The sequence below is a fragment of the Poromitra crassiceps genome, assembly GCF_964638095.1.
Source record: "Poromitra crassiceps genome assembly, contig: HAP1_SCAFFOLD_69, whole genome shotgun sequence".
NCBI lineage: Eukaryota > Metazoa > Chordata > Actinopteri > Beryciformes > Melamphaidae > Poromitra > Poromitra crassiceps.
Window position 1 is genome coordinate 216,470 of NW_028152254.1, and position 144,179 is coordinate 360,648.

General features: G+C 45.1%; 1 protein-coding gene across 1 annotated transcript; it reads right to left on the minus strand.

The window, feature by feature from the left end:
• Positions 1 to 19,570: 19,570 nt before the first annotated feature.
• On the minus strand, positions 19,571 to 119,653 carry LOC310800779 (uncharacterized protein; the record flags this gene model as incomplete). Its single annotated transcript, XM_083664703.1, has 7 exons — positions 19,571 to 20,086; positions 41,412 to 41,556; positions 89,935 to 90,108; positions 90,203 to 92,213; positions 92,290 to 92,426; positions 117,313 to 118,067; positions 118,202 to 119,653. The coding sequence occupies 7 exons, from the start codon at positions 119,651 to 119,653 to the stop codon at positions 19,571 to 19,573; spliced, it is 5,190 nt and encodes a 1,729-aa protein (XP_083520829.1).
• Between the last annotated feature and the right edge of the window lie 24,526 nt (positions 119,654 to 144,179).

Sequence of the window (144,179 nt, forward strand, 5' to 3'; positions counted from 1 at the left end):
GTGATGTCATCAGTTTTGTGACATCACTGATGATGTCATCTATAAATCGCTCAGCCTTCCTCTCCATAACATCAGCTCTGCCTTCTGCCCCAGCCCTGTCATGAACTGCAGTGTTCTAAGCAGACTGGATTGCATGCAGCAGATGATAGAAAGCTCATCCATAAGAGACTTGAGACTTGACTTGGACTTGTGACTAAAGACTTGAGACGTGACTTGGACTATAGCTAAAAGACTTGAGACTTGCCCGGCCACGACCCATTGCTGCGCAGCAGCTATAATTCTTCTTCTTCTCCCAGGAAGTCAGACTTCCCATGCATGAATATAAACCAAACTTTGCACAAAGGTCCAGTCCCATGCCAAACTAAGTTGACATGAATTTGGCGCCTATAGTCCTGATGGTGGCGCTACAGCGACCGTCTAAAGTTTCAAACTTTGAAAATTCATAACAAATCAGGCATATGGGCTACGGCTTTGGCACTTTCACCGAAATGTGTGCCTAAATGAGGAGAAACTTTTGTACGCTGCAACCTATGGCCAATTATGAAGTCTAAAGACCGCAAAACTGCAAAAACTGTAAAACTAATTCAACCCTACTCCTCCCACATTTTTTCTTCAAGCGACACCAAACTCCAGCATCTGCATCGTTAGACTGTCCTCCACAAAACTATCAAACAGATATTTGATAGATCAAAAATTGAGTCCACAGTGCATCAAAATGTAAATGGTACTTTAAACAGCTAATGCAAATTCTTGCTAAATAAAGCTTGAATCTCCACTGATGATGTCATCAGTGATGTCATCAGTTTTGTGACATCACTGATGATGTCATCTATAAATCGCTCAGCCTTCCTCTCCATAACATCAGCTCTGCCTTCTGCCCCAGCCCTGTCATGAACTGCAGTGTTCTAAGCAGACTGGATTGCATGCAGCAGATGATAGAAAGCTCACCCATAAGAGACTTGAGACTTGACTTGGATTTGTGACTGAAGACTTGAGACGTGACTTGGACTATAGCTAAAAGACTTGAGACTTGCCCGGCCACGACCCATTGCTGCGCAGCAGCTATAATTATGTGTTGTTGTTGTGGTTGTTGTTGTCCTTGAGAGGGTTCCATAGCAAATTAATGAATTGTTAAACTTCAGCATCAGCCTTGATTGACAAACAGACAAGGAACCTATAAAGGAGGAAAAGACATCACTCACATCACCGCCTTCAAATTTTGCCATCTGTGGAAGCAATTAAGCATTTTTCAATCAAAGGTGAAACAACACATTGACTTTAATATAACGGTCCTCAAAGTCTATAGCCCCAATGCAACATTTAAGTGGTGTTGTGAGTGTTGCAAAACTAGCAATCACACAAAACGGTAACATGCACAGAGTTTCCAGCAGCAGCTCTCTTGTCTGTTTTCAGGTCATGATGTGTTCAGGAGGATATCAATGTTTTGTGGAGTGAGGATGCCCTCTGGTGGATTGTACTGGCTACTACAGCGTGTGCAGGTCGGCAGCTTCACTGCGTGGACAGCAGCCAATAAACTGACCACAGATGGATATGATGACATCAGCAGCTGGTCTGTGATTGGCTGCAGAGTTGATCGTATCAGTTATGAAGCAGAACATATCAAAGCACATTATCTGACTTTATTAATACACAGCTGACGTCAAGTCAAAGCCTCCAAGTAGAAAACTATCATCAACAATGACCTTTATTAGACCAGTTCAATATGGACATTGAAACTAGACTCTGTTCATCACCCTATTTATGCTACTGTGTGTGTGTGTGTGTGTGTGTGTGTGTGTGTGTGTGTGTGTGTGTGTGTGTGTGTGTGTGTGTGCGTGTGTGCGTGCGTGTGTGCATGCGTGTGTGTGTTGCATGTAGTTGTTTGTATGTTTTGATTAATTTAAAACATGTCAAGTAGAAACCAAGACTAAAAATATGAATAGTCCTAATAGAAAAGTAGGAGTTATTTACAAATGCCAAACAATAATAAACAAATAATCACATCGCTGCATTCTGGGGATTATAATCTTATATAACTTCTGCTGGCTCTTTGACAAAGGAATGTGAAGTGGTTTATAGCCTTTGACCCCCTACTTCCATTGGATGACCTTTGGTTTAAGGAGGAAGATGGGACAGTGTTGTACATTTACAAAGCATTATTAAACATACCCACAATTTATATAGATCAATGTGGCTTGCGATTCTGAGAATATTGATACCAAACACCCCATGAGTCGCATGTACTGTACACGCTCCCAACTGTCCGCTCTTGAAGTCGCATGTGTGTGCGTGCGATTGTGTTTCCACTTCAGAGTCCTACAGAGGTCAGCTCTGTGTGACCTCTGAACTAAATTTCTGCCAACCGGACAGGATGGACATTTTGGTTGAACTGTGTGTGTGTTTCGTCAGGGTTAGGGTTAGGGGTAGGGGGATTGTGTGCCCTGGCTCAAACCAGGACACGTTTGCGTTCGCTTCTTTTTGCTGCCCAGGTGTTCCCATAACACCAGGTCCCCACCCTCTGTCTAATCCCTTTGCACAAGACAGTGTCTGTTAACTGATCAGATATGATTTTGTCTCTACCTCCAAATGTGCGCCCATCTAGAGTCATAATAGGTAACTGTGGTGCATGCCAACAGTCACCTATCATACAAAAAAATGCCCTCTAAAGGCTTGTGAGTCTCTTCCTCCAACACTCAAAAATGTGTGTGTTGTGTGGCAGCGTTAGAGCATTGTTACTTGTGGGTAGGACAGTTATTTCCCTTACTTATGGAGAGGCCCTATTATTTCCTTTACTTGTGGATAGGGCTGTTCTTTCCTTAATAAGTGTATCTAAGCCAATGATCCAGCATGCGTTTTGCTGTGTCCCAGGTCCAATATATCTCGTCCCTATCGGTGGAGAAATATGCAGGTGGGAGCTGGGGGATGGGACGGAGTCTATCTTTGATCGTGTCATTGAGATATTCTAGCATTTATTTTGCTTCATCTGATAGTTGTTCTGAGTAATTAACTAGTGGTACCCAGATCCTAGCTTGGGGGAAGCGTTCTTGTGTGGCAGTGACGGCCTGTATGACCTGTCTATACAGGGTTGATTTGTCACTCCATTTATGATAGTTGATGCCAAATGCCAATATGACTTTGTCTACCTCTATTTCGACTATTGCTTTCGCCATGAGAGTTGGTATGTGACCAAAGTTAGCTCCAGGGTAGCTGTCTATCTGCAGGTCAGGGCATATGTACGTGCGGATGTTCTCTAAATTCGAGTCACCCAGGATGAGCCATCTCTTTGAGACTGTAAGGCTCCAATCCCTCTGCTTCATGTTGGTGGAGTTATGTCTGTTTGGCTTCTGAGTTCTGACCAGTTGGTCATTTGTAAACCACTCTTGAGTAAGTCTGACTAGACAGGTCTGTTTGATCTTCTCGGCCTTCTGTGTGAGAGTGGCCTGACCCTGTGTCATGGGTCCTAATTCCATATTGGTCTTAGATTGATCAATTTCCTCAATTTCCTCCTGTGATGGGGGCGTGTCTTGGTCAGTATTAAGTTTGCATATAGCATCACTGACTGATGGCGTTTCTCCTACCATCTCTATTTGTGGGGGCACAGTGACGTGGCTCTTCTCCTCCGTCTCCTGTGTCTCCTCCACTCCTTACACTGTGGTTATTTCCTCATTCTGAATCTTAGCATCTATCAGAGTCTCCACTCTATGCAGTGTACGTTCCTGTAGGTTAGCACCCAGGTTGCGCCTGGCCCATTTTGCAGCTATTTTAAATGGCTTGTGCCATTCTTGCGTCGTCATGTGTGGCAGTGAGTTGATATCAGTCTGTAGCACTTCTAGGTAGTGACTACGTAGGCATCTCATAGTGGCTAGCTCCCAGGTCTTGGCATTACCCTCAATGAGGTCTGCTACTTTCTTAGTGGGGGCAGTGGGCTTAATGGACTCTGTCAGAGTCGCCGTGATTCTGCTAATCCCCGTAGGAGTTGTGTCCTTCATGACATTGTTATAGTGATGTGCTGTCCTGATGACTCTATGCAGTGCTCTCACCTTGACACTAAAATCTGTGTCATCTGTCATGAACAACTCCTCTATTTGTTTATTATTATAAACTTCTCTCCCAAGCTTTTTCTCTATTTCAGAGTCATTTTGTGACTGGTAGTCTAGGTCTGGGTCACTGTACTTGGGATTGCGCGGTCGCTGCCAACCCCAGGGGTCCCTGAAGGGTGCCCCCCTCTCAGCACGTCCGTGCTTTCGAGTGTCATGGTCCACATCTGTGCCTTCTTGTGGCTATGGCCATTCTTTGTAATTACTAAAGTCCAGCTCTGGGTCCCCAGAGTCTGGACTATGGTCAGAAACCTCCGTATAAAGTGGGGTACACTGTGTGCACACTTCTCTGTGTAATTATGCCTCAAATTGGGCATCTATCCCCCCATCCATCATTGGTGCTCTATTAGGTCGCTGAGACTCTTCTTTTTCACGGACCAGTGCCCCATATAGGCTATGTTTTCCACGCCAAGCATCCTGACTTGGTGGTTGGTCTGTGTCTGGTCTGTACCGAGACGATATGCGTTTCGGTGGGTCAAGAAATGGCTTGTAGCCTGTCATTTTATCTTGACATGGTGGATCAATTATGTCACTTGCTGGACGTATGTTAGGGCTAAGAGCATGTTCCCTTGACAGGCCGCCTCTGACACGAGGTGCGCGGTGAGATGTGTTTCTGCCCCTATCATGGGACCCTGTCCAGACTTGTTCTGCCATGTTAGCTTCGCTGAGCTAATGGCTTAAACTCGCTTTAATATTGTTCTAATCGTTCTTAATGGAGCACGCAGGCTTTGTCTCTGCTCCGTCGCTTACTCTGAATGAGTTTAAGCAACTTTAAATCGCTTTTTCAGTCTGTCTAGCCGTGCTTAAAAAAGTCAGCTAACTTGGGTTCAGGAAGCCGCACCTGTTCGCTCTTGAACGGTGCTTTTCGCTAGTTTTAAATGAAAATAACGTCAACAAACATATACACGACGTTGCGGTACCTATTGGACCTTCCTCAGGTGTCTTTTAGTTGACAATGTCTCTAAATAGAGCTTGGAGCGATATACAGCGATGCTTTCACCTCGGATTTTGAGAGAGAAGTGAAGTGGATGGCAGCGAGCAGCCTCCTTTGAAAGCTCTGGGCGTGGCTTCGCCCCAGAGCAGGCATTATTTTGAGTGAATTTCTTTTATTTAGCTAATTTATTTTCTTTGCTAAATTAGAGAGGTAATTCACTTTAACTCATAATGCTCATAGATACCCTCAAACCATGATTGGTTTTATGTATTTGTACTACTGTACATCAAATATTCCTCCTCATTCAGTAGGGTGTATGTTTGTGCATTCTTACAGGAATTTCTAATAGCCTATTTGGTTTTGTTGCACCATAGCACCCTCATGTGTCTTTTCATTGACTTTCTCTTCGACCAATGACTCCCTTTGTAACGTACAAAACTTAGTCTATGAAACAAATAAATGATTGTAAAATAAAATATTCTAATAGCCTATTTAGGCCTCCTAGCCTGTCAGGCTTTTTCCAGGGCCTGTTAGGCTTTTTCCCCTTTTGGTGTGTTGGCAAAAAATTGTTGCTTTCTGAATCAAGTGTCTATCATTCACCACGCTTTATCTCACATCCCATGAAGGCCCATTTTATTATGTATCACCCTCTAGGTCAAGAATCAGAGCTAGAGTTATACATGGGGCTCATGTAGTCTAATTGAAAGGTCCTGACTGGGACTTGAATGGGGCCCTGGTATTAGGGTCAGGCCAGGTAAGTATGTACTTTTATAGTGGGCCTGTTAGGCTTAGGGCCAGGGGTAGACCAGTTAAGTAGGGTTAGGGTTAGGGTTAGGGTTAGAGGGTTAGGGTTAGGGTTAGAGGGTTAGGGTTTAGGGTTAGGTTTAGGGGGAGGGTGTGCCCCGGCTCAAAGCCAGGACACGATGCATGGGCCATCTCGTTACTGGCTGGGTGATCAGGTGATCCTATCTCCTGTTCAGTCCCTTAGGGATAGTTGTATCTAATACCTTAATCCAGAGTCTCTCTTGTCTTCTTCTCTGATAAGTGGTCCATTTGGAGTTGAGTTGAATGACTGTGGCTTGTACTGCCGGCCATCCATGTTCCACAAAGTGTGCCACGAATGGCGTCTGTGTCTCTTTGCCACGTATCACATTATATTTGTGTTGTAAGAAACGTACATTTATTGTGTTTCCTGTTTCCCCTACATATTGTTTCTTACATGTAGTACATGTGACCAGATAGACGCAATTTTTAGTCTGTGGGCTTCCTCCTGACATGGTTTTGTATACCATGTTGGTGTTGTAGCACCGAATCCAGGCTGTAGTTTTGTAGTATGACCTTTGACCTTTCGGTGTTGCAGTCTTTTTTTATTGTATTTTCGCTTTAATCAAATGGTCTTGTAAGTTTTTGTTCTTTCTGTATGCTGCAATGACTCTATGGTCTTGTAGAAGGTCAGTACCTTGGAAGGTTTTGTCAAAATTGTCTTTTACAATCTTGACCAGTCTAACCGTGGATGATGAGTATGTTGTGATGAATGGCAGGACTGTAGTAATCTGTATGGGTTTAGTTTGTAAATATTTTTTTAGTGCTTCTCTCATGAAGGAGCGGCTGTACCCTCTTCTTCCCAATGCCATGAAGAGGATTTTCTTGGCCTCCCAGAAATCTGATTTGTGGCTACATATCCTATGAAATCTCAGGAGTTGAGACTTCAAAAGGCCTGCATATGTGTGCTTTGGGTGATAGCTACTTTTGTGTAGTAAGGCATGAGTATCTGTTTCTTTGAAAAATACTTTGACTTCTAGGTTATTGGTCTTGTCAAAGTGTGTTCCTTTGTACGTGGTGGTATCCAGGAAATCCACTGATGTATAGCTGGTGGTTGACTTCAGTGTGATGGAGGAGTTGTGTGTGTTGAGAGTAGTCATGAATTGAGTGAATTCTGACTCTGAGTGTGGCCATACACCCCATATGTCATCAAGGTATCTCAGATAATATAGTGGTTTGATCTTACAAGAAGCCAAGGCAGAGGTTTCCCACTCTGCCATAAATATATTTGCATATGCAGGGGCGAATTTCTTACCCATAGCTGTGCCTTTCACTTGTAAGTAGAACTTATCATTGAATTCAAAGTCATTCCTTCTTAAATTGATATCCAGCAATTGTCGGAGTTCTTTCTCTGGTCTCCTTTTGTCAGGATATTTTCTAAATATTTATTTAACGGCTTGAATACCTTCACTTGTGTCAATATTAGTATATAGGCTATCCACATCTAGTGTGGATAACATGGCCCCTGTGGGGATATGTAGTTGCTTAATTGTATTGACAAAATGATAAGTGTCCTTGATGTAGCTGGGGTGTTTGTTTGATAGGGGATTTAGAAAATGGTCAATATATTCAGCTGTGTAATATGTTTCACTGTCACAGTCTGAAACAATAGGCCTTCCTGGAGGGATTTCATGTGGCTTGCTCCACTTTGTGGGATCTTTATGGATTTTAGGTAACATGTAGAATATCCTGGCTCTTGGATCAGAGCTGCCCATCAGGTAGGTTTGTTGTTTTATGTTTATAAACTTTTTCTCTAGCAGTTTGTCTGTGATGCTTTGTACCAGATGTATAGTTTCTGGGTAGATGGGTTTGTCCAGTTTGGTATAATATTTGATGTCCTCCAGTTGCCTGTGGCCTTCCCACAGATATTGTTTTTTGTCCAAAATGACGATAGCACTGCCCTTGTCTGCCGGTTTGATAATAATATCTTTATTGTTCTTTAGTTCCCGGATGGCACGTTCCTCTCCTGTACTCAAATTAGTTCTTAGTCTTTCAGGTTTGAAGTGTTCTAGGAAGAACTCATTGTCTGCCTGAATAAGGTCCCTAACCTCTATTGGTAATTGGTCTGCCTCTGGAGACCAACTGGATTTTGGTGTAAACAGAGGCATGTCTGTTTCTTCCTTGTCCTGAAAATATGCTGCCAATTTGATCTTTCTGTGGTATTGTTGTAGGTCCCATTTGCTTTGTTCCACTAGGTTTTTGTTGCATCCTAGTGTGGGAATGAAGGTTAGGCCTTTATTGAGTAACTTTAATTGGGAAGAGGTTGGTCTGAAGTGTTTGGACATTTTTAGACCCCTCCTCTATGGGTAGGCTTGTGGGGTCATTTAGTTTATCTGTTGAGACCAGTGGTCCAACATACATTTTGCTGTGTTTGTGTTCCAGTGTATGTTGTCCCCTTCAGTGGCAAAGTATTGATGTGGGAGTTGAGGAATGGTACGGAAGTTGTCCTTGATGATGTCATTTAGATCATTCAGTACTGTTTGTTCTTCATCTGGTAAGTCCTTTGAATAGTTAATCAAAGGCACCCAGATTGTAGCTTCAGGAAAACATTCTTGTGTCACTGACACTGCTTGTGTTACCTGTCTTGATAGGGTTCTCTGACCTTTTTGTGACCTATGGTTGGTCCCGAAGGCCAAGACTATCTTTTCTGGCTCAGTCTGTACTATAGCTTTCTGGGTCAGATTTGCTACATGTGCAAATGTTGCCCCTGGGTAACTGTCTATTTGTAGATCAGAACAGTCATATGTAGGGATCCTGGCCAAATTGGAATCTCCCATGATGAGCCACTTTTTAGACACTGTGAGAGTCCATTCTTTCCCCTTTCTGAATGTTTTCATGTGTTTAGTAGGTCTCTGTGGACCCCTCTTCTGGCTCTGTGTGAATGATCGTTGAATGAGTTTCTTCTGTCTTGTCTTTTTGACATTGATATTCGTTCCCCTATTTTTCCTCAGGTTTGGGATCAGCATGCTGAGTTGAGTTCTCTCATTTGCCTCTGGGATCTCAGTGTCTGATTCTAGGGATATCAAGTCTAGCTCATTCACTTGCTGGGACAGTCTAGTGTTGACTTTCTCTTTGGGATGTGATTGTGAGCATGCTAACTCATCATCATCACTCCCTGTGTCACGGATGATCTCCTGTTCTTCTGTGAGTATTCCCAGATTTTGTGTACCATGTTGATCAGTTTCTGGGCCTTGCTGTGTCACCAAGGCCTGCTCTATGAGCAACCCCACTGGGGTAGATGAGTACTTAGGGTGAGGGACGTCCTCCCCTTCTTGCTCTGGGTCCGATTGGTGTCCCGTATTTATCTGTACTGAGTGGGTTCTGTTTTGTCTTTTAGGCCTTTGTGGCAGTGCCACTGTTTTGATTCTCTTTGGAGGTGGCGTGGTGTGATCTGAGTCATCACTCAGCTCTTCCTCCTCATCATTGTCCTCTCCCTCCATCATGATCTCTAGCTCATCGCCCATTTTGGCTGTGATAAGACCTTCTGCGTCTTCTATCACTTAATCCGTTATACGTCCTCCTAGATTGCGTTTGGACCATTTTACCGCTATCTCAAAAGGTTCCTGCCAATCATCCTCTGTCATGTATGGCAGTGAGTCTAGCTCAGCGTGCAGTGCCTCTGTGTAGTGGTCACGTAGCAGCAGTAGGGTTGTGTGTTCCCACTTCTTTGCGTTGCCCTCAATATAGTCTATTACTTTTTTGGTAGGAACAGCTGGTTTGATTGACATCATTAAGTTGTCTGTGATTTTCTTGATCCCAGGTGGGGGTTTGTTGCTCTGGAAGTTGTTGAGGTGGTGTGTGCATTTGATCACCCTGTGCATTGCTCATACCCTGGCTCCAAAATCTGGATCATCAGGTTGAGCTGCTTCCTCCACCCTCTGTCTGTAGCCACGTGGAGGTGGCTTTTGTTGGTACTCTGGTTGGCGAGATTGTTGCACTTTGAACTCCACACGTCTGTGTTTTTGAGAGTCCTGTTGTGCACGCCATCCCTCCTTATTATGTTGTTTATATGGCTGTTGTCTGTCTCTATTGTCATAGAACAGAGAGTTACGTTGTGTACGTCCTCCATCATTTCTATGTTGTGGATATGGTCGCTGTCTGTCTCTATTGTTAGTAAACAGTCGACGTGGTTGTTGTCCACCTTCATAGTGTTGCCTATCCTCATATTGTGGTGCTCTGTATGTGAAGTCCCTGGCACGCGGTTCCCTGGTCGCGGCTTGTTTTGGGACATGTTTCTCACATAGCGTTGTGCACCCCCTGTGTCACGTCCATTGTGCCAGGCATCCGTTTTGGGAGCCTGGCTGGCACCTTGTGCCTGGTTGTTTGGTCCGTATCGAGGCACAGTGTGCCTCGATGCTTCAAAAAATTGTGGCCTGTGGCCTGGTTCAAAATATTGGCGTTGTGGGTACGTTTTGTCCCTTGCCATGCCTGCCATGGTAGCAGCAGCATAGGTAGGGCGATTGTCCCTTTGTTGGATGTAATCGCCTGCCTGGTGGTTTGTGACCTGGGGTCCATGGCGTGCCATGTTACGGCCCCTCTTATAAGACACCCGTGTCCACCCTTCCTCCTCTGAGTCTGAATACATTAGTACAGTTTGCTAATTTATTTATTCTACGGAGGGTAGGTTACTTTAAGTAACTGTTTAGTTCTTATTTATTTTCTTTGAATAAAACTTGTTCTGATCTCTGCTTTGTAGTGCACACAAGTTCTATTTCTGTTCTGCCCCCTAACGTGGATGAGTTAGGAGGCTTAATTAAATGCTTTATAGTCTATCAAGTTGTGTTTAAAATAGTCAGTTAACTTGGATCTAATTCGCTAATTTAAGCTTTTTATAAATGATGTGTCAACCTTGTTTATCAACGCCGTTTCGATCAATAATAGATCTTCATCAGGTTGTACATGGTTGACAAATTATTACAAGTGTAGGCTTGAAGCAATGCAATGAAAATTAAGCTTGGAGCAATGTGATTCAGCGATGCTTCCCCCTCCAAGTTCTGAGAGAGAGTGAGTGAGAGCGCGGACGGGCAGTCTCTTATATAGCCTTGTGGGCGTGTCCGAGTTCCAGTGGCAGTCAAACTTGATGTTTTGAGTGCTTTTATCGTGTATTACTGGTGTTTACCTTTGAGTAATAATTCTTCTGGTTACCCTCTATCCTTTCTTTTGGTGTAGTGGATGTTATGCTGTGCATTAATTATTTTATGAAGCAACGCATGTCGTTTTTTTAGGCGTTTTTTTGCATGGGAGAGTGTGGCTTTCTTTGTGGCAGACTCGCCTTCCGCCATGTCACTCTTCCATGTCTTTTTCATGCGTACTCCCTAGACTAGTGTTCCCTTCTGTTGTGATATATTCCAAGTATATCCAAACAGGTAGATTTGTAATGAATAAATAAATTATTTTAGCCTATCAGGCTTTACATGTCTTACGCATGTTTGCATCCTATGTGCTTGTAAACGGTGTACCTGTAAGACTGTTGTCTTACAGTATATTGCACTAATGAATAAATAAATTATTTTAGCCTATCAGGCTTTACATGTCTTAAGCATGTTTGCATCCTATGTGCTTGTAAACGGTGTACCTGTAAGACTGTTGTCTTACAGTATATTGCACTAATGAATAAATAAATTATTTTAGCCTATCAGGCTTTACATGTCTTAAGCATGTTTGCATCCTATGTGCTTGTAAACGGTGTACCTGTAAGACTGTTGTCTTACAGTATATTGCACTAATGAATAAATAAATTATTTTAGCCTATCAGGCTTTACATGTCTTAAGCATGTTTGCATCCTATGTGCTTGTAAACGATGTACCTGTAAGACTGTTGTCTTACAGTATATTGCACTACAGTCCCTGTTCCAACGGCCTTGCCTGTGTTGTAAAATCACTTATGGGATTTTTAATTAGTATGAAGCTGTTCTTTCTATTTTGCAATGTCCTTTTAGGTGGTTTCCATGTTGCTTCAATGTATTTTATGCTTTGCAAGGCAAGGTGTCAAATTGCGTCACTCCCTGTCATCCCCTATTTTCACTGGGAAATGTCTCCCTTTCATTCATCATAGATGATATTATATATTAGTGTCCATTTACTCTTCCATCAACATGTTTTACCTCTATGTTTAAGTGACTCCTATTCTGTTTGTCATCCCCTGTGTACTTGTAAATTTATTCAATATAATCTTGCCTGTACTATAAGTTAAGTCTTGTGGTTAGAGTTAGTGTGGGGTAGGAATATACTTTTTAAAGTGGTTTTTGAAGTTAGGGTCCAGAGGTATTTGTCTGTAGGGAATGGAGTAGTTAGGTTTAGAATAGGGGGTGGGTGGGTGTGTATTTAGATTATCTTGTTAATGTTAAGTCTATCAACCTAAAATTATTCACCACGTTTTATTTCACATCCCATAAAAATCTATCCCATTCTGTGTCATCCTCTAAGTCACCAATCAGAGCCAGGTTCACACAGGGATCCATGCAGTCCAACCCAATAGTCCCAACTGGGACTTGAGTGGGACCCTATGTTATTGGGGTCAGACTATGTAAGTATGTACTTTCAAGGTTTGCTCACAACACTTTGATTAAGATAAGGTATGTCCCTTCCTTTAGCTGGAGGGTCCATAAGTGCACCTCCCTGAGACCCCTCGTATGTCTCTCAGTAACCAGGCCGGGTACACCAGAACACCAATTGTGTCTCTTCAAGACTTTGTATATAAGTCAGGTGTATTCCATCACTGTGCTGGGAGACCCCTAAGTGCGTCCCAGGATGAGGTCCCTCGTATACCCTCCAGGGTCTAGTCAGGGCATACCAATCCTACAGTTTGGGCTTATCCTACAGTTTGGGCTTATAAGTTGAGGCATGTGTTTTAGGTTTTAAAGCCCGGGGTAGACCAGGTGAGTATGTGTTTTTAAAGGAAGTTTATTAGGCTTAGGTCAGATATACTCTAAATTTAGGCTTATGATCGGCCTATTGTGTTTAGGGTCAGAGGTCGAGGTTCTTCATGGGATGGAAGTGGTTAGGTTGTGGATAGGGGATGGGGTGGGGTTATTCTTATGTCGGTTACATGCTGCCACTCCGACGTGCTGCCACTCCGACGTTCTGCCACTCCGAAATATCGGCACTCAGAAAGGGGGTCTATATTCCCCGTTTTTCACTAACCTCTCCCAGCCCCCACGCCAAACCTAACCTCCCCCCATGCCTAAACCTAACCTCCCCCAGACCCTAACCCAAAACCTAACCTCTCCCACCCCCACGCCTAAACCTAAGGTCGGCATTGCGGCTTCTAAGGTGAACGACCGCCAGTCCGAATAATGGAAGTTAACGTTCGGAGTGGCAGCATGTCGGAAAGGCAGAGGAACCCCTCTTATGTCATATAGGTTAGGCTTAGGTATGCCCCTAGGTCTTAGGATTAGGCATGTCCCTGGGCATATGGGTTAGGACTAAGTATGTCCCTGGGTTTTAAGATTAGGCATGTCCCTGGGTTTAGGATTAGGCAATTGCCCATGGGCTTAAGTGTGCCCATGGGGTTAGGGTGAGGTGTGCCCAGGGACTTAGGTATGCCCCTGGGTTTAGGTTTAGGCATGCCCATGGGCTTGGATGTGCCCATGGGCTTAAAGTGAGGTGTACCCAGGGGCTGGGGATTAGGGATTCCTCTGTTGGATTCAAAAGCTTAACGCACTGTCCAAATTCTGACAGGCGTGCACTTTTTTCAAAAAGTTAACGATCTTTCTCAAGACGTTCTTACTGACTGAAACTGAACAGCAGGCAGTCACTGCATCAAATAGGACGGTATAGGCATGTCTACAACAAAGGCAGAGGCATGTATCACCCAGGGCCTAGTGTGTCTCGACAACTGTCTAGAGAGCGTGTTAGGAGTCCTAACATACGTCCTGCACATGTTGTCCAGAGAGGCAACATGTCATATCCACTGCAGAGGCCTCCAGGCACAGACCAGGCCCCAACCGTGGAGGCCTGGCGTGACCCATTCACCTTATATAAGGCATTGGAGTATGGCAGGGATGAGTTCCAACCAGGCTTGGACACAGAACAAGACCTGGGACACTCAGGTAGGGTACCCACGGCACCCAGACTGGAAGCTGCTTGTGATGGCATAGAATGCTTTGCACAGATATGCACACAGTGTAGACCACCTTACACACAGGATGTAATTGTAGAGGGTGCAGACTCTGGGGACCCAGAGATGCAGGATAATAATTATAATCCTTGGCAGCAACCACATGAAGATGTACATGTGGAACCAGCAGTAGATGACACTCTAAAGTACAGCAGTGCAGAGGGGGGCAGTTATGAGGGCCCCTGGCAGTGGCAAAGGCCACATCCCTGTCATGACCCAGACATAGACCAGCAGACACACCATGCACCTGATATGCAGGAACAACTTGGTGAAAGGGTTTATACTGGGGAACAAATAGAGGAGTTGTTCCAGACAAATGACCCAGAGTTTAAGGTCAGAGTGAGAACCATATACAAGGTCATCAGGACAGCTCATCATTTCACTAATGTCACACAGGACACTCCTCCCTTGGGGATTAGCACAGTCACCAATACCCTCATAGGGTCAATCAGACCTTTTGCTCCTAATAAAGAGCTGTCTGACATCCTAGAGGGCAATGCCAGGGCCTGGGAGCTAGCTACGATTAGGTGTTTACATAGTCATTACTTGCACTTGTTACAAGCAGAAATTAACACACTGCCAGGTATGACGACAGATGAATGGCGGGCACCTTTTCAAACAGCAACAAAGTGGGCTAAAAAAGCCTTGGGGAAACTACAGAATCACACCCTGACCAAGGTGGAGTCTATGATTGAGGCTAGGATCAAATGTGAAACCACAGTGTCAAATGTGGGAGAGGCACAGCCCCCACAAGCAGCATACAGTATGTCTGCGGCAGATATTATGCCTATAGTCAGTGATGTCACCAGAATGGACATCCTGACTGACAGTGACACGCCCCCAGGAGGGCAGCTAACTGAGTTAACTGATCAACCCGAATTAAACAGTCCTGTAGCACTCAGCCAGAGACTGGAAGTAGGGCCCTTATCACAGGGAAAGGCCTCACTCAGACAGAGGGCAGAGGTCAGACACACTTGTCTGGTCAGACTCACTCAGGAATGGTTTACACAGGACCAACTGACTAAAACTCAGAAGCCAATTCGACATAACTCAAAACACACCAAACACAGGGACTGGAGTCTAGCAATCTCCAAAAAGTGGTTAGTCATAGGTGACTCTAATGTGGAGAATATCCACAAATACAGGTGCCCAGAGCTCCAGATAGACAGTTTCCCTGGAGCACACTTTGGTCACATCCCAGCCCTCATGACAAAGACACTTGTCTATACAGAGGTCAGAAAGGTCATCCTGGCCTTGGGCATCAACTACCACACATGGACTGACAGGCCGACTCTGTATAGACAAGTGATACAGGCTGTCACTGCTCTAGAAGAGCGCTTTCCCCGAGCCAGAATATGGGTGCCAGTTGTCAACTATTCACAGCATCTGCCAGAAGCAGAAGCAGATATGCTAGAGTATTTAAATGACATCATAAAAGAGAGACTCCGAGCTATACCTCAGCTGCCACTCGGACAGTTCTCAACCCAAGCAGGCCAGATTTATTGGACCAAGGGCACAGCACAGAGGATGTTGGAACATTGGCTGAGACACATTAATTAAAGGACATATATCCCTATTAAAAAGCCAAATTAAACAATGTTCCTATCCTACCCTAACTAAGGACTCATAGGCCTCTAGAGGGCATTTTTTACAACATAGATGGCTGATGGCATACACCACAGTCATCTATTATAACTCTTGGAATTAGGGCCCCTGGAGTTCCACATTCTGATCAGTAACAGAACATTGTCCCAGGGAAATAACACAGGGAGTGGGGACCCAGTTATGGGACGCCTAGGACAACTGTGATGGCCCGTGCATTTGGTGGCCTGGACTTGTGCCAGGTCACACAACCTGCCCAAAACCTAACCCTAAGTTAAATATTGATCACCATAAAGCAGTGTAACACATTTGTTCTAACAAAGGAATACTAACCCAAAGTGACCTCATCATACATGAAGTTCACCGTGTTGTTTAAATTTATAGCATCCACCTTTGTTTCTAATTTACATGGCAACATAAATTGGAAGAATCTGAAATTCAACTCAAAATATGAATATTGATATTACCATAATTAGACAATTCTGTGTTATTTATTCCCCATTAAAATGCTGTTCAAAGCGGACTTCTCCAGAATTCGCCGATTCTGTAGGCTATATTAGGCCATGGTCTTGAGAAAATTATTTCCCTCACACGCGCTCGGTCAGGCTATGGTCTTGAGAAATTAATTATTTCCCTCACACGCGCTCGGTCAGGCTATGGTCTTGAGAAATTAATTATTTCCCTCACACGCGCTCGCGGCCTTGGGCAGATGTTTTCGACGTACACCTCGCCCACAGGTCTTCCAAAACATCAAAACACGTGTCTGAAAAGCTCTGTATCTCTTCCTAAATTTGGTTGATATAATTACAGCATTTGTGGAATCCAGTTAGTGTAACAATATTTTAGAAATAGCCAGATAGAGAGATAGCAGATATTTTATTAAAAAGGTTATCCACTCACCCTTTATTGATATTTTCCCGGGATTTGTTCAACCACTGTTCTCTGAATGCTGATCAGAATGCTTACACTTATCTCTGGATCACGTCGGGGTCACCATTTGATAGGAAAGGATTTTTCGGTGCCGGTCCAACCTAGACAAAACTGCCCGCACCGATCAGAAGGTGTTGACATATGTTAATACCTTTCCAGCGTGTCCAATTAATTCCAGATATATGAAAAACCAATATGACAAGCAATTCTGATATTTAGAACATTATTTTATATAGAGAATATTGCATAAATCATGATACAGAGCTAGTCAAGTGATACAAATTACCCCTCAGAGATCTCCGGGTGGATTTCCAGTGGTCTTTCCTAACAGCTGATATGTAGCAGATCAAGAAAGAGACATTTGAAAACCGACCAATTCATTCTCTTGTGCGTGGGCTTATAAAGTGCATTTCCTTGGGGGTGTTGTCTTCTGGTATGGGCTGGTCTCTCCCCAAAGGCTCCTCCTCCATCTGGTGACACCCTTCACTGCTGGGCTGACATTGGTAGTTAGGCGAGCTCCCCCTCTGTCACTCCTACTTGGCAGGCGTGTTTTCTCCTCCTCCGTGGTCCGCATCACGTGACGTGGCTCTTCCACAGGAGAACACTAACCCTCACTGAAATAGTCATCTATTAACTTCCCTATCTACCAAAACAACTGTCAATACATTTGCTAATATTACCAGCTTGACACCTTTGAATTCCATATACAGTGTTATATATAGCAAAAGCTTACAACATGGTAATAATGATCCAACTGTCACAGGGCGCGCCTAGGTGAAAACCCAGCTGGATCAAGAATTCCACGGATGCAATCCAAATGGTTCCTTAATTTTTACAAGCAAACAGTCATAAGCAGTTTTATTCTTAAGTAGCCTTTTTTTATAATGAAAATGAAAATAAAAATAGCTAAGAAATCATTTCAACTGACCTGAAAAAGAAGTTTTTAATTATACATGTATTTGGTTAGTTCATTAATCAAAATTGTAATGTGTACATTCCCAGAGACCAAAGCCTGGCCATCTGAGATTCGAACCCGGGACCCCTCGCACAATGTGCTGTGTCCTTGAGCAGGTCCTATCCTCTGGGGGAAAGGTCAGCGCATGGTCAAAACATCACTCATTAGCTTCCAAAATACATAGTGCTGTTTTCCTCCTCACAGAAATTGCGCAACCTGGGGGCCCCGTGGAATGTCCCCCCACCTCTGCTGATGCCATCGTATCCATCTGTCCCAAAGATAACCTATAAACTTGTAATGTTTTCCAGACCTGTACTAAACAGGGCTCAACATGAAAGCTTGTCGTAAATAGAGCATTGTTCACTTTATCAACTGGACCATTTGAACAGCCTTAACCTCTCCATGGCCTGCCCTTTTGTCCCCTTGCAGAGATGAACTTTCCACTCCCCCCCCCTGCAACCTACAATGAAGAAACATTTGTTTCTCAATTTATAGTGAAGTTTCCTCTCACTTGCAGCTCACCTAAGGACCTAGATGTGTATTTCAGGAAGAGAACATTTAAAACATAATAAAAGATATATTTGAATTAGCAAACGATAACATCATCTCTGTAGTTGCATATATTCACACCAGCTGGGCCTCCATGCTGAGGTATCCGCCTCCTGCTGAATCCAATCTGGGCTTAACGAGGAAATGTTTGGTTATTAATTAGGAAAAATGAAAATCTTATCAGGAAACCAGGGATCTAAGGAGAGAAATCCTATCACCATCGTGATGGCTTTTGTGAGGGTTAGGTCCTTGTCAAGTTGCATCCTCTCTGACAACGATGAATTTTGAAGACCCACTACCAGTCTGTCTCTCAAAAGTTCATCATGCAGGTCGCCATGCTCACAGTTCTCAGCTAGAGCATAGCGCTGTGATGAATGAGTCAACTGGCTCTGTTGGTTGCTGGACTCTTTTGTTGAACTTCGCCCGTTCGTATATTACGTTTTTCTTTGGCACAAAATATGTGTCGAAGCCCCTTTTAACTGGCTCATACTGCAGGCGATCTTCGTCTGTTAACAACAGCCCTCGTAGCACATCGTCTGCTTCATCCCCCATGCAGTACACCAGCATATTGATTTGGTTAGCTTCGGTAGACGTGTTCAGGTTACTTGCCAGTCTGAAACGCTCAAATCTCCTGATCCACTTCTCCCACTCCTGTGGCTTCGAGAAGTCAAAAGGCTCCAGAGGTTTAATCGTAAACGTTGCAGTCGGAGGCGCCGCAGCCATGGCTACCTGGCCGTCCTCGCTCATCTCGTTTACGCTAGCTGGAGGCTAATTAGCTAGCCGTGCCCGTCTTCTCTCCGGTCCGTAGCTCAAAGCAGCTCCGTTTCTGACACCATGTTGTGTTGGGTTCTCTTACATACAATGATGACCACTTTGAGTTAGACTTGAAGGTTCTTTACTTTATAACCGGCAGGCTTGTACAACATAGTCAGTGACAGCTACATACATGACAGCTCGCATCTTGACCCGGAACTCCCTCGCGCCTGTGACGTCATCCACAGGTCACATGCCAAACAATGACATTACACCACATAAACAAGATAAATATTAAATATGGATAAACATTTGACTAAATAAGGTAATAATGTGTATAATCATTCACAGGCTACTTTACCAACAAATCAAGTTTTGACTGGCACATGGCCATGCCTTATTTCCAGGTACAGTAATTCACCTCCATGCAATAAGATATACAAAAAGTTGTCCAAACTCAAATGACAAAGGAAAAGATTAGATATAGATCTAAACTTAAATTAACCTACCGACAATACTCTCAAAGGGCTTGAATGTAGCAGATGTCGGCGAACACCGAAGGCATGAAAACATGAGGCTCAGCCATGCATGCTTCTATAATCTTCTAGAGTGTGAGATCAGTGAGTGAGACAAGGCCTCTTAAAGAGACAGTACACGTTAGCCTCTTAAAGAGACCGTACACGTTAAATCCAGCTACAAACATCTTGTTCTCAATTGCTGACAGGACACACACACACACACACACACACACACACACACACACACACACACACACACACACACACACAGAGTCACTGAGTGTTTCTCTCTCACTCCTCTACCTGACACAGAGACATTGAGCCACCTGTGTTAAACCCAAACCCAGGGTACAGAGGTTCAGTGAAGGTGGAGGTGAAGGTGTAGATGTGCATCAGTGTGTCAGAGGAAACTCTGTAGACGGACAGAGAGCCAGCAGGCCAGTCCAGATACACTGCTACTCTGTTAGAGGGGGAGGGGGAAGATATGCGTGTTGATTTGTTATTGTGCCAGGCGACGTAACCATCATCAAAGCAGTTCAGTTTCCAGGACTTTTCATTTCCTCCAATCCAGCAGTCATCACCCCGTCCTTTTCTTCTGATTCCTCTGTAAGTCACTCCTATATTAACATCTCCTTTCCTCTCCACCTCCCAGTAACAGCGACCAGTCAGACCATCTCTACACAGCAGCTGGTCATAGTAGTCAAATCTCTCTGGGTGATCAGGATATGGCTGCTTCTTTTTCACCCTTGTCACCTTTCTGTTGTCTTCAGACAGGAGGAGCTCTCTGCTTGCTGTGTTTGGGTCCAGTGTGAGTTCACAGGCATCTGATGAGACAACAAGACACAACACACACAGCAGCAGCTTAGAATCGAATATTATAGCATGGACCCTATCTTCCGACAGGCGCTATCCCCTAATAGCGCTTGCGCACCTGTTTGCAGGTGCCTTAAGGCAGGGAAGATAGCAGTCTGCCTTGCGCCGTCCGCCAGGTGTTATGCTGAGTTTTGCACCCTAGCGCCGGCAGCATCCCCACCTCACCGGAGCATATTGTAATGATTTATACAGAAATGTAACTGTTTAAAAGTGATATAATTGTCTGGTAGACGTGACCTCCCTGATTTCTAAGTTAAAAAAGCCCCAAAATATGTTGAGGATGCAATTCTCGGCAGGCATGTGGAAACGTTCACGGCACCTGTCGCAGACGCAAATTAGAGCCGTGCCAAAATCGGGATTTGGGCGGTCTTACTACCAGAATTATTCACAGGTGTGGCCAGGCAATGCTGGGTATTACGTCAATCAAAACCAATCAGATTCCCGTCTCGCAATGGCTGTTTGCGCGAGGCATGCAATATGCTGTAATTCTCTCCATGCGTAATAGGGTGTACTCACTCGTGCGAGGACAGAGAGAGCTTATTGACAGAACGTCTATGGTGCCAATGACCCTCCGGGCTATGAAGGTAGTGTATGAAGGCATGTAGCCTATGTCCATTGTCCAACACGTTTTCTCAATTCATTCCCTCTTTGCGATGTGATAAAAGTTTCTCAGTGAGTTATAGTTGATTGCCTCACTGAATTATCTGCTAATACCCAATTTTAGCAGCATAATTTGATGTCTAGACTGTGTGTAATGACACCTCCAAAAGGAATTATACTTTGCACTGCGCTGCGCTGCACGGAGATTACAGGTGCGCTCCCAGCGCAGAGAGGTATTTTGAACGTAAGAGGTCCTTTTCAAAGCTCTTAGCGCAAAGTAATTGCGCGCTGCTGACGATAGGGTAATGCCATCGATCCCACATTTTAGTGCTGAAACGCCTGCTTTGGCATGTGGCAGCCTATGCCCAGTACAATTATCACAGGCATGCGCTTGTGTCTGCCCCCACTTTGCATTGCGCACTGCATTAAACGAGCGCAAACACTAAATGAGCGCTTTTGGGAAGATAGGGCCCCATATTGTCCACACATGGGCATTCATCGTGTTGGGCTCAGTGCGACTGACAGCACTGAGTGTGTGTGTGTGTGTGTGTGTGTTGCTGTGTGTGTGTGTGTGTGTGTGTGTGTGTGTGTGTGTGTGTGTGTGTGTGTGTGGCATGAGGTGGCATAAGCCATCCCCGGACATGCCTGCACATGCTTGGACATGCCTGGACATGCCTGCACATGCTCGGACATGCCTGCACATGCTCGGACATGCCTGCACATGCTCGGACATGCTCTGACATGCCCTGACATGCCTGTACATGCCTGGACATGCTCTGACATACCTGCATATGCTCTGACATGCCTGCACATGCCCGGACGGGGACCGCCTTCCATTCTGAAACACCACCATTCCGACACAGCCCCACTCAGAAACCCCTTCAGTCCGAAATTGAAATAGATGTAACCCCCCCACTCCGAAATTGATTTTCAAGTCCATATTTCTCTGAGATTCCTGCATTCCTGCAGCTTGAAATAAACCTTTCAACTCATAGTTTTTTTATTAGGCTATCCACCTTATTTTTGGCGACCATGATGCACCATGGGTGCTGCTTCCTTCTCCTGTCCTCTTCCCCCGTTACGTCTAGCTCGACACAACACAGCCCGTCTAATGTACCCGTCTGTAAATGTTGCAGCTGAGCTGATAAATGCTGACTTGTTCAACGAGCAACAGGTTAGCGGTTGTGATAGATAACATCATTAGGCTACATTCTCAAAACGAGTGTTATTTTGTGATGAGCAAACTTTTAACATTGGAGTTCGACAAGGAAATATGATGCGAGGAGGCACAGGGCACGGGCTGCAGTCATGGGCTGCTGTGCAGAGTCCTATCCAGGCAGCGTCAAGCCAGCGTAAACACAGCTGCTCACGTTCTACACCGGATATTGCTCCCAGAATTATTTTACAGCGGGAGCCTCAAAAAAATAAGATGGATGTTAGGAAGTTTGTGTGAAGATTGCTGGATCTAAAGTAAGAGCTCACGGGCAGTGATCGGTTAGAACCACAGAGATGTCTTTCAGGCTTTTATTGGAGATATCAGGCAGGAATATCAGGCAGAAGCAACATACAGAGTAGCTAGCAGATAGATAGCTTGCAAAGACAGAGAACCTCGTGTATGATGTGCAGAGAGCGAACAGGACCTTGTGTATCATGTGCAGAGAGAGAACAGGACCTAATTAAACATGATAGAACAACACTTTTATACCTGCCACATTCTAGGTATGACATCATTGGTGATGTCACAACGTCCCGGGAGGTATGACATCATCGATGACCTCACAAAGTCACGTCTGCCATCACACAGTCCGGAGACAGCCTAGACCGTCTGACATCACTGATGACCTCACAGGGGAAACTCTGACATCACGGATGACCTCACAAGGTGAACTCTGACATCGTCGCCGATGATGTCACGGCGGTGACATCATTATTGCGTCGTGGGCGTCAATTGCCCCAAGAACAGGCCTGATGGTGGGCCATTACGGAGCATTTTCTACAGATTCCTGTGGGGAATCTGTATTCTTCCAGAAATGGCACTCCAGTCCCACCAGTTGTAGGCGGGGTTCGGTTGATTAGTCTGGCAGTGAGGAGAGCTGAATACGCTTGGCCATCGGCCGGGTGTAAGTACGTCACCTTTACGTCAGCAGACCTCACTTTGTTGTCCAGTCCAGGGGAAAGTTTGGTGACTGTCCCCATTGGCCAAAGTGTGCGCAGGAGCTGGGGGTCTATGATCATCCTAACACCTCAATGAGGGATGTCCTGAGCACCTCCTCCGTAACCAGCTGTGCCCCAGTGGAGCGGATAATATCACTATTTGAGAGGAATCGTGCAAATTTTGATACAAGCATGAAATTTGGCTCGGTTGTTCTCCAGAGGTTTCTGATCAAATCTGCCCGATTGGCCATCTGAAAATCTGCTCGTTTTTCAAGATGGCCGCCAAAATCGGCCACATTTTCATGGATTTGATTGATTGATTGACTTTATTTGGACAACAAAGAAACAGGGAACACAAATACAGATACAGACAATCACAGAGGATAAAAACACAATAAAGCCGTAGCATAAAGCATAGGCTTGTTTACATTGCAGTCCTCTGAACAAACAACATAAAAGGGACAACACACGAATGGGTATCACCTCCTATACTCAAATTAAGATTTTTAACATTATTACTAGATTGAATAGAAATAAAGGCACACTTGAATATTATACAATACATAAACATTTGTTGTTAAATGTAAGGAGTTAACAGACACAAAGAACAAGAAAAACGAGGGGGGGGGTGGATTTGCGGGGGTTGCAGCGGGTAGTGGAGGGAGTAGCTCGTCCACAGAACACTAGAGGCTATGCTGGCTAATTGCAGCTCCAATAGGATGTTTCCGAGGAAAGGAGGGGGGGGGGGTGGGCGTGGTGGGAAAGGATGCAAGAGCTATAGGCAGGAACAAGGTGGCGGTATGGGGCGGGGCCTGGATGGGGTTCGGGTGTGTGCATGTGTGCGTGTATGTTTGAGAGTGTGTAAAATGTGTGGTCAGGAGTGTCCAGAAATTGTCCTTGTGTGTGCAGTGAGCCTGATAGTCTTTTCATGGGAGCCGTCTCTTCCCGGATGGTGAGCGATAACACAGCAGGTCGCTATGGTGACGGCCTCAACCAGAGAGTCTTATCAACAGGTGTCTAGGGCGAGGGTGAGTGGGGGTTGGAGCTCGCACATTTCCACAGGCTCTTCATGGGGACTTTTATCTTTCACTGTTGGCCTTGGCCAAGGCCAACATGCAGTGGGGGGATCCGAACAGTGGTGGATGTTTTGGTTAGCGGAGTGAAAATTACATTCCAATTATTTCCATTCCATGCTGGTCTCATCAACTTTAAACACTTCAGCGCCGGATGTTAGAACTTCTCCAAGATCTCGTCCAATTTTCGGTTCACGTCTGCAATCATACCATCCACCTTTAGATTGCGATCTGTGATCGAAATAGTCTGAGTGTTCACAACACGGCTCAACTCGTTAATCATACCCATAATCATAGGTAGCTTGGGGCTCTCAGAATTTTTTCCCATCATCATGGTAATTTTCCGATAGACAACGGCAATGCTCAATCCCATTAGCAAGTGTCCTGCTATCATAAATCCAAATAGATAAATATCTTCGACGTCCTCGACGGTCAAAACAGCAAGGCACAGTACCCGCCATTTGAGCCAGGCGTCCATTACATACCCCGCTCCCCGGATCCTGCATTCCTCGTGGAGATAATCTTATCAATTGCGTTGAGAGACCAGCTTATTAGTTCCATTAGGACCCCGCATAGATAATTATTTCTTAAGAAGTTTATCAAGTCAGTCGGGTGAAGTCCAGCGACAGGAAGTAACCCACAGCTTGCAGGACATCAGCACCCCTGATGTTGAGGCAGGTCCTAGCACCGAGGAAAGCAGAGAGGCCAGCCAGCCAAAAAGGGAGAAGATTAGCGGTCAGAAGCCTAGAGTTAAGTGGCCAGGTGCAGCGGAAAGTAGGAAGTGGGAAGCTATCAATAGTGATTTGGTTAGGATGTTAGAGAAGCTTAAATGAACTGCTGAGAGTAAGTTGGAGAAAATGGGAGATTGTATTTATGATTATGGTAAGGAAAGGTTTGGCGTCTTTGAGAAAAGGAAGAAACTAGAGGGTGAGGTAGTTAAATCTAGGCGCCAACAAGAGATAGATATACTTATCCAGGAGAGAAGACAGCTTAAGAGGCAGTGGAGGAAAGCTACAGAGGTTGAGAAGGAAGGCATTGATCGCTTGCAGTCAGATGTGAGGGAGCGGTTGGCAGTTTTAAGAAGAGCAGAGAGCATTAGGAAAAATAGGAAAAAGAAAGAGAGAGCTAGAATAGCATTCTATAAGGATCCATTTAGATTTGTGAAGTCATTGTTTAGTAAGGAAAAGAATGGTAGTCTTATGGTACCTAAGCAGAAGCTTGAGGAATATTTGGAGGAGGTTCACAAAGATAGGGAAAGGTTTAGAGAGATGACTGTCCCAACTGATATTCCACCTATTGGTGAAATAGAGAGCCAGTGTGATGATAGCCCACCAAGGTGGAAAGAAGTTCAAGAAGTAGTGAGACGTGCAAGGGCCTCTTCAGCCCCGGGTCCTAATGGAGTCCCCTACCGGCTGTATAAGAGTGCTCCAGATGTGTTGCAGTTTCTATGGAAGCTGATGAAGGTAGTCTGGAAGAAGCAGGTTATTCGTAAGGCGTGGGGTAGAGCAGGGGGAATCTTCATTCCTAAAGAAAGGGACTCATTAGCGATAAGTCAGTTTAGACCTATCAGTCTACGTAATGTTGAAGGGAAGGTTTTCTTTAGTGTTGTGGCACAGAGGCTGTCTAGTTATCTAGAAAAGAATAGGCTAATAGATACTTCGGTGCAAAAGGCTGGAATTTCCGGCTTCTCCGGGTGCTTAGAGCACACCAGCATGATCTGGCACCAAATCCAGTCAGCTAGGCGTGAGAAGAGAGACCTGCATGTAGTATTCTTGGACCTGGCTAATGCTTTCGGGTCAGTGCCGCATAGTCTGTTATGGGAGGCCTTTGATTTCTTTAGAGTGCCAGGTAGTATAAAGAGCTTAGTTAAAGCCTACTTCTTAGATATTCAACTCTGCTTTACCACAGCAGAGTACACTACAGCTTGGCAGCAGCTGGAGATAGGCATTATGGCAGGGTGTACAATTTCCCCATTAGCTTTTACCATGGCAATGGAGATCATTATTAGGGCTTCAAAATGGGTAGTGGGTGGAGAAAGGCTGCAGGGAGGGCTGCGGCTCCCTCCAATTAGGGCATACATGGATGACATGACGACTATGACGTCAACCGCTCCATGTACTAGCAGATTGTTGGATAAGTTAAATAGTAATCTGCAGTGGGCTAGAATGAAAGTGAAGCCAAGTAAGTCCAGGAGTATTTCAATCATTAAAGGAAGGGTAGTAGGTAAGAAGTTTGTTATAAATGATGAGGTGGTGCCTACAGTGTTAGAGAAACCAGTCAATAGTTTGGGAAGATGGTATGCTGCACGTCTCAGTGATAAGGGACAGTTTGAGGAGGTGAGGCAGGAGATGATTCAAGGTATTTCAAGTATAGACAAGTCAGGGCTCCCAGGAAAGTTAAAGTTCTGGTGTTTGCAGTTTGGATTGTTGCCTCGGTTGATGTGGCCACTGACAGTGTATGAGGTTCCCCTTTCAAAGGTAGAAAAGCTAGAAAGGATGATTAACTCATTCATTAGAAAATGGCTCGGAGTCCCACGCTGCCTAAGCAGTGTAGCCTTATATTGGAAAGGCATATTGGAATTGCCATTATCTAGCCTGACAGAGGAGTTCAAGTGTGCTAAGGTTAGACTGGAAATTACTCAGTGGTAGGACGCTTTGCGGTGGTGGTTTTAGCGTAACCTATGTGGGGTTTGACGTAACCTATGTGATCGAAATAACGAAGGTTATGCCAAACCCCACATAGGTTACGCTAAAACCACCACCGCAAAGCGTCCTACCTGTAGTTGGCCAGTCAGCAAGAAAGTATCGCGGGACTTTACGAGACTTGGTGACCGAGATCACGTTTGAGGCAATTTGATCCCTGGGAGACTCCAGGAAATGGCCTGGGGTGAAATATCACTCTGGTGGATGTTGAGGGATCACATTACAACGATATGTGGCGAAAACGGGAATAAAAATAGCTATTTAGATGCAGGTAAGACAGGCTCACACTTGGCCCCAAATCAGCTCCATTTTACAACTGACTTGGACGCTATTGATCTCAAAACAACGCTAGGACGGCCAGAAACGCTGCGGACATCACTGGGTGAGTGGCCAAATCATAATTATTGCCAGGAGATGGGTCCAGGTTAAAAAAAAAACGAAATTCTCCTTTAACGAAACGTCGGTGAAGGAAGGTGCCCACTTGAAAACCCCAATGACATGCTTCATACTGCTGTTGGCTAGGGTAGGTAACTGGTGATTTGTGTCTTGTTTATTAGTTTGTTAGCCTGTTAGCTTGTTTTATTCTGGATTGGGCTTCTAAATGTGTTTTTCCTCTGATTTTGGCACAAGGGATAGTAACATCTTGTCCTGTGTATTAATTAATACATAATTCCTCAGGTTTTGAAGAGACAGTGTAAAGGAGAAGCTTTTTTAGGGCAGGGTGCAGGCAGTGAGGAGAGTAGGGAGAGCAGTAGAGGAGGAGATTTGCGACCGCCCTGTTCGAGAGGCAAGTCAGAATAGAAATGTGTGTAGTTGGCCGATTTGAATTATCTTTGTGGCTATCCCTATCTTTTCAGGCCTTCTGGAGTTGATTTTTCTCATTTTATAGCCCTTTGATTTTGTCATTTTTTAATATGGCCGCAAAATCGGCCTCCCAAAGTTGATTTATTCCGAAGAAATGTGTGTAGTTGGCCGATTTGAATGTTATTGTTTTCAATTTGTATGTCTTAGGACATGCTACCATTTTCTTACTAGTTTAGCACTGGTCTAATGATTTTAGTGATGAATTATTACATTTGTAATGAAACAATAACGAAATATAATGCCAATACAACTTTCTTGGAAAAGTAACAAAAATAACACCAATACAATTCAGAATGAGAATCAGAAAGACTTTAATGATCCCGGGGGGAAATTGGGATAAGCTACAGTAGCTCGCTCACAGAACACACATAGCATAAAATAAACAGTAGTAAATGCGATATTAAGAAAAATAAGTAGAATAAGAACACAACATAGCATAGAATAACAGTAGTAAATGCGATAGAAGCAAAAAATAAGTAGAATATGTCTAAGTAAGCAAAATACGTAGAGTAAGTATACATTCCGTGCCAATTATCATTATTGCACCCTGTACTCAGGGCCGATTTTACGAATGGGCTTACCCGGGCTGAAGCCCGGGGCCCGGGACATCAAGGGGCCCAAAAAAAATAAAAAAAAAAATAATATATATACTGTATATATATATATATATATATTTTTTTTTTGGGGGGGACCCTTGATGTTTTTTTTTTGGGCCCCCTGTCCAGGGCAAAAAATGTTTTTTTTACTGACGCCATTCAATTTTTTTTGCAGAGTAATAACATCCACTGTGAGAGGGTGTCCACCCGCTATGCCGACCACTCGCAATCCCGACCTTAGGTGTAGGCGTGGGGGGTGGGAGAGGTTAGGTTTTGGGTTAGGGTCTGGGGGAGGTTAGGTTTAGGTGTGGGGGCTGGGAGAGGGGAGGTCGGAACAGCGAGAGGTCGGAACACAACAACATGGAACCCTGTGAGAGGGCTCCCGAATTTGTAGATGAAATAGTGCAATTCAAATAATTCATCAAAAACAAAGACAATAAAAGTGTGCGGCACTTGCTTCAAATAATAAGGAAGAGGAACCTGTCATCAGTTTTTCCAAATGTGGATATTGCCTTCAGGATTTACTTAACTCTCCCTGTAACAAATGCCTCTGGAGAGCGCTCCTTTTCAAAACTTGGGCTTGTCAAGAACAGGATACGGTCTACAACGGGACAAGAAAGGCTCACCCACTTGACATTGATGTCATTGGAAAGTGACATTGTTAGAACATTGGACTTCACCACTCTAGTCAAACGCTTTGCCACGGCAAAAGTCAGGAAGAAGACATTTCAGGTACGAACAGACTTGAATACTGCTTGATTGATTTGTGCAATACTTGTGAGAATGTGTGTGTGCACTGTAATAATAACAGCAATAATAAATACTAAATAATAAAATAAAAGTGCTTGTTGTGACATCTCAGTGGCAATGTTTTCTTTCCAATCAGGCTGTTTATGAAAGAACATGATGGCTAAACCTACAGTTTGTGTTTGTAAGTTAGAATGCTGACAGGAGAGCAGGTGGTGACATGAAAGTTAGTGAGAAAAGGAGAAGATACTGAATAATGACATCACAACAGTATAATCCTAATGTTGATTTAAAATGAGATATTCCTTTAAATACGGCTAAAAAAGGTTAAAAAAAAACACTCAAATTTTTTCGGCGGCCCCCCCTTCCGCTTAAGGGGGGGGGCCCTGCAGAGATGAATAGCCCAGGGGCCCATGAAGTGTAAAATCGGCCCTGCCTGTACTTATATTAAGTCGGCTTGCCCTATACGTTACACGTGGCTCAGCCAGGCACAGTTAACCTATCGGCTGGCTCAGTCTCAGGGAGACTGAGGTGCTTTTTTAAGAGAGGCATTAAATAGACCAATGGCCACAGGCAGGAATGATTTCCTGTGCCTCTCCGTATTGCATCTAGGTGGAATCAGTCTCTCACTGAACGTACTGCTGTGTTTGCCTAGCACGCCGTGGAGTGGGTGCGAGTCATTGCTCATGATGGAGCGTAGCCTGGACAACATTCTCTTCTCTGACACCGCAGTCAGAGAGCCCAGATCCTGGGCAAATCCATCCTTTGTGCGTGTTTTTCTTTTTTTTAGTTACAGTACATGAAGATGCCCACAGCCCTATGTTCCCACCAGTGTTGGGTAGTAAGGCGTTACTTAGTAACTGTAATCAGATTACAGTAACATGTTACTTAGTTACTGTAATCAGATTACAGTTACACATTACACTTTTGCAAATCCATGAAGTGAGCATCATTCAACACGTTCAAAATTGTGAACTATGAAGGCGAACTAGTTAATTTTCATCTGTGTGAGCTGAACTTTGAGCTAAGCTCTTGTGAAGTGTGAACTTGCACAACACTGCAGATAACATTTAGCTACGCTTTCTGTTACTCTAACCAGGGGTGCCAGACTCATATTAGTTAGTGGGCCGGATTTGTTCAAATAAGGGGGCCAGATTATTTTTAGGCTATTTGAACCGCATTAATGAACTGCTGTGAACACCACAGCAATTCAGCTCATTTTATGTGTTCCCCCTCTAGAGCAGTCTGGCTGAGAACTGAAACATTTCTTGTTAATATAGGTCATATTTTACTTTACTTTTTTTCACTTTTAGCCTACATTTTTTTTGTAGGCCATATTTTGACTATTTCACATGTTATTACAATTTATACACATTGCAATTTCATTAATTTCAACATTTTCTTACAATAAACGTGTTTGCATTTAGACTCTGTGTGTGTGTGTGTGCATCTTGTAGCCTACTGTATACTGTATCTTTTCACAAGGCCCTATTGTGTCTCATTCTCCCGCCACACATGTCAAGGAACAATGAGTCTGTCGCTCAGGGCCGCTCAGGGCCTCTCAGCTCAGGCTATCATTGAAAATGTTTTTAATTACATGAATAAACAAACGTCTTCAGTCAGAGTATTTTATTAGTATTATAGTATTTTAGATGAGGTTAGTGGGGAAAAAAACATCAGTAGCCACTCACGTTCACGAACTGCTTGCATCCTCTCCTTTTTATGAATGGTCTCCTCATTAACTCATTGAGTGCCAATGACGACAATCGTCATCAATTCAAATAGTAACGTAGAGTGCCAATGACGACGATTGTCGTCAATTGCGTTTTTTGACGGTGGGACATGGATCAAAGCCTGATGCATCTCCTGTACAAATATGGGGGATGTTGAATGTGTAAAAGCTATTTTACGGACCCATTAGGTGGCGACAGTGCTCTCCAGATTAGAGAAAGGTGAGGAAAAAAACAGAGAAGCAGCCGTGGGGACACAGAAACCGCATCGGTATGCATCGATATGCATGAAGCATATCGTTAGCTGTGCCTGTGAACAGCAGCCAATCTGCTGCCACAATTGAGCCCCTTCGTCTCCGCTGCGATAGCTCCTCCACATGATTAGTTGTGGAGTTGTTATTATTCTCAGTTGGAAGCGCTGGGAGCCGGTGACAAATAGACGCGGAACGCTGTGAGTGCAGAGCAAACGCAGCAGAGAGCCACCAGAGCCACCAGAGACAGACCCACGGAGGAGGGGTTTGCAGTTGAGGGGGGGTGAGGCATGCAGGGCAGCATACAACACTGATGCAGACACCAGGCTCGATGGACAGATTGGTTGGCAAACACAAGCTAGAATATCTGATGCCCACCAGCAGTAAATCAAGACCAGCAAGAAGGTGTAGGGTCTGCGCAGCAGGGGCCAGCACTGCTGGTTGCAGCTTAAAAATATTATTTTGCCAAACAAAATTCCTTTGTTTTCGCTGTTTTATTGAAGGAAATTATTTTTGAGGTGTCACTACATCAGAAAATATTAGCTTCAGAGTCAGTGATGTGCTTGAAATGCTTCATTTCACAAAAGGCTGATTATCTCAGCTTCTAGTTTGAAACGTCTGTTTTTGCTGAAAACAACCTATCTTCTCCGGCTGATAACTAAAGAACGGAAAATTATATCAATAAACTTTTTTTTGCTGATGATACAATAGACTCTCATCGTTCTTCGGGCATGTTCGGTGTTTACATAGTAATATCACACAATATTCTGTGGGCCTCGAGAAATCACTGAAAACGCTCTGAAACTCTGGCACTGGGAGCGTCCGTTCTCAATGACTCAATGACTTAAGAGATATGCCATGCGCTTTTACGCATAAGACACAGCAACCTATTTCATTAATTATTTAAATCTCCAGACACACTGACAGGATCGATCAGGATAATAAATCATGTTTTTCTACACATAAAAAAGTCAGCTGTTAGACATACAGCCCAAAGTAAAACCAACAATGAAAAAAAAATACTGTCTTCCTGTTTTACAGACAGGAGGACGTCAGGCACAGGCACACACACACACACACACACACACACACACACACACACACACACACGTGCACGCAGCTCAATTCTATTCGGGGCAGAATTATTTTCTTCCATGAAAACGTTTCTCCTAAATTCACATCTAAGCATCTCGTTCATTCAGAAAAGCATGGCACATTACTCTCAAATGATTGCAATTGTCATCGTAGTGTTGCACTGGCGAGGTTTTCCAACAGCACCAGAACAGCTGTCATTAAGCGCGACCATTACGTACTGTCAGCAGTGATATCTCTGAAATGCCCAGACGGTCTGACAGACCATTTGTGTTTTTATAATGCCAATAACTCTGTTTAAATTAAACTATAAGCCTCTAGTCCATGACATTTCCTAAAAACTTATTTTTAGGCTATAAATATGTAGGCTATAAACATCCACAAGCGGTGAGATTGTGCGCACCAGTATGCTTTTAAATCCGATTTGTGTGATGTCGCAATTTGGCAAAAAAAGGATCATAAAAGGGTGAACCTGTATTTTCTATAAAATAAAATAATAACTTTTATTGTCCTCGCTTTTCTCTGCTTCCTCAGCCTGCTGCAATTTCATGACATTGTACTGTGTGTGTGATTACATGATGGAAAAAAAAGAGGAAAAAGTCAGCACACTAAAGCTCCCTTTATGTGCATTTATTTAGCACCTATAGGATGTGATAAATAAATGCACCTAAGGGAGCTGAACAATGTGAGGTCGGAAAAAGCATCCCCGAACGTCCCGTCAATGAAACTGGCCTGCAACACTTAATCTCAAGGATGCTCACAGATGACACCTGGTGGTCAACGGTGCAACTACACCTCCCTTGGTTTTAATGCCGCCGCGCATCAATACACAGCTTGCGGTAAGGCACGTTTATTGATGTGTCTACCACTCTAGCCTCTCATATGTGCTACATAAGGCATTTCCTACAACTATTCCCAATAATAATGACATACATATTGTTAATTAATTAATTATCTGTCCAGAATAGCTGGTTCAGATACCGTGGTTAGCTGTCCTGTGATCAGTAGGTTTAAGGCTGTTTTAATGTTAGATGTTAGACAAGTGTTGACAGGTGTCTCAGGAAAAGTGTTGGAGGAGACTAAGGCTCAAAGGCCGTATCGGGAGAGATCCAGACATCTGCACAAGCTGTCACACACACACACACACACACACACACACACACACACACACACACACACACACACTCACAAGCTATGGTAGCTAATTTGACATAGTAAATTAACGGACACAAGACCTCTCTATTGCTGTTTTATTGCCAGTTACATCTGCACTAAAGGCTTAAATATACTTCTGTGTCCGCCTTGACTTGGAGCCTTGCCGGCAGCAGCTACTCCTGTATACTCGAACATCAGCTTGACGAGGTGTCACAGGGGAGTTCACAGCAACAAAAAAAAAGTAAATTGTTTCACTAGGATTTCAGTGACTACAAGTTAGCCCAAGGAGAGAATGTAGTGCATATAATTGGTAATAGCTTTCATTCTCTCCTGTTAACTCCCCATCTATATAGCATCAATGGGAGCTGGAGCTCTGTCTGTCTGTCTGTCTGTCTGTTTGTTTGTTTATCTGTTTCTCTGTCCCACTGTGATTGTCCCACGGTGATGTCATAAATCCCACTGTGACATCATCTGTGATGTCATAAACCCATAGACTGTACATATAAATCTGGACAATGCGAGCTGATTGGGATTTAATAGGGGAAAGTGAGGCTTGAATCTTCCGCTTCCTGCTCATCGTTGATTGGTTGAATAAATTCATTCTACACCGAAGTACGGGGAGAGAGGGCTGTTAAAACACTAGTAGAAGAAGAAGAAGAAGGAAGGGGTGGCTGCCCCTAGCGGCTGGCGGGGGAGTTTCCGAATTTGTCTCACAGACTGCCATCTTGTTGTTCTCTTCTGGTTGCGAGCAAGCTAGCAACCCGAAGCGAACAATGCTCGCTAGCTGGCTGGTTGCAGTGGTGAAATGGTCCAGGAAAACAAATATAATAACTTTTTGTCCGAAGGTATGGGCGAGTAAGAGTCCAGCCAGCCGACCACCGTCTTCTCCGGGGCCTGGCCAAGAGACCATGGTGTGGTTTGAGCCTCCAGCCTGCTAGCTGCTGCTAACCCTCCACAAGGTAAACTGCTATTATATCTCTGGGCAAACTCTAAACTTTATAACTGAGGTGGATTTGATCGCACACTTGGTGCTCTGCTATGTTGGACTGTTTGAGTGATGCTCATGTTTGTAAGATAACGCTAGCTCGATTAGCAACGTGTGCTAACGTAAACATGTGAACAAGGTGGTTGCTATAATTTAACTGAAATTTGATGGCGTTATGTTATAGTGATTAATACAACACAGTGTCGTTTGTTTATTCAAGGGATGGCCGCAGGAGTACCATGGTGGAGCAGGAACAGCACAACACAACAGAGGCACATTGACACACCCTTGGGAACACGACTCAGGGAGTCGGCATCAGGCAGTGGTCAAGGAGCTATCCGGGGTGCGGAAGCAGCCGGAGTGCCGGCAACCAGGACGCGCCGGGCCGTTGCTGTCCAGGGTGCTGAACAGAGATCCCTTGCTCATAACAGCGGCGGGAGAAACTAGCCTATAGGGAAAGGCCATGACATCATTATCTTGATTACTGTGATAGTTTGCACCTGGTTGGCAGCCTTTATAACCTCTTCTGCTTGCTGACTCCAGTGCTGATCGTTGCCAAGCTGCTGCTGTGCTCTGGCTACTCCTGTTCGAGACTCTATGGAAGGACCTCAGTGAACTTTGTGCTGGACTTTGCTCATGATTCCTCCGTCTCCAGAGAATTAGTTTATTTGTCGGTTCTCCGACTACTGTATAGGCTAGAATTAGCTTTAGGCTTAATTGCTGTTCATTGTTTATTTGTTCCTGTGTTCAAAGTCTTCAAGTAAATAGACATTTATTTGACTCCTGACTCTGTCGTCTCTGCTCCTGGGTCCAAACAGTTACACACAGCATAACACACATTGTCCCCTGGTCAAATAATTTGTGAAAATGTTTCTACGTTTTGATTCCCATGTGCATATATTACTGTGAGAATATTGCTGATCATCAGTTGTTCAACCTAAGATATTGCAATAACATAAGCCAAATGCTGACAATATAATGCTGACAGATTTGAGACTTTTGATAGATTTACTTTGAACCATTTGGTATGTATCTGTCAGTGTGCTTTTGTCAATAAACATTGCCAACAAAGAACCTTGTTGTGTAGGCTATGTACTAAAGTAAATCATGTACCCGAATGGACCGCAAATATCATAGAACAAGCCCATTATAGTTGTCTGGTCAGATCAGGCAGGTTGTTAATAAGATGTGATACAAAGATATTTGATGTCGAGTGAACCAGCTTGGACCAAATTACCAGGAAGAAGAAGATGGAGAACCAACCGACTGCTTCAAATCAACAAACAATTTATATTTATTGAAATATGGTTCGACATACACAAAGGCTACACCATGCAACATATATTTCGATATCATTCAAACTTAAAGAATGGTTCATTTTCCACCATGGTAGCTGGGCTGCTGTGAAATGGTTACCTATATTTGTGTCAAGTGTTGCTTGGTAGATTATCTATATATGCCTAATTTACCAGAAGACATATTCGTGCAAGACCTTAGACTATGTTGAGTTATATCGATCTGATAAAGTATGTTTTCAAATAAGGATGACAAATTGCTGAGCTTGGCGGATGCCTCAAGACAAGTGTGTAGAGAAGGGAGAAGCCAGCACTCCAAATGTCTTTTCATATGATTTAATATCCTCAAACCTGGGCAGCAGACAACAGACGTCAAGACCTTCCTCAGCATTGAGGAAACGCTGAGGAAGGTCTTTGACTGAAATGTCCGTTGTCTGCTGCCCAGGTTTGAGGATATTAAATCATATGAAAAGACATTTGGAGTACTGGTTTCTCTCTTCTCTGAACTATTTGCTTGCCCTGCACCCAGTGAGTTTTGAATCGATTTTGAGTGTGCTCGCAACCTGTGTTTTTTAATCAAGACAAATGTGTATCATCTTTAAATGTCCAATACCATACAGAAAAGCAAATTGAACAAACGACCAACAGCATTCAAGTCTGCAAAAACTTGTGATGTTATGTCATAACCATACATACCAAACATAACCTTATGACGCGTCGCTTACTGTATAACATGGGCAGACCATTTAACGTTACTTCACATATATACATTAGATGACGTTAAATGGTCCGCCATGTTATGAGCATCATTACATTACATGTATGCCATCTATACAGTTACGTGTGTCTACTAACATTATTAAAATATCATAAAGTAACGCTATTTTCTGATAATTTGCTAAAGTATGACTTGCTATCTGCTAGCATTGTTTGCTAGGTTTTCTTATTTGTGTACCTTCCGCAGACAAGGGGCTCTATCGTTGCATCGGCGTTGAAAACTGCGTTTAGTGCCAGGCGCAGCCCAGATTGTGGGTGTGGACCAGCGCACTTGATATCTTGGTGTCGGCGCAACAGGTGGCCTTAATCATTATAACCACGCCTTTGAAGCGTAAAATTATGCACTATCTGCTCATTGGAGAAGTGCAGTAAACTAGTCCCCAGCTTGCCTTTTAAGCTCCAATTCCACGGAGCGATCCAGTCCGGCTTCAGAAAAGCCGAGGGCTCTGATCTCTCCACCCCCTCTTTTATCCCCTCTGTCTGTCTCCTATAGGCTATTATATTATTCTCAAACCAATCTAACTGCAGTTTAAATACTGCAAGCATGTAAATACGCGACACTATAGCAAGATCAAAGTGAAAAGAATGTTCTAAACGCATCAGCTAGAAAAATATAGCCTATCCCTATGAGATAAATTAGATTGGTGAAAGTTTGTCCAGAATGATATGTTTTCTCTCCCCTGCTGCACAGGTAGGATGATGCACATAAGTATAGCCTACATTATGTAAAGTCATTGCAGAAATGTGTTTTTATTGTAAAACTAAATGTGAAGTAGGGCCAATTTATTGGAGCAGACATCACAGTATAGCACATGACAGTAGAACTGCCTTACGCTGTCACTTATCTAAATCACGCTAAATTGACGAGGGATATATATAGGCCCAGGATGACATATATGTTTCACATAGGGTTGTGTTTGGATTTCGTGATTTTATTTTGTCCAATATTGAAATGTTCTACAATAGCATGTTATGGGGACATTACACATTATTTAGATCTATTTCGATGTACCTTTCTATCTATTTAGGCTAATTTCGATGCGATTGATTATCAAAATGGATTAGCCCAATGCATGCTGGGAGATTTCACATGTCTGACTGTTGCAGGGAAGGCAGGCAGTGAATGTTTGCCCAGAATGATCTCGTTCCTTCACTGCACAGGTAGGATGATGCAATAGCCTCTGAATGTGGGCTCAAAACCGTCATGTTAGAAAAAACTGTCATGTTGTTAAAATATGTACGGTAGAACAACTTATTTTTTCTGAGAGAGAGAGAGAACCGGCAAACTATTTTCAAGCAGTCCGTATTGTGCCTGTCAGACTCATGAGTAAGAGAGAGGGAGGGACACAGAGAGAAGGGACAGAGGAAAGGGCAGAGGAGCGCTCTGCGCAACCAGCGCACTGAATAGGCCTGGTTTTCAAAAGTGCAAAGCGCAAAATTTACGCCAGGTGGGAAGATATCATTAGGCCAGTATTTAAGGCCAAAACGCCCATTCTCGCCCATTCTGGGACTGCGCCACCCCCAGTTCGCCTAAAGCGCATTTGGAGGCCTAAAGCCATGTTGATATCTTCCCGAGGCAGGCGCAAGGCACATTTTTGTTGCGTGTAAGGCCAGTTTTTGCGGCGAAGGCCTGTGGGAGAATAGAGCCCTAGATGCCTTGCGGCACATTGCTGCCTCTAACAGGCGGAAGTATTACTGTTCCCCATTATCTGAAGTATATCGCCTATTTTCCTCGAAATTGGGCTATAATTAAAGAAACTGAGGACTTGAGAGCATGAAAAATACTTGAAATTGTTTTTTCAGTAAAGTGTTTATTTAAGACAAAGACTGAGAGATAAGTTGGCTCGTTACCCATAGAGTTGAATGGATGTTCCCGGGACTGCTACACAAGCTGCGCCGCCCACTGGCCATTTGAGAGAATGCAATTTCCGCATCGGCCTCAAAAAGAGAGGGGCTGTGATGGAGACTGCATAAACCCCACTGTGACATCATCAGTGATGTCATAAATCCCACTGATGTCATAAATCCCACTGTGACATCATCAGTGATGTCATAAATCTGACATCATCAGTGATGCTGGTCTCATTGGCCACGCAGCAGCCGAGCTGCGGGCAAGGCCGCGCAGTGGCCGATCTGCGAATGCGAGCTCCAGGGCCAGCTTGGCGAGCTGCAGGATGGGCTCGCCCGCCATAGGAATCGAGTGCGCGAGATCCCTAGTTATATTATACTCGCGCTGTTCACGTCATTTGCGTCGAGTCACATTTTTTAGGAGCTGCATGCAGGGAGGATCGGCTACGGCACACCCGTCGGCGTATTTGGCGAGGGGTTTAACGTGGAAGTATGTAAAGCTTTTAAGAGTTGTAGAACTTTCCCCTCAGGTCATTGCTTTTTATGTGTAAAATCCCTCCGTGTTGACTTGTTGGCTGTTTTACTGCCAATAAGTTAAGCTGCAGAACAGAGGAATCATCATCACCTGTAGGCAGTCGCTACAGAGGCTTTTTTCCCTTCAACCCAAAACATCTCGGGTCCACATGAAACTGTTTCTGTAAGGTACTGTCCTATGGATAGAAGTGATGAGTTGAGGTGGAGCCCGGGATGGCGTCTGAGGGAAAATAATGAAGATGTGCATGTGTGTCTCTCTCTGTGTGTGTGTGTGTGTGTGTGTGTGTGTGTGTGTGTGTGTGTGTGTGTGTGTGTGTGTGTGTGTGTGTGTGTGTGTGTGTGTGTGTGTGTGTGGAGGGGAGGTGGGGAGGTTGGTTATCTGGGACAGTGGATGTTGAGAGAGTGGAGCATGGATGTTTGATGGGCTTGGGAAAGGTTAGAAAATGAGTAAAATAAATCTAAACAGAATGGCCCCTATCCGTGCATCAGCGTAGTTTCTAGGCCGAGCGCCTGGCGCAGTGGGCGTGGACCAGCGCACTTGATATCTTGGTGTTGGCGCTACACGCAGCCTAAAGCATTACAACCACGCCTTTTAAGCGTAAAATTATGCACCGTCATGCTCATTGGATAAGTGCAATAAACAAATCACACGCTTGCCTTTTAAGCTCCAATTCCAGTGGTCCAGTAAAACCAGACAAACCCAAGCGCTCTGCCCCCCCCCCCTCCCTTCATCCCGTCTGTCTGTCTCCATATATAGGCTATTATTCCATTATGCTTCTCAAACCAATCTAACTGCAGTTTAAATACTGCAAGCATGTAAATATGCTACACTATAGCAAGATCAAAGTGAAAAGAATGTTCTAAAGGCATCAGCTAGAAAAATATAGCCTATATGATGAGATTAATTAGATTGGTGAAAGTTTGTCCAGAAAGATATCGTTTTCTCTCCCCTGCTAGGATGGTAGGATATGCACATAAATATAGCCTACATTATGTAAAGTCATTGCATAAATGTGTTTTTATTGTAAAACTAAAATGTGAAGTAGAGCAAATTTATTGGAGCAGACATCACAGTAGGTACATGACAGTAGAAGCGCGTTACGCTGTCACTTATCTAAATCACGTTAAATCGACAAGGAATATATATAGGCCCAGGATGACATATAGGTTTCACATAGGGTGGTGTTTTCATTTCAATGTTTTATTTGGTCCAATATTGCTATGTTCTACAATTGCAGGTTGTGTTACCATTACACATTATTTAGATCGACCTTTATATCTATTTCGGCTCATTTGGTTGCTATTTAGTAGCGAAATGGAGTACCCCATTGCATGCTGGGACATTCACAGGCACTGAACTTACAACTGCTTTTTCCTATGGGATGTGTGTTGTGTCTGTCTGAGCGAGGGAGTCAGAGAGAGAGAGTTGTATTGTGCCTGTCAGACTGAGGAGAGAGGGAGAGAGTGACACAGAGAAGGGTGACAGAGGAGAGCCAGAGGAGAGCCAGAGGGGAGCGCTCCGCGCAACTGGCGCACTGAATAGGCCTGGTTAGCTAAGCGCTAAATTTACGCCAGGTGGGAAGATATCATTAGGCCGGTATTTAAGGCCGACACGCCCATTCTCGCCCATTCTGGGACTGCGCCACGCCCATTTGGCCTAAAGCGCATTTGGCAGCGTAAAGCCATATTGATATCTTCCCGAGGCAGGGGCAAGGCACGTTTTTTTGCGTTTAAGGCCTGTTTTAGCGCCGAAGGCCTGTGGGAGAATAGGGCCCATCGTATCTATGGAATTTTATTTGGAAGAACAAAAAAAAGAAAAATGTAACAACTGGAAGGTGTGGTTTGTATGCTGAAACAATAATTATGAAGTTGAGAAAAAAAAGAAACTATGGGGGCCAGATCTGGCCCGCGGGCGAATCTCTGACTGGCTCGAAACCAAACATGGCTGCTCCCGGGTTGCCACTACAGCAGACTTCCTGCAACAACGCAACTCTCACGAGACTTGAGCGAGACCCACAAGACTTGATCAAGCAGAAGGGATATATCTGTAATGATCTAATGGAACAATCTGAGGCTGTCTGTGTTAAAAACAAACTCATTTAGTCAATGTATGTGCATAGGCTGCCGAGGCAGGAGGAGGAGGGGCATGTGTGCAAAGCAGCTGCACTGAAACAATCTTGGTCAATACACCACCAATTAAATTGTGTCTTGCTCACATTAGTTACAGACACAAAAAGTTATGAAAATATGGTCCAGGTTGAAAAATACCAAGATTTTCCTTGAAGGCTCTGTTGCCCTGGTAACAAGTCTGGCTAAAGTGATAACTGGCTTTGTGAAACAGAAATCCTGGACTTAAGCCAATTTGTCAAAAAATGACTGAGTTAGAAGCAAAGTGAAACACGACCTGATATGGTTATTTGGTCATTTATTGAGTTTGATCATTCATTTTCTCAGCAGTTTGATGATGTCATCATCCTGAGTCAGTAGGATGTGGATGTCTGACATCACAGACTGTGGTGTAGATGGACTTTTTATCTCAGTAGTTGAATGTGGTGCTTTGTTTTCATGAATCAAACTAAATACACACTTACATTTCCTCAGGCCTGGTTTCAGCCACTGCTCTCCATCATGGTCCACCCTGGAGGAATAACCAAAGTCAGACCAGCAGATTATCTTTGATGATGGAAACATGGACATTTAATATCCTTCAATATGAAGGAGTTCCACTCATGTCCTCTATTAAACATTAAACATGATTCCTCATCTTCTCAGTGTGACAGAGAAAATGTGTGTAACTCTCAGCCTTCTATCAGACGTTGGCTCTCCATACCTGAGAGAGTTCAGTCTCCAGTGTGGATCCTCCAGTCCAGCAGAGAGCAGCTCTCCTGATGCTCCTGGATGATTGTAGCTCAGGTCCAGCTCTCTCAGATGGGAGGGGTTGGAGCTCAAAGCTGAGGCCAGAGAAGCACAGCCTTCCTCTGTGAGCAGACATCCTGACAACCTGCACACGCGCGCACACACGCACACAAACACACACAGCAAATAATTTTCTTCATTAGTAGTTTGTAGTGTTGGGTGATAAAACTTGATAATTATCGGTTAAATTTTTCCTTTTTTTCCAAATAAAGGAGAAGTCGGGGGGAGGGGCACAATAAAATGGGAAGCTCGGACCCTCCACGTGGGTCCGGGGGCATGCTCCCCCGGAAGTTTTTTTTTCTCCTTTCCTCTTTTTTTTTTTACATCTTAAATTAAAATGCATCAATTTAATTGATGCACTTTGAGAGCAAAATTAAGAGGTTAGATATTTGTAGAACTACACACATAATACATGCCTTTTGTAATCCCCGTTTTTATGACCCTTCAAGATCTTCTTACCTTCATGTATTCATACTTGGCGTTTACCTTTTAAGATGAAAGACAGTCAATTAATCAAACTCTTAACATAAAGAACATTTATTTATTCTCCTCCATCTCTCCCTTCAACCCCATCTCTCTAATAGAGTACTGCAGGAATGAGTCCGGAAATCATCGATGCTAACACTCCTGGTTCTTCACTGTTTTCGCCTATGGGATTTTTGAATGGGTTTTTGGCGCGATGCTTCTAATAAAGTCTCTGGGCAACGCAAGCGTAATCAAACGCGAACCAGTGTTCAGTAGGATAATCTTCACACATGAGGACCACTTTCATGAGTTTTTAAGCTTTTACGTGCAGTTAAAAGGGCGGCTAGCTAGCAAACGGCTAAATGAGTCTACACTGTTGAGTCGACGGGGATATTATACGTCAATAACGTCATCGCTTCAAAGGACGAACACGGAAATTATCTTTCCCTCACCCGGTTCAGCCCGGGGTAATCAATGCACAGCAGCGCACACATCAACAACAGTCCAGGTTGAGTGGTGACGTGACGGGGAAGCCTATGCGACACTGTGTGTAGTTCTGGATTAGCTTAGCACGAGCTTTTTACTTCTAGGGCTCGCATTTACGCTTCAAAACTCATGAAAGTGGTCCTCATGTGTGAAGATTATCCGGCTGAACAATGGTTCGCGTTTGATTAAGCTTGCGTTGCCCAGAGACCTTATTTGAAGCATCGCAGCAAAAACCCATTCAAAAATTCCATAGGCAGAAACAGTGAAGAACCAGGAAGTCTGGGACTTCCGTGTTCCGACTACAAAAATACGTCATCCCTGGGGCTGTCTATATGGATAAACTGTTCCCACCTCTTTCATTACTTTAATGTGTTCATCTGTCCTCTGTCCTGGATTGATATTAAGTTGCTGCTCTTAGTTGCTCTTTGCTCAGTCTTGGATTTCACCATTTTGACTTGAGATACCAAGAAAATATTGTAGCGATCCAGTTAATCCAGGTAATTAGGTGTAATGTGGTGTTTCCGTGTGCAGCAAGGAACTGATGTGTGGGAGTGTTACCGGGGGGGAAGACTATGCTTGGGGAAGACTTCCTGTGAGACAAAGCATGCGTGGAGGGGAAGAAGAAGAAGCAGCTAGCTAGCTATGGGCGTAGCAACCGCCAAAGAGTTGTAAGATAATAACGGTGAATAAAGAACCCTGTACCAACTACAAGTCTCCAGTTCCTGAGCGAATTAGCGATACGCTACACTGGTGTCAGCAAGTGAAGCGGTAACACCTCTGAGTCGGCCGCGAGGGGAGATAGTGAGGAGGAACGGCGGAGAAAGTTGGACTCGAGCGAAAAAATAAGTGGGAGAGAGAAGAGGCTGTAGCCTCGGGGTTCGCAAGGACAAATGCTGCGGAGGAGGACTACATGTGGATGGAGGAGGGCCGTGGGCGGAGGGAGAATGAAGCCGAACAGGGACCCGTGCGTGGAGCAGCGGGAGCCGGGGAAGATCCTGTGCAGCTGGCGCCAGTGAGGAGCGGCGGGCGGGGCCCTATCAAGACGCAGAAGTACGACGGTAAACAGAGGCGTTGGGAGGCATTGCAGGCCCAATTCGAACTGATAGCGGAGAGTGAGGGCTGGACAAAGCAAGAGAAAGGAACAAAGCTAGCTACGTGCCTGGTGGATGATGCGCGGGCATGCTTGCTACTGCTAAGCCCAGGGGAAAGAGGTGTCTATGGAGCACTGGTGGGGGCCCTACAGAGGAGATTCGGCCAGTGTGAGCTGCCGACTATACAACGCGCCAAACTGTGTAACAGGCACCGACAGCCTGGCGAGTCACTGCGTGTTTTGGCTAATGACATTGAGACTCTATCAAGGAGGGCATATACGGACATGTTGCCAGAAACGCAGAGTGAACTTGCCAGGGATCAGTTTGTTCGAGCTTTGACCCCGTGTTGGCTGCGCAAGCAGACCCAGCTGGCACGCCCAAGGACGCTGCAGGAGGCGCTGGAGCTGGCATCAGAGAGAGAGATTGTGGGGGCGGAGGCCACGGAGGATGGCACGATGGAGGCCGCCCCGTGGTGAGAATGGCAGTCTCGAGACCGCCACGGGAAGAGCCGGCATGGAAGAGTGCGTTGGCGGAGCAAAGCAGCATGGTGCGGGAGCTATCTGAGTCGGTGCGCCAGTTAAAAGAACAACTGCTCCGAAGCGCGACCCTGCAGCCCGCCCCACGAGACAATACCTGGCCCAGGGGGCCCGGGGCCATGCGCTGCTGGACCTGTGGACGCCCCGGACATCGGGCCAGAGGGAAACGGCACGGTCCCCGTCTAGAAGGGGCGAGACGGGTCCCCGATGTCATATTCCTCGTAGCCACGTCATCGCGGGAGGGAGCCCATCGACATCGACGGGGAGGTGGGGCTCCGCCTTCCCCCGAAGTAGACGACATCGCCGGAGCTGTCACCATGCAGAACGGGCCGCGCACGATGAACGGCTGCCATGTTCCAATCTACCTGCAGGGGAGGTACTGTGTCGCCCTGGTGGACACGGGGTGTACGGCAATGCTGGTGAACTACAACATGATGCCAGAGGGAGCGCTTCTGGAGCAGCCAGCGGACCAGCTGCTGAGGACAGTATCCGGTGAGTTGATGCCGATGAGGGGAAGGGGGTCCGTGATGATAACTGTGGGGGGACAGACAGTGAACTTTCCGGTATGGGTAGTAGAGTGGCGGGGGCCTGTATCTTGGGGGAGGACTACTTGACGCTAAACCAATGCACAGTAGACCTGGGAAAGAGGACACTCACGTTCGCAGGGGGGCCAGTAGTCCAGATGGGCCACCCTCCCACCGCTCCAGGGGAGCAACCAAACGTCAACAGCACCACTGTGTACCGCGTCACGGTTGAGCACAGGCCCCACGCGGAGCAGCAAAAGAGACTGTGTTGGACATGTGGGAAACCGGGGCACTTAGCGAGAGGGTGTCGCAGCGGTCCCGGGGAACAGACCAGGTACGCGGACAACGACATGGACAGCAGGGAGCCTGCTGGGCGCTAGTAGCTGCAGTGCCTTTGGCCTGGAAGAAAAAGGTGGAGGGTGCAGGAAGAAAACTTTGTGTGTAAGCCAAGAATTGTCTTTGGCTTAAAAGTCAAAAGATAAATTCTTATATGTATAATATTTTCTTGACGGCATATGATTTGAATGATAAGCCAGAGATATTTGAATCATACTGGGAGGGTATTTTTGATATTGCGCACTGCCATGGAGACAGGTATACAATCTAACCTATAGTTATATTATAGAGACAAAGTCACAGTTCTTTCAATTTAAAAAAAATATACAAAATACTGCCAACAAGAAAAATGCTTTTTATTTCGGGTTTGGAAAAGGATCAAAAGTGTCTCTTTTGTAATTCTGAAATTGAAGATATGTTGCATTTATTTTGGTTATGCCCTCATGTGGTGACTTTTTGGTCGACTATTAAGAAGATGGCTAGCTTCCAATTAAATTGTGCTAACCATCTGCCCTCAAACAATTATACTTGGTGAATTAAGAAATTGCTCTGTTATGTCAAACAAAACTGGTGATATTATTGGGTAAGATATTTATTTTTGAATTGAAGGGAAAAGAACAAGTAAGTAAAACTTTATTTATATAGCACCCTTCTCAACACGAATGTACAGAGTGCTTAACAAAGTTAAAGCAACAGTTACAAAATATAAACACAATATATATAAAACAGGGGACATAAAAACAGAGGAATAAAACAGACTTATGGTACATAAATCAACAGATCAAAATTACATAAAATCAGGACAAATCAAAAGCCTGTCTAAAAAGGAGAGTTTTTAATTGTCCTTTAAAAATCTCCACTGAGGCGGAGGCTCTCAGGCCCTGGGGAAGAGCATTCCAGAGCCTAGGGGCCACAGCCGCAAAAGCACGGTCCCCCCTTAGTAGTCAGCCTGGTTTGAGGCACTCCCAAGAGGCCTAGTTCAGAGGACCTCAGGGCCCGGTTTGGCGTGTAAGGGTGAAAAAGATCAACTATGTATGCGGGGGCTTGGCCATGGACAGCTCTAAAAGTGAAAACCAGAATTTTAAAATGGATTCTAAGATGGACCGGGAGCCAATGTAGGGCAGAAAGGATCAGAGTAATATGGGATATTTTTTGGGACCGGGTGAGTAGTCTGGCTGCAGCATTTTGGACCTGTTGTAGCCGGTTTATTGATGTATTATTGAGGCAGCAATTGACTCTCCCTTGTTTTCTTTCTTTTCTAAAGCATTACTTTTTGTTAGAAGGCATTATTGCAAATAGACAGAGAACAATGAAAGATTATGATAAGAAATGGAACAGATTAAGGCCAACCTTAGTGTGATAATAATGATCATCACAATTTTTTTTTGTTCATTTAATGTTTGTATGTGTATATGTATATATTTTGTCTGTCCTGTTATTTTTAATGGTGTCCTGTTTTAATTGGTGGATTGTATTGTTTGTATTATTGAAATAATAATAATAAAATAATGATTTTAGGCTAGCATAGTATATTGTGATAAAAACTATCACCTGATATGCAAATTAGAATTGTGATAACATTTTCATCCATATCACCCAAGACTATTGTTTGATTGTTTACGATTGATGAGCCAAGTATCGCGTTCATTTTTTCATTTTAGTTCTTGACTCAAGAAGAGTTCATTTGTAAAAAACATATAAATGTCATTCTTAAAATGAAACCTGTTTGATACTCCCTGGAGTGCACATAAAATATGATTTAGATGATTTATGTGAAGATGATTCAGTGAAAATGTTTTAATTACCTCTTGATTCATAATAGAAATATACAAAAAATAAAATAATTATATAAATACATAAATATCGGATTACTATAATGAGGTGAGGGGTGCCACACGGCCCACCTGCATACGAGAGCATGTGAACCAGCGAGGCACAGTAGAAATTAACGCTGCCAGTTCAGCTAGAAAGGAGCGCGTGAAGCCCACAATATTTATAGTGTATTAAAAAAAGGATAAAAAACAAATGAAGATATCTGTTTTTGCAGGTGAACTTTTCTATTTCAACAAGAGACAGTGAGGTGAGAAAATAATGACATGTTCTCTCAGAGAAGAATGTTGGGTTTTGTGGTGTATGAAGAATATGGTATTGTTCGTAATGACACAAGATGGTATCAGGGACTCCATTTCCCATGAGACTCAGCTTCAGGTAGAGTCACGCCTCTACGAGTTTCCTCTTCCTCCTCAGACAGAACTAGCTAGGACTGCACATGTACTGTATGAAGAGCATGTCAATAAACCAGAGTCTAATATAAAGCATACGTCTGTCTCCGGCTTTCCTGCTTATTTCATGATGTCCACGCAAGGACATAACAACTGGCGATGAGGTGTGGATTCGTGTACCACAATATATATATTTTTTAAGCGGAGAGATGATTCAGACCGGGGAAAAGAGGCTACACTAACAACAACTAGCTAACGGAAGCTAGCAGCGGAGTCGTCAAAACATGGCATTTTTCAGCAGTGAGTCAGGCTTGTGTTTCAATGAGGCTAACGAAAGTTTCAACACATACGTGGAACGTTTTGCACAGTTTATAGAAGCCAACAGAATTGAAGATGAAAAACAACGGGCTGTTTTCCTATCCGTGGTGGGTGCAAAGACTTTCTCGTTACTGGCTGACTTGGTAGCACCGAAGAAGCCGTCTGAAACCCCATTAGGGGAGATCTTAAAAGCATTGAGTGACTTTTATGTGCCCAAGAAGAATGTCCTAAGTGAACGTTATAGTTTCCGTGCACGCAAGCAACAAAGTGGAGAGTCTCTAGCAGAATATGTAGCTGCGCTAAGAGGGCTGTCAGCCACGTGCGAGTTTGGCGCAACGCTAGAAGTACGGTAGAACTATGGGATCAGCTAATGTATGGTATTAGTAGCCAGGAGCTACGCACTAATCTGTTAAGTGCTGCGTATGGAGAACAGTTGAAGTAGGCGAAAATGAGGGACATTGTGAATAATTTCGAGTGCACAACCACAAGTTTGAGAATGTTCCAGCAGACGTCACTGAGAACATACAGCGTGAGTGGATATAAACCTGCAGGTGCGCGTGGGACCGGCGACAAGGCACCAGGCAAGAAGAAGGGTCCGTTCGGGAGAGAGACTCCGTGCTACAGATGCCTGGGCGAGGGACATCCGGCGGCATCATGCAAGTACAAAGACTTCCAGTGCAGAGCATGCAACAAGTAAGGACACCTCGAGCGACCGTGCAGGAATGCGACAGGGAGGGAGACCGCCAGCTGGGACGGCGGCTACAGCAGACCGCGGGCGTTCAAGAAAGGCAATGCGACAGAGAGAGAGACCCGCTATGTGGCGGGAGAACCAGCCAATGGGGGACTAAGTGCAACAGAGTCAAGCCACCAGTCAGAGCTGGATGAAGAGACTGAACGGTACCCAGAGGTGCCGGGACAGCCTCCAGGACAGACTGAACTGTACCCGGACTACATAGAAGATCTACCCATCAACACACACCGTCGGCCTGCACCTACAATCACTCCAGGGACTGAGAAAGACTTTGGACTGTTTGTAGTAAGACGTGACAGTGAGTATGTGAAGACATACATGCAGGGGCGGACTGGGATCATAATTCAGGCTGGGCATTAGATACCAAGCAGGCCAGGCCGATACGGGCCGACGCGCATGCCGTAATTTTTTTGCCGTTTGAAGCCCAATTTGTGCCGTTTGAAGCCCGATTTGGGTCGTTTGAAGCCAGATTTGGGCCGTTTGAAGCCCAATTTGGGCCGTTTGAAGCCCAATTTGGGTCGTTTTAAGCCAGATTTGGGCCGTTTGAAGCCCAATTTGGGCCGTTTGAAGCCCAATTTGGGCCGAGTCCAATTTTACAATGAGATGCACCCACTTTAACCCTGAAGTGTAATTATTACTTCAGACTAACTAATAAAGTAATAAAACCACTAGTAAACCAGTAGGCAGCGCCTGGCCTGCTGTTCAGTGAGTGACCTGACTGCGGGCACCAAAAAAATATATATATATTTTTTTTCTTTTTTTTGCAGGCTAGGCCAGGCCAGGCCAGGCCAGGCCAGGCCACCGGGCATTTGCCAGACGTGCCCAATTATGCAGTCCGCGCCTGCATAATGGTAAAATGCAATGGTGTCAAAATTAAGATGGAAGTAGATACAGGGACAGCCATGAGTATAATCTCAGGGAAACTGTACAAACAGAGATTTGGTAAATGTAAATTGTAGCCTTGTGAGATTAACTCTCTTCAGAGCCAATTCCACTGTTGGGACAATTCCAAGTGAGAGTACAGTGTGGGAATCAAACAGAAAAGCTGACATTGTTAGTGACAGAGGAAAAAGGTCCAGCACTGATGGGTAGGAAATGGATTAGGTACTTACGTCTAGACTGGTCTAGAGTGAATTATGTACCAATAAGACATCCACTGAATGAGATGTATGAGAAAAATACCCCAAGGTGTTTGATGACAACAGAGGGGTTATCTCAGGGGTGAAAGCAAAAATTCAAGTGGTTAAAGGTGCAATCCCCAAATTTTGCAAAGCTAGATCTGTACCGTATGCTTTGAGTGCAGCGGTTGAGCAGCAGCTCACAAAGCTAGAAGAGGACGGAGTGTTGACACCAGTTGAGTACAGCGAGTGGGCGGCGCCCATCGTCTGCATCTCAAAAACCAATGGAGAAGTGAGGATGTGTGCGGATTATATAGGTCTCCGTAAACCCATGGTTAGAGATAGACAAATACCCCCTACCGAAGACACAAGACTTGTTTGCTAAATTAGCAGGTGGCAAGTACTTTACCAAGTTAGACCTAACACAAGCCTACCAACAGGTTGAGTTAGATGAGGAATCTAAGCATACCTATATCATATCTAACCTTTCCATAAATACGCAAAAATGTATCTACCGATGTACCACGTTGCCATATGGAGTGCACCGGCATTTTTTTTTTTTTTTTTTTACCTATATTTATACAGGGAGGGCTCTTGAGAGCGGGCTCTCATTTACAAGGGCGCCCTGGTACAACAAAACACATAGAGGAAAAACAAAGTTGCAGACAGACAAGACAAGATTAAAGGATGGCTTTCCCGTGGGGAATATGAATATATATTAAATCTCACGCCCCTAAGGTTGTCGAATCCGTTGAAATTTTTGAAATTGCTTCTTCACAGCCAAAGATATCAACAGAAATCCACTCTGTGTGGGGGGGGGGGGCTGGTGGGGGGGAGGTGCGGGTGCGGGGACTCGAAATCCTACATTTCCCACAATGCACTGGGCTCGCGTGGCCTTCGTTTCCATGCCCACCCCTCAGGCATTTGGCTGATATCAAACTCCAGTAGGTGGCGGTAATGCACATATATGTTTGCCAACCGCCATAAAACTCAAAGAAGAAGAAGAAGAAGGCTTCGACAATAATACATTATGAGAAGAAGAAAAAATCGAAAATAAAATTGCCTCCAAATTGCACCAAATTTAAACCGAAGTATATATGTCGGGAGATGTCTTCATAAAAAAAATGTCATGCATTTTAAGGCATTTTCGTAGGAGTTACGCGCATCTGATGTTGTAACTATTTGATGTAAAAATGTGTAAAAACGGGTACATTGCTCAGCGTTGATTGTGTTACTTCAACGCACCTACTACTAGATGTAAAATTTGACGAGCTTTCCAATGCCGCCAGTCCCGTGTCTGTTAGTGCTTCCATTCCCGAGATATGGTCTCTTTGCAAGGAGCTATGGAAAGCTAACCTAGCTACAGCAGGCTAGGTGGTGGAAAAATATGGCTGCCTTTTGTTTTTGTTCAAGACCTCTGAAGGGGCGTGGAGGACCTCTAGAGGCGGGACCATGGCAGCACAGGCCCACAAGTAGTGTAGTTCATAGATGCTCGACTTCCGCAAGGCTGGACTTGTCGCTCTGACGCGTTTTGCGTCAGAGCGACAGGAAATAATGTGAGAGATGCTTGATATCTCTGGCTGTAAACAACCAATTTCAAACATTTCAACGGATTCGAAAACCTTAGGGGCGTGAGATTTAATATATATTCATATTCCCCACGGAAAAGCTGTCCTTTAAGTACTGTACTGTACTTAAGTACAACTAAAACATGCGCACTCCTCGCGCTTGGTGCTCTCGATGTGCGCTTTGAAGGACTCTAGGGGGATGAAGAGTTCCAGTTTTAAAATATCCTGGAGTCTGTTCCATTTATTAGGGGCAAAGAAGGAAAATGCCGTCTTTCCGAGTTCAGTCCTAGCACGTGTAATGAGCAGTCTTATATGAGACTGTGAGCAGGTATGATGACTTGCGTTGTTATGAGTAAGGATTGATGACAGATAAAGGGGAAGCTTTCCAATTAGTGCTTTGTAAATAAATAAAAGGTAGTGTTGCTCTCTTCGAGCCGTCAGGGAGGGCCAGCCCACTTTTTCATACAGTGGTGTGTACATAAGCCATCACCTGTTATAAAGTGGAGGGCGCTGTGATACACTGCATCCAATGGCTTCAAGGTGGTGGATGAGGCATGCATATACAATACATCTCCATAATCAAAAACAGACATTATTAATGAATGAACAAGTGATTTTCTCGTATGACACGAAAAGCAAGAGTTATTCCTATATAGATAACCAATTTTTCTCCGTAGCTTTTTTGTGAGATGATCAATGTACATGGAAAGAGAGTTTAGTGTCCAGCCAAATGCCTATGTATTTATAGGAATCAACATACTGTATTTGTTCACCCTGAAGCGATTGGATGCAAAGACTGTTTTCAATGACAGGGGATTTAGTGAACAGCATCCACTTAGTTTTTTTTTTAGTTTAGAACTAATTTGAGGTCAAACAGAGACCTTTGTAATGCATCAAATATAGTCTGCAATCTAGCAGCGGCCTGAGCAGGAGTGGTCCTGAAGCAGTACAAGATTGTATCATCTGCATAGTAATGGACGTTACTGTGCTCGAAGGGTAAGGAGATATTATTTATGTACAGGGTAAATAGGATTGGGCCGGAGATCGATCCCTGGGGAACGCCCCTGTTGATAGCTGCAAAATTGGATCTGAAGTTGTCTGCAATAACAGCCTGTTTTCTCCCAGACAGGTATTTGGTGAACCATCTGACAGAGAGGTCATCCAGACCGAAGGAAGACAATTTATTTAACAGGACGCCGTGATCTACGGTATCGAAGGCTTTTGATAGGTCTACAAAGACAGCTGCACAATGCTGTCGAGAGTCTATTTTATTCAGTATGTTATTGAGGATGAGAGATGTGGCAGTGACGGTACTATGGTCGGGTCTGAAACCTTATTGATGGGGATGGAGAATGTTGTGTGCATCTAGGAAGGCCCGCAATTGTTTGTTCGCCAGGGATTCCATGACCTTGGCTAAACAACATAACTTGGAGATAGATCGATAATTATTTAAATTGCTTGGGTCGCCTCCTTTAAACAGGGGGGTGACTTGAGCTGATTTCCAAATGGCAGGAATTTCACCGGAAGTAAAAGTAAAATTAAGAAGATGGGCAAGCGGGGCAGCAGGGAGGTGCAGTAAGGCGCAGGAGGAATGGGGCGATGTCGTCCTCGCCCTTAGATTTCTTGATGTTTAGTAGCAGGAGCGAATTACGGACTTCAAAATAATTTACAGGTCTAAATGAGAAATTATCGATACGAGTGGGGGAAATTGGAGTATTTTTGAATGTCGGAGTGTGATTACAACCAGTGGGGTCGGATAGTCTATCAAATAAATGACTTGCAGAAACAAAATGTTTGTTAAATACCTCACACATCTGTGCTTTATCTGTGATTGTATTGTTCTCACAGACAATCTGTGGAGGGAGAGCGGAGGTAGGCATGCTTTTTAATGACTTTACCGTTTTCCAAGAGCTAGCTGAAATTCCCTGGGCATTTGTGAAAGACGCCAAATAATGGTCAGATTTTGCTTTTCTAATTACAGTAATACATTTATTTTGCGTCCTTCGGAAGTGCAACCAGTCAGCAGGATTACCCGTAGATCTCGCTGTAGCCCAAGCAGAGTCTCTGAGACGCAAGGCTGTTGATACTACTACGTCTGAAAACCAGGGACTAGAGCGATGTTTTATTCTGAAGTTTTTATAGGGGGCATGCTTATCAGTGACAGAATTAAGAATCTGAGTGAAATAATTTGAAGCTAACTCAGGATCGGGAATTAAAGATAATCTGTTTAGATCAGAGTTAAACAGATCATGTAGAAAGCCCTGTTCAACAAAATCTTTAAAGTTTTGCTTTCTAATAACAAGCCCTTTCGATTTAAGAGGCTTGGTCAATCTGACACAGGCTATCGGGCAGTGATCACTAATGCCTTGGGCGAAAACTCCACTCTGGGGATATTTGAGCGGTCTGTTGGTTAGGATAATGTCAATCAGAGAAGATTTTGCGGGATGTTTTATGTTTGGTCTAGTGGGGTAACGAATAAGCTGAGACAAATTCAACTCCAAACATAGTTGTTTTAGATTAGAGGAGGTCTCTGAGAGCCAATCTAAATTAAAATCACCCAGAACTAACAATTCGGATGCAGCATAATTTGATAAAATCTTCCTAAGATCTTCGAGAGCTGACTTTGGAGCTGAAGGCGGGCGATACACACCTGTGACAATAATGTGAGCATCACCTCCTACACAAATATCCAGAGCAACACACTCAAAACATTTAGGAACAGAGATGGCTGAGATGACAAAAGTGGCTAAATGATCTTTGACAAATATCACCACCCCTCCGCCTTTCGCCTTCCTATCAATTCTATATATATTGAATCCATTGATGGCAACATCAGAATCGGACACTTTACCTGATAACCATGTTTCAGAAATAACCATAATGTCAGGGGCTGTATTATGTACAAGTACTGTACATTGATGAAATCCATTTTTGATAAGATACTCCTAGAGTTTAAATGAATGAATTTCAGACCACTGGCAGTCAGAAATTCCTGCAGCAAATTAAATCGTGTGAAACAGAAGGGTTCACATCTTGTGAGGGAACGTTATGAATATGAAGTAAAGGGATATTTAGCAGGTTAGAGTCTATAGCACCTCTAGGTCTCGAGGCGCGACGAAGGAGAGGCTCTTGCGAAGGGGTTAGGACTGAGATGTCATGTAGTTGGTGAGTGTCCATGTTGGCCATGTCTGTCAATGAAAGTCCTGACGATGGCCCGCAGGGGGAGCTAGCTGGAGCGACAGTGGTAGCAGCTACTCACGAGGAAGAGTGCCGTTTCCGGTAGGTGACCTGAGTTGTGTCCGCATCCAGCGTGTGGCGAGCAGATAGTCATTTACGCGTAGCAGATTGGTGGACACGGTAAAAAATGTTGGCAGATAAACACTGATTGCCCAGCCTGCTTGGGTGGCTGCCATCGTTACCGAAAAAGGACCGGCGATTCCAGAACAGATTGAAATGATCGATAAACGTTATGTCGCGGGAGTGGCATTCTGATTCCAGCCAGGTTTGGAAGCCAAGGATCCTGCTGAAACGCTCAACCCGTCTACCGAGGGGGGGGATGGGGCCGGAGATGAAAACACGTTTTCCACTAGCTGAGAGCGAGTCAAGAAGACTTTTGAAGCTGCGCTTAAGAAGCTCGGACTGCCGGTCTGAAGTATCGTTTGTGCCTATATGGACGATTACATTAGTGACATTTGGATACTTAGGTAGGAGGATATGGATCTGTTTTATAATGTCTGCTACTCTAGCACCAGGAAAGCAATGGGTCACGGCTGATTTTGTCCTGATGTGTATGATGATGGAGTCACTGATAATCAAGGAGGAGGGAGACGGGGTACTGCGGTCCTGAGAGGAACCCGCCACCCGAGACTCGGACCGTACGCTCGGCTGTGTGGGGGCTTTGCGTAGCCTGTTGGCGCGTTGGTCAGTCGGGTTAGCTTCCCGTGGAGAGACAGCCAACTTTGATCGGTGGCTGGAGGAATTAATAGAGCGGGCAAACAGATTCGCCGGGGGAGTGGACTGTCTAGAGATCAGTGCACTTTTATGGGACAGCGACGGCGAGGACGATGCAGGATTGAGGTTCACTATGAGTGGGGGAAAGTCCTGCATGTCGAGGATACTGAACTGATTTGAGAGCTGAAGTCCAATGGGGGGCGAGAGGGGGGGTGATGTATCCCCTCTCTTTGGGACCACACTCCAGGACTCCTGTCTGGGAGTGGAACAGTGCAACCTCGGGTTTCGAGTGAAAATGGGCTTTCCCGGTCTCTTTGGCTTAGCTCCTTGCTTAAACCAGAAGACATCGTTGGGGGTTCGGGCATCCGAGATGGTAGAGTCCAGCTGAGCAACAGCTGGGGCAGGATGACCGGTGATGGCAGCACCCAGAGAGACCACCATGGAGTCCAGTAACAGCTCTTCAGTCCGGAGCTGGTGGAGATCATGGATACGATCCTTCAGCTCAGCGATGGTTTGAGACAGCTGAAGGCAGTGATCACACCCGGGTGAAGAGGTGAGTGACATGTTGGAGCCAAACGATAGCTGAAACACAGAGAACAGCTACGGCAGCGACAGTGTAATTATGTGAATGTTGTTGATCCAGTTTCTGGCTTAGCAATTAGCTGGATGGTGTAGCTAAGCCGATGCAACGTAAACTTACACGCGATGACTCCACAACGGGAGCCCACAGCTGTGTCTTGGCTCAAGCAGGGATAGGGTCAGGTTTAGATCACCCAGGGAGTGAAACTTACTGATACGGGCCCAAAGACTGGGCCCGCTGAGTTGAATAAGGATTCGGCAAGGTTGGCAGTTGTCAGGCGGTCACACAAAAACACCCGATTTAATCCATAAAATCGTTGTCCAATGGTTGGATTTTTTACCAGATTAAAATACGCAGGTAAAACACAGATGATCTAAAAGGTGTGTCATAAAATAATGGCTAAAACTCGATTTTGTGAGGGAAGCATGGAGCGTTTTCACCGGTATATGAATACCGGCAATATTCCAACGTATTATGGACCAGGCATTACAAGGTCTGCCAAGTGTTTGTTATCTTGATGACATTTTGATCACAGGAGAAAATGAGAGCCGGCATTGGGAAAATGTGGAACGGGTCTTACAACGGCTGCGAGACAGAGGTATTAAGGTAAACAAAGAAAAAGGTGCTTTTGGTCGCTCAAATGTAAAATATTTGGGACACAAAATTGATGGGGAGGGGTTACACCCACTACTAGAGAAGGTAGAAGCAATAGCAAGTGCCCCCCAGCCAGAGAACGTGACACACTTAGAACGTTCCTATCTTTACTGACATACTACGGTAAATTTATAGAGGACTTATCATTAAACCTATAACAGTGCTATTGCAGAAAGATAGCCCATGGGATTGGTCTCTCAGTTGCCAAGCAGCTTTTGAGAATGCAAGAAGGCCGTTGTCATCCTCAACTGTCCTTACTCATTTTGATCCTCAGTTGCCTATCATATTAGCGTGTGATGCTAGTGCATATGCCTGGGTTAGGAGCAGTGATCTCACATGAAATGCCAGAGGGTAGCGAAAGGCCGATAGCATTGTGCACCCTAAGCAAGACTGAAATAAACTACTCCCAAATTGAAAAGGAGGCGCTAGGCATCATATTTGGTGTACAGAAATTTTGAGATTACCTGTGTGGAAGGAAATTCATATTGGTTGATCATAAGCCACTAGTAAAGATTCTAGGACCAAAGAGGGGGGTGCCAGCATTAGCCGCTGCTCGCCTGCAGATATGGGCATTTCTGCTTTCAGCCTATCAGTACGACATTGTTTACAAGCCGTCTTTAGAGCATGCAAACGCAGACTGTTTATCCAGGTTGCCCTTACAGGGGGAAGCACCACAGAGCAACCCCGAGTATAGAGTGTCATGGTTGGAAGCCATGCCGGTATCAGCCAAAGATGTGAGGAAAGAGACAGATGAGGACAGGATGCTTACCAAAGTTAGGCATTTCACACAAAATGGTTGTCCCTAATCATGTTTCAGATGAAGTGTTAAAACCATACTGGAACAGACGTGACAAACTCACAATAGAAGCAGATTGTGTGTGTTGGGGGTTATGTTGGAATTGATCCAAGTTTCCTTAAGGTCAAAGATCATCCTCATAAAAGTAGAAAGGGAAAATGTTTTGCAGACAGATCCCCTGTCCCCATTTGACATTTCTGCTGAGGTCGACACACAAAAGTGTCGACAGTTCAGTTATCTAAAGTAAGATAGACGTTTATTTCCATGCCTAGTGTGGTTAAGAGGTGTTGCGTCGTCTTGTCTCAGTGGAGACAGAGTTTTGCAAACTTGCAGAGTTGCACACTGATGCATAGACATCCTGCCAGGTGTTCAACTGAAGAGAGAGGCACAGGCTTCCTGTCGAGACTTCCTGTCCTCGCTCCTCTTCAGGGAAGGTGGAGTCGATAGACGGGGGGCCTTTACAAGAAGCGATGCATGGTTTAACCACAGGGTTTTTCCACTAGTTTAGTTATACGCCTGTGACGTATGAGATGCTGAATGTGTGTGCGCAGGATGTTCTGAGTGTGTGTGTGCATGTGTGTGCGCAGGATGTTCTGTGTGCATGTGTATGTATGTGCACGTACACAGTTTGAGCCACCTGTAAGCACACCCCCCAGGACGGTTGACGGGTGAAGATAAAGCATCCAATGAGAATAGCGAAATTGGCAATCTGCATAGCCACACATGGAGACTCCCCTATTAAGATCCAGCCTCTTTTTTGATTGTATATAACCCAATGCTTGATGAAATAAACTTTGCTTCTTCATTGGAGGAGACCTGAACTTCAGTCCAAGACTTGTTGTTGTTTGTTCTCTTTCACTTTTACTCTCCACCAGAATTAACGAACACGGGAAATTGAGTCATCTTTGATTGCAATCCTTTTTCCATCTATTTGATTGGTCAACTTTGCTAATTCCTAATAGTTACGTGTAGTAATACCTACAACACTGAGGCCTAAAATGTTAAAATAACTACATGGAGAGCATTTGGGCATTGTAAAGTAAAAAGCAGTGGCCAGGAGTCATTTTTGGTGGCCCAGCCTAGATAAGGATATTGAACAAATATTGAGTAGCTGCAATGAGTGCAAGGGAACACTCCCACAATCCAAGATGGCGGCAGCTGTGTTTTGTCCTGTGTCTCTGATGAGTATTTGTCTTTGAAATTTGGTTTTAATCAGGGATTTTAGCCTCTTGGGAATAAGTTTTATTGTTTTTAGAGTTTGTGCATTGACTACCGAGTAGTTTTTGGAACCTATACCCCTTTCCTCTGCACTTTTGGACAGCATCTGGTGAGAATTGCTGTACTCACTCTTCGAACTCACTGCAGCTTAGCTACCAGCTTAGCTACCAGCTTAGCTACCAGGCCACATCTAGATATCAGCACTGAGCATGCAGCCCATCTACCAAGCCTAGCCAAGGCCTCGGCTTTGAGCAACAACTTTTGCACTTTTGGACTTGCGGACTTTTGGAATTGTTTGTGCTGACCTACTGGATTCACTGCAGTAGCAGCCTAGCTACCAGCCCAGGCCTCAGCACTGAGGATCAGCCCATCTACCAGGCCAAGCCCAGGCCTCAGCACTGAGCACCAGCCCATCTACCAGGCCAGGCCCAGGCCTCAGCACTGAGCACCAGCCCATCTACCAGGCCAAGCCCAGGCCTCAGCACTGAGCACCAGCCCATCTACCAGGCCAAGCCCAGGCCTCAGCACTGAGCACCAGCCCATCTACCAGGCCAGGCCCAGGCCTCAGCACTGTGCACCAGCCCATCTACCAGGCCAGGCCCAGGCCTCAGCACTGAGCACCAGCCCATCTACCAGGCCAGGCCCAGGCCTCAGCACTGTGCACCAGCCCATCTACCAGGCCAGGCCCAGGCCTCTGCACTGAGCACCAGCCCATCTACCAGGCCAGGCCCAGGCCTCAGCACTGAGCACCAGCCCATCTACCAGGCCAGGCCTGGGAAGAATACTGCCCTGATTGCTCATCGATCACTTGCCAATACTTCATCATCGCAGCAGGCCCGTATAACCGGGCCTCTGCCGGTAAGTGATCGATCCTTCCCTGTCATCCATCTAGCATTAGCCTCTGCTGCTAATGCCAATAACAACAGAGCTACTGATTCCTGCTGCAAACACGACACGTGTACTGGCCACTGCTGTTTGTATCTCTCCACAGCTACCTCAATACCTCCACCGGACGCCTACTCGATCACTTGCCGAAGCCATATCAACGCAGCAGGCCCGGTCTTTCGGGCCTCTGCCGGTTTACAATTCCAACTCGGATCTCCCAGCCAAAAACACGCACACACACACACACACACACACACACACACACACACACATACACACACACACACACACCTAAAATATCACATACAAACACACAATGCCTTCACTTACCCCTCCTCCCTGTTGCTCGGACTGCCAACGTAAAGATGTCAAGATCTCCCTCCTGCAACAACGCATATCTGTCCTCCACCAGCTCAGAGATGAGGAAGACATCATGGATTCCTTGGTCAAAAGCATAGCCCCCCCCTCTTCTCCGCCTCTCGCCGAACTGGACTCAGACTCGGTGATCCAAATGGGTCCTGCCGGTACCAACAACATCTCAGCTGCTCTAGCTCTCACGGTGCTCGACCCACCCCCTCCCACCACTCGGCCTGTCCAATCCGAGTGGCGAGGCGAAAATCCCAGGGCTCTGGCAATCTCCACACCTGGTCAGAATATGCCGTGGACCCTAGCTAGCCACAGCAAACATGGAGGAAAACTTTTCCCTCGCCCCTCCCCCCCTGGGAATCTTCAGTTGTCCACCCAGAACAGGTTTTCGTCCCTAAAGGACGAGGACTCGCTGCCCCAGCCACCATCTCCCAATCTCCCCACTGCCCCTTCATCCCAATCACGCACTTCTCTCATACGCCCTGGTCACTTCATTTTCACCGCCTGCCCCACCGTCAGATCCCCGCCGCCACTCCTCTCCCCGGTCCCTTTGCGCTCCATAAACAAGCCTTCGCGCACCCTCGAGTTCGACTTCCCATCCGAATCCCCCCTCTCGCATCTCATACCCCAGCGCGGCCGTGGCTCTTCCACCGCGCCCCCTCCCCCCAGCCCCCCTCCGGTACATAAACTCGCTACCCTCCCCACTAGTCCTCATTCGTCTCCGACCTCCTTGCCTCCCCTCTTCCCCCCGACCGTCTTGGTAATAGGAGACTCCATAATAAAAAACATTCAGTTCGTAAACGCCACCAAGTATTGTTATCCCGGCGCAACAACTAACGACATCATTGATGAACTACCGTCCGTCCTGGCCTCACTCCCCCCTTCAATAAAAAATATAGTCCTCCACATTGGCACAAATGATGTTAACAGACAACAATCCGAAATAACAAAACAAAACTTCCTCGTCCTGTTTGACATCCTAGTCAAGTCTGGCAAATCCGTTTTTCTTTCTGGCCCTCTTCCCACTTTTCGTCGAGGCGACATGAGATTCAGCAGGCTGCTGGCTCTCCACACATGGCTCATGTCTGCCTGCGCGTCCCATCACTTCTCCTACGTCCATAATTTCACTTTGTTCTGGGAGCGCCCCTCCTTTTTTGCTCCAGACGGCCTTCACCTGAGCTCACTCGGAACAACAATGCTGGCGGCTAACCTCCACCGTGCCTCCGCCGTCCATTCCTCCACACTGCCCCGCACGTGACTGTCAGCCCCGCCCCCCTGCTCACCGGTCAATTCCGGTCAGTCTCTCCACTCTCCATTCCCTCCACAAAACTGGACTAGTGCCCCCTCATGGCCGCATGGACTCATTACCCCTTCTGATTCTCTCTCCCCTACTCAACTCCGCTCCCCCCCCCTCCCCCCCCCCCTTCACCTTTAGCCAACATCTACCTGAACACAAAAAAACTCCCCTGTCCTGCTCCCCCTCCCCCATTACTGCTCTACCTATTCCTACCCTGCTCCGCCCTCGCCCCCCTCCCACTTACCTTCACCCTGCCGTAATTATTTCTAAAAAAGGCATTAATATCAATAACCTCATATCCATTCCAGTTAGCTCCTCCCCCTCCCCCCCTCCACTCTGTAACAACCTTTTTAACATTGAGGGAGGTCTCTGGAACTGCCAGTCTGCTGTCAATAAACCGGAAATCATATCTGCCCACGCCCTTTCTCTGTCACTTCACTTTCTTGCACTCACTGAAACCTGGATCACCCCCGAAAATACCGCCACTCCTGCCGCCCTCTCATCTGCATTCTCCTTCTCCCATACCCCCAGACCCTCCGGACGCGGGGGTGGCACGGGCATCCTCATCTCCTCCAACTGGTCCTACTCTGTTTCACCTCTTTCCCACCTTTCTATTTCCTTCTTCGAATCCCACTCCGTCACTATTACCCTTCCCACCAAACTTATCATAATCATCATCTACCGCCCACCTGGACCCCTCGGCACATTCCTTGAAGATCTTCACACCCTTCTCTCCCTCTTTCCCGAAGACACCCCACTGACCCTCATGGGAGATTTTAACATCCCACACTCAACTCTTCTCTCTACCCCCTTTCTCAACTTCTTTTCATCTTTAGATCTGTCACTATCTACCTCCCCTCCCACCCATAAAGCCGGTAACCTCCTTGACCTCATCTTCACCCGTTCCTGCTGCATCTCCAACCTCTCAGTCACCCCTCTCCATGTTTCCGATCACTTCTTCATTTCCTTCTCCCTCCCAATCTCCCCTCCCACCTCTCACCCTCCCCCTTCTCTCCCCATTTCCTCCCGGCGCAACCTCAAATCTCTCTCACCCTCATCCCTATCCTCCGCCACCCTCTCCCTCCTCCCCCCCGCCAATCAATTCTCTCTCCTATCCCCTGATGAAGCCTCACTCACCCTCATATCCTCTCTCTCCTCTGCCCTTGACTCCCTCTGTCCACTCTCTACTAAACCTGCCCGCCCCTCTCCCCCTGCACCCTGGCTCACCGAACCTCTCCGCACCAACCGCTCCCGACTCCGCACCTCAGAAAGGACATGGAAAAAATCTCGCAACCCCAATGACCTCGCCGCTTATCACCTCTCCCTCTCCAACTTCACCTCCTCCATTTCTTCTGCCAAATCCTCCTTCTACATTTCCACCATTCAATCCTCTGCTTCTAATCCCCGCAAACTCTTCCAGACATTCACGTCCCTCCTCAATCCGCCTCCTCCGCCCCCTCCCTCTTCCCTTTCTGCCAACGATTTCTCCTCCTTCTTCATCAATAAGGTCGCTGCCATTAGCTCATCATTTCCCCCACCATCCCTCCTCACCCCTTCTCTCACCTCCTCTTCTTCACAACCTCCTGCCTCCATGTCATTCTTCTCTCCCCTCCCCTCTGATGATCTCCTCAAAATCATTCTTTCAGCCCGTGCCACCTCCTGCCCCCTAGATCCTATCCCCTCACCCCTCCTTCAGTCCATCTCCCCTGACATTGCTCCCTATCTTACCTCCCTCATCAACTCCTCCCTCTCCTCTGGTATTTTCCCCTCTGCCCTAAAAACAGCCATAATCAAACCACTCCTCAAGAAACCGTCCCTCGACCCCTCCGCCATCAACAACTACCGCCCCATCTCCCTCCTTTCCTTCATCTCCAAATCACTTGAACGCACAGTATCTGGTCAATTATCCTCTTATCTCTCCCTTCACAACCTCTCCGACCCCCTTCAATCTGGCTTCAAACCTGCACATTCCACTGAAACAGCTCTTCTTTCTGTCACCTCCGCCCTTCACTCCGCCAAAGCTTCATCACTCTCCTCCGTTCTCATACTTCTCGATCTGTCCGCCGCTTTTGACACCATCAACCACCAAATTCTACTTTCCACCCTATCCGACCTTGGTATCACCGGCTCTGCACTTTCATGGTTTTCCTCCTACCTATCTACTCGCTCTTTTCAGGTCCTCTGGAGAGGAACTCTTTCGGACCCCTGCACTCTCACCACGGGTGTCCCCCAGGGTTCTGTCTTAGGTCCCTTCCTCTTTCTTCTTTACATGAGATCTTTGGGTCACGTCATTTCCTCTCACGGGTTCTCCTATCACTCCTACGCAGACGACACACAACTCTATCTCTCCTTCCCCCCCTCGGACTCTAATATCTCTTCCTGTATTTCTGCCTGCCTCAAAGATATTAGCAACTGGATGTCTTCTCACCATCTCAAACTCAACCCCGACAAAACCGAACTTCTCTTCTTCCCCTGCAACGACTCCCCCCTATCCGATCTGTCCCTATCCATCGACAACACCACCGTCCTCCCCTCCCAATCTGCCAAAAATCTCGGAATCACCATTGACAACCAACTATCCTTCTCTGCCCACATTACAGCAACGGCACGTTCCTGCAGATTCTCCCTCTTTAACATAAGAAAGATCCGCCCTTTTTTAACCTCAGAAGCAACCCAAATTTTAGTCCAAGCCATGGTTTTATCTCGTCTTGACTACTGCAATGTTCTTCTAGCCGGTCTCCCCTCCTCTGCAATCCAACCCCTTCAACTCATCCAGAATTCTGCTGCCCGCCTTGTTTTCAACCAACCAAAATTCTCCCACGTCACCCCCCTCCTCCATGACCTCCACTGGCTCCCCATCCTGTCACGCATTAAATTCAAAACCCTTGTCCTCGCATACAGAGCTGTCCACTCAACTGCCCCCCAATACCTTCAACCCTTGGTCACGTTCCAACCCTCCCACCGCTCCCTCCGCCCCTCCACTAGCGCAAGCCGTCTCGCCCCCCCCTTGCTTCGCGGGCTCAAGGGCCGCTCTCAATCTCGCCTCTTTTCCTGTCTCGCCCCCAAATGGTGGAACGAGCTCCCCCCCTTGGTCAGGACATCCGAATCTCTCCCCATCTTCCGCAATCGGCTAAAAATTCATCTCTTTTCTCTCCATTTCACCTCCCCCTAAACCTTCCCTCTCCATCACCCTTACATGCTGCCCACGGACCTTTAACTGTCTGTTTGTTTGTTCTTTGGCTTTTATTGTATTTATCTTTTTCCTTATCTCTGCTTTCCACTATGTATGTTACATGATCTTATGGTTGTTTTTTCTGTATGTACGTCGCTTTGGAGAAAGGCGTCTGCCAAATGAAATAAAGTAAAAGTAAAGTAAATAGACACGTGCCCCACAAAGCGCCAGTACACCCCTGGAAATGGCCAGAGCAGCCATGGGAGTGAATTCACATAGATTTTGCTGAAAAAGGGAAACACCAGTTTCTGCTGGTAATTGACGCGTACTCACGGTGGCCGGAGATGAAGTTGATGACAAGCACCACAGCTACAGCCACTGTAGACGCGATGAGGGGCCTGTTTGCTTTGTATGGGCTCCCCCAAGTGGTCGTTTCAAATAACGGACTGCAGCTAGTCTCTAGGGAGTTCGAAACATTCCTGGAAGCTAACGGGGTCAAACATATCAAGTCAGCCCCATACAATCCAGCCTCTAATGGGCTTGCGGAACGGTTACCTTTAAAAAGTCAATGGAAAAACAGAAAGAGAATGGCTACTCAGTACGACACTGCATAGATCGATTCTTGTTTAGTTACAGGAACACCATACATGACAACCGGGAAGACTCCATCTGAGCTTTTCCTAAAGAGAAGTGTTAGGACTAGGTTGTCATTGGTTAAACCCAATTTCTCAGCACAGATGCGGGACAAGCAGCCTGCTGTCCAAAAGCGCCTTAGGACCCTCCAGCCAGGCCAGAAGATGTTGGTTATGAATTTCCGGGGAGGAGATGGGAAGAAATGGAAATCAGGTGTAATAGAGCGAGTACTGGGTCCTGTGACTTACATGGTAAATGTAGTGGTCAAACCAGCAAGAGACACATAGACCAGTTGATCACAGATAAGAGAGTGTAGGTAGTCTCCAACGCAGAGCAAATTGACACGGAAGAGGTTGATGTTGCAGAATACTAGTATGTTAAGCCAGAAACTCAGATTGTACCCAGTCTTGAACTGGAGGGAGGTGTACCAAATGATGATGGCTGGGTTTCCCAAAAGCTTCTTAGCGCTAAGAAGCTTCTTTAACCCTTCTTAAGGCCCCCTTAAGAAGCAAACGCGTTTCCCAATTGCTTCTTAGCCTAAGATGATCTTTCATTACGAAGGCATGCGTTTCCCAAAAGCTTCTTAGCGCTAAGAAGCTTCTTTGACCCTTCTTAAGGCTCCCGTAAGAAGCCAACGAAGCCAACGCATTTCCCGATTGCTTCTTAGCCTAAAATTATCTTCCGTTAAGAAGGCTTGTAACGACGCATTATGTAATAACTGTACATTATGTAATAAAATGCCAAAATGTAATAACATCTCACTTTCAATATGTAATAATGACGCATTATGTAATAAAATGCACAATATGTAATAAATCGACTCAATGTAATAGCGTTTGACACATTTTGTAATAAATGTATTACATATTGCGCAGATTATTACATATTGCGGGGGTTGCACTTTTTTCTCGTTGAAAATGTAATAAGTGGCCGCATTATGTAACAAAATTAGAAAATGCACTGACTTTGTCATGGGGGGGGGGGGGAGTAGGCTAATAAACATATTATGTGTCAAAACCCAAAACCAGTCAAGCAACTAGATATCTAGTTGTTCAGCTGATGACAAACTGAATCTAGTGCATCAGTCCGATAAAACCTGACACTTGCATTTCAGTTCTGGCCTTGATCTACAAGTGATAGAAGCGTGGTTGACATAGCCGCATTTACTGCCTCAATCCATAGATTACAGGGCCATTTAAACAGGAAATCCATTAAGAATTGAGGATTGCAGAGACGTTTATGAATTGTCTGATATTACGCACAGGTTTTTTGGCTGCACAATTCTGTTCTTCGGCCTCTCCGCACCGCCCCCACGCTCCCCCCGCCCGCTCTACTTTGAGGATGGAATTGAGGATTGCAGACATGCACATTTGATTTAAATCGGCAAGCATTAAAAAATTTAACTGCTGCCACCCAGCAACATGTTATGTTTTTTTGTTCATTTAAAATTCGTTTGAATTATATTTTGTTTGATCATGATGTTGCAGATGGCTGAAGAGGATATCTTCAGACTAAATCCTTCATCAAAACTATTGGAGAATGGGCTCCTGCCGCTCCTCAATAGGCTATGCGTTTCTCATGCGTTTGGCCCATGCTACACCCTTCCACCAATTTTCATGAAAATCAGTAAAACGCGAAACCACGTAGCTGCTTTACACCATTGGTAAGAATATTTCAGTGGTACCATCATCATCTGCCATCATTGTCTATCAGTGTTAGGATTTCCTTAACGAATGGCTCTGGCAAAGGCAACATGTTGAAAGGCATGTGGATAAAATGTTTATCTATGATTTCGATTTAGAGATTTGTTTTTATATTTTAATCAAGCTTTGCAACAGGGTGTGTGTGACATGGGCAGAGAATCATCTGTGACAGCCTGTTGCGGTCCATCGGCATAGGTGCTGTAATGTACATCAATCGATGCATAGAGCGCCTTGCGCTGTCCTCGGTGCTGAAACATCTGAAGCGTGTCTGTAAAGCGTCACTGTCCGCTTTCTTAGACATAGCCTACTGTATCACTTGGCTCAATACGTGACACATTGTGTTTATGTATAGGACAGGGGACATTTCAGCAATTTGACAGTTGTGACTTTTAAAAGACTCAGAACGGGCCACTGAAAATGCCACGCCACCTCTGGGCTGAGTGTAGCTCCGCCCCTAGCTGCTTGTGCTCCTATATTTATATTCTCAAAACATATGAACCATGATCTGGGGGTGCCCAAATATATACTACATCTGCAGTGTAGCACTCTGTTGGTGGTATATATGTCAGGACACACACACACACACAGCTCTGCCATTAACAGTCACGATTCTGAAAACGTTATACAGAAAATATAATTAACTTAAAACAGGCTATAGCTGGTTAGAAACACATGTCGCCTATAACATTACACTGATTTGCAGTGATTTACAAACAGTTTTGACTTACAAAAACTACTCTGCTGTTGGGCGGAAACCTTGTATCTCCAAATTTGTCCATTTTCTTTTTATTTCATAAATGTATTTAGTGGATACCCAAAAATAACCTGTGAAAGTTTCAGGTAGTTTGGACCAGCAAAATATGTTATATTACTGGTTATTCATGTTGTTATTACTATTACACTATGTTAAAATGTCAATGTTTTTTCTTCCTTGTGAAAAATTCCTTCTTTGGAGATACAAGGTTTTGGCCCGAGTATAGTATGAGTATAAGTATGATAGAAAAAAGATTTCCTCTCCAACAAGAGTTTGGAAAATATCTGCACATCGGATATTGTGGAAAAAACAACAGTAGGCCTACCATGTATCCCTGCTTGTTAGAAACACTAGCCTAACAATATCTGGAAACTATAACATCTAACCTGCAAACAATTGGAGTTGCTTTAACCAAGGAAATACAGTGCAAAACACATGAGTATTGTGTCTAGTTTTTTTTAAAGCAGGTTATGCCCATTGACTTTCAATGAAAACATATCTAACCTAATATGTATGCAAACAGAGCTTGACCAAACAGGATGTAGGGTTATAGGAGTTATGTAAAGTTAAGTTAATGCCTAGTAACAATGCAATAAAGAAGTTGCATATTGCTCTAACATTAAACCACAACCCTTTCACAAGAGTTTTCCTCAGGCAAAGACAGGAAAATATAAACACCAGGCAAAAACAGGCAGCCCATTTGATTGATACTGAACTCAACTTAAAAAACACAAGTTTCCTCACTGCCTTGAAATTGCACATTGATTGAAATAGTGACCCCCATCCCCACACACACCTTTTCTCCCCTATTGTACATTGCCAATTACCCCTGCCAATTTTGTCACAGTCATTGCTCCCTCAGTCGATCTGGGGAGAGTTGTATACTGGCACATGCTTCCTCTGTTGCCACCCACTTCTTTTCACCTGGCAGTGAGGATTCTCACCAGGTGTACATAGCTCGTGTGGAGGAACACAATATTCCCCTCAGTTCCCCTCTAACCAGAGGAGACACTGTTGTAGCGACCAGGACACATACCTTTAATCCAGCTTAATGGTGCCTGTATAGAGACTGGACGTAACACGAGGTGTGAACCTGCAACCCTCGTGTTGGTAGGCAATCTACCACTGCACTACCAAGGCGCTATAGCCACTATTTCTTCCAAAACATGTCCTTGATTTGAAATTTCCCACAGCCCACATCTGTAAGGAGGAGCCAGGCCATAAACCACTTTGTGTTTTTGCTGAATAGCTCCTTTAGGCTCATTGCAAGACCACTTCCACGTCCAGCAGATTTGTAGAGCCTCCTCATACTAATGGCACTGTCATTGTTAATATCCACGTCAAGGCTTTCAACTAAAGATTCCCTGATGTGGATTTGAGGATGGGACAGTGATGCAAGTACTTGAAAAAGTGGAGAAACTCGGTTGAACACTCCAAGCATGGACATGTCTGCACCAAGAGTCAACTGCACGATAAATGACAGCAATTCTCTTGGCAGAAGAGGGCATGTCACAGTTTCCATCTGGTATGGTTTTGTCCAGTGTGGGTTCCTCATGTTCATATTGGTTTGAGTCACTCTCATATCTTTCTCTCTCAGTTTCCTGGATGTTTTCAAGGAAAAAAGAGACTCAGCTGATGCCTGCAGACTTAAGTAATGTTCTCCATGTCCCTCAGCAATGTGTCCAAGCACCAACAACGGCAAACTCTCATTGTATGAATTAGATGGAGATAGAATATGGGAGGCATCAGGTCCCAGTGTGGAGACAACGAGAAATTGAACATTGAAAATCTCTGTAGCCCTTTGTAGTGTTATGTGATCGCCATAGGTCCCACATCGTGACATACTATCCAAGTATGCATCCCAGGCATTTCCATCAACATAGTGTGCCAAAGGTGTCCCATTTCCAGTAAATGGGTTAGACCTGAGATCTCGAACAATTGCATCCCTTATAGATGCTGCTGATCTGAATATTTGGAGTGTGGCCAGCTGATCAGCCATGGCAGCGAACTGGCAATTTCCATCTGGTGGTGGGTCAAGCCATACAGGCAGCTCCAAAGATTCATAGTCCTCCAGTCTGTCTGTATGTTTGTACTCAAACAGAAGTGGATGCGGTTGCACAGACCTCGAAGATTTAGAGCATATTTCCTCCTGCTGTCGTGTTGTACTTGAAGATTTAGAACGCATTTTCTCTTGCTGCCGTGTTGTACTTGTCACATCAGACACAAAGAACCATTTTTCTTGCATGTTGGGGTCTCCAGGAATTTGAAACTGAACTTTGTATTTTGAAAGCTTTACATTCCATTTCAGGATTCTACCACACAATACCCGATACCTTATTGAAACACGATGGGCGCCATCTTTCACCTTGACCAAGACAGCATCATTAACATGATACACAGATGGTGGATTTTGTTTAGATGCATGCCGTATCATCTGCTTACTACAGTGCTCACTGGCTTTCTGTGCCCTTTTCCTCAGTCTGCGTTGTTTCTCTTCAAACTCACGTCGCTGTTTCAGGGAGGGTAAAATGGTTTGTGGCTTGTTCACAAATTCTTTACGGACATTGGATGGAGAACCTGCCAAGGGATTTATTACCCTATTACATTTTCTCCCATAGTATACTTCAAATGGAGACATCCAGTTTAAAGGTTCCTTGGGATCCTCATTTAGCACTCTGGAATAAGCTGGTAAATGCTTAACCCAGTTAACTCCGCTCTGCTGACAATTCACAAGATCATATATGACCTTTTTCCTTAGGACTCTGTGGGACATCTCAACCTTTCCTTGGCTTTGGGGATGGTATGGTGAACTCTCAATTATTCGGAGTTGCAATGATTCCATCAGCCTGCGAACTGCTCTTTTAAATTATCTTCCTTGATCATGTTGCAAAACTTGAGGTTGCAAAAATATAGGTGAGGCCATGTTCAGAGTATCTATCACCAAGATGTTTTGCAATCTCTGAGCTGTCTTTACCCTTTAATGGTCTCAGCCACGTGTGCCGACTAAAAACATCAAGAACAGTGAGTATGTATTTGATAATGTGAAACGGCCATGTCTAATTTTCCATTTCCCCATATCAAGGAGGTCAATCTGATGCCGGCCCTGCACTTCTTTTGCCATAATGGGCCTTGGAATGGGTTTATTTCCAAAATTCGCCTTGTGGAGTTGGTAGCGTTCGGACCTGTCCAGGGTTCTTATAATCTTTTTTGCACTAATTCCAGAGTACTGCTCATTTAGTCGCTTATTCAGCTTCCTTGCACCTGCTCCCTTGGTAGCATTCAGGCCTTTGTCTACCATGGCATCAAATCTAGACATCAAAACGACCGGTTTCCCGGCACACAATAATGTCTGTCCATCCTGGCTTAGAGAATACAGATCTCTATTCCGCCACAGCCTCACAAGAGCATTTTGTTGCGTTCTCGTACGTTCGGCTACAGGAACATTGAACTCTCCCTTTAGTTTCTCAACTATGATCTTGTAGACATCCTCACACATTGTTTGGTGTTGTCCAACTCCCATACATAAGACCCAAAGGCTCCAGGTCACAATAATGGTTACTTGCAGACCTGTAGAAAAAAGTGGTACATTTAATTGAATAGGCCTGGTATATTGCTAATTTTATCTTAAATTCTTAAAAAAAAAAATTGTTTGCTCATAAGTTAATAAATAAATGAAGAAAGAAAGAAAGAAAGAAAGAAAGAAAGAAAGAAAGAAAAAAGAAGAAAGAAAGAAAGATGGAAATGTGCAAAATCTGTTAACTATTCTTATACATTGCTGCAGTAAAGGTTTGTTTATTTTTAAACTTCATATTAGTTAGTCATAAACTCTCATAATAATAAAAAAAAACTTTAACATTTTATTCACATACCTTTCAACATGTTGCCTTTTATCAAGTGACCAGTGATAGACTAAAGGTTTTCTATGAAGGAAAACATAAAAAAAAGTCTGCAGGAAAACTTGTTTTGTTTTGAAACTTTCTAGGATGAAGCCTAGTGTTGTCATTGATGAACATTTTTCATTTTATCTTTAAAATGTTCACACATGTTGGGAAGCTAAATCGAAAAACAAATCTCTAAATCGAAATCCTGCTTTGCAGATAAACAACATTTTATTCACATACCTTTCAAGATGTTGCCTTTGCCAGGCAGTGTGGCGTGCGTGGCGTGGGGGAAATCCATAGGGGAAATCGTGACACTGATCGACAAGATGATGACAGATGACAGATGATGGTACCACTGAAATATTCTTACCTGTGGTGATAAAGCAGCGCCCCTCCTGGTTTGGCGTTTTACTGCGCAAAAGCGCAAAGCGCAGCACTTTCATACACGGAAATGATGTGGTTATGTTTTCGGTGCTGTCTGTCTGCCGAAACCAGAAAGACGACAGAAAAGCATCAAGCTCCTGCTGCTACTCCTGAGAAGAAGAGGTCAGGCTATATCGATAAAACACATTTCTTGGATGATTGCATCATAGCCTTTGTTTTTGTGTGTTTTATTGCTGTTTAAATGTTATTTCTGAACGTAAATTCAAACCTGAACCGAATTAATTAATTAATTAACAAATGGTGAGGCTCTCCTCACTAACTTTGCACTGTAAGCACAGACAGCAGTGCATAGATAATTATTTTGAAATAAACGTCAACAAAAATGATTTTAAAATAAAAAAATTGTTTGCTAAAAATATTTTATGTATGTAAAAAATGATTAAATTGATCTTTTTTCAATAGCTACATTTTGACTGGGTTTGTAAATATTCTATAAGGCCGGGATTTTGGAACCGGTTGCATTGGCCGGCGGAATCCCTGCTGTCCATGGTGCTGAAATTGAACGGATCATCACTTTGATTCAAACAGTCTGCTTTTAGTGGTGAATTGAACTTTCGGCCCTAATTCTAGGCAATATTTTTCTCAATTGTAGCAATCCACAGAATGGAAACCACGGAGAATTGAAATTTGCAGTGGGAGAGAGAGAGAGAGAGAGAGAGAGAGAGAGAGAGAGAGAGAGAGAGAGAGAGAGAGAGAGAGCTGCACCCATATGAGCCACCCGATCTACTATGAATCACATAATTTAATGGAAAGGAATTGCTTCAAAATGTCCCCATTCTCTGGGATGGAGTTGTACAATCTCTACAACTCCATCCCAGAGAATGGGGACATTTTGAAACAATTCCTTTCCATTGAATGACGTGATTCATAGTAGATCAGGTGCATGAGCATTTATTTAGTGATTTATTTAGGCTATTTAATGACCCTGGCATGGCACTGTTGGCTATGATTTTGTTTATGTTTTGTTTATTTTTGTAGTCAACTAACCATTCATTCTATGATTGTGCATAGTATAAACCTTGTATGTTCAGACTCCAGACAGTTCCCGACATTTTGCGTTGTGCTAGGACACTCATTTTAATACTGCCTTCATTTCACCACTGCTGTGAAATAAATCGGAGAGGCCGAAGAACAGAATTGTCAGCCAAAAAACCTGTGCGTAATATCAGACAATGCATAAACGTCTCTGCAATCCTCAACTCTTAATGGATTTCCTATGTTTAAATGGCCCTGTAATCTATGGATTGAGGCAGTAAATGCGGCTATGTCAACCACGCTTCTATCACTTGTAAAGGCCAGAACTGAAATGCAAGTCGGGTTTTACCGGACTGATGCACTAGATTCAGTTTTAGATTCAGTTTGTCATCAGCTGAATCAGAATCAGAATCAGAAAGACTTTAATGATCCCCGGGGGGAAATTGGGACAAGATACAGTTGCTCACACTCAGGCATGAAATATCCACATAACACAATAGCATAACATAACACCGTATCACACAGTATCTCCTTAACGTAGAACAGTCAATAAGTAAAATAATTACCATAACATCAAATAAAGTAGACTAAAATAACAACTATAGATATCTAGTTGCTTGACTGGTTTTGACACATAATATGTTTATTAGCCTACTCCCCCCCCCATGACAAAGTCAGTGCATTTTCTAATTTTGTTACATAATGCGGCCACTTATTACATTTGTAACCAGAAAAAAGTGCAACCCCCGCAATATGTAATAATCTGCGCAATATGTAATACATTTATTACAAAATGCGTCAAACGCTATTACATATTGCATTGAGGCGATTTATTAGATATTGCGCATTTTATTACATAATGCATCGTTATTACATATTGAAAGTGAGATGTTATTACATTTTGGCATTTTATTACATAATGTGCAGTTGTTACATAATGCATCATTACAAGGCTGCGTTTCCCAAAAGCTTCTAGCGCTAAGATGATCTTTCGTTAAGAAGGTTTTGTAAGAACGGTCTGGGGCATTCTTAACACCTTCTTAACTCATTCAGGGCCAGTTTAGGACTGCCAATATTTAGCACAGGCCAAAGATTTTCATAATTGTTGGTCATCTTTCAAGACCCACAGTAAATTATCTATTAGCACCAGAGTGATTTGCAATACCTCAAAATGAAGATGTACGTCTCTGGGTTCACCAGGAAAAAAAAAGTGAGCTTTTAGCATGTTCTGTACTCTACTTATAGCCATTTATATACACCCTGTTTTCACCCAAAAAGTCTCTTTGAGAAGAGAAACAGGAGAAAAATGCATTTTTGTAAAGAAGACAATCTCAGTCAGATCTCGCTCTCAATTCTTTTATTTTGAACTGTATTGACATCAGACATGTAAATACTATTCGTTATGATACAAATGACAAAAAAATAATAATATATATATACACATGAAGTGCTTTTTTTACATTCAACAATGCAGTTTACTCAGTGTGAGTGTGAATGTGTGTGCGCGGGGCCCATGTGTGTCTCTTTAGATTACATTTCGTCATTTATTATCCAAAGCGACTTACAATGTCACATTGTCAACATTAGTGGAATCAACTGTGGAACATCATCTACACAGATACACCCTTGCAGCAGTAGAGTAACATCAATGTTTTTTTTTTGTTTTTGTTTTTGTTTTTGTTTTTTGGGGGGGGGGGGTTTGGGGTGAAGAAGGGGGGGGAGATGCTAGATGGGGGGAGGGGGTTTGGGGTGGAGAAGGGGGGGGGGAGATGCTACATCAAAAGGGTTAGTTCAGGAGGGACTCAAGTGGAGCTTGAAAAGGTGAGTTTTTTTTTCAAAGGTGGACTCACTGAAAACTAAAATAAAAAGTTGAGAAAAGAAAAGGAGTTTTCAATCTTCGGCGAAAGATGGGCAGGGATTCGGCCGTCCTGACCTCAGTGGGGAGTTCGTTCTACCACTGAGGGGAATTTACTCTATGTCACAATATATCGTCCCACAATATATTGCGATATCAAAACATGACAATATGTATCGTTGAGATGAAATCTCATATCGCGAGAAAAATAAGCTGAACATGGTGGCACTGATCTGCATCTGATTGCATGCTCGCTCTCCTTTTCATTGCTTTGTTTGAACAGACGAGGGACGTTACAGACACTGAGGATGAAAATGGTGAAATTACTCAAATTAGCGTGAAGGATGCCCCCTCAACTTACAAATCGATCGCAAAAAAATCGTCCTGACCTCAGTGGGGAGTTCGTTCTACCACTGAGGGGAATTTACTCTTTATGTCACAATATATCGTCCCACAATATATCGCGATATCAAAACGTGACAATATGTATCGTTGAGATGAAATCTCATATCGCGAGAAAAATAAGCTGAACATGGTGGCACTGATCTGCATCTGATTGCATGCTCGCTCTCCTTTTCATTGCTTTGTTTGAACAGACGAGGGACGTTACAGACACGGAGGATGAAAATGGTGAAATTACTCAAATTAGCATGAAAGATGCCCCCTCAAATTACAAATCGATCGCAAAAAATATCGTATCGTATTGTTATCGTGAACCCAATATCATCTATTGTATCGTATCGTGAACCTAGTGTATCGTGACACCCCTAGTCTTTATAGTTCAGAGTGTCATGGTAGACCTCAAAGCAGGGGACCCTGCACAAGGGGATGCGGCAGAAGTTGCACTGGAAACGTGTCTCCTTTCTCTTGTCGTTGGTCATACACACCTTGCATCGCTTTGCTGGGTTGTCATTGTTGGGGGTGGGGTCATTCCTGACAGGGAAATGCTTTGCCAGGTTGGCAGACAGCCTACTCGGACGGTCAGCATATGGAGCTCTATGGAGCTTTGTGGCAGTGGTCCACGCCTGTATCAGACTCTCCTGGAATGCATGCATGGTCTGTACTGTGCCCTGTGGGTTTTTAGCTCTGTACAGGACGAAGGCGTTGTGGAGGCAGATTTCGAACATGTACATGACAAATTTAGTAGTCCATTTATAGGATTTCCTGATGAACGGATAGTACGAAATCATTTGATCGAGCCTATCAACACCGTTCATCGACTGGTTATACTCTATCACAGAGACAGGCTTCTCCTTCACCACCTTCCCCCTCACACCTTTCTTCCATGTCAAGACCTGTCTCATCTCGTCCTGGTGAAATGTGGACACCATTCTGACAACATTTGTGTCCCGCCATGCCAAGCACAGCACCCGGTCAGTGTGGAAGGCAATTCTGCCCCCTGGTTGCAGGGTGGCCTTCTCAGCATGGTGTACAGCTGGTGGTTCTCCTCTATGCTTTCGCAGTGTGCCACATACATGTGTCCCCAGATTTAGCAGGATATCACACATGGTAACAGAATTATAAAAGTTATCCATATACAGTTTGTAGCCCTGCTGTTCCAGCCCCAACAGGAGACCACACACTGTATCTACAAGAGATTTACCGTCTCCACAATAAGGCATCAAATTATAACAAAATCCTGTCTGGGACTCACATAACACATAACTTTTGATCCCGTAACGCACAGGTTTCTGTGGGTTAAAAACTTTGAAGCTCAATCTGCCTCTCCACAGTAAAGTTCCTTCATCTATTGAGATGTTCTGGCCTGGCTGGTAGAGTTCCTGGAACTTGTTCACTAGCATATCCAAGATTGGGCGGACTTTGAACAACCTGTCATCCTTGTTTCTCACTGCTGTGTTGTCAGTAAAATGCAGGAAACGTGTAATGATCTGGAATCTGTTTCGGGACATTGTCTTACCAAAATAGGGGGTCTCCATCACCTCGCTCGTGGACCAGTAAGTCTTTAGGTCAGGCTTTACAATGAGCCCAGTCAGGAAGAGGAGCCCTAGGTAGGCCTTCAGTTCTGGGATGTCAAGAGGTTTCCATGCCTCGAGCCTCACACTTGTTGCGCCAGCCTCAATTGTCTGCTGTGCATACAGGTTGGTCTGCTCAACAATATACTGGAGCAGCTCTTCAGTGAGGATGAGTTCTAGGAAGTCGACCGGCTTGTCCGACTCCAGCGCAGCAGCACTGTTCAGCAGGCCAGGAACAGCAGTGAACGGGATGTCCTCCGGCTCCCACGGCACCTCATCCATGCAGTACCATTGCTGCTCTGGATACAGGATAGGTGTTATAAAAATATAGAAATACAAATACATTACTATAGTACACTCACACACACACAAGCTTGTAGATCAGCTATATTGGGCAAAGAGGGAAAATGAACATACCTTTGGTGTCTTTCTTTTTCCCCTTCTTCTTGGGTTGCTGTCCCTCCATTGGCTCTCCATCTGCACCACGGCCTGTAAATAAAGAAATACATACATTACAATACAATTTACAACACACACACAACATGTATAATTGTGAGCTTGTAGATCAGCCATTTTGGACAAAGACACAAAAGAGGGAAACAAGATCTTACCTTTTGATCTCGGTTGTTTACTAGATGTGGGCTCACTGGGTTCTGCAACACTCGGCTCGTCCTCATCTGAAATAAAAGCAACATATCCTCAGTAAACTATATAATCACATTTAGTACAGAGAGACAGTGTATTGTACTAGTGTCTCAGTAAACTATATAATCACATTTAGTACAGAGAGACAGTGTAGTGTCTCAGTAAACTATATAATCACATTTAGTACAGAGACAGTGTAGTGTACTAGTCTCAGTAAACTATACGATCATAGAATGCAGAGACAGTGTAGTCAGTAGTCACACACACACACACACACACACACACACACACACACACACACACACACACACGACATCATTACTGGGACTTTGTGTGAGTGTGATGACATCATCACTGGGACTTTGTGCGTGAAGCTGGTACTGGTACTGGTACTGTCTGTACAATATGCATATATATAAACAACAAAATTACTCCTTACCACGATCATCGGGGTCCTGTCGCATTGGATTCCAGTCCTCCTCGCCCTCGACATGGACAGCTGGCGACGGTGTGACCATCTCCTCTTCAGAAGAATGGGAGGTTGATGGCTGAGAGTCAAAGTCACTTTCAATGTAATCCCGGGGCGTCTTTGCACGGCGCAAATGCGCCCTGGAAAATGGCTCTTCCTGGGGAATCATGTCTGTTGTTGTGTTGCCCTCGATCTCCTCCTCGTCACTAAGTTCTGACTCAGTCTCGTCTCACAAATGCGCCCTGGAAAATGGCTCGTCCTGGGGAATCATGTCTGTTGTGTTGCCCCCGATCTCCTCCTCGTCACTAAGTTCTGACTCAGTCTCGTCTCGTTCGAGCTGGGACACAGGAGGCTTGGGTTTGGGACCAGGCGCTGGGACCGGATCGATGGTGGTCACGGGTGTGACAACCGCAAACATCTCATCCAGTGTGCGCTGCCCAGCAGCAAGGCCAGCAGCAAGGCGAACAGCTCGGGCACCGCCGCGCCGAGGGGCGATGTGGTGTTTGGTCTTTCCTTTTGACTTCACCATGACTGACTAGACTATGACTACTACAACTAACTAACTAAACTAAACTACAGACTATACTACAACTAACTAACGCTAACTAAACTGACGACTATAGGCTACTAGCTACTGTAATCTCTTCAACTTCAACTTCAACTCAACTCAGCACACTGTCACAACCGTACACAATGGCGTCTCTTTCCTACTCTGCAAAGAGGAAGCGTTTCTCACGGCTTTTGTCTTCTTGCCACCTCCCCCATTTCAAAAAAACAGCTGCGGTATGTGTTTGATCGCGTGTTGTCGGCTACCCTTTGAAGGCAGGGACCTGTGTCTGTGTGACAGGCTGGGCAAGTGTTTGCTGCAGGCGCTGCACCAATAAAAACAAAAACACGTCAAAGACGTCATTGGCCCTCTGGGCTATTCCTGATAACACGTCAAAGACGTCATTGGCCCTGAATGAGTTAATGATGAAACACTGCCAGCCGCGTCAGGCAAAAGGAGATACTTGTGTCCACTGTTCCTCTTGTGTTTTTCCCTTTTTCCTTTCTTTCATGCACCCTTTAGTGTTTAAAATTGGGGAACACTTGAAAATATCCCCTGTATGTATGGTTACTTGTGTTTTAAATGTTTTACCGTAGGCTATATTCCTCTAATCAGAATGGACATTTTCAACCAGTCCTCCTTCCTCCGACAAGTTCCCTCCTGCTTCAAAGCAGCGACAATCATCCCCATTCCCAAGCAGCAGAAAGTGACCAGCTTCAACGACTGGCGCCCAATAGCCCTCACGCCCATAGCCAGCAAGTGCTTTGAAAAGCTGGTTATATCACAGATCCGCCCCACACTCCCCCCGGACCGTGACCCACTACAATTTGCATACCGCCCCAACAGGAGCACAGCAGATGCAGTAGCACACGTGCTCCACACCGCCCTCTCCCACCTGGAGGGGAAGGACACCTATGTGAGAATGCTGTTCGTGGACTACAGCTCAGCATTCAACACCATAGTACCCTCCAGGCTGGTAGGCAAGCTCAAGGATCTGGGACTAAACACAGCAATGTGTGACTGGATCCTGTATTTCCTGACAGATTGCCACCAGGTGGTGAGAGTGGGCAACCTCACCTCCTCCCCACTGACCATCAGCATAGGAGTGCCCCAGGGGTGCGTCTCCAGCCCCTTCTGGTAGGACCTCTACACCCACGACTGCGTGGCGCCTCAATCTTCGAACACCATCGTGAAGTTTGCAGACGACACAGCAGTCATGGGGCTGATCTCCAAGAGTGACGAGACGGCCTGGGGCCCTGGAACAATGGTGCCAGGACAACCACCTCTCTCTGAACATCTCCAAGACCAAGGAGATCATTGTAGACTACAGGAGGGGGGGGGCGCACACCCCCCAATCACCATCAATGGCACAGTGGTGGAAAGGGTGGACAGCTTCAAGTACCTAGGAGTCAACATCCACCAGGACCTGACATGGGCCGGTCACACCGCCACTGTTGTCAAAAAGGCCCAACAGTGACTACACGGACTCAGGTGCCTGAAGAAATTTGGGCTAAGGCCAGAAATCCTTAGGGACTTCTACAGAGGCACCATTGAAAGCCTGCTGACTGGCTGCTTCACCACCTGGTATGGGAACTGTACCACCATGGACCGCAGGGCGCTACGAAGAGTGAGACCCAGCACACTCAAAAAAATTATTTGTAAGATTTACTTAAATAAAACACTGCAAGAAATTGCACAGCGATTTTCAAGTAAATTTTAGTGCTGAAATACTAAGTACAACTCACTTGCCAGTATCAAGTAAAATCTACTTAAAACCTTTAAGTAAATGTTATTTAAAACTATCAAGTACATCTTATTCATCTGTATTGTTCTCTGTTTGACATTTTAATTACTTAATAATTACTCACTATAATTAGACCCTTCTCAAGGGGGCCATTTTGTGTCGAAAAGGCAGGGTAAACACAGGTGTAAGCAAAACACTAATGAGGGTTTCCAACTTCCATGATTGGAATTTGGAAATCCTCATTAGTGTTTTGCTTGCACCTGTGTTTATTCTGCCTTTTCGACACAAAATGGCCCCCGTGAGAAGGGTCTATTATGTTTTCCATAAATGTTACCAAATATTCACAAATCACAACTAAAATACCATTTAACAGTTTATTTTTTTCCCAACAATGAATCACCAACGTTCACATCACATGTGACATCTGGAAACATCTACTTAAGGTGCATTCCATAAAACCTTCCAAATGGTTGAAACAACAAAACCGTGGAATTCGCTTGACCAGGGATGCAAACATGGATAATGAAAAAGGTGACATACCAGGGCAGACACAAGACCACTCAAAAATCATTCACTTAAAGGGATAGTTTGGTTTGTTTGAAGTGGGGTCCTATCAGCTAGTTCCATACACTAACTGAAATAGGTAAAGTGTTCTGGACGCTGAGCACACCGTTTATCGAGACCCAGCACTCTGAAGCAACAGCCTCCACAGCTCTGTCTCTCTAGTACAGGGGGCCAAGAACTAAAACGTAATTTAGCCACCTAAAACAACGGCCACCTAAACAAATCGATATATGTGTACATGTACGCTCTATTTTGACAATTTTCAGCGCTTTACTTTTCTGCCAAACAGCCTTCTCATTCGGTACTGCCGTATTCCTCCGCTAAACGCCTGCACAGAGCCGCGGCGCTGAATTTCTCCGCAGATCAGCTGTTATTTTGGGTTATTTCTCCCGGCTTGTTAGTGAAGACAACAAATAGAATACACAAACGAAAATATGAGTGATTTTGATAGCGAAGACGATATGCCATTCACCTTGGTGACAAATACAATTATGAACCAGAGAGACTAATATACAGAAGAGGAACTTTTGCAGAGAGAGAGTGAACAGGCAGAAAGAGAGATACGAGGAACTGCCATAATATGCTGCCTAAATGCCGGGGTGTCCTGCAGACCTTTTTCACCATTCCCAGGATGAATTGGGGAAAACGTCCCAGACCAGAGAGGCCAGGTGACTTGTTGTCTCTAAAGTAAGTCAGTGTTTTGTCTCTCTTCTAAGCCTTCCTGTTTTGTAAACCGTGGCTCTGTGTTCTGTGCAGGTGTTTAGCGGAGGAATACGGTAGTTCTACGGTTGGGAGGAAATAGTGCCGAATGAGAGGGCTGTTTGACGGTAAAGTAAAGTGCTGAAAATTGTCAAAATAGAGCTTGCATGTACACTGATATTGATTTGTTTAGGTGGGCGTTGTTTTAGGTGGCTAAATTACGTTTTAGTTATTGGCCCCGTGTACTAGAGACAGAGCTGTGGAGGCTGTTGCTTGGAGTGCTGGGTCTCGATAGACGGTGCGCTCAGCGTCCAGAACACTGTACCTATTTCAGTTAGTGTATGCAACTAGCTGATAGGACCCCACTTCAAACAAACCAAACTATCCCTTTAAGTGCCTTAATCATAGCGACCATAAATGTTCTGACTCTCTAAAACAGTGATTCTCAAAGTGGGGTCCTGGGGACCCCCACGGGTCCTTAAGAAGATCCCCATCAAAAAGCGACAGACATTATTTTACTATAATTCCATCCAAAAGTAATACAATGACAGAATGTATGACTATTTTGGTCATGGATTTTCGTACACTTTCTGTAATATTGTATCAGATGGTGGACCCTGGGACAAAATCTTATCAAATGTGGTCCATGGTCTAATTTGTGTCATGTAGGGGTCCTTGATGTGAAAATGTTTGAAAACCACTGCTCTAAAAGACTTGTGTTGGATCTGGTCAAATATGTCCAGGACTTGACTTTGGAAACATTTTACAGAAAAGCAGACACTTGAATGAACATTCAGTTACAGCAAAAAAACAAGCATTCTATATCAGATGCATCTGTTATTGATTAATGTCTGTCATGACATTGGAAAGTCCACAAGCTGCTGTATGCGAGATGAGGGTCCAATGCAGGTGAATTGTTACAGTCTTTTGCAAGATGGAGAAGTGATTTGAGGCGTACCAGCAGCAGATTGTACAGTACTTGCCATGGCGACAGCAGTATTGTCGCATCCTGACATCTCCTTGCCCTCAAGAAGGACGGATACATCCACTGGCTCCTCTCGATCAGCACCATGGACGACCAGGATCTTGAGGATGTGTTGAGTGGCATCACTGCGGCTGTCCCCCTCATACAATTGACAAGAAAAAAGAAGACAATTCAGTTGAGAAACAAATACAAAATAGAGTGATTGAATCATTTGAAGTGATTACATTGTCAGGGCAGAATGAACACATACAGTAGTTTTAAAAATGACCTTTATTAAACATAGCTCAGATTATGTTAAATTGTGTCAAATCTACAGTAAGTTCACACTGTGATGCTTTTACAGTAAGCCAGCATTCATAAAATATTTGCAGAACATGCCACAAGATGGCTGCATTCCAGATTGTAGCCCCTGCATACATGTTGCTTTCAGCCAATCGTGTGCCTCTGCACCTTAATTGGCCTTTTACATTGTCACCTTTAGCTGTGTAAAGCCATGCCATGTCGAGCTGATTTCAGTTTCCATTACAATTTTTTTTATGTGCCAAACCATGCCGAGCTGCGATCGAGATGGACCTTCTCTGGAATGGGACCAAAGCACAGACCCACCTCGAGCGGGTTGCAAAATTGCAAGCGAGCTGCAGCAACGCCTCAGTCAACCCTTGACGACCCCCCTCCTCCCCCTCAAACAAACAGCTGTGTTGCAGCATATGTTGTAATAGCAAACTCTCCTGTCTCTCTCCAGAGTGGAGAGAGCAGAGAGAAAGGTGTGTTTAAAAGCCTCTCAAGTGTTCTTTTGTAGCTTCTAATAATTAAATCTCTGTGGTTTGATGTTTAATTTGTCTCGTGTGTTTCGGTTTGTACTTTCAGATATCTGCTTCATTTTACTGTACCATTTCCTGATCACATGAGCCGTGCCTTTGGCCCCATGTCCATCTTGGGCAAGGCTTGGCGCATTTAAAGTGGTAAAGGAAACATAAATCAGGGTGACATGGTTTAGCTCAAGTGGCCAAAGGGGCCAATGGAAAAAGGCCCACCTATGGCTTTGTAACCGTAGAGCACGTTTAATTTTTTATGATTGTACTTGATTTGAATCATTGAAATTGAGTTTGTTCTTCCAGATGATAGAGTATGATTTTTTATTATTTTTTATCTGCCATTTGGGCCATCGCTGAGTGTAATATCTCCATCCCTTCCCTCCATCCCTTCGTCTGCCTTCCTCTCTTACCGTTAATTTGCATTTTAAATTATAACAAATTAACATTTTAAAGTGTTAAAAAAATCATGCATTACCTGGCATTCGTCAAAAAGTTCCTCTTCTTTCTCGCCAAGGTACAGTACGAGGGTGCAGATAACAGCTTCATGTCTCATCTCAATGCTTTGGTTCTGTGAACAGAGCACAACAAATATTGTGTCAATACTGAACCATTATTCATACACGATGAACTGTCAAGAGAGAACACAACATGTGATTTGAGTGCACAGAGCAAGTAGCCTGACAAACCAGCCCGTCACGTGAACTCACATTTCATTTGGTTCTGTGTGACGGTCTGGCCCCGACGCCATGGGGGGGGTTTAGCAGGGGCGGGAGCATGGGCGGGCGTAGTTGCCTTGTCAGACAACTCCTTCAGCCAATCAGCGTCGGATCCAATCAAACCCAAATCCACTCGGGAGAATGGCAAAAACATATTTTCCGCCAAGAAACTCTGCGGTTGCGGCGATACTCCTGTACTTGTTTAATTGTTGTTATTGAGTCTATTTCTGCAATAACTGCACTTTATGCCTGTATAAACTAGACAAACGCTGACATTAATCCTCGAGACGATCAGGCAAGGAGGCGGCCATTACTGTTTTGTTAGTGCAGTGCTAGTGGCGTTCCTGATTGGCCAACTTGCGCTGTCAATCACAGCGGAGTCGCTGATTGGCTCTTCCGCTCTGCACCTTCTGCTAAACCCCCCCACTGGCGTCGGGGCCAGACCGTCACGCAGAACCAAATGAAATGTGAGTTCACGTGACGGGCTGGTTTACCAGGCTACGGAGCAAGAGCCTCGGGGTGGAACGATACATCGATCTGCATTGATGCATCGATTCAATGATCCGATACATTTTTTGTTTTTGCTCCAAGTTAAATGTTTTATGGTCACTCACAGTTCAGTAGGTCACGAGTTGGCTTGGTTCCAGCCTTAAAACTTGTTATATAGGGATTTTTTTAAATGTCTATGGAAAAAATGAATGGGAAACTCACTTCCGGGGCAAGAGATGTCATGTGACTGTTCAGCTCCACAGCATCGATGGACAGTGAAAACATCAATATGAATTATTAGCGTACTCTTTCGCATACAAACAATGCGAGCACCATAGCAAGCACGCAAGAAAAAGAGGGAGAGGATATTCGCTCCCCTCTCGGATATAAATCAATGCATATAGTCTAATATCTATCGCAGCCGCTCAATCGAATCGTATAGAAATCGTGATATTGGCAAATATCGCATCATTGTCCAATGAATCCATATACATGTAGTATTGTATTGAGATCAAACGTGTGATTCCCACCCCTACAAGAGCCATGGGTGGAAAGATGGAGGATTTGTGCTGTGTATGGATTGGATTGGTGTGTCTTGCTGCATTTTTTTTTAAACAAGCACACCTGACTCAGTTTGTCCAGGAACGGCCTCAGTTGTCCCCACAACACCTCCCTTGGTGTTGGTGTGTCCTCCTCCCTCAACTGTCCACTCTCGACTCATCGTAAGAGTAAGGTCATCCTGTAACAGACACAATTGTGATATTAAAACAATGGTCTAAAACAGAGGTTTTCTAAGTGAGAGGCGGGCCTCCCCAGGGGGACTCCAAACAGTTTCAGGGAAGGCTCAGTGAATGGAAGTTAAAACATATATCATTATTTCATTAGTTATCAAAAGGAGATCACATAGAATAGCCTAAATGTATGTGATTTGGTTAAAGAGATAGTTCAGAGATCATTTACTATTTCCCCTCCAGTCAGAGAATAATACATGCCTTCAGACCAACCTTATTTTATGAATTTGGTGTAGTCTGATGTCAAACAGCAATATCAAGCTATCATTGCTCAATTATTGAGTGTCTACGGAATTTATGATCAATACAGGTATTGAGTGGCATTTTGTAGTAAATATGTAAACTAAGGGGGTGGGGGGATGCAGTCTCAGAGTTTAAAAGCCCCGATCTAAAACATTTAGCCACAATTTTATGTCACATTACACAGTGAAGGATATGGGGAAATAATAACAGCAATATGATAGAATGTATTACATTTCTACTTGCCTGACTAATGTTGCAGTGTCACTCCACTGTCCTCCAGCTGTGGTGCTGCCCTGTGTCCTGTTGACAGAGACATGTTTTTTTCCACAAACCAATGACAGTGAATTTCATGAATCACATTCACCTAATTGCAAAGAGACAGCACGAGAGAGAGAAAGAGAGAGAGAGAGAGAGAGAGAGAGAGAGAGAGAGAGACACAGCTCACACATGTCCAGACATAACGTTACATTAAAGAAAGAGAGAGAGAGAGAGAGAGAGAGAGAGAGAGAGAGAGAGAGAGAGAGACGAATGCAGCCGAACGCAGTTCACAGCACATGTCCAGACATAACGTTACATGAGAGAGAGAGAGAGAGAGAGAGAGAGAGAGAGAGAGAGAGAGAGAGAGAGAGCCGAATGCAGTTCACAGGCATGTTCAGACATAACGTTACATTAAATTAGCTCTTCTGCAGCGCGGGACTGGCTATCCTGACCCGCCACGGTAGTGAACGGAGAGTGGGAGAGCGGACTGACAAAGAGTTCCTTCCACTCGACTACAGACGGCTAAACTGTGAATTGTTTAGGTCAAATACAGCGCTGTGGGTCCTGCAATGGCAGGCGGAAAACATGCTGACTGAGGGCTGCAGTAACATCAACGTGCATTTATGTGATTAAAATACAAACAGTAACATATCACCAAGTATCACAACGCACTATGCCCAATTATTATCGTCACAAACCTAATTAAACAGAAAGCCAAACTTACCTTGCAGCCACTCGAAAAATGTGAACAGTCACAAGCACATGTCCCTCCAACTGCAGGTGCATGAAACCGGATACCGGAAAGAGAACTGTCTCGTGCAAATGCGCATGCGTGGATTCAATAAAAATATGCTTGATTAAAATTTACCTACTGTTTTTAAGATTATGTATGTAAATATTATTATGTATTATGTAAGTAAATATTACGCAAACATTCTTACAAAAATGTACCCATTCCACACAGTTAATTTACTTACTGTTTTTAGGATTATGTATGTAAATATTATTATGTATTATGTAAGTAAATATTACGCAAACATTCTTACTAAAATGTACCCATCCCACACATTTAATGTATTTTCAAGAATAAAATGTGTACATATTACAAAATAATATTTAGAAATTATACTTCCTAATATTACTAAGTAGAAATTATGTCAGTTCTTTACTAAACATTACTACACCATGCAGTAAATTCTTTCAGTGCACGTAACAGGATGTGAGCTGCCAGAACTGCAGGAACTGTATAACCAGGAGGTCCCTGAAGATCATCAAAGACACAAACCATCCACACAACAGCCTGTTCTCCCTGTTACCCTCAGGGAGGAGATACAGGGTCCCAAAAGCACACACAAATCGCTTGAGGGACAGTTTCTTCCTGCAGGCCACAAGACTCCTTAACATACACAAAAAGTGTAGTAGCTGTACTGTACCATACCGTACTGTAGCTGCTACCATTATGTATGTCTAATGTTTAATTGTAATTAGGTATATGCTATTTGCACCTGTACGTCAAATACGTCAAATTTAAAATGTTTAAGCACGTCTAAAGTATGCACATGACATGTGCACCTATGTGCAGTGAATAGGCCACTGTCTCTGACTTGTCGTATCACTCTACTGCCTTTTTGCTTGTTGTGTCTCTTGTTGTTTTTGCACTCATATGCCCTGTTATATTTGTACTATGTTGTAAACGGAGTCCACAGCACAAGAATTTCACACGTGATACTTGTACCACGGAGTGACAATACAAATCTTGAATCTTGAATCTTGAATCTTGAAATCCTTTTATAATAAGAATGTTGTGGATTTATATAGCACCTTTCACAGAACCCAAGGTCGCTTAAATTCTTAAATAATTAAATTATTGTGTTTCTCACAATTTTGTTGTATGCTGTGTATATAAAGCAATTTGACCTGCAGTCCATGTCTGAAATAAATAATGTTTAATAGAAGAAGTTCTTGTTTAACATGACCACGATTAGGTTATTCTACAACAGTGTTACTCAACCACTGGGTCGTGGCCTACTGGTGGGCTCAGAGTGCCATCTAGTGGGCCGCAGAGGATCTCTCACATCGAGATGGTGGACAGCTCCAGTTAAGATGCTTCTTAAGAGCCTTATTTAGCGATGTGTTAAGAAGGCTGTTAAGAAGGCATTTGGGAAACACTTCTTTGCAGCCTTCTTAACTCCCTAAGAAGCTTCTTAACTCCTTAAGAAGCTTCTTTGTTGGGAAACTCAGCCAATGTCATTCCACCACAGAACATCAGGCCACAGCATGTTAGGAAGCCTCCTGATCGTTATGTCTGTACATAGACATGTATTGCAGAAATGTAATGTGTGCATAAGGGATTTTTGGTTTTGTTTATATTCTATTGAAAACAAGAGTGGTTCACAGTTTTCGGGGAGGAGTGTGGTGTATGAAGAATATGGTATTGTTCGTAATGACACAAGATGTTATCAGTGACTCCATTTCCCATGAGCCTCAGCTTCAGGTAGAGTCACGCCTCTACAAGGTTCCTCTTCCTCCTCAGACAGAACCACTACAGCTAGGACTGCACATGTACTGTATGAAGAGCATGTCAATAAACCCGAGTCTAATATAAAGCATACGTCTGTCTCCGGCTTTCCTGCTTATTTCAAGACGTCCACGGAAGGACATAACAGGTTTCACATCACATCAGCAGGAAAATTAGAGTTCAGGTATTTTCTCTGATATTAACACGTTCACTGCCAATGACGTGTTTTTACGTCAAACAAAATCCAACCGTTCACTGCCAATGACGTGTTTTTACGTAAAAAAAATTGGTTATTTTTTTTGACGGTGGGACGTTGATCTAACCCTTTTCAGGATCAGGATATACTTTATTGTCCCCGAGAGGAAATTTGTCTTGGACAACAGTGCTACATACAGCTGCATCATAAAAAAGAAGACAACACAAAATGACAAAATAACATAACAGGAACAACAACAAAGGTCTACACATTTTTTTCGTGAAGAAATGCTCCTTACATATGAAGTGCATGGAATTATATTGCAAACTGACCCGTCAAAGGAAAAAGACCCATATAATAAAGAATTGCACTAAGGATAAAAAGATGACATGTGCAAAGAAATGGGCGGGAGACTAGATAAAGTGATCTATGCTACTGTGCAAAAGTGGCTTACAAATTAAAACAATTGATAATAAAACCAATAAAATAGTAAGACCACAGCATGATCACGTTTAAAGAAAAATGGTAAAGTGCATTATTGAAATGAAAAATTTAAAATAATAATAGAATAAAATAATAAAATAATAAAAGGATTCAATAGAAAATTATAAAATTATAAAACAGGTCCCATGAGTTTTTTAGATTAAGCAGGTCGTTTGTTTAGGAGTGTGATTGATGTTGGGAGGAAGGAGAGCTTGTAGCGGTTAGACTTTACCTACATGCTCTGTATCGCCTTCCGGAAGGTAAGAGTTCATATTCTGAGAATAGAATATGAGAGGAGTCATCCAGAATGCGATAAGACTGCTTGATCACAGCTTCCTCAAAGATTGATTGAAGGGACGGGTAGTTTTTTATTCCTATCACCTTCATAGCGGCTTTCACCATCCTTTCGAGCTTAGATTTACTTTGGATGGTGAGGGAGCCGAACCAGGAAGCTAAGCCATATCTGATCAGGCTACCGAGAACGGCATTGTAGAAAGTTAGCATGTTTGTGCTGCTCACTCCGAACAATCGGAGTCGGCGGAGGAAGTGGAGCCTTTGAGCAAGTTTTCCGCACAGGAAATCAACATGCATACTCCATTTAAGTTGGTTATCAAATTGAACTCCCAGATATTTATATGAACCGACCTGCTCAATTTCAATATCATCAATGATAATGGGGGCATGTACACTCACTCCACGGGGGTCAAAGATCATCTCTTTGGTTTTGGAGATGTTCAGAGTGAGATGGTTTTGTTTACACCAGGCCCAGAAAGAGTCAATCTCATTGGAATACACTGATGGGCAGTCACCAGCTCGCAACAGACTTAAAATAATAGTGTCGTCAGAGAATTTGATGACAAAATTGTTGGGCTGACTGCTTTTTTACGTCTCCTATACCAGAATTGGAGGTATTGAATGTGTATAATCTATTTTACCGACCCACTGAGTGGCGACATGTCTCTCCACAGTAGAAGAGGCGAGCCAAAACTGGAGGGAAAAGCGCGAGGAAGCCGTTCTCATACTGTAAATGGATGGCGAAAACGCTTTCACTTTCGCGCTGACGCAAAGCGGTGGCAACGGTGGGGGGTTCCAAGAATAGATTGGATGCACACTTTGAAACACGCACCATAAATAAGCCCAGAATCGCAAGAGCTTCATCAGAGCTCTCAACCGGACCGCCAAGAAACGAGCGAAACCCATCCAGACTGCCAGGCAGCAGCAGCAAAGCAGCAACTCGTTTGTCACAGACCCGCTGCAGAGCCAAGGAGGGCGGAGGAGAATGCCCACGGAGGGAGGAGTTGGAAGCAGAGGGGGGTTTCCTGCTGTTATGGAGGAAATTACTGTTCAAAACTATTGTTTAGATGTCTGACGTCTTACTGATGCCAAAAATGAATGGTTAAAGTGACTGTTCTATCGAATTTCACAAAAAGCCGTTTATCTCTGAATAATTTTTCAGATGCTGAAACCATGCTGTATTCAACTGCTAATGCTTACATAACTACTAACTCTACAAACTAACTCTTTTAGACAGAGAAAGCACACATTCTATTAGTTCTTTTGAGATATTGTGTGTTCACAAAATCTTAGCAGAAAATAATCCTCGGGTCTTGAAAGATAAGCCAGAATCCTCAAAAAAACCCTCTGGCAGAACCTACCTACAGTGAAAAAAAAACGGCTGGCAGTGAATGTGTTAATGTGCATGTAAAAAAGAATTTAAACAGGCTGTTGAATAGTAACAGTGATCCTGACCTGAGAGTCTCCAGTCTACAGTGTGGACTCTGCAGTCCAACAGAGAGCAGGTTCACTGATGCATCTTCCAGATTGTTGTTAGTCAGGTCCAGCTCTCTCAGACTAGAGGACTGGGAGCTGAGAACTGAGGCCAGAGCTTCACAGCTTCTCTCTGACAGCTGACAGCCACTCAGCCTGAAGGAGAATTAGTGATGAAAAAACAACATTGAAAATGTTTATTTCCCTCCTCACAACATATATTGAATCTATCCAGTTTGTATGCACTTACAGAGCTTTATTGGAGGCTTTGACCACTGGCAGCAGCCTCAGAAGAACCTCCTCTGAAGCCGAGTATTTCATCAGGTCAAACACATCCAGGTCTTCTTCTGATGACACTAAGATGAAGGCCAGAGCCGACCACTCGGTAGAGGAGAATTTCTCTGTGGAGAGACTTCCAAAACTCATGTGGTCTTGGATCTGCTTCACAAGAGACCGGTCATTCAGCTCATTCAGACAGTGGAACAGATTGATGATTCTCTCTGAAGACGGATTCTCCCTGATCTTTTCCTTGATGTACTGGACTGTATCCTGATTGGTCTGTGAGCTACTTCCTATCTGTGGCAGCAGGCCTTGTAGGAGAGTCTGATTGGTCTCTAGTGAAAGACCCAGGAGGAAGCGGAGGAACAAGTCAAGGTGTCCATTTGGACTCTGTGAAGCCTTGTCCACAGCACTCTGGTAGAAGAGAGTTTCTGGTTTATTTTCTAACGTGTGCTCGTCTAACATGGCTCCTGGCTGTTCTGTTTTTTTCTTGGTTATTCGTTTTGCTTTCTTCAAAAGGGAGAATGGCCATTTACTCATAAACCCTTCGCTGGACATTGATTCAAAATATTCACCAGTGTGGGAGGTTGACTGATGTTCTGACTGGTTTTCTGACAGCAGATTGACAGCTTTGTCTGTGGAGGATGACTGATTTTCTGACTGGTTTTCTGCCAGCAGATTGACAGATTTGTGTGCGGAGATTGATTGTGGTTCTGACAGCAGATTGACACCAGAGTCGATGAATGAGATGATGACATGAACTGCAGCCAGAAACTCCTGAATGCTCAGATGGACAAAGCAGAAGAGCTTCTCCTGGTACAGCCCACACTCCTCTTTAAAGATCTGTGTGAACACTCCTGAGTACACGGAAGCTGCTCTTATATCAATACCACACTCATTCAGGTCAGCTTCATAGAAGATCAGGTTGCCTTTCTCCAGCTGCTCAAAAGCCAGTTTTCCCAGAGAAAGAATCATGTGTGGATCTGTCTCAGTTCTCTCATGATACTTGATGTTCATTTTGGACTGAACCACCAGGAAGTGGATGTACATCTCAGTCAGGGTCTTGGGCAGGTCTCCTATCTCTTTGGTTTTCAACACATGGTTCAGAACATTAGCAGTGATCCAGCAGAAGAGTGGGATGTGGCACATGATGAGGAGGCTTCGTGAAGCCTTGATGTGGGAGATGATTCTCATGGCCTGCTGCTCATCTTTGAATCTCTTCCTGAAGTACTCCTCTTTCTGTGGGTCAGTGAAGCCTCTCACCTCTGTCACCACATCAACACACTCAGGGGGGATCTGATTGGCTGCTGCAGGTCGTGTGGTCATCCAGAGGCGAGCAGCGGGAAGCAGTTTCCCCTTGATGAGGTTTGTCAGCAACACATCCACTGAGGTCGACTCTGTGACATCAGTCACAATCTCGTTGTTCTGGAAGTCTAGAGGAAGTCGACACTCATCCAGACCATCAAAGATTAGCACAACCTGGAACTTATCAAACCTGAAGATTTCTGCTTCTTTGGTGTCAGGAAAAAAGTGATGAAGAAGTTCCACCAAGCTGAACTTTTTCCCTTTCAGCAGATTCAGCTCTCGGAAAGTGAAAGGAAATATGAACTCTATATCCTGGTTGACTTTCTCTTCAGCCCAGTCCAGAGTAAACTTTTGTGTTAAGACTGTTTTCCCAATGCCAGCCACTCCCTTTGTCATCAATGTTCTGGTTGGTTTGTCTCTTCCAGGTAAGGGTTTAAAGATGTCATCACATTTGATTGTTGTTTCTGGTCTCACTGGTTTCCTGGATGCTGCTTCAATCTGCCTGACCTCATGTTCATCATTGACCTCTCCACTCCCTCCCTCTGTGAGGTAATGCTCTGTGTACATCTGATTCAGAAGTGTTGGGTTTCCTGCTTTAGCAATTCCCTCAAACAAACACTGGAACTTCTCCTTCAGACTGGATTTGTGTTGTTGTTGTGGATGTTGACGTTGAGTTTCTGAAAGAACAAATGAACAATGGGCAGATGCTTCAGTAAACATGAGAAATGTGAACATTTCCTGTTAGACTCTTACTCCTCTGCAGCTCCTCAGCCAGCTCTCCCTGCTTCATTCTCCTCAGGAAGAGCAGTGTGATGTTTAGAAAAGCATCTGTGCTGCTCCTCTGCTCTTCCTCCACACCGTCCACCTCCTCCTCATCCTCCCTCTGACTCCTTGAACATTCTGCCTCATCTGGACTCAGAACCCTCTGGAACCTTCTCAGCTCCATCTTCACAACGGTGATGATGTTCTCCTCAAGCAGCTGCAACAGAATAATATACATTTAAACCTTCATACTAAAATCAGCACACAAAATTAAATCAATTTTACAGAGAGTGAAAGCCTGCACTGATCTAAAGAGTGCAGCATGGAGATTCAACATGATCTCACAAATAATTATGAAATAGAAATGTTACATGTTGGATACATTATGCACGGCATGGATGTCCCTCTCTCTCCAAACCTTGCACGCGCACACACTCCCCCTCCCCCTTCAGAATGCCCTTGATTTTGAACTATAGCCTAGATTGCAGAAAAAACACACTGATTTAAAAATTTGAATTTGTCATGGTTTTATTATGGTACATAATTCCCGAGCAAACAGGTCTGTGGTGTTAGGTGTATAACATTACTTTTGAGAAAGTTGTGTCGGCAGGGGCGGACTGGGATTGTAATTCAGGCCGGGCATTAGATACCAAGCAGGCCAGGCCGATATGGGCGGACGTGCGTGCCGGCGTCCGAAGGGCGCCGCCGAAACAATTTGGGGCGTTTGAAGTCCAATTTGGGCCGTTTGAAGCCCAATTTGGGCCGTTTGAAGCCCAATTTCGGCCGTTTGAAGCCCAATTTGGGCCGAGTCCAATTTTACAATGAGATGCACCCACTTTAACCCTGAATAAAGTAATAAAACCACTAGTAAACCAGTAGGCGGCGCCTGCCCTGCTCTTCAGTGAGTGGCCTGACTGGGGGCACCAATTTTTTTTTTTTTTTTTTTTTTTTTTTTGCAGGACAGGCCAGGCCAGGCCACCGGGCATTTGCCCGACGTGCCCGATTATGCAGTCCGCGGCTGTGTGCCGGCCAGTATGTAGTAACCTCTTTCCCTGCAATTGCGCATGCAAGACCAGCTTCTCCACAGCATGGATGACGTGACCGCAGTCAATAGCTTAACCCGAGTGATAATTCTGATATAGGCTAGAATTCATTACATTACATTACATTACATTACATTACGTCATTTGGCAGATGCTTTTATCCAAAGCGACTTACAATAACACATTTTTGTGAGCAATAGAGCAATCAACTATGCAACACAGTCTATGACAACTACAACTTCTGAAGTTGTACATTCCTTCAGAAGTTGTAGTTGTCATAGACTGTGTTGCATAGTTGATTGCTCTATTGCTCACAAAAATGTGTTATTGTAAGTCGCTTTGGATAAAAGCATCTGCCAGTGGTAAAGTTTAGTTAAGGTTAATTGTTTCTTCTTCTTTTTTAAGAGAGAGAGAGAAAGAAGTTAGTTTCAAGAAGGGCCCAGATGGACCCTGAAAAGGTGTGTCTTTAGTATTTTCTGAAAGAGTGATTCGGCCGTCCGGATCACCATTGTGGTGCCAGGGACGAGAAGAATCGCAAACGGGATGAGCGTCTTTTGAGCCCCCGTAGCGGAGGAGGGGTGACGCGTCCTGCACTGGTGGAGGAGCGGAGGGAACGGTGAGAGATTTGGAGCCTGACCATAGATTGTAAGTACAGGGGCCTGTCTGGTGTACTGCCCTGTAGGCCAGAACCAGTGTTTTGAATTTAATGCGTGCCGAGATGGGAAGCCAGTGAAGGTGATGGAAGAGGGGAGTGACATGAGAGAATTTGGGTTGATTGAAAACCAGACGGGCTGCAGCATTCTGAATGAGCTGAAGAGGATGGATGTCAGCGGCAGGAAGGCCGGCCAGAAGGGCATTGCAGTAGTCCAGGCGGGAGATGATAAGTGACTGGACCAGGAATTGTGTCGCTTCCCTGGTGAGAAACGGGCAGATTTTGCGGATGGTGTACAGAGAGAACCTACAGGAGCGTGGTGTCGCAGCAATGTAGGCCGAGCAAGACAGCTGGTTGTCAATGATCACCCCAAGGTTCTTAGCTGTTTGAGAGGGAAGTACAGTGGTGTTTTTAATGGAGATGGAGAGGTCTGCTAGAGGGCAGTCTTTCCATGGAAGGAAGAGTAGCTCTGTCTTACCAAGAGTGAGCTTAAGGTGGTGGGCAGACATCCAGTCAACAATGTGTTTAAGGCATGCAGAGATGCGTGCCTCGATTTGGGTGTCTGAGGGGGGGAAGGAAAGGTAAAGCTGAGTGTCATCGGCGTAGCAGTGATAGGAAAAGCCATGAGATGAGATGCCATGACCGAGAGATCTGATATAGAGAAGGAAAAGCAAGGGGCTCAGGACAGAGCCCTGGGGGACATCGGTGGTAAGAGGACAGGATCTGGAGAGAGATCATCTCCATAAGACCCGGTATGAGCGCTTAGAGAGATAGGAAGCAAACCAGGAGTGTGCAGATCCTGAGATGCCTAGGTCAGACAGGATGGCGAGAAGGATTTGGTGATTGACTGTGTCAAAAGCAGCGGACAGGTCAAGGAGGACAAGGACAGAGGAGAGGGATGAGGCCTTAGCAGTGTGAAGGGCCTATGTGACTGCAAGGAGAGCTGTCTCAGTAGAGTGAGAAGCCTTGAAACCAGACTGCAGAGGGTCAAGGAGGTCGTTATGGGATAGATAGAAAGAAAGCTGATCGTTCGAGGGTTTTGGAAAGGAATGAGAGAAGAGAGACAGGTCTGTAGTTCTGAATAGCAGTAGTCAAGGGAGGGTTTCTTAAGCAGAGGCTTGACTCTAGCATTCTTTAGAGTAGCCGGAACAAAACCCGAGGACAGAGAGGAGTTGATGAGGGTAGTGAGGAAGGGAGATAGGTCAGGGGAGATGTTTGGAGGAGAGAGGAAGGGATAGGATCGAGAGGACAGCAGGAAGCGGTTGAGGAGGGTGGAGAAGGTGGAAAATAGTTTGCTGGGGTTGGACACGGAGGACTGGATTTCAGAGATGAAGGAGGTTTTTGCTTTTGAGACAGCAGAGGTAAAGTTGGAGTGGATAAGGTGGTAAGAAGAGAGATCATCAGGGTGGTGTGATTTTCTCTATTTCCTCTCAGCTGCCCGAAGCTCTATTCGATGAGTTCGCAGAGATTCAGTCAGCCAAGGAGCAGGGGGAGAGGATCGGGCAGGCTTAGTGGTGAGTGGGCAAAGAGAATCAAGAGCGGAGGAGAGAGAGGATAGAAGAGTGGTGGAAGCCTCCTCAGCAGACAAGAGAGAGAACTGCTCGGCTGAGGGAAGCAAGGAGAGGACAGCAGAAGAGAGGGAGTTAGGTGAGAGAGTTTTTAGGTTGCGACGGGAGGTGATAGAGTGAGGGGGTGATGGGTGGGAGGTGGGGAGTGAGATGGGAAGGATAAATAAAGTGGTGGTCGGATACAGGAAGAGGGGTCACAGTGAGTTTGAAGGTGGAGCAGGATCTGGTGAAGACCAGTACAAGCATGTTCCCTGCTTTGTGAGTTGAAGGGGATTGAGAGAGGTAGAGGTCGAAGGATGAGAAGAAGTTCAAGAAAGGCAGAGATTGCAAGGTTACCGACTGGATGTTGAAGTCGCCCAGGAGAATGAGTGGCGTACCATCCTCAGGAAAGACTGAGGATGTTGGCTTCGTTGGCTTCTTACGGGAGCCTTAAGAAGGGTCAAAGAAGCTTCTTAGCACTAAGAAGCTTTTGGGAAACGCATGTTGGAGAAAAATATAAGTTCGATGCCATTTCCTAAATCAATATTTCCTAATCAATAAGCTATAGGCCTAATTACATCTGACACATTAATCAATAAGCTATAGGCCTATTTGCATAATTATGCTATAAGTTCCATGCCATTTGACACATAGACTCACACTGACATTTCACACATATAGAATAGCCCCATGGAGAGGACTTCTCCTCTTTGCTGAAACCTTGGGCAGTGCATCGTGTCCAATAACAATTGATAACAGTCTCTCAGTCAGACAGGCAGCCCTGTAGGCTCCAAGTCAAGTCATCACCCCCTCCTCTCTGCTTCTCCTCCTCCTCTTCTTTTACAGTATAAAGCGTATGTCAAATTGTGACATCGCGGCTGAATATTTGACTCTGTACATCGATACATGTGTACATTGAGATTCATGCCCTCTGTCAATATATGCATATTGCAGAGAATGTAAGCTATTAAATATACTTTTATGGTAAATCTTCCTGGACTCATTGGTTTCAATTTATTTGGTATTAGATAAGCTGTGATATACATTTACATATACATTTAAGCGGATGTATAGAATTCTATTCTCTATCAATTGGCGTCACTTGACCAGGATATCTACGAGAGCGGGTAAGTCTGAATTAATTTCATAATTCATTACTGAAGCTGTCGTCTGATATTTAAAAGAATCTGAAATGTTTGCATATTGTGGGTGTGTCAAAAATGACATGTGGATACTCAGTGGTAAAATTGTAGCCAGAACCAAGTTAGCCGATTGTAACTGGTAAAGCTATACCACTTTTGCAGCAGGACCAAGTTAGCCGATTGTAACTGGTAAAGCTCATTATGTTCAAAAGTAAGGTCCATGTTAGGCACATTGTAACAAGACCAAATTGGAGCAGAACCAAGTTAGCCGATTGTAACTGGTAAAGCTCAAAATGTTTGAGCAATTTTGAAATTCCCACAACATGTAACAAACAAACAACCAAAAATAAGCAGCTATTTCATATTGGACTGTAAAACAAAACAATTTCTTAAGAAGCCTATTTTAAAGGAGTTGAACATGGAAGTTTGCAAAAAGTGTATTTTAGCCAATACCCAAAATACAGAATCAATTGTCCCTTGAACAAATTGATTCTGTCACCAGTTTGTAAATTCCAGATACCCCACACACGGACGGAACTGGTCAACAGGAGAACAACCGTCCCTCTGTCACCAGAGTCCCCACATCGAAAAAGGTAAAGTGTTGAAAATTACTTTACACACACACGGACACCTCAAGATCACAAGTAAGTGATAAACAAAAACAGTAGCTCTCTCTCTCTCTCTCAATGAAGTAAGCAATTTTAATACCCTTGGTGCGTAATGCAAGACTGAAATATAAAGTGTTTTGAATGTGAATAAATGAGAGATTTATATAAAATGGGACATTCACAGTAAACTAGTTAAATCAGTGCTTTGCTTAAGCAACAAAGTGGAGTGTTTTACGAGAGAGAGAGACAAATGCGTACACCAGCAGTGTTGACAATTTTCATAGAGCACAGCCCCAAAAAGACAATTAAGATAAGCAGCTCTCTCCCTCTTTTCCTGTCTCATACTGTAAAAATGGTTTGATTCCCTCTCTGAGACCTGCAAAAATGAGTGATAATAGGTCGGAGAGTGGGCAGCCAGAACCTTGGAAACTACGAAAAGCGGAACGTCTGCGGGCGAGAGACATTCTTAGACAGCATGAAAAGAAAAACATGCCCCCCATACCACCTGGCTCATGTGCTGACATAGTACGTTTAAAATTAGGAGAAAATTATGTGATACCTTTCATGCATGATCTTAATACAGGTACCAGAGGCCTCTGGCCTGTAGGAGGATCTTTTGATAAAGATAAGATTGGATACATGCAAATTGCAGCCAGACAGTCACCCAATCTCCAATGGTCAGAGTCTTATGTGACAGAATGCATAAGAGGTTGGAAGCATGTTGCTGATAGGCATCATCAGTTTCCCCAAGGCAACGCAACGAGAGTGCCTTGCTCTGACATGGACAAAAATAAGGCTCCCATGCCAGATATGACAAAAATTTACTCTGAGAAAAGGGATTCAGACCAAATTGACCCTAAACATGCGATACAGTCTAACCTTGATGAAGAACAAATTCACACTAGCAGCACAGAGTCACTCACTGATAAACCTGACCATCCTCATCTAATTGCCCCCAAGATAATGTGTGATAATACAGCCATTCTCAAACCATGGACCCCCCAGGAAGCACGAAGCATGCTTAAGGACAGTCCAGATCCTTTAAAAAGGCCCATTGCTTTCCATAGCTGGCTAGCTCAAATGATAAGTTTGTATGACTGCTTGATTCCGGATGTGAGACAATTGTTGTCACTGGCTTACAATCTGGAGTGGAAAAGTGTACACAAAAATTTCTCCTTTCCAGTGGGAGATGGGAATGAAAATTGGATAGCAGCAACAACAGGAGAAAATTATTCCAGGGATAATTGGATAAGAGAAATATGTCTGGAATCGATCAAAAGGTCAGCCAGAGACTCAGTAGATTATAGTAAAGTCATTTCCTGTACACAAGGTTTGAAGGAAGACACTTTTCATTTCATACAGCGGTTTCAAATGACGTGGGACAATTCTGTTGGAGTGGATCAGCACAATTTGTTAGCTGTACAAATACTCATGAATTGTTTACGTCCCGAGATCACAACTGCATACAAGATATCTGCAAAAGATTGGCACACAGCAGATTTTGATCAGACTATAGCAGCTCTGTCGGACTTAAGTAGGGACGGGATATTTGACACAAACGGCGAACAAAGTGTTTTTAATATGGCCCAACAAATACTGGTAACCTCAAATCATCTGCCCAACCAGATCGATCAACATTTCATATCTGGTGTCAGAAGTGCTAACCACATGCCAGCGCGCATAAAGCCTAATTTCAATATGCCTGGGGTTCCCCCCAATCAATACACCACACAGGGTGCCCCTCAGCCTAAATGCCCTCGATATACATGCAAGCACTGCGGAAAGAGAGGACATTACGCGAACAAATGCCGATATAAAAAACGGGAGCAGCGAGTGGACAAACAGCCATCTTTTTGATTCAATTGGCTCAAGTAGCAACACGGTGGTCATTCTCCCCTATACTGTAGCTGGCCCAATGTGATAGCAGGCTGAAAGAATTTGTTTATCTTCCCTCAGAACAACTTAGCCAAAACATTAGCCTAGCGAAAACAATTTGGTATACGACGCCAAGCTAGTCTATGGCGACACCTCCAGGCTGATTGTGTTAACACACCCTGAGAGACCAAAGTTATGAATGTTTTGTTTGTTATGAATCAATAGAGTGGAGTAAGCTCTGCATTATTTAAAGTGCAGTAAGCAAATTTGAAATCAATCAAATAGTAATATAGACTGTTGATTATTATTTTGGAAATAAATCATAATAGATGTGTGGTGATGGATAAGAGTTTCCTGTGTACGATAATCTGAATCTGAAGTATTTTCTTAAACAGAAAAATGCACATTTATCAACCACCAATTGGGTGGATGAGAAATAAAATTAAGTGGGCATAGCAACATTTAACTTTTGGTATGTTTTCAACACATAAGCAAAATTTACACTTAAGTACGGGTGAGATGTTTTCAAAAGTATCTATAGATAAGACAATGACCTCGGAGGACAGACAGTCCTGAGTTTGCGTTTGGAGCATGTGAACAATGTTGGCCCTCACTGTTTTATCTAGTGGGGTCTTGCCATCCCCAAAATCACTCAAGTGAACTGCCTGGGGTCTAGCCCGCCCCCCCCATGTAAAGCCCTCACCAACAGCACTTTCTGGGGTCACCCTCCGCCCCATTGCACATTGCCACAAGTCCACAAGGTCAATTCATTGCCACTCTGTAAGCTGTGAATGCCCACTCAGGAGTCATCTTGTTTACGAGGTCCATTGCAAACAAATTATAAAGTAAACAATTGAATATGTACTCACAGAGTATCTCAAAACATTATCTGCCGTATGTACGTACTTGTTGTACTAATAACTTGTAATGAAGTTATTTTGTCTAAAATACAGGCACATTGTGAAATCTAATGTTTATAGTTACAGGTTGTACGTCACAGAAAACCTTCAACACCAGCATAAATCTGTACTTTGAGTACTTTGATCCACAGTTCAAGAGGTCTACTTGACCTAGTTTTTTGTAGAATAAAGAAAATTCTTTCTATTTTCAATATTAAATAAAAATGAAGTGTTTTAAAGTATCATTTTAAGAATAATCAGTTATATGATACTGTGATTATGTTTTAATGAATATGATTAATCAATGTTATGAATGTTTTGCATTTTAGAAAGTTTCAGTTCCTATTCCAAAACAAACCAATATTAAAACTAGAAATAGAATAAAATAGTTCTAAAAAGAAATTAAACCACTGCATGGAGTTGGGCTATTAAATAGTTTTTAATAACAACAATTACAACAACAGCACCAGGAACAAACAAATAAATGAATGAACTAGAGTCATCACATGAATGATGAGAAAATATTGTTCCTGTTGTGAATACTTTGAAAATATTTTACTTAAAGACATGATTCCTTTTACAGGAAGGTTTGAATAAAGTGAAGCTGGAAAGATTACCGGTATATATATATACATACTGTAAGTAAGAAGCTTCTTTTACAATAGTGGAAAAGATTTAAGTGTGATTTGGAACACACTGAATATTAAGTTCAATGCATTATTAATTAGACTATTTGCATTGAACCATATAGAGTTAAGATTAGAAGGCCCACTCCTATATATTATAGCCGCAGTGGTGATGTAATTTTGTCATTATATCACTAAAATCTGTTTTCTCTTTCCAATAGATAATGGAGATGCTGTGATATGAGCTGAGACTGCGCTGGAACTGCATATTGATCAAAAATTCTGTATTTTTTCAAGTGTTTAATGTTTCCTATGTTTTCAAACCCCCCCTGCCCACCCCTGGCCCACAATTAAGTATAGATACAAGCATTATATTGAATAGTGAACTAAAATTTTGTAATTATTATTGTTATTGATGAACATAACAATTGGGTGGATTGTTGGAGAAAAATATAAGTTCCATGCCATTTCCTAAATCAATATTTCCTAATCAATAAGCTATAGGCCTAATTACATCTGACACATTAATCAATAAGCTATAGGCCTATTTGCATAATTATGCTATAAGTTCCATGCCATTTGACACATAGACTCACACTGACATTTCACACATATAGAATAGCCCCATGGAGAGGACTTCTCCTCTTTGCTGAAACCTTGGGCAGTGCATCGTGTCCAATAACAATTGATAACAGTCTCTCAGTCAGACAGGCAGCCCTGTAGGCTCCAAGTCAAGTCATCACCCCCTCCTCTCTGCTTCTCCTCCTCCTCTTCTTTTACAGTATAAAGCGTATGTCAAATTGTGACATCGCGGCTGAATATTTGACTCTGTACATCGATACATGTGTACATTGAGATTCATGCCCTCTGTCAATATATGCATATTGCAGAGAATGTAAGCTATTAAATATACTTTTATGGTAAATCTTCCTGGACTCATTGGTTTCAATTTATTTGGTATTAGATAAGCTGTGATATACATTTACATATACATTTAAGCGGATGTATAGAATTCTATTCTCTATCAGCTGGGGTTGGACACGGAGGACTGGATTTCAGAGATGAAGGAGGTTTTTGCTTTTGAGACAGCAGAGGTAAAGTTGGAGTGGATAAGGTGGTAAGAAGAGAGATCATCAGGGTGGTGTGATTTTCTCTATTTCCTCTCAGCTGCCCGAAGCTCTATTCGATGAGTTCGCAGATATTCAGTCAGCCAAGGAGCAGGGGGAGAGGATCGGGCAGGCTTAGTGGTGAGTGGGCAAAGATAATCAAGAGCGGAGGAGAGAGAGGATAGAAGAGTGGTGGAAGCCTCCTCAGCAGACAAGAGAGAGAACTGCTCGGCTGAGGGAAGCAAGGAGAGGACAGCAGAAGAGAGGGAGTTAGGTGAGAGAGTTTTTAGGTTGCGACGGGAGGTGATAGAGTGAGGGGGTGATGGGTGGGAGGTGGGGAGTGAGATGGGAAGGATAAATAAAGTGGTGGTCGGATACAGGAAGAGGGGTCACAGTGAGTTTGAAGGTGGAGCAGGATCTGGTGAAGACCAGTACAAGCACGTTCCCTGCTTTGTGAGTTGAAGGGGATTGAGAGAGGTAGAGGTCGAAGGATGAGAAGAAGTTCAAGAAAGGCAGAGATTGCAAGGTTACCGACTGGATGTTGAAGTCGCCCAGGAGAATGAGTGGCGTACCATCCTCAGGAAAGACTGAGGATGTTGGCTTCGTTGGCTTCTTACGGGAGCCTTAAGAAGGGTCAAAGAAGCTTCTTAGCACTAAGAAGCTTTTGGGAAACGCATGCCTTCGTAACGAAAGATCAACTTAGGCTAAGAAGCAATAGGAAAATGTGTTTGCTTCTTAAGGGGGCCTTAAGAAGGGTTAAATAAGATCCTTAGCGCTAAGAAGCTTTTGGGAAACCCAGCCATTGTTGGTTAAGCCTTAGTGATAATTAGGTTAGGCATAACTTAGTAACTCCTAATCGTAACAACTAGCCGTGACACCGTAGCCTTTGTCCTTTTTGTAACTGATTTCAGTTGATGGTGAAGAACAAGGTGTGTTTGTGTGTAGCTGAAGTCAAAGGTGTTGTTAATCCTTTACACACCATAAATATGGAGCCCAGGTCTGTTTGATGCTCCTGGGCAGTCGGACCACTGGAAACCTCTGAACTCTCCTGGTCGACTCTGTTGAGAAGACATGATGTATTAGGTCATACAGGGCGCGCAGACACGCACACACGCACACACGCTCTCTCCTACTGCATGCTGATAGAAACATGATGAACATTGTGAAGGTATGTGTTTTTATGAAGAAGATAATTTTATGTTTTCATTATTCCTAAAATACAGAGAAAATAATTACTTATTTTCAGAAGGATGTTTATCTTTAAAACTCATAGGTAGTCCCATAGACCAGTCACTCTTCATGGACACACAGCTGGGTTCAGGGGAGTCTGGTCTCTCCTGCTGCATCCTGAGAGAAACACATTATGAACATTGATGTTGAAGGTATGTGTGTCTTTATGAAGAAGACAATCTCATGTTTTTCATTCTTGTTTATGCAGGCGCGTGGGAACCTATCTCCACAAGGGGGGCTAAAGCATATATCCCGACTTGCCGTGCTGCGCACTTTGCACGTGCAAGGTGCGTATTTTGCTGGGACTCGGGTATTATGTTGTGTGTGTAATGTCTGTGTTCTGGGCAGTTCCCAGCAGCGTACTCCCCCAATTTGAAGTCCATCAGACAAATGGTTATTGAGATAAAGTGCTTTTTGTGTTGACACTATGCCAAATTGCATGAAATTCGGCGATGCACTCCATCAGATCACCATAAGCGCACTTCCCAAGTTTGAAGTCGATCGGACAAACGGTTCTCCAGATAAACCGCTTTTTGTGTTTGCCAGTAGGTGGCGCTATGCCAAATAGCAGGGAATTTGGGACTGAACTCTGTCAGGTCTCCCTAAGCCAGGGGCATATTCTGGCAGAGAGCAAAGTTGGGGAGTGAGAGGGGATGACATGCGGCAAAGGACCTCGGGTCGGATTCGAACCTGCGTCGGCCGCACGAAGGACCCAGCCTCTGTCGTGCGCTGTTTCGCTACCCCTGACCAGCCAATCACGAGTGATTTCTGTCACCAATGACCCAACGCCGATTCAAAGCCGCCGACAAAGCCAACTAGTGCCAACAGTGAGGGACACACTGCAAATACTAGAGCTACAGATGCCTAGACATGGCTGACGGCCGACTGTTGGCATGGTGTGTCCTATAGGCGTTTTTCAATAATATCAGATTTCACAATATTTTTCACAATATCTAATATAATAATTTTTTGAGTAATTTTTTGGGACCTATTCTATATCTGATCTATCTATCTATCTATCTATCTATCTATCTATATCTGATTACTGTGAATCTGACAACAGTATAGAATAAATATAGATGCATATGGAGCCAGAGTGTGCAACGCATTTTTCTAATTAAGTTCACTCCCAGTCAGGGTCGGACTGGGACTAAAACACGGCCCTGGACTTTTCTACCGAGACCAGCCCACCTCAACCAGGCCGCGGCGTGGATACTCCCCAACCCCCGCCCCATCGACGCACAAACACAAGAGCAAGCCAAAATTTGGAGGGGGCAACAAAAAATGTGACGGTAACCTAAGCTTGCAGCTGAAATTTTGGGCTATTTTTATAAAATGTTGGTCATTTGAACCCAGATTTAGAGTTATATCTCATTTAAAAAAAAGAAAGCATTCCCAAAGTGGGCCGCTGCGGTTCACTGTCAATTTTTTTTTTTTTTTTTTTTCCCTGGTCAAGCGGCCCACTGGGATTTGTCCCGGTGCTCCCGATGGCCAGGCCGACTATGCTCCCAGTGGTCCGCACCTTAACACAACCTTTGGTGTGCGACTGTGCATTACTTTTCCTTTGATGTGAATGTGATAACAGCATCTGAAATAAATACCTTTTATCAGCAGACTGCTGTCCATCTTTGAAGTTATAAGGTGGATCCATAGAACAGTCACTCTTCATGGACACACAGCTGGGCTCAGGGGAGTCTGCTCTCTCCTGCTGGATCCTGATAGAAACATTATGAACATTGTGAAGGTATCTGTGTTTTTAAGAAGAAGGCAATTTCAAGTTTTCATTAATCCTAAAGTACAAAGAAAATAATTACTTATTTTCAGAAGGATGTTTATCTTTAAAACTCATAGGTAGACCCATAGACCGGTCACTCTTCATGGACACACAGCTGGGTACAGGGGAGTCTGGTCTCTCCTGCTGCATCCTGAGAGAAACACATTATGGACATTGATGTTGAAGGTATGTGTGTCTTTATGAAGAAGACAGTTTCATGTTTTTCATTCTTGTCTATGTTCCAGAGCCGAATAATATCTGTTGAAACCATAACTGACAACTTCAGTGTTGCAGTGTCCCATTCAGCAGATCAGCCGTTTGTTCTTGAGGATTCTAATACACTAGATTATCAGGCCACTGTGCAGCATTCAAATCTATTTTGGTGGGACACTGGCCCGGTATGATGGTGTGTGTGTAAGGTCTGTGTTTTGTGCAGTACCCAGCAGCGTACTCCCCCAGTTTGAAGTCCATCAGACAAATGGTTCTTGAGATAAACCACTTTTTGTGTTGACACTATGCCAAATTGCATTAAATTTGGCGATGCACTCCATCAGATTCCCCTAAGCGCACTCCCCAAGTTTGAAGTAGAGTGGACGAACTGTTCTCGAGATAAACCGCTTTTTGTGTTTGCCAGTAGGTGGCGCTATGCCAAATAGCACGGAATTTGGGACTGAACTCCGTCAGGTCTCCTTAAGCCAGGGGCATATTCTGGCAGAGAGCAAAGTTGGGGAGTGAGAGGGGATGACATGCGGCAAAGGACCTCGGGTCGGATTCGAACCTGCGTCGGCCGCACGAAGGACCCAGCCTCTGTCGTGCGCTGTTTCGCTACCCCTGACCAGCCAATCAGACTGATTTCTGTCACCAATGACCCAACGCCGATTCAAAGCCACCGACAAGGGCAACTAGTGCCAACGGTGCGGGACACACTGCAAATACTAGAGCTACAGATGCCTAGACATGGCTGACAGCCGACTGTTGGCAGGGTGTGTCTAATAGGTGTTTTTCAATAATATCGAATTTCGCAATATTTTTCACAATATCGAATAATTGTTAGAGTAATTTCTTTGGACCAATTCTATATCCTATCCATCTATCCATCTATCCATCTATCTATCTATATCTGATGACTGTGAATCTGACAACAGTATACAATAAATATAGATGCATATGGAGCCAGAGTGTGCAACGCATTTTTCTACTTAAGTTCACTCCCAGTCAGGGTCGGACTGGGACTAAAAAATGGCCCTGGACTTTAATACCCAGACCAGCCCACCTCAACCAGCCCGCGGTGCGGATATTCCGCAACCCCCGCCACATCAACACACAAACACAAGAGCAAGCCAAAATTTGGAGGGGGCAACAAAAAATGTGACGGTAACCTAAGCTCGCAGCTGAAATCTTGGGCTATTTTTATAAAATGTTGGTCATTTGAAGCCAGATTTAAAGGAATATCTCATTTAAAAAAAAGAAAGCATTCCCAAAGTGGGCCGCTGCGGTTCACTGTCTAATTTTATTTATTTATTTTTTCCCCTGGTCAAGTGGCCCACCAGCCCACCGGCCCCCCGGGATTTGTCCCGGTGCTCCCAATGGCCAGGCCGACTATGCACCCAGTGGTCCGCACCTTAACACAACCTTTGGTGTTCGACTGTGCATTACTTTTCCTTTGATGTGAATCTGATAACAGCATCTGAAATAGATACCTTTTTTCAGTAGACTGCTGTCCATCTTTGAAGTTAAAAGGGTGATCCATAGACCAGTCAGTCTTCATGGACACACAGCTGGGCTCAGGGGAGTCTGCTCTCTCCTGCTGCATCCTGATAGAAACATTATGAACATTGTGAAGGTATCTGTGTCTTTAAGAAGAAGGCGATTTCAAGTTTTCATTAATCCTAAAGTACAGAGAAAATAATTACTTATTTTCAGAAGGATGTTTATCTTTAAAACTCATAGGTAGACCCATAGACCGGTCACTCTTCATGGACACACAGCTGGGTACAGGGGAGTCTGGTCTCTCCTGCTGCATCCTGAGAGAAACACATTATGGACATTGATGTTGAAGGTATGTGTGTCTTTATGAAGAAGACAGTTTCATGTTTTTCATTCTTGTTTATGTTCCAGAGCCGAATAATATCTGTTGAAACCATAACTGACAACTTCAGTGTTGCAGTGTCCCATTCAGCAGATCAGCCGTTTGTTCTTGAGGATTCTAATACACTAGATTATCAGGCCACTGTGCAGCATTCAAATCTATTTTGGTGGGACACTGGCCCGGTATGATGGTGTGTGTGTAAGGTCTGTGTTTTGGGCAGTACCCAGCAGCGTACTCCCCCAGTTTGAAGTCCATCAGACAAATGGTTCTTGAGATAAACCACTTTTTGTGTTGACACTATGCCAAATTGCATTAAATTTGGCGATGCACTCCATCAGATTCCCCTAAGCGCACTCCCCAAGTTTGAAGTAGAGTGGACGAACTGTTCTCGAGATAAACCGCTTTTTGTGTTTGCCAGTAGGTGGCGCTATGCCAAATAGCACAGAATTTGGGACTGAACTCCGTCAGGTCTCCTTAAGCCAGGGGCATATTCTGGCAGAGAGCAAAGTTGGGGAGTGAGAGGGGATGACATGCGGCAAAGGACCTCGGGTCGGATTCGAACCTGCGTCGGCCGCACGAAGGACCCAGCCTCTGTCGTGCGCTGTTTCGCTACCCCTGACCAGCCAATCACGAGTGATTTCTGTCACCAATGACCCAACGCCGATTCAAAGCCGCCGACAAAGCCAACTAGTGCCAACAGTGAGGGACACACTGCAAATACTAGAGCTACAGATGCCTAGACATGGCTGACGGCCGACTGTTGGCATGGTGTGTCCTATAGGCGTTTTTCAATAATATCGGATTTCACAATATTTTTCACAATATCTAATATAATAATTTTTTGAGTAATTTTTTGGGACCAATTCTATATCCGATCTATCTATCTATCTATCTATCTATCTATCTATCTATCTATCTATCTATCTATATCTGATTACTGTGAATCTGACAACAGTATACAATAAATATAGATGCATATGGAGCCAGAGTGTGCGACGCATTTTTCTAATTAAGTTCACTCCCAGTCAGGGTCGGACTGGGACTAAAACACGGCCCTGGACTTTTCTACCCAGACCAGCCCACCTCAACCAGGCCGCGGCGTGGATACTCCGCAACCCCCGCCCCATCGACACACAAACACAAGAGCAAGCCAAAATTTGGAGGGGGCAACAAAAAATGTGACGGTAACCTAAGCTCGCCGCTGAAATTTTGGGCTATTTTTATAAAATGTTGGTCATTTGAACCCAGATTTTGAGGAATATCTCATTTAAAAAAAAGAAAGCATTCCCAAAGTGGGCCGCTGCGGTTCACTGTCTAATTTTTTTAATTATTTTTTTCCCCTGGTCAAGCGGCCCACCGGGATTTGTCCCGGTGCTCCCGATGGCCAGGCCGACTATGCTCCCAGTGGTCCGCACCTTAACACAACCTTTGGTGTGCGACTGTGCATTACTTTTCCTTTGATGTGAATCTGATAACAGCATCTGAAATAAATACCTTTTATCAGCAGACTGCTGTCCATCTTTGAAGTTATAAGGTGGATCCATAGAACAGTCACTCTTCATGGACACACAGCTGGGCTCAGGGGAGTCTGCTCTCTCCTGCTGGATCCTGATAGAAACATTATGAACATTGTGAAGGTATCTGTGTCTTTAAGAAGAAGGCAATTTCAAGTTTTCATTAATCCTAAAGTACAGAGAAAATAATTACTTATTTTCAGAAGGATGTTTATCTTTAAAACTCATAGGTAGACCCATAGACCGGTCACTCTTCATGGACACACAGCTGGGTACAGGGGAGTCTGGTCTCTCCTGCTGCATCCTGAGAGAAACACATTATGGACATTGATGTTGAAGGTATGTGTGTCTTTATGAAGAAGACAGTTTCATGTTTTTCATGCTTGTTTATGTTCCAGAGCCGAATAATATCTGTTGAAACCATAACTGACAACTTCAGTGTTGCAGTGTCCCATTCAGCAGATCAGCCGTTTGTTCTTGAGGATTCTAATACACTAGATTATCAGGCCACTGTGCAGCATTCAAATCTATTTTGGTGGGACACTGGCCCGGTATGATGGTGTGTGTGTAAGGTCTGTGTTTTGGGCAGTACCCAGCAGCGTACTCCCCCAGTTTGGAGTCCATCAGACAAATGGTTCTTGAGATAAACAACTTTTTGTGTTGACACTATGCCAAATTGCATTAAATTTGGCGATGCACTCCATCAGATTCCCCTAAGCGCACTCCCCAAGTTTGAAGTAGAGTGGACGAACGGTTCTCGAGATAAACCGCTTTTTGTGTTTGCCAGTAGGTGGCGCTATGCCAAATAGCACGGAATTTGGGACTGAACTCTGTCAGGTCTACCTAAGCCAGGGGCATATTCTGGCAGAGAGCAAAGTTGGGGAGTGAGAGGGGATGACATGCGGCAAAGGACCTCGGGTCGGATTCGAACCTGCGTCGGCCGCACGAAGGACCCAGCCTCTGTCGTGCGCTGTTTCGCTACCCCTGACCAGCCAATCAGACTGCTTTCTGTCACCAATACGAATGCCGATTCAAAGCCGCCGACAAAGGCAACTAGTGCCAACGGTGCGGGACACATTGCAAATACTAGAGCTACAGATGCCTAGACATGGCTGACAGCTGACTGTTGGCAGGATGTGTCTAATAGGTGTTTTTCAATAATATCGAATTTCGCAATATTTTTCACAATATCGAATAATTGTTAGAGTAATTTCTTTGGACCAATTCTATATCCTATCCATCTATCCATCTATCCATCTATCCATCTATGTATCTATATCTGATGACTGTGAATCTGACAACAGTATACAATAAATATAGATGCATATGGAGCCAGAGTGTGCAACGCATTTTTCTACTTAAGTTCACTCCCAGTCAGGGTCGGACTGGGACTAAAAAATGGCCCTGGACTTTAATACCCAGACCAGCCCACCTCAACCAGCCCGCGGTGCGGATATTCCGCAACCCCCGCCACATCAACGCACAAACAAAAGAGCAAGCCAAAATTTGGAGAGGGCAACAAAAAATGTGACGGTAACCTAAGCTTGCAGCGGAAATTTTGGGCTGTTTTTATAACATGTTGGTCATTTGAAGTCAGATTTAGAGGAATAGGCTATCTAATTTAAAAAAAATAATGCATTCCCAAAGTGGGCCGCTGCGGTTCACTATCTATTTTCTTTTTTTTTTTCTTCCCCTGGTCAAGCGGCCCACCAGCCCACCGGGATTTGTCCCGGTGCTCCCAATGGCCAGGCCGACTATGCACCCAGTGGTCCGCACCTTAACACAACCTTTGGTGTTCGACTGTGCCTTACTTTTCCTTTGATGTGAATCTGATAACAGCATCTGAAATAGATACCTTTTTTCAGTAGACTGCTGTCCATCTTTGAAGTTAAAAGGGTGATCCATAGACCAGTCAGTCTTCATCGACACACAGCTGGGCTCAGGGGAGTCTGCTCTCTCCTGCTGGATCCTGATAGAAACATTATGAACATCGTGAAGGTATCTGTGTTTTTAAGAAGAAGGCAATTTCAAGTTTTCATTAATCCTAAAGTACAGAGAAAATAATTACTTATTTTCTTAGTTTGACGTCCATCAGACCAATGGTTCTTGAGATAAACCACTTTTTGTGTTGACACTATGCCAAATTGCATGAAATTTGGCGATGCACTCCATCAGATTCCCCTAAGCGCACTCCCCAAGTTTAAAGTCGATTGGACGAACTGTTCTCGAGATAACCCGCTTTTTGTGTTTGCCAGTAGGTGGCGCTATGCCAAAAAGGTTCCATTTTTATTTTATTTTTTATTGTCACTCCATGGTACAAGTATCACGTGTGAAATTATTGTGCTGTGGAACCCGTTTACAACAGTACAAATATAACAGGGCATATGAGTGCAAAAACAACAAGAGACACAACAAGCAATAAGGCAGTATAGTGATAAGACAAGTCAGAGACAGTGGCATATTCACTGCACATAGGTGCACATGTCATGTGCATACTTTAGACGTGCTTAAACATTTTAAATTCGACGTATTTGACATACAGGTGCAAATAGCATATACCTTATTAAACATACAATTAAGCATTAGACATACGTAATGGTAGCAGCTACAGTACGGTACAGTACGGCTACTACACTATTTGTGTATGTTAAGGAGTCTCGTGGCCTGCGGGAAGAAACTGTTCCTCAAGCGATTTGTGCGTGCTTTTGGAACCCTGTATCTCCTCCCTGAGGGTAACAGGGAGAACAGGCTGTTGTGGGGATGGTTTGTGTCTTTGATGATCTTCAGGGACCTCCTGAGGCACCGCTGGTTATACAGTTCATGCAGTTCTGGCAACTCACATCCTGTTACGTGCTGGGCCGCGCATCTCACTCTCCGTAGCGCCCTGCGGTCCATGGTGGTACAGTTCCCCCAGGTGGTGAAGCAGCCAGTCAGCAGGCTTTCAATGGTGCCTCTGTAGAAGTCCCTTAGGATTTCGGGCCTTAGCCCAAATTTCTTCAGGCGCCTGAGTCCGTGTAGTTGCTGTTGGGCCTTTTTGACAACAGTGGCGGTGTGACCAGCCCAAGTCAGGTCCTGGTGGATGTTGACTCCCAGGTACTTGAAGCTGTCCACCCTTTCCACCACTGTGCCGTTGATGGTGATTGGGGTGTGTGCACATTTTTCTACTTAAGTTCACTCCCAGTCAGGGTCAGACTGGGACTAAAAAACGACGCAGTCTGTTCTCTCCTGCTGCATCCTGAGAGAAACACATTATTGACATTGATGTTGAAGGTATGTGTGTCTTCATGAAGAAGACAATTTCATCTTTTTCATTCTTGTTTATGTTCCAGGGCCGAATAATATCTGTTGAAACCATAACTGACAACTTCAGTGTTGCGCTGTCCCATTCAGCAGATCAACCGTTTGTCTTGGGGATTTTAATACACTAGATTATCAGGCGCAGCCTTCAACTAACCTGAGGATTTTTATTGTGACGAGAAAGAGAACAGATATACAGCCGCGATTTTTGAGAGAGAAGAAGATGGCGCCGGGAGAAGGCGACTCGCTAGGGAGCTCTAGTGACTTCATAGACAAATAGGCTTGTATTCCAGTGTAAACGCGTTTTGTTTTGATTTCGTTGCTTCGACTTGCTTTGTAAATATCTATTGTATATAACAGTGTAACTGAATAGTGTAGATAGTGGCGTCTTCGCACTTTTCTTTGCAAGAAACCGCGACGGCGGGGACCCGCTCTGCCCGCTTGTCCGCTCGCACGCAAAAAACAACAACAAACAACAGCCCCGCGCCCCCGCCATGGAGGCAGAGAACGGAGGCACGGACACCAGCGGATATAACATGGAAATCAGCGTCGGAATAAAATACAACAGGGACGCGCTGATCAAAATCAGGAAAGAACGGATATATCCCAACAGCAACTGGCAAGCTCCAGATCTTACGGATTTTCCTGAACTCAAAAAACAACGCTGGAGGAGGGGGAAGAGAGGGGGGCTTCTCGCCCGCTTGAGGAAGCGCGCGGATAAACCACCTCTCCCAAGCATACTGCTGGCAAATGTTCAATCGCTGGAGAATAAACTTTGTGAACTAAGAGCGCGTGCACAATACCAAAAAGACATAGCGCGATGCAATGTTCTGTGCCTAACGGAAACCTGGCTTACTCCTGACACAACGGACCACTCTATCGCGCTACCAGGATTCAGTGTATTCAGAGGAGACAGAAACGAACAATCCGGTAAGAAGAAGGGAGGGGGCGTATGTCTTATGATTAACGAAAACTGGTGTGTAAACACCACAGACATTGGGAAACACTGCTCAGCAGATCTTGAATATGTAATGGTACAATGCGTGCCGTTCTGGAGTCCGAGGGAATTCACGACAGTCACCATCATGGGTGTATACGTTCCTCCACAAGCGAACGTGACTGTCGCACTGAAAGAGCTGCAACGCGCCATCAGTGCACAGGAGACAAAACAACCCGAAATGGCCCTGGTGGTGACTGGGGATTTTAACAGGGCAAACCTGAGAGGCAGAATGCACACATTGTACCAGCACATTCACTTCCCCACGCGAGGCAGTAACACACTGGACAAATGTTACTCAAACATCCGACATGGCTACAAAGCCGTCCCTCGCCCCCCTTTCGGCAAATCGGACCACGCCTCCATCCTACTTGTACCCAGGTACCAACAAAAACTAAAAAGACAACCCCCAGCATTCCGAACCGCCCACTGCTGGTCAGACCAATCAGACGACATCCTGAGGGACTGCTTTGACCAAGTGGTGTGGGAGGAGTTCAAAGCTGCAGGAGACCTGGGCGAGTATGCAGATACGGTGTCATGCTTCATAAAGAAGTGCACCGACGACATAGTCCCCACAAAAAAAGTCAAAATAATGCCGAACCAAAAGCCTTGGGTCAACAGCGACGTCAGGGCTGCCCTTCACGCCAGGACCACCGCCTTCAGCTCTGGCACAACTGACCAATACAAGCAGGCACAATATGCCCTCCGGACCGCTATAAAAATAGCACGTAGAGATTATGGAAGGCAGCTGGAGTCAAAACTGGACACTAACAACCCCAGACACCTGTGGAGAGGGCTCCATGCTGCCACAGACTTCAAAGAGGTGAAACGACAGAACCCCAGCACGTCACCCACCCTACCGGACGAACTCAACGCGTTCTACGCTAGGTTCGACCCCTCTGCCAGAGCGCCTCCCCTCCTCCCCCCCCCCCTCTCCCCCTCTCCTCCCCCCCATCACCCCCCCCTCCCTCCTCCCCCCCACCCCCCCTCCTCTCCTCCCCCCCCACCTCTCCCCCCCCCATCACCCCTCTCCTCCCCTCCTCCCCCCCCTGCCACCTCTCCCCCCCCATCACCCCTCCCCCTCGCCGCCCCCCCACCACCCCTCCTCCTCTCCCCCCCCCAATCACCTCCCCTCCCCCCTTCCTCCCCCCCACCCCCATTCCTCCCCCCCACCCCCCGATCACCTCCCCTCCCCCCTTCCTCCCCCCCACCCCTCAGCACCCGCACCCCCCCCCATTCCCACCTAACCACCAACCCCACCCACCCTCCACCCCCCACAGACCGCCCCCTCACCATCACTGAGGATGAAGTGTGCCGGTCGTTCCTGCGTATCAACCCACGCAAGGCGGCCAGCCCGGACGGCATCCCTGGGCGGGTCCTCAAGGCCTGCGCCCACCAGCTGGCAGCCGTGTACACAGACATCTTCAACCAGTCCCTCTCCCTCCGACGAGTTCCCTCCTGCTTCAAGGCAGCAACAATCATCCCCATTCCCAAACAGCAAAAAGTGACCAGCCTCAATGACTGGCGCCCTATAGCCCTCACACCAATAGCCAGCAAGTGCCTTGAAAAGCTGGTCATATCAAAGATCCGTCCCACACTCCCCCCGGACCACGACCCGCTGCAGTTTGCATACCGCCCCAACAGGAGCACAGCGGATGCAGTGGCACACGTGCTCCACACCGCCCTGTCCCACCTGGAGGGGAAGGACACCTATGTGAGAATGCTGTTCGTGGACTACAGCTCAGCATTCAACACCATAGTACCCTCCAGGCTGGTAAGCAAACTCAGGGACCTGGGACTAAACACAGCGATGTGCGACTGGATCCTGGACTTCCTGACAGACCGCCGCCAGGTGGTGAGGGTGGGCAACCTCACCTCCTCCCCGCTGACCATCAGCATAGGAGCACCCCAGGGGTGCGTCTCCAGCCCCTTCTGGTACGACCTCTACACCCACGACTGCGTGGCGACTCAAACTTCAAACACCATCGTGAAGTTTGCAGACGACACAGCAGTCGTGGGGCTGATCTCGGGGGGCGACGAGACGGCCTACAGAGAGGAGGTGAGGGTCCTGGAACAATGGTGCCAGGACAACCACCTCTCTCTGAACGTCTCCAAGACCAAGGAGATCATTGTGGACTACAGGAGAGGGGGGGGCACACACCCCCCAATCACCATCAACGGCACAGTGGTGGAAAGGGTGGACAGCTTCAAGTACCTGGGAGTCAACATCCACCAGGACCTGACCTGGGCCGGCCACACCGCCACTGTTGTCAAAAAGGCCCAACAGCGAATACACGGACTCAGGCGCCTGAAGAAGTTTGGGCTAAGGAAAGAAATCCTCAGGGACTTCTACAGAGGCACCATTGAAAGCCTGCTGACTGGCTGCTTCACCGCCTGGTACGGGAACTGTACCACCATGGACCGCAGGGCGCTACGGAGGGTGAGGCGCGCGGCCCAGCACGTAACAGGAGACGAGTTGCCAGAACTGCACGAACTGTATAACCAGCGGTGCCTCAGGAGGTCCCTGAAGATCATCAAAGACACAAACCATCCCCACAACAGCCTGTTCTCCCTGCTACCCTCAGGGAGGAGATACAGGGTTCCAAAAACACGCACAAATCGCTTGAGGAACAGTTTCTTCCCGCAGGCCACGAGACTCCTAAATATGCACAAATAGTGCAGTAGTCGTACCGCAGTACCGTACTGCAGCTGCTACTATTACGGAAGCCTAACGTTTAATTGTAAATTTAAGTGTATGTTTAATAAGGTGCCTAACGTTTAATTGTAAATTTAAGTGTATGTTTAATAAGGTACATGCTATTTGCACATGTATGTATAAAACGTCGAATTTGGAATGTCTGAACACGTCTAACGTATGCACATGACATGTGCACCTATGTGCAATGAATATGCCACTGTCGTATAAGCCACCGACTTGTCTTATTGCTTATAAGATGCCTATTTATTATTGCCTATTGCTGTCTTATTGCTTATTGATGCCTATTTCTTATTGCCTATTACTTATTGCTTGTTGCCTATTTGTACTATGTCGTAAACGGAGTCCACTGCACAAGAATTTCACACGTGGTACTTGTACCATGGAGTGACAATAAAAATCTTGAATCTTGAATCTTGAATCTTGAGACGAAGTGAAACAGAGCAGAGCTGTGTGTGTGTGTGTGTGTGTGTGTGTGTGTGTGTGTGTGTGGCATCTAGACTTGCCAATGGAGCGTGACGTAGGGCTGCATCCCCCAAACGTTGTATGGCCCGGAACTCTCTCGCCGTACGACCTATGCATTTTTTTCACGCATACCCCTGCCTCGCCCACTGCCGGAGTCGGACTACCCCCATTGACTATGAATGGAGCGCGGGGGGGCCAATGCAAGTGTCAGATTGTGTCTGAATGGGCCCTAAATAATCTGTTTCGAGAACTCAATATCCTACAATTTGCTTATAAATGGCAAAGGGGGACAGAGGACACGCACTATGATGGATCAAATAGCCAGACACCTACAACAATCAAAAGCATTTTGAATTTTGATTGATTTGAGCTCAGCTTCTAACACTATGCAAATTGACACACATTTAGAACTCTTACTCCAGCCAGGTCACTATAATGTATGACATCATCAGTGGGACAGACAGAGCCCGAACTAACAGAGCCCCAGCTCCCATTTATACTGATGATTTGGGAGAAGCCAAAGACAAATTTACTTTCTTAGTAATGCTAACCAGTGGTGTAATGTAACTAAGTATAAATACTTAAGTACTGTACTTAAGTATTTTTTCTGAGTATCTGTACTTTACTTGAGTATTTATATTTATGTCAACTTTCACTTTTACTCCACTACATTTCCCAAATAAAATGGATACTTTTACTTACTTTAGATAGAAATATGGATTTTGATATCGCTATTATTCAATAAGTCGATATTGTAACATGTCATATTCAGGCGTTATGTAGACATCCAGACGGGAGACGTGTATAGTCTTATTGCAAGCTTTATTGACACTCTACTAGCTCCAATACTTCCGGTCCGTTCTCTATATGTTCCCCACATACACCCGTACATACCATACGTTCCTACACATATACCATCACTAAATCTCCCCCCTTTAGTTGAGTGTCAGACTTTCTTAAAATAGCTTATTTTGTTTTTACTGTACTTGTAAATAAACCTGAACAATGAATAGCAAACAGCCTTAGTAAAGATTCCAGTACACATCATACTTTCTTTACTTCTCCCCTCCTTTTCTTTTTTTTTTTTCTTTTTTTTTTTAGTAGTGCATACCGTCCACCTGTTACCATTATATCATCATAACAAAACATCTTCTGTAACCAATAACTCCTTTAAACCGACACTTGTGTGGTGTTTCTCTTTAAACTTTTTCTCTGTGACATTCATGTTTTTTTTTCATTGTGACATCTTTTTTTTTCTTTTCAAAACAAAGAACAATGTGAATGTCTTTCTTCTCTAGGGGTCAGGGTTGACTACCTGGGTCCCCAAAGCTGTGCAAGGTTTATTCTGCCTTGTGAAATACACCACAGCTTTTTCTACATAAGAATGGAGATTATAAATCCATCCTGTTCGGGGTTCGTATGGTCCGCCCCGACCTAGTCACCCTGGGAGTCTCTGGAACGACCCTGATGTGAGATCTGTTTCTCCTCAGACTCCCTGAAGGCAGGTCGATGTTGTATGACCTGGGTGTCTGGGCTGGACCACTGAGCGTCCCTGTGTCCCTTGTGTTCTTTACCCAGACCTTTTGTCCTGGTCTGAGCTCTTGTTTTGTCTGGGTGTTGTGTCTCTTGTTGAACCAGGAAGCTTGTTTCTGTTTTAATTCCTGATCTTTCATGCGGAAAGCCTGGAGATCAGGCCATCCTGGCTGTAGCTTCTCTTGACTGACGGGTAAGGGCGTCCTGATGTTGCGACCCATCAGCAGCTGTGCAGGGGATGATCTGTGTGCCAAGGGAGTGGCTCTGTACACCATGAGGGCCTTGTGTGGATCCTCCCCCTTTTTCAGGAGAGACTTCACAGTCCTCACAGCCCTTTCGGCCTCCCCATTGATTTGAGGATAGCGGGGGCTGCTGGTCGTGTGCGTGAAGTCGTAGTCTCTGGCGAAGGCTGCAAATTCTGTTGCTGAGAACTGGGGGCCATTGTCCGTAATAACAGTCGCTGGGACCCCATGTGCGAAAATAGCCTTCAACTTATCTGTCACATGGGCTGTGGTAGTGGAAGTGAGGTTAGCTACTTCTATGTAGCGCGAGAAGTAGTCAATTACCACTAGGTACATGGCACTGTTCCACTGGAAAAGGTCTGCCGCAACGCGCTGCCATGGCCTGTCGGGCAACTTTGTTGTCATCAGTGGCTCCTGTGCATTATGAGCCTCACGTGCACAGATCACACAGTTTTCCACTTTCTGTTTTGTTTAGTCATACCTGGCCACCATATGGACTGATGTGCTCTGGCGGTACATTTCGTCATGCCTTGGTGACCTTCATGTACTTTATTTATCATGTCCTCTTGCATGGTGACAGGGATGACGAGTCTGTCACCTTTCATGAGCAGGCCATCTGCAACCAGCAGGTCTTGGTGATACTGCCAGTATGGTTGAAGTTCAGGCCGAAGACCCTTTCTAGTTGCAGGCCACCCTAATTGCACCATGTTTTTCAGTCTCTTACATATTTCATCTGTGTCCTCTGCGGACCTAATCTGTGCCAGCCTCGCCTCTGATGCCGGCAAGTGCTCCACTATGTAGTCAATGGACACACTCACATCCTGCTCCAGCTGCATGTCCTCTGCTGTGGGCGGGTCTCGGATCGGCGCCCTGGACAGTGCATCCGCTGTGATCAGTTTCTTTCCAGGCACATGTTCAATTTTGTACGTGAAGCGAAGCAGGCGCAATCTGAATCTCAGGATACGAGGTGGCAAATCATCTAGCGCTCTGCTGCCCAGCAGGGAAATGAGAGGCTTGTGATCAGTTTGTATGAGAAAGTCCATGCCGACCAAGTATGTCTGGAAACGCTCACAGGCCCAGGTCAGCGCGAGCGCCTCTTTCTCTATCTGAGCGTATCTGCGCTCCGTTTCTGTCATGCTGCGTGAAATAAAGGCGACTGGGCGCCAGTCTCCAGATGGTTGCTTTTGACACAAAACCCCCCCTAGCCCAAAGGAGGAAGCGTCCGCTGCAACTTTTGTCTCTCTGTTGACGCAGTACTGCGCTAGAACAGTGGGTGAGCTCAGTTCCTGATGCAGCTCGTCGAAAGCTTTCTGCTGTAAGCTCCCCCACACCCAGTCTGTGTCTGTCTTGAGCAGCTCTCGTAGTGGCTGTGTGAGGTCAGAGATACGTGGAGATAACTTTGCCACATAGTTAACCAGGCCCACAAACCTTTTCACGTCTGCTGCATCTTCAGGCGCAGGCATTTCTTTGATTGCCTTGATTTTTCCTGGGTCTGCCTCAATGCCCTGTGCACTGACAACGTGGCCCAGGAACACGACCCTGTCCATTGCAAACTGACATTTGTCATTGTTGAGTGTCAGCCCCTCCTCCTGGAGCCACCTCAACACTCTGTGCAGTCTGAGGTCATGTTCTTCTTGAGTTGACCCGAAAACGAGAATGTCGTCTGCGTGACACACGTTTCCTTCCAGCCCTGTCAGCATCTGAGTTAGCCGCTTTTGAAAGTGTTTGCGTGCCGATGAAATCCCGAACGGCAGTCTCTTGTAACAGTATCGGCCGAAAGGGGTGATAAACGTGGTCAGCGGTACTGAATCTGGATGTAGTGGCACCTGCCAGAACCCTGCTGTGGCATCCGGCTTTGTAAAAAGCGTTGCACCTGCGAGCTTGGCCAGGTTTTCGTTGACAGCAGGCAAGATGTGTCTTTCTCGGCAGATGTACTCATTCAGATGAGTCATGTCGGAGCAGATCCTGATCTTTCCTTTGGGCTTTGGCGCCACAACCATCCCTGCGCACCACTCTGTGGGCTCTTCTATGGGCACAATCACTCCCATTTTTTGCATTCTCTCGAGTTCCTCTTTAACTTTGTCATATAAAGGCAGAGGTACATGTCGTGGCAGCGACAACGCATAGGGCTTTGTGTCCTTTTGCAGCTTAAAGGACGGCTTTACCGTGGGGAATATGAATATATATTCAATCTCACGCCCCTAAGGTTTTAGAATCCGTTGAAATTTTTGAAATTGGAGCTTCACTGCCTGACAGTGAAGGCATCTCTCACATTTTTAGGGAAGCCGGATGACGCGTTACGCGTCACCCGGCTTCCCTCCCCGCTTGCGGAACTTGAGCGCCTATGAACTACAAGTCTTGTGAGCCATGGTCCCGCCTCCCGAGGTCCTCCACGCCCCTTCACAACTCTTGTACCAAAACAAAAGGCAGCCATTTTTCTTCCCCGCATCGGCAGACTGCTACGCTAGCTAACTTAGCTGCTCCTGAACCATGGCTGAAGCAAACTTATCAGATGAAATTGAATCTGAAATAGAGTCTGATATGGATGAAGACGATTTTGATAGTGTGCTAATAAACTCTGACATTCAGGGCTACTTATATGAGCCAGAATACAGTGCAGAGGAATTGCTCCGTATGGAAGCTGAAGAAATACAGGAGGACAAGGCAGGCTCCCCGCCAAGCCCACGACCACCCCGAGCGGGTGATAACTTTTGGTGTCGATGCCGAAAATGTGGACCTATGCAGACAGAAGAGGAGTCGCTATGCTGCAGCGAATTTCACAGAGGCCAATTTCTTCTCGAAGAAGTGCCAGCATACGCGGCGGACGGAGGAGAGGGATGTCTAACCATGCATCCAAGTTTTGTTCCGCTTATGGATCGCTGGGTATTGGAAACCTTCTTCCTGACACCGCGGGTCAACTGGAAAAGACAACCCAGACCAGCAGGAGCAGACGGGCGATTGAGCATCGAGTAAGTATTGTACGCTAATACATAACAGCCTTTGTATTATGCCAGTTCAAGACAGTCGATGTATTTCGATCCATAAAATAGATAAGGCGAAGATAGCAGTAGAAACTGATTGAGCGTATATCAAACCGAACTAGTATCACAAAACATATGTGCGGATTATAAATATGCCGAATAGAATAGTGGCCTCTGGGCACTAATTAAAAACTATGTGATGTTATTCTGAGCAATACAACGATACGTGTAACAATACGTCACTATACTGTTTTGGTGTTTGTGTTCTAACGTTAGTCTCGATATAGTAGTAGGTTACGAAGAGAAATATGTAAACGGATGGACGGCTGTTTCAGAAAGAGATAGCCTACAGCCATTCCTTTGTTCTTGAGGGAGCGATGGAGGACACATAGTTTTGTGTCCTTTTAAATGTACTATGTTTGAAGACATCCCTATTTTTTACAGTTTCATGTCTCTATGTTTTAGAATTAGGCTACATATTTAGTTCTGCTGCATCGGAATTGCCCCCGGGGGGATAAATAAAATCTCTACTCTACTGTACTACTCTCAGCAATAGATTTAGGATTATACTATTTATCTGAACATTTTGTATCTAACGTCTACCACCAAACGTTACCCTGCAAATAGGCTTACCGTTCTAATCTTGCTATTTGTGTGTGTTTCTTTCTTGCAGTCAGTGTCGCCTGACAGGCTATCGCCATTTCCTAGAATGGGTCCTGAGAGGCGAAAGACTTGGACGGTTTCATCGTATAGTGTTGCCAGCGTGTGTTGTGCAGGCGATCAGAGGCATGTACCCCGCAAATGATGGACAATACCGTGGCTTCCAGGACACTAATGTTGCAATCGCAGAACTCTTTCAATAAGAGATCCAAGGGCATCCATTTAACTTTTATAGTAGGCTATAACATGGTAAATGTCATCACAACAGCTATTGGAAATTTGAACAACGCTATTTGGACATCCACTATTCATGTCACATCTTGTTTACATAGGCTAATGTCACTATGTTCATTAAAATTTGAAATATATTTTTCACATCTAATGTCTTTATTTGTTCCTTTTGAAATTTCACTGAATGTAGAAATATAAATCCTACTGCATCGTACAATCCCCAAAGGTATCCATTTTTAAAGACAGTGGTTCTATAACTTTTTCATCAAAAGCAAAATATGGAATGGCTCTCAGACCTAGTAATCTGCTCAGATGTCTCTATTGCATTAGTAAAAAGACTAACGGAACGAAAAATAAATCTGTAACATTTATACAGGGACTCAGAAGGTACGGATTTTTGGATGACTATATATTTTGGTCATCTGTATTTTCTCCTATTATACTGTCTCATATAGCATATTTTAATAGCCAACTCCTATAATTACTAGAAATCCCACTATTATAGATCTATCTATTTTAGAGCTAGCTGACATTCTTGTAGTGTGTGCCATAGATTTGTTGTCATTATTTTGACGCATTAGTATCTTTCTGCATTTATCGTTCGATTACTATTATAACTCTCGATCCCCCCCCCCCCCCCCCCCCCCCCCACACACACCTATCACCCATCCCCATCCCAGGCAGTGAGCTGTACAATGGAGAGGGGAAGGCGGGCAGGCAGCAGCACTATCCAATGGGCCGATGTGAGGGAGTTAGCCTAACTCCTGCTTTGTCCCAACTTACTGAGCTACTCCAGAGCACAATATGACTGAAGTGTGATGGGAAGTGCTCTAACCAATAAAATGATTTTTTTATTATCAAATGTACAGAGAGAGGGCATGAACATGATACCTGCTAAATCCTGGAGTGTGAAATGTGAGAAGGGCATACATGTAACTAGTTAGCACCCTTGTCACAGAGAACTTTGCAAGAAATACCTTTGTAAGGGTTGCCAAATATGCTAAATAAAAACAGATAAAATGTGTGCATTGCAGCTAACGACATGTAGTTGTCCATTTGTATTGCAAACATCCTCAAGTAAATCTACAACTGATATTTTAAAAAAGGCTGTATATTTCGAGTTTACACCAGTCACATAGAGCAGCGATTCGCAAGCAGGGGTACGTGTACCCCTAGGGGTACTTGAGCTGCTTGCAGGGGGTACCTGGAATGATTGGGGAATACAATTTACCTACAAAATGATACAGAAATATATATATATTCCAAGTTTTTTCATAAGCCCATTGTTAAAATGTGATGTCTGTGCCGCATTTTTTCTGCTACTGATAATGACCAAAAAACAACTAAAAAGTCCAAACACCGGCAGTTCAGTGAAACATATGTTTTGTATAGATTTACTTGTATGTAATGATCAACACGCATGAGTGAGGGGTACTATTGTCATGGAGAAACAGCTGAAGGGGTAGATAAGACAAAAGAGGTTGGGGAACACTGCACTAGGTCACAAATCTATTAGTGTTACACCAGATTGTGTGGAAAACACAGCCCTTTTAAAGATAGTTTAAATTCAAGTATATCCATAACCTAGAAAACAACTAAAATCTAGCAGTGAAATGGAAAATTAAAAAGAATAAAATGTCCACTGCAGCTACGAATGGAGCTGTAGATTTTCATTTTAAACCCCCTCAGGTAAAAGCTACAGGGCCCTAAGTCACTATTATAAAGTTTAAAATGTTGACTGACAACTCCCATCCTCAGAGCGCAAAAGACTCGGCTAAAAAGCCTCAAACACGTTAGTATACACCAAAGTAGAGCCGGGTTAAAAGACCACGAAAAACAAAGTTTAAAAAATAACAATGTTTATTTTTGAAAATATGCCCCAAAGTCCATCCACGCCGTCGTATCCACTGGTCCGCCTGTCCTCCTTCCTGTTCTGGTCCACGCTGCCCTGGGGGGGGGGGGGGACAAGAACATAGAGTCAACGTACAGGCCCACAAAACACTCAGAATAGTAGTCAATGTTTCACTGCACTGACACTGCACACTAATCAAAATCTGAACACGGAGGTATTAGGCTTTTGTGCCCTGCACTGCACTCAAGACAGGCTAGACTTTAAATTGGCGGGGGAGATCAACTACAAATCCAACTATATTAGAGTAATATAATTACGTCTAACAATATGGGTATCAGTGTCAATTAAAAACAGGGGGGAGCGGGTACTGACCTCAAAGAGGGGTGAGCCGTAACTTCAACCCTCAGCCGCGGTTGAACAGTCTGCACGTTGTCCCACTGAGGCTGGTCTGCTCCCATCAGACACGTCACCGCCTGGGGGGCACAAGAGACACCGCCAATCTTCTGTACATAAACCACACACTATCCCACACTCGCCTTGCACCGCACCCGGCCTATCTGTGTATCAGCCGCAATGATGGTAAACTACTCACAATTATCCTGGGCAGGAACGTCATCCCCCTATCGAGCCTGGCTGGAGTTGTAGAGGAGAACGGATACTACTCTGCTGCGCTTCTGGTGCTCTCGGCATGTCGGTAGTCACGGCTGGGTCGGCTTGGTCTCCCCTCGGTCGGCTCTCTCTCTCGCTCCGGATGCCGCGTCGGCTGTATCTCCCTCCAGTCTCTGCTTGGCTTGGTTCGTTCTCTCCATAGTCTTAGAGGAGGAATGGCAGCTTGGAAGAGGCCCATCTCCCCAGTCTGGGCTAGGTGGAGCAGCTTCGGAGCCTTCCCTCTCTCATTCATTCAGGGTGAATCAGATCACGTTGTTCCAAGTCAAAAGATAAAATCTAACATGAAAACTGGCCCCATCACATGAAGACGAAAAGGATTATAAAAAAAGTCTGTATAGTTCTGTGTGATTGGGACTGCGGTCACAGCAGCCTCCAAAGTTTGTGGTAAAAGGTGGGGACATAGCCATAATTAAGGTCAAGTGTCAGATGTCCCATGAGCAACTGCATGTCACTGCTGTAGAAAGCGGGGTCGGAAATGTTGGATTGCTTGTGCCAGGGGAGGCTTGGGGATTCCCGCAATGTTTGCCGGTAGTTCCGGCTGGGGCAGGGCCAGGGATGATGTTGGGGCCTTATAGGCTATGGCCGGGTCCCGTCGCATCTCCATGACAATATCGATGAACGCCCCAATGAATTGTTTTGTGTGAGGAACGAAGACCTTCTTCAAAACAAACCGTTTTGACTTTTTGTCGTACCTCTGTTCAAAACGTGGCTCGCCTGCAAGAGGAGCACATATAAATAAGAATGTTAGAATCTGTAGATGCAGATCTGAACGACTCTAGGTTCACTCATGAATCGGATGATGTCATATCGAAAATTAGAAAATTTAAAGACAGGAAAACTAAAGCTAGCTTGAGCAACCTACCACATACAATTATTACATGCTTCTAATACACCAGACCCACAAAGTAAACATTTTGGTGGAACATGGCAAGATAGTCAGTTTATGTAATTTGTCTTTTTCATTTGAAGAGAGTGTAGAAAACATATAAACACACCTGTCTTGGTCGTGGCTTGCTTCCGCTTCACAATGTTTTCATTGTGCTCCAGGATGGCCAGATGCACGCGTTCCTTCATCCCCCCGTATGAGAACCCCAGCCGTTTTGGGACATATTTGAGGAGAGCACTGTGGAAGACTTCCAATGGACCTATTTGGAGAAGGATAAAAAGGTGGAAAGAACACAAAAAATGAAACTATGATCATTCAGGAATACATTGTCAATGTCAACAAGCCTCCAAGGACAAATGTAGACTCACCAGTATGTTTGAACATGGCCATCTGTTCCAAGTCACCGATCAGTCTTTTGTTCTGCACGAGTCCTGACAGTTCCAGATAAGCATCAGAATCACTCTTCAACCACACTCTCTTCTTTTGGTCTCTGGCGGACAGACGTGCATGACGACACTGGTCCTGCTCTCCGTTTTCTGTCCATTCGTGAACACCACGCACATGATATAGGATGGAGGCCCACCGGCGTTGTAAGTCCTGGAAGAAACCATAATTATTGACAATGACCACACTAGAAAGTAATTTGGTCAAACATCTCCAGTATATCAACACAGCAGAAGAAATGTAATATTACAGCTTGGATTGATCACTTACCTCTTCCACACCATTGCACGTTCCACAGGAAAACCACATATGGTTAGTAATTGACCTATGAAAGAAATAATTATTAATAATCTGGACATGTTATTTTTGGATATTTTGTGTTAGCCTGCCTCTATGACCACCCACCTGGACCATGCGACGAGAGCCTCGTTGCTCCGTCTTTTGCCCTTGGTCAACAACTTCTTTCTGAAACCTGTGATGAAAATAGCATTTATTTGGTCAGACATGTTTTTAACATAGGTTTTAGCGAAGTTGTACTCTATCAGGAAATTGATACCCGTTAACACTAAAAACAATTTACCTTTGGCGGTATGCCAGACGTCAAACTGATGGTTGATGTCCGGATATTCATCCCTCATGATTTTCCTAATGGATGAGGAGCGGTCGGTGGTCATCACGGCCACATGCAAGCCTTCATCCAGGATCTTTTCCACACCCCTTCTGAAACCTAGTGGCTCCATTGCAACAGAGCTGGTTGCCTCGGTAACCTACAAAGTAAATGTTAGAAGTTAGTACAATTTAATCCATTTTCGTCTAGCTTTTCCAAATCACATCTCAAATTACAAGTCGATAATTTACCTGCACAAGTTTGGTGTGGATTATTTCCTTTGTGCTGTCAAGCATAAAGGTGTAATGGCAGTACTTAGCGCTGAACCCAGGGGTGTCACACCTTCCATCACCCAATAAGTGTGGCAGCGTCCCATCTTCTTGTCTCAGGAAAATGTTGGCCATGATCTTTTGTCTCTCTTGGCCATACAAAACCTCGACAGCAGGGTGTAGATAGGCCTTCTGGATCTGGTAATAGGAGGCCTGGGAAATCATTTGGAGATTCATGGTTTGACACCAGTCTGACAGTTCAGTGTATGTGCCTCCTCTGGACAACACGGATGCTGCTGCGAGGAGATTAACTTCCGCCTGCTCCCTCACATCTGGCGATGACGACCATGTCCCAGAGTGCATGCCAAGACATTCCCACTTCACTCTCACCTGGGCCCCAGAGTGATGCCATGACGTCGCTGTAATAGGTTTCCCGCATTCCTGACAAAACTTGAAAAGCCCCATGAGTCTAGACTTATAGACAATGTACCTTTTGTCATGCCAGTTTCTGATCATGTCCTCATCTGATGATGATGATGATGTGGGGATAAAAGTTGATTCAGGCTGGTAAGTGGAGTCAAGCGCTCCCCCACACTCTGTGCTGACGAAACTGCTGTCATGTTCCAACGGCGTACCGGGGCAGAAAGGCTATAAAGAAATATAGATATATATATTGAGAAATTGTATAGGTGAAATTAACATTACCACATAGAAGCGTTTCGAAGTTACTTGGACATTACGCCAATTCGAAATATAAAGTATATAATTGTTACAGGCAGAATGTGTAAGTAACATCTTTGCTAACTATTCTTGGGTTAACTTGCCTACTGGTACCTCAGATACTTACAGTTTGCCTTGAGGCTGCTATGGGAGATTGTAGAAGATCAGATGGAATGTTTTTGAAAGGTGTAGACGTGCTGGCTCCACCAGTGTTCTGTAACAACAAAAACCATAGAGTTAGGATTTAGGAATACAGCATGGATTACCGCCAGACAAAACTGTATTTGGAGAGAATCCCCCAAAAATGGCCTACAACATATTCAGTCTGAATGCACAGTAGGACGGCTGCAGACAGAGTTGCTATCATTTCACCTCCTCTTGGATGGGTCATTTTGATGCACTGTTATTGAGGTTGCTAGGCTACACGTTTGAGTTGTTTACGACCATTGACTTGATAATCGATCCCTGCGTTTTTGCACTCAGAAGAAATCCCCTTTCTTCAAATTTACACACACACACAGCCCAGCCCCCCTCCCCCACACACACCTTTGCTAACTATTGTTCGATTAACTTGTCTGCTGGTAATTCAGATACTTACAGATTTGCTGGAGGCTGCAATGGGAGAATGGAGTTGATCAGCTGGAATGATTTTCAAAGGTGTAGACGTGCTGGGTCCACCCCCAGTGTTCTGTAACAACAAATATGATGGTTTACAGCCGCACAAAACTGTATTTGCAGAGAATCCCCCAAAAATGGCCTATCCAATGTTCAGTCTGAATGCACAGTAGGATGGCTGCAGACATAGTAGCTATAATTTCACCTCCTCTGGATGGTTCATTTGGATGCACTTTAATAGAGGTTGCTAGGCTACACGTTTCAGTGGTTTAAGACCATTGACTTGAGAATCGATCCATGCGTTTTTGCACTCAGAAGAAATCCCCTTTGTTCAAATTTACACACACACACACACAGCCCCCCCTCCCCCACACACACCTGGAGATGAGCCCAGCCACTCGCTGCCCCCCCCCCCCCCCCTTTGTGTTCTTTCCCCAACAAAACGCAGATGTTATCGCTACAAACCTTTGAATAAATGGCATTTGGAGAGACTCTAGCGGCTTAGCTTGTAAGTTACTGTAAGGGTAAAAAACAGCCCAACCGACAATGTACACATATATAGCCTACCTCTTCGTTTGTTTGTGCAGCTTGTAGCTCAGGACTAGAAAGGATTTCTTCCATTGACGCTAATGGCACGCTGGTTGGACTTTGGGGCCGTGTCGACTGCGAAGCCTCGGGCGCAGGGTTCTGAAATGTCACAATAAAATATAACGTTATAGTGTAAGCCTATATTCTTTTTAATTGATTTGATCTACAAACACAGTTTGTATACTACTTGGATACGTTAGTTAGATGTGCTTACCAGACGACGCCGTTTCGGCTCTGGGACAGCGCGAGAAGGCCCTGGTGCTTCTTCATCCAAGTTTAGTGAAGGAATTGCAGTTTCCCTCAGTTTCCTCCTAGGCGGGGCTGCATCTGGTCCTAGGTAATTCGGTTCATAGTCGTCCTCTTTGAAATGGCGATTGCAAACTCTCAGGTTAGGGTTAGTTGAAACAGTGTTCTCAGCGGATTTCAACGCGCTCAGCCACTGTTTTCTGCGCTCGGGGTCTTGCGGTAAGCGATGCGACATAAGCGCGTTGCCTGGTAGCTCTGCTGCTCGCCTCTTCTTCGCCGTGCACGATTTCACTCCGCATTTTAGTACCATTATTGTGTCTCAACAAACACGTCTACTCACGTTGATTCACAAGTTAGGTCTCTCTCCCGGCTATTTTTCGTCTAGATCAACGTTGAATCACTGCGAGCCGCCCATTGGTCAAGCGTGCATGGTGGGCGTGGAAACGAAGGCCACGCGAGCCCAGTGCATTGTGGGAAATGTAGTATTTCGGGTGCCCGCACCCGCCCCTCCCCTCCCCTCCACCCCCCCCCCCCCCCACACACACACACACACAGAGTGGATTTTGGGTGATATCTCTGGCGGGAAACAACCAATTTCAAAAATTTCAACGGATTCTAAAACCTTAGGGGCGTGAGATTTAATATATATTCATATTCCCCACGGTAAAGCCGTCCTTTAATTATGTACTCTCTTTTCAGGCAGCCCAGCCCTGTGAAGACTTTGGGGTACAGCTCTCTCATGTCAGCCTCCAGCTCCACAACACCGTCAACTGGGTAGAGAAGCCTGAGTGCTGTGATTGCTGGAAAGCCAAGCAGAGGAGTACCTAGCTTTTGTATCACATATACTGTTTGTGTCGCTGTCCTGTCTTTATATTCCTAAAAACGATTTCCTCTGGTGTGATATTTGTTCCCCACTCACTGTGTCATCAATACTGCATCACATACATGCAAATAAATCCAGGCAGAGTCCAGGTGTAACATCAATGATTGTATTGTATAATGTTTTTCTGGCAGGGGGTTACAGAGCAGGCCGACAGGACAAATAGGCTACATATTGATGTTGCTTTGACTGATGGTTAACATGTTTGTTTACAAGAACGCATGACAATCAGATCAAACAAAGGGATTTGAGGGGGCGCGCAAACACAGCAGCCGCCTCCTCCTCTCCATTCAGGGTGTGTTACGCGCGCCCCCGCGTATCCAAGCACCTTATGACACCTGGATTGCGTGGGTGCGCATTGGAGAGCCGCGGGAGAAGGGCAATCAGCGCTGACGCGCATTGAATAGCCGCGGGAGAAGGGCAATCAGCGCTGACGCGCATTGGATTGCCGCGGAGAAAGCAGACTGAATGGATGAATTCTTCACAGCCGCCCCCAGATTAGCTGGCTAAGATGTTAGTCAAGGTCGAGGTGGTGCCACAGCAGAGTTGTCATCTTCCGGAATAGCTGGCAACTGGATCAGCCTCGCTACAGGCCTCAGGTAGGTTTTGCCCTTTACCATGACCTCAGCAGTCCGGACCCGTTGGTCTCTACTCCGGATTATCTTGGTGATCCGCCCCACGGGCCAAAGAGCTCGAGGCAATTGAGGGTCTATGATCATGACCACCTTGTCCTCTGCCAAGTCTTCCACAGGTACCTTCCATTTTCTGCGCTCCTGTAGAGTGGGAAGATAGCGTCTGATGAACTGCGCCCAGAAATGGTCGGCTACGATTTGGCAGTGACGCCAGCGGCGCATGGTGAGTGGTTCCGGGGCATAGATCGCTTGAGGTAGAGAGGCATCCCGCCGCCCCATGAGGAGCATATTGGGGGTTACGGGGTCTGGATCGGCCACATCCGATGACACGTAACCCAGGGGCTTGGTATTAAGGATGCCTTCAACCTCTATTAGTAGCGTCAACAGGAAGTCCTCCGAAACGGTTAGACCTTTGACCACTACTTGAAGGGCTGCTTTGGTTGACCGGATCTCACGCTCCCATGCACCTCCGAAGTGTGGAGCATTAGGAGGATTGAGCTTGAATTTGATCTGGTATGACCGGAGTTGTTCTTGGAGCTGCTCATCCATGGCAACAAAAGCCTCACGTAGCTCTCTCTGGGCTCCTCTGAAGTTGGTTCCTCTGTCCGACAGGATTTCATGAGGAGTTCCTCTTCTTGGGATAAATCTCCGTAGGGACAGAAGGAAGGCATCTACGTTCAGGCCATTCAGTAGATCCAGGTGGACAGCTCGAGTGGTCATGCACTTATAGATGATCCCCCAGTGCTTTTCCAGACGTCTACCGATCTTCACAGTGAGTGGCCCGAAGCAGTCCACTCCTGTGGAGTAAAAAGGCGGCTGGTATAGGCGGAGCCGTGATGGAGGTAAGTCTGCCATCAAAGGAACACGGGGCTCTGCTTTCCACCTCTGGCAATCGGTGCAGCTCCTCTGGTGTTTCTTCACAGCCTGTCTCCCTCTCAAAATCCAGTACTGCCGACGCAGTTCGGCAAAGACCCGGTCAGCTCCTGGATGGAGAAGGCGACGGTCTGTGTCCTGGATGAGGAGTTTGGAGACAGAGTGTTGAGGATCCAACACGATCGGATGCACATCAAGAGGGCAGATGGTGTCAAGATTCCTCAGACGACCTCCAACTCGAAGCAGATGCGTGGAAGGATCAAAGAAAGGAGCCAGGGAACTGATTCGGCTACTCGTAGGGATAGCCTGACCAGCCTTGAGGGCTTTTACCTCTTCAGGAAAGGTCTCCTCCTGGCTGGTGCGTAGCAGACACCTCTCAGCTTCCTTAAAGTCAGAGTCAGCAGAATCAGGACCACCTTCGGCCGCCCCCTGTAGGACCTTGTGCATTTCCAACACAAGCTCTTTCCAGTTGCTGTACTGTGAAGAATCTGGCAGCTGTTGTAAACAGGTAAGACTGCAGAAGGTGGACCTTTTCAGCTCGGTGATCTCCTCCTTTCCAGGAACATGCAGGACTGGCCACCGATCCGAGGGACCTTGGAGGAAGAGGGGACCGCATCTCCAACGGCTTGATGTTGCTAGCTCGGCTAATGTCTTGCCGCGAGTGATGTCGTCGGCCGGGTTGCTTGCAGAGTCTACGTACCTCCATGCTTGTGAATTGGTGAGCTCTTGTATCTCCGCAACTCGGGTGCCTACAAATACTTTGTAGCGACAAGACTCAGAGTTGAGCCAGTGCAGAACAGTGGAAGAGTCGGTCCACAAGTAGGTGCACTGTAATGCCAGCGTGAGTTCTCGCTCCAGAAGGGAGGCCAGCTGAGCTCCGGTGAGGGCTGCACATAGCTCAAGACGTGGGATAGAGAGCTGCTTCTTTGGAGCTACTCTGGAACGAGCCATCACAAATGAGGTACTGACCTTGCCCGCCGACTGGACAGAGAGGTATGCAACACAGCCGTATGCCACCTCAGATGCATCACAGAAGACATGCAGGTCATACACTGTGTTTTCTTCTGAGAGTGGTGGAGGAAAGTAGGATCGCGGTAGTGTGATGGCTGTGAGGTCAGGCAGTTCATGTTCCCAAGATTCCCAGACGGTGAGAAGATCAGGGGGAATGTTAGGGTCATCCCAGCCACGTTTCTTGGCCCACAGCTGTTGTACAATGACCTTGGCCCGGGTGGTAAAAGGGATGATATAGCCCAGAGGATCGTATTGGCTGGCAAGGACCTTGTAAATATGCCGCAGTGTGGTCGGATGACTCTCAGGGGACCGGCTCTTGTACCCAAGGACATCCAGAAGGCAGTTCCAACGTAGGCCAAGAGCTGGCTCCTGGGGTTCAGTGTGGTTCTGCATGAGCCACAACTCCGTAGCAGCCGACCTTGCGGTGGAGGGCAGATGAGCAACCACTGTAGGTTGGTTACTTGCCCACTGACGGATGTCGAACCCTCCGGAGGCGAGAAGTGGCCGCATCCTGTCAATCAGGTCCTTGGCAGCCTGAGATGTCGAAAGGCTCTGGAGGCAGTTGTCTACGTAAAAGCTCTGCTCCAATGAAGACAAGATGTCCTCATTGCCTTCCTGGTTCTTTCTGACATGCCTTTGGAGTGCGAAGGTGGCACAACATGGACTGCATGTGGTGCCAAAGGGCAAGACCTGCCACTGATAGACATCGGGTTCCCGGTCACCCTCCATATTCTTCCATATGAAACGTAGAAGCGGTTGGTCCTCTGGGAGGAGACGAACCTGGTGGAACATTGCCCGGATGTCCCCACTGACTGCTACGGCATATTGGCGAAACCGTAGGAGGACACCGAGCAATGATGGACCCAATGGAGGGCCAGGCAGCAGCTGGTCATTCAATGACAAGCCTTGATATCGGAAGGAGCAGTTAAAGACCAGACGGTCCTTGCCATTGTGGTGGACAAGATGATGTGGAATGAACCAGGATTCAGACGTCCGGTCTTCAGATCCAGGCTCCAGCTTTACCACACATCCGCCATCCACCAGTTTCTGTACCTCTTGGTTGTAGATCTGGGCCTTTCTCAGATCACGTGTCAGTCGAGTCTCTGTGCCCTTGAGTTGTGGCATAACAGCTTGCTTCCTGGCCCTCAGAAGAGGGGCTCCCTTTACACGCAGGAGTGGTGCGGCATAATGCGGGGTACCTTCAGTTAGGACGAGCGTAGTTCTTGCCTCAAGTGTAGCAATTGCTTCCTGATCCTGACGGGACCTCATGATCAGTTTCTCACTTCTGTAAGGGAGGACATCGAGCTGCCATAGCTTCGCCACATGATGATAAACGTCATCTGGAGTTGGTTGCAGCGTGGTGAAGAGACATTGCTTCATCTCTGCTGAATGGGGAGTGAGACCATCAGGGCCCTGGAGTGTCCAACCGAGCTGCGTTCGAACAGCTGCCGGAGTGCCAGCGGAGCCAAACCTGACTGGCTCTCGGGCAGCAATCAGGTGTATGTGGTCTGATCCGATCAAAAGCAGAGGGTGTACCTTCTCGAATGCGTGGAAAGGGATACCTCTCAGGTGCCTGTAACGTCTCTGTATGGCTGAGATCGGGTACGACTGGTCGGCAAGGGCTAGTGGCTCAGCGGTAAATGCCCCTTGGATGCTGTATGTCTTGTCAGGGCTGAAGAGTGGGGAGACCTCAAAGTCCACCGACTGTCCGCTGAGGTTTACTACATCTTGACGTACGGTCTGGAGTGCCAGATGTTCCCTTCTGCCCTGTAGCTGCAGTTGAGTGACTGCTGCAGAGAGGATTATGGTCCGTTGGGCCCCGTCATCAAGGATTGCAAAGGTCTGGAGAGAGTTCTGTTTACTCCTGAGCAGTACCGGCACAACCTTCAGGTACACCCTACCAGTTTGCACAGGGTGAGGCACGTACACCTTGTTGAGTGGAGTGACGAGGTAGATGCTGGACTTGGCTATGCTGTGCAGCACTCGGAGATGGACCTTGTTACACTCGCTGCAAGGCTTTCGCAGAGTGCAGTCGTCGACTCCGTGGGTTGTGCGGCCACATTTTTGGCATCGCTTGCCATCCGCAATCCACTTGGAGATCTGCTCAGGAGTCCTCCTAATTATCTCGGAGCACTGAGACAGGTAGTGTTCGACACTACCACAGAAAAGGCAGACCCGGTTGCGAGTTTGGAACATTGTACGTGGTTTGCCCCTATCAACCGGGCTTCTTCCAGCATAAGATGCTCCATGAGGACTCTATACTTATACTGTAATGAGAGCTCCGTATGTGGATTCAACAGATGATCCAAGGCCATCTTAAGATCAGTGAATTCACGTTCACTGTCATGGATCATGTTTGGCAGGACAGGCACTGGCACAGGCTGCAGATGAGTCTGATGTGGATATGTAGGAGACTGATGGAACTGAGGCACGTAGGAAGCCTGAGAAGTCAGGTCAGGTGCATAACGGGCCTGAGAAGTCGGCTGAGGCATGTAGCTGGCCTGAGAAGCTGGCTGAGGCACGTAGCTGGGCTGAGAAGCTGGCTGAGGCACGTAGCTGGGCTGAGAAGCCGGCTGAGGCATGTGGAAAGCCTGAGAAGCTGGCTGAGGCATGTGGAAAGCCTGAGAGGCTGGCTGAGGCATGTAGCTGGCCTGAGAAGCTGGCTGAGGCACGTAGCTGGGCCGAGAAGCTGGCTGAGGCATGTGGAAAGCCTGAGAGGCTGGCTGAGGCATGTAGCTGGCCTGAGAAGCTGGCTCAGGCATGTGGAAAGCCTGAGAAGCTGGCTGAGGCATGTAGCTGGCCTGAGAAGCTGGCTGAGGCATGTGGAAAGCCCGAGAAGCTGGGTGAGGCGTGTAGCTGGCCTGAGAAGCTGGCTGAGGCACATAGCTGGGTCGAGAAGCTGGCTGAGGCATGTGGAAAGCCTGTGAAGCTAGCTGAGGCATGTAGCTGGCCTGAGAAGCTGGCTGCGGCACGTAGCTAGGCTGAGAAGCTGGCTGAGGCACATGACTGGGCTGAGAAGCTGGCTGAGGCATGTGGAAAGCCTGTGAAGCTAGCTGAGGCATGTAGCTGGCCTGAGAAGCTGGCTGAGGCATGTGGAAAGCCTGAGAAGCTGGGTGAGGCGTGTAGCTGGCCTGAGAAGCTGGCTGAGGCACATAGCTGGGTCGAGAAGCTGGCTGAGGCATGTGGAAAGCCTGTGAAGCTAGCTGAGGCATGTAGCTGGCCTGAGAACCTGGCTGCGGCACGTAGCTAGGCTGAGAAGCTGGCTGAGGCACATGACTGGGCTGAGAAGCTGGCTGAGGCATGTGGAAAGCCTGTGAAGCTAGCTGAGGCATGTAGCTGGCCTGAGAAGCTGCTGCGGCACGTAGCTAGGCTGAGAAGCTGGCTGAGGCACATGACTGGGCTGAGAAGCTGGCTGAGGCATGTAGCTGGCCTGAGAAGCTGGCTGCGGCACGTAGCTGGGCTGAGAAGCTGGCTGAGGCACATGGCTGGGCTGAGAAGCGAGCCGAGGCACATGGCTGGGCTGAGAAGCTGGCTGAGGCATGTGGAAAGCCTGAGAAATCGGCTGAGGTGCATAGGAGGCCGAAGTGTAGTGCCGTGTCGACCACACCGGCTGCACAATAGCTGAAGAGGTGCTTAATTGTGATCGCTGGATAGATGCAGCAGGCAGACCAGTGTAGGAAGATACTGTAGAGCCCACAGAAGAAGATGGTTGCAGCCAGTGGGCTAATTCCTGCACCGGTTGATTCCCTGCGGCTGGGAAATGTATGGCCTCGCTGCTGTCCCCATTGGTCTGCTGAGGCTGCGCGTGAAGAGACCTGGACTTGGTATTAGTCAATGTTGAAGCATAGTCCTGCATCCCATCGCCTGTTAGAAGTGAAGCGGGTGGTTGCTGTCCCGCTGCCGCTATGGTGGAGTCATATTGAAGCTGGAGCGGATTCACCGGTAGACTGTGCTGTGGCGTTGGTTGATGGCTACTCAAAGGATAGGGTGCAGGTAGTGCAGTAGACCAACTTGGTAACAATGGAGTCATTATTGAATGAATTGGTGGCGATGTTGGATAATGAGCACCATACCATCCAGATGATCGAGAAGGTACCGCCACAGTGCTCTTCACAGGGGTTGACCTGGCCAAGGCTGTGAATTTTATAGCTGGGAGGCCAGGTACTGGGTCTTGATGCACGGCACCCATCCTAGGCCGCACTACTTTTTCTGTAGTCACAGCATGTGAGCCTGTGGGGTCCACAAATGAATATTGTTCTGAAACAACCAGGTGTTGGTCGTATTGGTCTCTGTCCTCTGATTCAGACCCACTGCAATCCAGCTCATGAACCGGGCTGAAGAGGGGGTGTGTAATATCTCGATAGCTGCCTATCGTCAGTCCCGCCAGCCTGCTGCCAAGGTCTTCGTAGCTCTTTCGTCTCATCAGCCCGTCATCAGACTGTGGTGGTGCTGTGGCCCCTACTAGCTGAGCAGATAGGACAGCAGGCTCGGCCTGGCCCTGAAGAGCCATTGACTGCTCCATTCGCTGTAGCTGTAGTTGTGCCTGATGTAACCCCTCTGCTGCTGTACATGGTGGGTGCCTTGGGGATGCAGAAGCACTATTATCCTTATCTGTCATAATGATGTTTTGAGAGATTGATTAGAATAGTACGTAGTGCTTTGAATATCCAGTGGGTGCTAGGATCCGACTCGAAGGACCATTAAAACGATTTCCTCTGGTGTGATATTTGTTCCCCACTCACTGTGTCATCAATACTGCATCACATACATGCAAATAAATCCAGGCAGAGTCCAGGTGTAACATCAATGATTGTATTGTATAATGTTTTTCTGGCAGGGGGTTACAGAGCAGGCCGACAGGACAAATAGGCTACATATTGATGTTGCTTTGACTGATGGTTAACATGTTTGTTTACAAGAACGCATGACAATCAGATCAAACAAAGGGATTTGAGGGGCCGCGCAAACACAGCAGCCGCCTCCTCCTCTCCATTCAGGGTGTGTTACGCGCGCCCCCGCGTATCCAAGCACCTTATGACACCTGGATTGCGCGGGTGCACATTGGAGAGCCGCGGGAGAAGGGCAATCAGCGCTGACGCGCATTGGATTGCCGCGGAGAAAGCAGACTGAATGGATGAATTCTTCACAATTCCATTACTCCATTGAACTGACCTTTCACCTTGAGAGGTTCGCCGCTGGGCCCGCACAGTGGTTTTGTTGCTCTGGTGAGAGGGCCATGCTGTTCTTCTGAGTAGGCGGCCACCGGGATTACAGTTGCGTCCGCCCCTGTATCCAACTTGAAGGTTATTTTGTGGCCATTCACTCTCTGTGTCTTTTTCCTCCAAGAGTTAGACTCATCTCCTGTGGACACCGCTCCCAGGAAAAGAGCTTTGTCGTCATCCTCTTCCTGTTCGAGTACAGCTCCTACTCTGCCTGATCGACAAACAGCAGCAAAATGTCCTTTCTTTCAACATTTTCTGCACTCTGCTTCCCATGCAGCACAGTTGTTCAGGGAGTGTCCCGCTGTTTTTCCACATCATCCACATCTTTTCTGTTCTTTTTGGGAATCCTTTTGACCTTTGCCGTAGGCTGTTTTTCCTGTCTGGTTTTCCTTTCTGACCTTTTTCTTGAATTTGAGTGAATCCACATTTGCCTCTTTCTAGTCTGTAGTATTTGTCTCGCGCACCATGGGTTGCTGTTTCTTAATTTCCTCATGTTGGCTTATCATTAACATTGCTTTTTCTAGTGTGGTATCTGGCCTGCCACCACCCCTACTACACTGTCTTATAATTGTCCTTTATTCTTAAATATTAAGTTATGGTGTACAGAGAAGAGACAAAGGGAGACTAGTTATTAGCTTAACTAACTAGGAGCAGCTGGGGACAGAGATAGACATTCCGGCTCTTTGAAGCATGAGAAAGAGGTAATAAAGTTGATAGCCTCAGGAGGGACACACAGAGAGACACAGGATTTAACAGAGGGGGTTGATTAGTATCTAGGGTGTGACTAGGAGATTTACACACAAAAGTACAGTTTAGGGGGCAGAGAGGATGAACGCACATACTCGCACTCAAACAGTGACAGGCCAGCATTCTGTTGTGATACTGAGGGGAGATGACCCTTCAGGCCGTCGTAAAAAGAGATAACACCATTTGGTTGGGTTAAGAAAAGCAGGAAAGCAGGAAGCCCTTTCAAAGATGAGAGAAACAGCTGTCAGGTAAGGGTTTGATTGACAGGTGACACACTGCAGCTGTTCTTCAGATAGCACATACACATATAGGAAAGGGAGCTGATTGGATGAGAGAGTGGGGTATGACAGGATGACAGTAGGAGGTGGCTCAACCTAGGAAGTTTTTAAATACAGTGGACACAGGGTTAGAGGTCAGAGAACAGACTTAAGACCATCTCTCTATGGATTCAGCCATGCCAAAATACCACAACTTGTTCTGCAAATAAAAATACTCTTCAAATAGACTTCATCATGTTATCCATTGTTTTCTGTGGTTCATCTCTCCTCCTCCCACTGTACTTAAAATATGACAAAGTGGCGAGCCAAGCCGGAGATGGTTAATCGGCGGTCTGGATGGAGCAACTACATGGCAGGTGAGTAGGCCTGTCTCTAAAATATTGGGATGCGCTGTGCGTTTGCTCCGTTTCGCCGACCAGCATGAACGCTAGTAGGGAGAGAGGAGTGGAGATTAAATTTAATTTAAATTTAAATAGCCTAAATAATAATGCAATGATTTTAGAATAGTAGAAATGTTTGTTAGTGTTTAGGGAGAATAAGAGATACTTTGCAGGGGTTAACTGGCACACAGAGTCTGATCTGATAAGAAGGCAGATAGATACTGTGAATGAAGACAGATAGACTTGGAATCACACAATGAAAACAACACTCTGAACATCGTTTTTAGAACGAAGTCAGTGTGGGAGTGATTCAGATTGTGCAATAACTGCTTTGATTAAGTTTTGCTCTAATAGAATGGGGATTAGATAAAAAGAAACGTATGCAGTTTTGGATAAGTTAATGAATAATAAGGTGTAGAGTTGCTCCGATCGATCGGCACTTGATCGGAATCGGCCGGTTTGGCCTTTTTCGGCTTTGATCAGATTTATCAAAAGTGCCGATCAAACAAGGCCGATCAGAATGACACAAAATCTGCAAGAACTACTACCAGAGACGTTTCAATATAGAGATAGTGCACTCCCAGGCTGCCAAGTAGTATTCTTCCGGCATCCTAAAGGGCAGCTTGTGATTGGCTGTCTCTCCGTGTCATGAAGCTTCATTGGCTCCCAAGTTTCCTTAGGGGGCGTGGTGGTAGTGGCGAAAAAGTGTTTGGAAGTTGCACTCTCTCTATAGCGAAAGCAGCTTGGGCGAGAACAAACAGCACAGCAGCTAACATGGCGTCGCCTGTCTGGCAATTTTACAACTTGTTGGAGAAGGACAACAAATTTGCCGTTTGCATTGTGTGCTCAAAGGAGATACCGCGTGGAGGAACGCAGCAGAAGAGTTTCAACACTACGAACCTCATAAGACATTTGAAGGTTTCCCACATCAAGGAATTTGAGGAGTTTACAAAGTTAGCGAGCGCTAAGGCAGCGAAAGAGTGTGCAGCAACCCAAACGCGACTCACTCAGCTAACTGTAACAGAGACATTGAAACGACAGCAACCCTACAGCAACGACAGCAAGAAACGAAAAGAAATAAATGCAAAGCTAATGGAATTCATATGTCTTGATCAGCAGCCGCTGTCTGTTGTAGAAGACCTCAGGTTCAAACACCTCATGTCCTGCTTGGATCCACGTTACACGCTGCCAGGACGTAAATATTTAACTGATGTTTGCCTGACGGAATTATACCAAATTGTGTACAAGCACATCGAGAGCCTTATGAAAGACAACACCACGTCAATCAGCTTCACGACTGACATTTGGAGTTTGAGTGTCTGTCCTATGTCCATGCTGAGCCTAACTGCACAGTTTATTGATGAAAAGTTCGACCTGAACAAAGTTGTACTTCACTCACAAGAGTTTTCTGGGTCACACACCGCGGAGGCTATCGCTGCAGCTTTCACAGACATGTTCCAAGCTGTGTTGGTGCACATGTGTACATAGTATTATATTTTTTGTTTTATAAGACTGTATTTATTTTTCCACAGGAAAGCTACAGTATACAGTATACTCTGTAAGTTGTCTCTAAGAGAGTGTCTCTAGAGAGAGTTGCATGTTGCCTTAGCCTGCAATAAAACGGTTGTCAATTCATGATACTTTCTCATCTCCTAATTTTAATACTTAATATACAATGTTGATGTTGTTAAGAATAATTAAATATATGAATAATGCGACACAATAAATAGAAGGCTTGAATTGATGGATTTGACGCGGTGATCGGTGATCGGCCATATCGGGATCGGCAGATACTGCTTCCAGTGATCGGTGATCGGCCTCAAAAAAGCTGATCGGAGCATCTCTAATAAGGTGGTGAGGAGTTAAGATATAGCCTAAATTAAGAGTGTGTTCATGAAGAACAGGAGGGAGCTAAGACATACGGTTTAAATGTGTCTAATGTGAAGAACAATTCATATGTTTGACACCGCTCTCCAGGCCTGTAGTCGAATATATGGATTGGTACTGCTTATAAGCATGGTCTGATCAATTATGACTATATAAGTGGTACGTTGTCAGTTGCCTAGGAGATAATTAAATGTGTTGTGTGTAGTGTTTTGGCAAGGTAGCTGAGAAATAGATTTAATAGATTGATTGAGTGGGATCACACAAACTGTTTGGCAAAATATGTGTGCAGTTTTGGAAGATTAAAATGGAAAAAGGAGTGTCTTCACTCAAAAAAAAAAGTAGAAAAAGAAGTCGCACGGGAAATAGATCTTGGGCCCAAAGCAAATAGTCAGAGTTTAAGAGATATGGAAATAAGAGATGAGATTTTAGAGATATTCAAACGCGTGTTTATTAATGGGAATTGCTATTGTTTAGGCTGTGCTATGTGCTATGTGTTATGTGCTATGTGTTATGAATGATTGATTGAGTAGGTGTGTCTTGATCTGGCCAGATTGTTCGTGTGACTGTGTGTGTGTGTGTGTGGAACGAATGAAAGCAATGTTTAAAGTGGGTTTAATATTATAATGTCAGCGCGATCAGATCAGATTAGGGGCTCTATTCTCCCACAGGCCATCGGCGCTATTACGGGCCTTAACCGCAAAAAAACGTGCCTTGCGCCTGTTTCGGCAAGATAGCAATAGGCTTTAGGCTGCCAAATGCGCTTTAGGCCGAATGGGCGTGGCGCAGTCCCAAAGTGGGCGTGTCGGCGCTAAATACCAGCCTAGTGATATCTTGGGACCTGGCGTACATTTAGCGCTTTGCGCTTTTGAAAAGCAGGCCTATTCTGTGCCTTCACTGCCTCTTCTCTGTCACCCTTCTCTCTCTCTCTCTCTGAGTTCCCAGCATGCATTGTGTTTCTCCATTTCGCTACTAAATAGCAACCAAATGAGCCAAAATAGATATAAAAGGTAGTTCTAAATTAATGTGTAATGGTAACACAGCCTGCCATTGTCAACATTTCAATATTGGACCAAATAAAACATCGAAATGAAAACACCACCCTATGTGAAACATATATGTCCTCCTGGGCCTATATATACCCCTTGTCGAGTTAACGTGATTTAGAGAAGTAACAGCGGAACGCGCTTCGGAACGCGCTTCTAATGGCATCTGCTATACTGTGATGTCCCTCCAATAACTTGGCCCTATTTCACATTTAGTTTTACAATAAAAACACATTTATGCAATGACTTGACATAATGTAGGCTATATTTATGTGCATCATCCTTCCTGCAGCAGGCAAGAGAAAATGATATCTTTCTGAAAAACTTTCACCAATCTAATAGGCTATATTTTTCTAGCTGATGCATAGAACATTATTTTCACTTTGATATTGCTATAGTGTAGCGTATTTACATGCTTGCAGTATTTAAACTGCAGTTAGATTGGTTTGAGAAGCATCATAATATGGAATAATAGCCGATATATGGAGACAGACGGGATGAAGGGAGGTGGGGGGGGGGGGGGATCAGAGGCTTGGGTTTCGTCTGGTTTTGCGGGACCAGTGGAATTGGAGCTAAAAAGGCAAGCGTGCCATTCGTTTATTGCACTTATCCAATGAGCATGACAGTGCATAATTTTACGCCTAAAAGGCGTGGTTGTAATGCTTTGGGCTGCATCTAGCGCCAGCACGACGATATCAAGTGCGCCTGTCCACGCCCACTGCTTTGATCTGCGCCTGCCGCTCGGCCTAGAAACTGCGCCGATGCAACGATAGGGCCCTAGATACTTTGATTGCCACGCAACCAGATTGAGGGCGATGGCGGAGAGTGGTTGAATAAGATGATAGATAAATAGGAAAATGGTCTCAACAGTGGCTAAATAAACTAGATTGTTAGTCTAATGCGTACAATAAAAGGTTGCCCCATGACTATATTATGGGGTATTCATGTAATGTAAGTATATTTTAATAGGACTGATTTGAGAAACTGAAGGGGATCCAGTTTGCGAGATGCTAAGCCGGCTAGCTAATTTTAGCATGTAGCGACAACTTCGTTACATAGTGGTCAAAATAATAACTAATTAAATTATATTTTTAGTCTAATGGGTAGAGTAGTAGTTTGCGATATCATCACATCAAAGAGGACCGTTAAGATAGAGATAATAGTACATTTGAATATGAATTAAATTTTAGTTTAGCGAGCGGATGGAGTGCATCATTCTCAGAGGCTCCATGTGGAAATGATAGCTGGTGATTTCTGTTCCACCTGAGGAAAACTGAGTTACGGGTGTGTTCAATAGGTAAAGAAAATATAGTATGTTATCAGTAAATAGAGGTTATAATGTTGCTATTTGATTAGCGTGTATTTCCTTTGAGATTTTCAAAATAAGTGGAGTATAAGTTTAGCGGGGGATCTTGCTAGAATATATGAATAAATGGGTTTTATAATTTGTGGTGACCGGATTGATAGGAAAATAATATAGGCCGGCCCCCTTAGGAGAAGCTATGCTGGGTTATGTGAGATAAGGAATGATGAACTATTATAGGCCTATGGGAGAATAGAGGCTATATATATATATATATTTACGCATGGCTACTTAGACGTGGACTGACTGGTGTGTGGAGCGTGGAGTGTGGTGACGTGGCGTTGGAATGTCTATTGTGATTTTGGATGGGACAGCTGTGATGGTGTGCGTGGCTGTGTGATCGAAGGAGCGCCTGTGTGTATTATTTCAACAAAGCGTGAATAAGCAGACCTGAAATAGCCTACTCGGCTACATAATTATTAGGAGGTTAGAATTGGTGTGTGGGGAAATTAAGTAAGAATAAGAGTGGATTGGAATAAAATAGGCATAGGCTATGGGAGTAATCTATTAAATGATGAGTTACGCGGGGGACTTATAGGACTTTGTGTGTTTGTTTGTTTGATTCATTGTCAGGAAAGGTTGGGCAGGATATGGGACGGCTGTGCGGAGAGTTGAGCGGGTGTGAGATGCATTAGGCTACTTCCGATTAGTTTCATTCATATTTTGTTGTGGTCAGTTCAGTTGGAACAGTAAAAATCCATAGATTAGGAAAGTGGATTCATTGATCGTCTTAGTGAAAAATAATGACTGTAGTCTGTAGATGATGATTTCTGGGAATATTCTACTGTAGGGATTTATCAAGCTGAATAAATATTGGTCAAAGATGATTTTTACAGATAGGCTCTAGCTTGTGTGTGAGAGATGAGATGGCTGGTTTGTGTCTGTAAGACATAGGCTGTGGAGTGTGGCAGCGTATAGTTGCACATTGGCTATTAGATTGTTTGGAGTAGCCTATAGTGGGAACGTTAGGCTGAAGTGGTAGCCTATATGATGATTTGTATGTGTGCAATGATCCGTGAATATTCATTTATAAAGTCGATTGGGTGCTTGATTGGTGTTGAATTAGTTGTCTAATCAAGAAGTGTGTGTGTAAGTTGTAGTCCACTCGATAGGCTAACTGGAGCTTTATACAAATTTGTGACATCGCTAACTTAGCCAGGAGAGGGAAAGAGAGAGGCTTCCGCCACAAGCTCTGTGTGCTGCGGTTATTTTTTGAGGCTGAAAGTGGAAATGGTTGTCTAAGAGATATGAGTGAAATAATTTAATTCATAAAATGTGATGTTTACACTAGTTCATGTGTTACATGTTGGCAGAGACGCTATGCCACCTAGTGGAGGTTAAAGGCTATGAATAGTCAGTTATTTTGGTAATCAGGCAGTCAGCGAGACAGCTAGATAAGATACAGCTGCATGCGTGTTCAGTAGGCTATGTCATTGTCCGTT